Here is a 128,065-nt window from a genome sequence, read left to right as displayed (position 1 = left end):
GGTCACTTGGTGTTTAACCATTATTGTGAATGTTTTAGTCCACCTAGGTAGAAATATTGCCTATTGCCATTATTTTGTTTGAGTCATCATTCATTGTGTACAGCTTGCTAAGCCTTTAAAGCTATCACGTTGTTATTCTTTTTATGTTCAACCATTTTACATGATAAAGCCCATAGGATTAGTAAGAGGTAATTGTTTCACCTTAATTTGTGTTCAGTAATCATTTATTGCTTATACACACATATCATTTATTCTGAACTTGGTAATATTGGTATCACTTTCGTGATCCAGTTTTACTGTTTGGACATTTATTTTTTTTATTAAATCAAGTCTATTTTGTTCAATTTCAGTTATAATTACAAATGTAATAGATCCGGTTTTTCTGTTTTGCCATTTATTTTTTAATCAAATCAAGTCTATTTTGTTCAATTTGAGTTATAATTACAAATGTATATATATATTAGAAGATTAAGATCTGATGAGACCGAAATACTCGAGCACTTAGCTCATTCACTGCTTGTTTGCACTGCCAATATATTGTATTCCATTATGATGAACATATCACTTTATAATATCTTCACAATGTAAAAGTGTTGAGCATAAAGGTTTATGAAGATATCTTCGTTTATTGTATGGTTTATTATTATGTGTCAATATTGGTTAAATGTATCAAAGTCTCAATAAATATTATACATCTACATTTAATTATAACTGTAGTGTATACTTGAATTTGAATAAAGTTATTTGTGTCATTGTAACAATTTAAAATAAAAAAGATTAAGTAATATGCATCCATATCATATATAGAAATAAGAAGATGTGGTAAAGTGCATGATTTCCTATGAGATAACTCTCCAGAAAAGACCAAATGACACAGACATTAACAGCTCTAGGTCACCATACAAAAATCAAATAAATCAATAAATAAATAACATTTTTTTTTTATATCCTCATACCTAACCCCCACCCCCTCCACACACACACACAAGTCATTGGTATGTCTATTGAAATATAACGATGACTGATTAATAGTAGACCTATATATCTTTTGATCTAGTGAATTAACAAAATGTGTATATGAAATTTATGGTTCGTAATCTTGGAGCCATGATGGTTATATTCTTTGACTACTGTAATGTCTGGTCGGAGTTTGAGCTTCTTTAGGCGGCGAAGAATTAGTTTGTGACAAATCCAACGGAGTGCGTTTTGTAATGGACGTTTTCAGGCCTTCTGTTGCTGTTGGCAAGTATGGTAGTTGTAAATAATTCAACGCAATATATGTAGGGTGTGACTCATTTCGACGAGAGTCTCCATCCTCGTAGTTCTATTCATCTGGTGAAGAAAGCAAGCCTTCAGTGAGCACGTTCTTTTCTGCACAAGAAGCCATAGAGAGCTTTGTTTTGCCTTTAGGAGACGTATCATTTAACACTGGCTTTATTTGTTGTTGCAAGCAATTTCAAATCAGTGTAAATTGATAATCATTCTGGGTATTTTTTCACTGGTTCGTATTTCCGAAAAAATGGTCTGTTGCAAAAGGTAACTCTACCCGATCCATCAACCCGTGTTACATATTTGTCAAATTGTCTTACTTCAATAACTTGTTCTGTTTTGTCCCACTGCAGGGAATTCGCATCACACTGATTCTGGATTCGGACATGGTCACCTATAGTCAATGAAGGTAGTTGTTTGTGTGTTCAGAAAGTTTCCCGCTACTTTCAATTGTCTATGCCTCAAAGCCTCCTCGCGTTTTGATAAGTGTCACGGGTGAAACCATAGGCCATGCGGTATATACCAGGAAGAATTGGAATGAAATCAAATATGATGTCCAAAATACCATAGCTGGTGATAATCGTGTGTCTCTATCAGGTGTATTGCGATTTTGTAGGATTGCTCGTTGTAAAAAATCTGTTTAAAGTTCGCCGTTTGGTCAGGTGTTATCAGTGATTAAACGTTTGACAGTTTTACGCAAACTTCCGCTCTGCAATTGTTATGCGGAAAAGCAACCGATGAAAGGCGATGATGCACTCCCCATACTTTAAGGAATTGTCTTGTTGTAGAGGCAGTACATTCCGGTCCTCCGTCTGAAGATAACTCATCTGGTATCCCGTAAGTAAATGGTCTTCGTCGGCAGTCTATTAGACCTTGTGTACCATTGCGGGCCCTCTCAATAATTGGCCATTTATAATACTATTATCTGTCTACGATCACCAGGTAATTGACGCCTTAATTATGGATTAAAAAATCAGCGCGCAAACATTGAAAAGGATAATCTGGGAACACATGCAGGTGGTGTTGGGGGAGCACATGGTTGTGATGGTGCCATTCGATTACATTGATTACACTCATTTCGTAGAGAAGTGGGTCATTACAGGCCAAAAGACTGACGACTCTGCTCTTGACATCATTGATGTAAAACCTTGGTGTGCTAAGTGGAGTATTCCCATGACATTGTTGCATAGTGCAGGTGGAATAACGATGCGATCCTTATACATGACTACACCATATACTGTGTAGAGGTCTTCTCGAAATAGGAAGAATTCACGAAGTTCAGTAGGCATTTCATAACGGAATTCATGCATTCCATTTTCGATTATTTCTACTAGTTTAGCCATATCATCGTCATTGTTGGTAGCAACACGCACCGTATGCCATGTGATAAATTGTAAAGTGTTAATTGGCGAGGCGTCATCTGAGCATACATCACAACGGTCTTCTTTTCTGTTGGGTACACTATGGTAACCATTTCAAGCATCAAATCTTTTTCTTGAGGGGCTGATCTTGCCTGATGGAAAGGAGGTTGTGTATAATGTGAAAATCTACTGTGTGTCTCGATTTTCCATTCTTTTTGGAACATATAACCATACGAGGACACCATGTTACGGGTTCGCCGAGTGGAACGGGTTCTATAACATCTAGCCTGACGTCTTGATGTAATGAAGCTTTCACGTTGTCCTGTCAGTGCAAGGAAACTGGCGATGTTTTATGTCAATCATAAGTGGTTGACGTTCGCATGTATTAAAAATGCTATATTTGAAGTGTTCCAGTAGAAAGATTTGGAGTTTCGATACGTTATCCTCTGTTGATGGGGACGGAAGTGTCACTGGTATCGGAGGAGATGTTTGCATTTGTGGACAGTTGCAGTCAAATTGTTTAATGGGTTTGTTCTCATAGTGTGTCAGTGTTGATGTATCAGCGACGCTGCCGGTAATTTCGCCAATAGTAGGAAAGTTATCAGATACTATACCAAGTGCCATGCAAGCTTCTTTGCTGAGAACGACTTTGTCCGGGCTGTGTGTTCTGTAAACAATTTGTCTAGTTTCTAGTTCGTTGTTATCTTGATCACTTCCTGATAGTCTAAGAATGACGGCTCTAAGTATAACAATGCCTTTATTTTTAGCGGCGTGCATCTGCATATTTACCAGTATCAGGTCACGTTTTGTTAGTCCAATTTTGTGACGCACTTTTATGATGGGTTTTGAGTTAATGCAAATTTGATAAAAGTAATTATTCTGCAGTAGTCAATATACGCATGTGCAAACCAATTTTATTGGATTTAGAGCATGTGTTTGTTCACAAAGCGAAAGAAGCACGTCATGTTAAAGTCTGTCATTTGCAAGATTATTTTATTAGTTCTAGCTAGGCTAACCGATTATTTTCCAAAATCTTCATAATGAGCTTCCCCTCCTCTTAAAACTAAATCATGCTACCTAGTCGGCATGAACTTTTGTTTCTTCTTATGAAAAATATCAAAATTATGAAACCTATGACACAAATTACCTGTAGAGCAGGGTCGGATTCAGATACTCTTTTGACAGTGAAGGCAAAAGGGAGATATGAATTTCAAAAGTTATCCATCGCGAATACCCGAGTATAAAGTTAATTTCAGGGTAATTGTTTTTATTTATGGATATAACAGATATTGGAACACCAAGTAAATGCTAAATATTCACAGAATTTGTTCAGAAGAGACCTTCGTCTGCATTTTAGTTGTTATCCATTCGTTTGATGTGTTTGGACTTTTGATTTTGCCTTTTGATTTTTGATTTTCCTCGGAGTTTAGTATTTTTGTGTTTTTACTTTTATCGGAAAGTAACATTTGCTATTAGGAGGTTTTATCGATGACGTCATCTCGGTTCTATTTTTAAATCCGGGGAAGCCTGGCCGTCAAACGGCCAGTTCCGTTCGGCGCCATGTGACTGAAACGGAAGTCAGTTGTCGTCTGTTTACCAACACACCATGGGTAAAGTGTGCATAGTTTTAGGTTGCCGAAATCGTGATAGCCACAAAGAACCGGGAATCAAATTCCACCGGATTCCAAAAGATGAAGGAAGAAAGGAGCTTTGGATAAGAGCTATAAACCGGAGAGATCCTGTAACAGGGAAAGTCTGGATATCTGGTGACGAGGGAGCCAGAGTTTGCAGCGTACATTTCATTGATGGTAAAAATTAAAAGCAATGCTTTATTTAAACCCTTTAAAACCTTAAAAATTTCTCCCAGTGCTTGTTATATACCTTTTTACTTCTAAAATTCAATGCCAAATTAAAGAATCCTGTATTTTTCTGACGGGCACTTGCCACTTGTCTCAAATATTTGCAAATTTATGACTTAGCCAGTGCAAGCAAGTATGGGTAACTATTTATTGAAAAATTTTATCTGTGCATGGCCTTTTTTTTCACTCCATATAAATCTCATGGACCTGTATACTAGTGTAGACTGCACACGGACTGCCATAATTTGTACTCCGTCTCCAGTTGTGGATCATTGTATTTTGTTATTGGCATGAGGTCTTGACCGACTTGAGGACAAGGCTATGTATGGTTTGTATTTTAATATTTTCTATCATAGGCATGATATGGTGTATGGTTTCATGTTTTATAAATGAACCTGCCCCCACACTGATCATTTTCTTTCTTGATTCTTCCTTTTTGGCCTGGGGTCTATACATGGGAAGGGGGGGAATGTACATTTTCTAGGGGAAGTGCTGCCCAAATTTTTTTCATGTTTGGACTTAGATGTACATTTTCTAGGGGAAGTGCTGCCCCATTTTTTTTCATGTTTGGACTTAAAATTTGTTCACATGTCAATTAGTAGTTTAAAATATCTTCCTGTTAATAAGAAAATTGTAAAATGCCATTTTGCTTCTATAACTTTGGAACAGTCTCACTTCTGGGGTAGTTTCAGCGCCGTCACTTGATGATAAAGCTGAACCTATAAATTCATAGAATATGGGGGAGGGGGGTCTGTATGCACTCTGTACAATGACAAAATAGTAAGAATTCACAGATAAAGTACTATGGAAGTGCATAATATGTGTAACAATAATATTTGGTATGGTTTTAATTTTAATTGCAGATAGTATTTTTTTATGTCTGCTTTTTTGGGACGATAACTGTCATTAAAATTGATAAGCATAAGGTTCTAATAATGTATAATCCATCAAATTCAAGACTGTTATCTTCAAAATTGACATTTTTCCATGTTAATTACAAACTCTTTCTGTCTTTATAGACTGCAATAATTGTAAACAGGAATTAGGGGCCAAAAAGGGCCCAAATAAGCATTTTTCTTGGTTTTCATAAAATAACTTTAGTATAAGTTAATATATATGAAATTTTAACACAAGGTTTATGAACACAAAAGGAAAGTTGGGAATTTGATTTTTTTTGGTCATATATTGGTATAATTAAAAGGGAGAAGGTTTGGGCCCATTAAAACGTTTAATCCCGCTGCAAATGTTTGCACCTGTCCTAAGTCAGGAATCTGATGTACAGTAGTTGTCGTTTGTTTATGTAATATATACGTGTTTCTCGTTTCTCGTTTTGTTTATATAGATTAGACCGTTGGTTTTCCCGTTTGAATGGTTTTACACTAGTAATTTTGGGGCCCTTTATAGCTTGTTGTTCGGTGTGAGCCAAGCCTCCGTGTTGAAGGCCGTACTTTAACCTATAATGGTTTAATTTTTAAATTGTTATTTGGATGGAGAGTTGTCTCATTGGCACTCACACCACATCTTCCTATATCTAATGACGTTGCCTCCGAAGACTTTTGTTTTTCCCACTCTAACTTAAGTATAGGTATATAGAAATCTATACTTGCCCCAACTTTTCAGGGTTCGTCCTCTGTTGTGGTTTAAATCTGCGCCCTGTGGAGCATCTGGTTATTCTTGTGTTGTCTTTTTATTGTACAGACACAGTCCAGTACTTCATTCTCTTAATATCTGTTACAGCTAATTTCCTAATGCATGTAAAGCAAAACTTTGATTGCCTAGGCTTGCTTGCTTTGTTTGTATATTTTTTTTATACAAGCTTTGTAAACATGATTAAAATCTTTAAACATTGTATATAGGTATAGTTCAAACTGTATGTATAATATTTGATTTTAATTGGGTGTTATTCAATGATTGAACAATATAAAAACAAAGCAAGCAATCTAACTCAAGTATTGCTCTACACGCTTTAGGAATTTAGTAAATTCATGGGTTAATTTGAATTATACATCATGTATAACCAAAAGGTCAACTACAAATTTTTATGGTATGTTGGTTATTTGTTAATTTTAAACTTTTGTACTCTAGTCTTTGTCTCAAACACTACATATTTCAGCATTCTTTCAGCTATAATTATCTCTGTATCAGGAATCATAATAAATTATGAAGTTAACCCTTTATCTTGATGAATTATTGACACTAATTATGATTTATTTCCATTATATAATTTAAGGAAAATGTGATGATCCAAAAAGTCCTGATTATGTACCTTCTGTGAAAATGGGATATGGTAGTTATGGTGATAATGAAGTTTCAGCTTCTAAAAGTGTTGACAGGTATGATAAAAACAATTGACAAAGTTACACGGGTGTTCAATTGTCCGATTAAAAGAAATTATCGGGTCCATAAAATTCATATTATGTGACCAAATAATATCTGTATTAGGACAGTTGAACATTACATGTGATGATGTGTAACAAATTTATCCTGATTTTAATTGTTATATCACAAATTGTTATATTCAAATTCAATTGTTAGGACAATATCAACCAAATAAAATTAGATGTTTAATGAAAAAAATTGAAACTATGAGGATTATAAAGCAACTGACTATTAGCTCAATGTTTTTCTCCATTGTTGAAGCATATGATAAAAAGATCATAACATGTAATCTTTCATATTGCATGTATTATCCCCCTTGGTCAATATCAGATAGGCTGATATTAAACCTAGGGCTGATAATACATGCCATTTAAAAGATGCCATGTATTAATCTGTTATTCTATCTTCTTTATCTTTGTAATAATATATTCCAATTCACAGTTTTCATTTTACATACCATTATATATGTAGTTTATAGTTTTTTGTTATCATTTTATTTCAGATATAACAAATAGATTTGGGGAGATGTGGTGAGGGTGCCAATGAGACAACTCCCTATCAAAGTCACACTTTATAAAAGTAAACCATTATTCTGATAACAGATCATTGAATAATTTCATTGACATTTATTTGAAAATATTAATCAATAATTAAATATAAAATACATCTATGACATACTTATTGCAAATACTTGGAAAAATTAATTCATTCATGGAGAAGCAGTTCACTAAGTACTAAATTTTTTGTTGAAGTTACTTATTTGAAATTAGAAAGAAATACTTAAAATTTGTATCCAAAGTCATTCTCTTTTTAGTTAATTGAAACATTATACTATTCTGTAACAGGTATAAGAGAGCTGTAAAAAGGACTGCTGATCAAAAGGAGAGGGAATGCAGATTGCAATTGGACTTTTTGATGACACCTGATGGCAAAGAAAATGATCATCTGCCTTTACAAGACTTAGACTGCAATGTTGAGTTGGAAGACAAAAATGGTACTATTCTTATGTCTGTTCAAAGAGTTGATTATCAATTTAGACTTGTTGCCATCAGTTTTCTATTTATTAGCACTTAATTTAAATGATGCATACTAAGTGCATATTAAAAAAATTGTATATACATACCACGTTTCATTAAATTCATTTTTGAACAGTGCAGTAGTATATTTGATGAAAGGAATGATTGTAAGGTGTACATAAAATTAAGAATGGAAATGGGGAATGTGTCAAAGAGACAACAACCAGACCATAGAAAAAACAACACCAGAAGGTAACCAATAGGTCTTCAATGTAGCGAGAAATTTCCGCACCCAGAGGCGTCCCTCAGCTGGACACCTAACAAAAGGAAAAGATAACCTTAGCTGTATTTGGCACAACTTTTTGGAATTTTGGATCCTCAATGCTCTTCAACTTCGTACTTGTTTGACTTTATAAATATTTTGATATGAGCGTCACTGATGAGTCTTATGTAGACAAAACGCGCGTCTGGCGTACTAAATTATAATCCTGGTACCTTTGATAACTACTTGACCTCATTTTAATTGTTAAGTGGTTTAAGTTAATTTTTGAGTTTTGGTCAATTTATCTAATATTATGTACAATAGGTTAACTATGTAAAGCTTTATATTTATGACTATCAATCATTTCAATTTTGAGTAAAAGTCATTTGCCCTTATGTAATTTAAGACAAGTTTCAAATATTTATGTAAAAGAAAGATGTGTATTTTTGGTTCATTTATATTTCTTTTCATTTCAGGTACAGGAGAATTTGAAAATTACAGAACACTATTTGAAAATGCTATAAGCGAAAACAGAATACTTATAGATAGACTGCAACAGCTTCACTTTGAAAATAATGTTATGAAAAATAAACCCCCTTATATAAGGGCTACAAGTCTATCTTTGGAGAAGACTGAAGAGACAACAAAATTTTATACTGGATTGCCGTCTTATTCATGTTTTATGTGGTTGGTGAACTTTGTAACGTGTATTATACCTTCTTCTAATATTTTGAGCTCTGCAGATATACTTCTTTTGGTTTTAATGAAATTACGTTTAAATTCCCCCCATACTGATATTTCGTTTCGTTTTGGAGTTTCCCTTAGTTTGGTTACCAATTTAATTGACAGTGTCATCCCTCAATTAGCGCACAAATTAAAGTGGTTGATTCATTGGCCAAATAAAGATGACATTTTACGCTCTCGACCAGACTGCTTTAAGGAGGCCTTTCCAAGATGTGTTTCAGTTATAGATTGCACAGAAGTTTATATAGAGACTCCATCAAATTTTACTGCTAGATCATGTACTTACAGTAACTATAAGCACCACAATACAATTAAATTTTTAGTTAGTATTGTTCCGTGTGGTAGTATTTCTTTTGTTTCACGTGCATTTGGGGGGCGGACTTCAGATAAGATAATTTCACTTAAATCAGGATATCTTGACTTTATAAACCATGGAGATGTCGTACTAGCAGACCGTGGTTTTCTTATTAGAGATGAATTGGCATCAAGGGGGGCGGAATTAATCATACCATCGTTTGTTAAGGGGAAAGACCAGCTTAGTGCCTTTGAAGTGGAAAGAAGCCGAAATATAGCTCATGTACGAATTCATGTAGAAAGAGAAATGGAGCGACTGAAAAATTTCCGTATTTTGTCTGGAAAGATGTCAATGAATATGGTGCCACATTCTGACAGTATTATGACAATTTGCTCTGCTATTATAAATATGCACCCTAATATTGTTCAATAACTGATTACCATATTTTTATTTAAGGGTGTACTTAGGTGAAATTGAATAAATATAGATATTTAAAATTGTACTAAATGCTGGAAGAGTATTAGTAAAGGATCAAAATTAGCTAAAGATATTGTTAGGTCATGCAGCTCCTTTTCGAGATATTTGATTTATAAAATATAGCGGGAAAAGGCTAACTCAGACTTTAATTTTTATATTTTAACTTAATATATTTTCATTGGTATTATTTGGGTCTCGATTTAAAAGAAAGAAACTCAAAAATCTGCTTAAACTTTGGTAAATAGCCCTTAAGCTAATTGGTATAAATAAAGGATAAATTGGTGTTATTGGGTGAAATATTTCACCTTTTATCATATGGAAAAAGAATCCAAACATCTGACACAAATTCCAAAACTTCACCTAAGTACATCCTTATTTAAAGGTAAGGCCATTGAATATTAAATCTTTTTAAGTGACAGATGAAATTGGAAAATTTAAAATTCAGCTTTAAAAACAATATTTTGGAATCTTTCAGCTTTTGGTGAAACAAATTCATTATGGTTACAAAACATAATTTGCAGAACAGGATGCAACCCTCTGGCGCACTGTGAAAAGTCGTAAGGTTGTAAGTCACTGGCGTAGATGGAATAAGCTCGTAAACTTGACCTGCTGCAAATTAAATCTTGCTTGTCTAATGTGTATTGTTATAAATTATTATTCATCTGTCATTTGATAAGGTACATCATATATGTTTTATGTTTATTTCATGTTTAAAATAATATTTGCCCAAACCTCAAGTCATTCATGGTTTATTGACTTGGTTGGAATTTATATGGTATATTTGGGGTAGAAATTAATTGAGCTGAAGCAGTCATGTTCTGTCAGCAATTACTAGATAGCTTAATAATAATTAAAAGTATTTTTTAAATTCAAGAAATCTTTATTTTTATGTGAATTTTATGCAATTTTTAACCCAAAATATCTCAACAGAGAACAGAAATAAATATTGATTTATTTCCAAATGTATTATTTACATAGTCCATCATAAAATTCAATATCTTTTTGGCCTGAAATATCATCAATAATGAAATAAGAAAATATTTCCATAAATCTTTGAATTTTGTTAATATCTTTGTTTTTTTTTACATGTACCTTAAATATCAATCTTAAATGTATAAATCCCTAAATATGTGATTTTTGAGGATTTTTTGCCTTTTTAACAATAAAAATGCAGAATTAGTGATATATTGAATTTTGAAATTTGTTTTCAAATAGAAGACATGGAGATGGTAAATAAATCAATGATGAAAATATTTTTTTGGGACAGGTCCATCTTTGGTACTTAATGAACCTACAGTAGTCCATTCTTTTGAAAATAAAAGGTAAATTTTATTCATTTTTAATGGGTAAATGAAACAAAGAATCCTCAACTGAAATTGTTTTAAAAAAATGTATTCAGCTATTAAAGGCATACGATACAGTTTTGAACCTGTATTTAAAGATTGATGATATTTTGCTATATAGGCTATTTTGTACCTGATTAATATAAAATATGTAATAAAAAATATACCTTCATGTGCTACTTTCTGAGTAAAATGAGAGCAAAATTTTGTATATTTGCTCAAAATTCAGATTTGTGTCCGTATTTTATTTTTCAAATGAAAGACATAACTTTTTTGTTTTAAAAGACACAAATTATTTTGTTAAATGATCTGTAATTTTTAAGTATCAATAAAAATAAAAAAGCGCTATTTCCAGTTTTAAAATATTTTGGTCACATAATCTCCTTGCAAAATGAAAAAAATTGTCGTTTTAAAAAATTGGGATCCATGCACTCGTTTTCAAATTAAATCAGTTTGAATGATAAAAATCAGTTGAAAAATGCATTTTTTCCCAATATGTCATAGTTTGACATCACGAAAAATAACATGTTATGTTAGCAATGTCATTACCTCCCCTGTAACTGTATTGTATGCCCTTAAAGGGTACACCAAGAATTGTCCATGCTTTAAGAATAGGTTTTGTTATAAATATATTGTAAAAATGATTGCTGCTCACTACTTCTACAATTTATTTTTTACATTTTGGACAAAGCCACTTTCCCCTTGGTTTCCTTACAATATTAACACATTGATAATGGTACCATCCAATATCACACGAGTCTCCATCACAGAAAATCATCTTGCCATATTCTGGTTCTTCACACAAGCAATATTTCTCTTTTGTGACATCATTGACTGAAGTGTTTGCTACTTTATAATCATGTAGCAATTTCCTTGTAAGTATCTCTGGGATTAATAGCTCTTTAACAAAGTAAGTGCACTTACTTATTAAAGTATTACAAAACTCAGGATCCCTGCAAATTCTAACGATAGCAAGCAAAAGAACATCATTTGGACTTGTCATAACAACAAAATCACAATATTCAGTGTCATAGACAAACATTTGAAACTGAACCTGAGTGTAATATTTGTGACTATTTTTCAAGTGTAATTGTGTGTCCAAACAAAAGGTAGGGTCTTCTTTGGCCGCATCCATTGAAGATTTGTCTTTATGCTTGTGAGGACATTTTATCTCCAGGGTTCCTTGTCCACAACAACTACATGAAATAACACCATCAGCTGAAGCACCAAGAAAATAATTTTGTTCAGATATCTTCAATCCAGATAATTTACATTGAAAATTTGAATGGTTTTTCTCCATATATTGGATGTAGGTATCTCTGGTTATTGCTTCTTTTTCCAGTCCCCATTTGATGGCCTCTTTCTTACTTAGATCATATGAGTTGTATCCTGAAATTCTCATAATCAATTTATTTGGATTTGTAGTTGGTCTTAATGTTAAAACCTCATGAGCTTTTGAAGCTGTAATTCTACCTTTTCTATGTTCAAACCATAGGGGACTTATGTTTTGTGCTTCAGTAATTTTGAAAAGATTGGCAGATTGAGAAATTGAGCAATGATAGTTCCTAAAAAGTTGATCTGATTTGTCGATTAATTCCTGTAAAGTAAGTTCTTTGTTAGTGACATCATAAAAACTTGTAAGAGGTCTAGGTAATTTTTCTTCTTTTGTGTGTTTCACCTTGACTGATGTTTCTACTGTTACTTCTTCATTCATCGGGGGAATTAGAGAAAAGAATGCAGCATTAGGACACACCTTAGAAAGAGATTCTAACACAGCTTTGTCTGGTAATGGATCTTTGCTTGATGGTATAACACATTCCAATTTCTTTTTTCTGTTACTGTTCATAAGGTGCTGTATGTCCATAATTGAGCTGACATCAACCTAAAAAACACAAGGATTACATTTTTTTAGCTGACCAGGTCAAAGGCCAAGCAAATTTCAGATGGACTTTACCAAAATCTCTATAAATAATGAGCAAAATATAAACAAATTTTTGAGTTATCTTTCCCTTGTACAATATTTTGTAGACTGTTTATGCTCAATTGTATAGTAAAGACAGTAGTTATTACAGTAATCTGTTTTTGTATGCTTTATAGATTCTGTATACAAATAATTGAAGGAAACAAGTCTTTTATTTCAATTTAAATGGAGCTGCAAACTGTATTCAGAATTATCAGAGTTATCTCTCTTTGCATACTTATTTTGCACATGTATTATTGTCTTATTTATTTAGCATTTGAGTAATTTGCAAGTATTTGTGAATAATTTATGTTTTTTTATATATATTGTTTTTTGTTTGGAATGAGTCATTGGCTTAATAAGCTCATGATGAGGTTGACGTGACATGACTTATAAGGACAAATCAAGACTTTGTACAAGTATCAGCCATGTAACAGGATTGAAGCAATGTAATTGAAAATACAAAATACCATATAAAAGAAATTGTATCTGTTCTTAAAAATCAAGATTACACTAAATTTGATTATTTGAAACTTGATATAATGTTAAGTTATTACTAGACAAAAAATAGCATGTAATGTTTATACATTATTTAAATGAATCAAAGTCTGTACAAAGAAATGTATTATTGCCATGAGGAGATGATTGACTGTCAATTTATCTTTAGACATTACTACTTGAATAAATCTGATTAAGGAATGTATCTAAAATAAAGTCTATGTATGTTATTTTAAGTTGTTTGGGCGCTATTTCAATGGGTTATTATATTTTCAAATTCATTGAAAATGTTAATTGAGGAAAATATTATTTTTTCTTCCCTCAGATTTCAAAAATTAAAAATTAAAATTCTTCAAATATTATTTTTTTGCACAACAGCATAGAATATTACACAAAAGCAAAATTTGGAATATGAATTCTATTCCTATAAGTAATTCTTAGTTCTTTGGCTTCAGTTTTTTTTCAACTTATTACATGTATGTGTAAAATATTTAATTTCAATCCAAATTTAGACCTGTATCAAGTGCAAATATTTTGTCCATTTTTCCCCCAAATGTTACCCCTGTGGTTGTATCAAGCTGCACTCAGGGAAGCAATTTATTAATTATTAAGATTTTCATTGTTAAAAGAACAGGTTGAAGATTCATTGAAATCTTTGAGTGAGAAAAGTAAGTGGAAATATTGTTGGTACAAAGTAATGAACAGTGATGTTGAACATTACCAATTTAATAATATTTGGATATTGTGGACAATTTTTAATAATGACCATCAGAAAATAGTGTGTTCATGTTTATTTATTTACTGAAAACTGAAAAAAACAAGGTCCAACCTTAACCAATCAGTACATGTATCATCTATTATGTCATGCATGTACATTTATTGCCTTTCCACCACAGTATTGGTTCTTTAGTGTAAGCCATGGCCAATATTCCTAAAAGAAGAAGTCCAATCCTATATTATAAATTATACCTGTTTTCTAAAAACTTTGTTCCATTTACATTCCTCACTAGTAACTGATTTTTGTGTCACACCATATCTAACTCCTAACTCTATTTTAAATAGTACTGCAGCAATGTGACTGCACATTTCTCCCAATCTGAATTAAAGTAATAAAGCATTTCTAGTATTTGCCACAGTATAAAGTATACAGCAATCATCAGTCAATAGATATTGTACTACATGTATCAAATATATTTAGGAGATGTGGTATGATTGCCAATGTGAAAGCTATTAATCATAGTTCAAATACATGCATATTCAAGGTAAGGGAGAAGACTCGGGTACTTATTAAAATTTATAAACCTGCTGCATTTGTTTGCACAGGTACGGTTCTTAGTTTTTCTCTTTTGTTATATATATATCACACTGTTCTCTTTCCAGTTTAAATGATTTAACACTAGTAATGTTTTGGACCCTTATTTAGCATAATAGCTTGCTGTTCTGAGTTGGCCAAAGTTCCGTGTCTGTTGCAGTCCTTACTTTGACTTAATGGTTTTCTTTTTCAAAATTATGACTTTTTGATGGATGGTTGTCTCATTTGCACTCAATTATTTCATTATTCAGGATGATAATAAAATGAAATGTATACCCAAAATAACCATACCCTGCTAGACATGTACAATGTGCACAATATATGTCTGCTGTATCTTTAGCTAAGCAGACCCAAGGTTGGTGTGGTTTGTCCCGAATTTTCATCGACCCTATGACATCAGCTTTCAAAAAACAGAAAGGACTTCCATTCACATCGTAAATCTGTATCTGGTCTACATGACCACTTTCAACATACCTAATGAAGTACAATAAGAAAAAACATACTTCTGAGAAATAGTTTAAAAATATAATAAGATTACAGTAGAAAAGTGCCAGACAAAATATATAGTTTTGTAAGCTTAAACTGAACTGTTTTCTTTTCCAAAATGTACTTTGGATAGCTAGGCATGAATAACTTTCTTTATCATATATATATACATGTATTTAATTAAATGAAAATATTTTTTAATTCACTTTTCACAACTTTGGATGGATATTCCTGGTGGAGGCACAAGGCAGTTTCCTCCATTTGCACCAGCAGAAATGTTACGTGTACTCATATTTATGATCAATAAATTTGACTGAATAATGAATTAAGGAAAAAGTTCCTGTAAATTATGTCATCGTTCAGATATCATGTAAAATCTAACTTTTTTCTTCTAAAAAATAATGGACATTAAGTTTTTCAAAGATAACTAACATTATCAAACACTAAATTTGAAGAAATTTTCAATAAATTTAACATGTAAAAAACAGAACAATTTCATGCATTTGATTTTATATAGTATGGGTACAAGTAACATAGTGAATGTAAGCCTTGGGTGGGAATCGAACCCACGTACCAGGAACAACAATCCAAACTTTTTTAAATTAAAGACTGCATCTGATTAGCTCAACTTTTAAAAAAATGGCTTGTATTTATGCATGCCATGAGAAATGTCTAATTTTAGGTAATTAATTTAGTTTGTTGAAAAGATCCCAGTCATATTAATAATTGAAATAGGATAATAATATACATACCATGTTGTGAACAGGATCAAAATTTGGGTGGACAGAGTTCTGGTTATTCCTAAGGTCATAAACTCAACAACAAATGACAGAAATTTCTTTTCCAGTTCAGAACAATAGACATGTTATTTATTTTTCTGAATTATAAGACAAATTGATTAAAACCTTGATATTGTAACTCATCTTTTATTGAAGCAATCGGTCATCTTAAATCTACTGCATTTCAATTTTTATACTAAAAATTTGACCTAGGACTAAGTTTAGCTGGAAAAATAACGAAATTTGAAAAAAGTAGGCGAACAAATGTCAGTGTTCTAATCTGCTTAATAGGAGGGTGGCCCAACCTTCTGCCGCCAAAAGCATTGATATCCTCTTAAATCATGTTAATGGGACTATTACATTGATTGATTGATTGTTGGTTTATTAACATCCAGTGGCAAATGTTTCATGCATATTCAGGACGAGAACAAGTTCACAATAAATACAAAAGGTAGGTTGATACGATAGATGCCATCTGGGATGATGGTCAGGGAAATTTAGACTGCCACTTGAAAATGAGGGTATCTTTGATAGGGCCAGAAATTTTGCCTTGCAATAGGCCACCTACGGACCTCTCAAGAGTTGTTGCAAGGGTTTTAAACGTGCAAAGTGCATGGCACTCTCTGTACACGAGGCATCAGATTTAACATCCCTCTTCTAAGCAGACGCGACTGCGAATTTGATACATCCCACACAGCCAAACGGATGACCTACTTCGGCAAGCATTTTACTGCCGGTTCGGGAGAAGACCAAGTGACCATATTTCTATGCCCCTCTCACCCTTGGGGGTTGGGACCAGGGTTCTCGCTAAGGATTTCTGAAGGCGAGTCAAGGGACTCGTCTTTTTTTGGCCATGATGAGTACAACAGCAAAAAGAAAATGTTTAAATGCAATTTAATTTAACTGTACGAGCTACAATGTAGTACAACTTTCTACCATTTCACACCAGAATCATGTTTTAAAAGCTTAAATAGGCCTTACCAACAGTGAAAGGTTAAACAATGTCTGAATGTGTATTAAAATTCATACTGAAAATAAATAATTTAAATTTTTAAGAAATTAAACCAACATGAGAACAACTATCTAATGTGGAAGTGGACACTTTTATACAATGTATTTTATGCTCAAAAAATAGTTTTAGTGTACATATATAAACATTTTAAGTAGCTAGTTTTAAGCTATTAAAATATACACAGATGATGCCAGACTAACTACATTTAATTTGTTAGTCTGGAAAGTTGAATGTAATGAAAAGTTTTATATTTCCACCACTGATTATTTATTCTATTCAGGGATTAAATACCCATAAATGCGAGCAAGAATCTTTCCCAATTTGTTCAACTGGTGTCCTTTTCAAATTAAATGGTTGTTCTTTCATTCTATGTCGAAACGCGGAAAAAATGAGTGACCCTACCTATAAGCTTCTAAGCTTTTATAAGCTTTCATTGCACTTTTGTTAAACATTGATGGTGTTTCGATTAAGTAGAGGTAAACTTGACCGAAGTCAAGTTCAGGCCAAATACTGGGGTCGTTCACCCATTCAGATTTAGTGATAGCATAAGGATCAGGAAGCCTATCGAGTCCTTTATTGTATGCCAATTTCTCCTGGTATCGTGTCCTAGCCTCGGCCGGTAACCCATAGGCATACGGGGATAACTTTTCTTTCTTCTGCATTGTTTATGCGTTCCCGCCCATGACAACAACAATAACAAGTATGGCGGATTTTGACGGCCAGTCATTGCGCAAGCGCGAAAAAGGGAATTCCGTAAAATCTCCTCAGTTGGAAGGCAAACGCCTAAATCTGACAGATAAAGGTCAATTTGTCGACAAAAAAAGGACCCGTATGTAAAAGGTTTACGCCCACAAACAGCGCCACCTATAATTTTGTCTACGGCATCTTTGAGAACGATGTCCCGTTCTGTAGTAAATTAAAACATTAAATTAACTAAAACATATAAAAGTAAGTGTAAAAAACATATTGAAAGATATATTTGCAGATGACTGGTTATGCATGATACGCTGGCAATGTGCGCAATGTCCTTTAATCAAAGATTGAAAATTAGTTTGTTTCCTACGTCAAAATGGCGGATTTCAATGTTTACATTTTTTCCTCTATTTATAATCTGACACAATTTCATATCCAATCATTTATTAGCAATTTTATTATTGATCTTTGGAGATCATCCAATTAGATTTGCCGTTAGAAAGTGGCTATACGTTACCAGCCATCGTTACAAAGTAGCCATGTGTTTTGTGGGGATACCTTGGGAATGTTGTGTATTCAAAAGTTACGGTAAAAATCAATGTTTTCTTCATTATCTTTCCATGCATACACAAGTCATACCACCAAATCCATTCTTTACAGACCTCATAAGGTAAACAGACATATTTAGCTGTCTGCTTTAGCAAAAATTCGTGTAAATAAGGCCTGATGGGTCGTTTTGAATTCAAGTACAGCCGACAAACACGTGGTAGATTGTTTATGTTTGACAGTTTGCTTTACCTTAATTGCACGTCGATGTTACATATATACTTAGCAATAACCTTTATCGTGTTATACTTTCAAGAGTTATATAAAACATCTTGTCTAAGAAACTGGTCTAGCGAGGTGCAGGGACTTCCTTTACTAGGTCTTTAAATAGTGAGGGTGTAATATGTTACATTACAGCATTTTTTTTTGCATTTGATATATTTCATATACATGTAAATTTTATGTACACAAACAACAATAGAGTAAATAAACATGCATGGATTTAAGACATTTAATTCCCACCCTAGGTATAAAATTTTATACTCATTATACATTGGAACAAATAGAGCAGATTGCAATTGACATTATTATGTATTAAATGTCTAAAATCCTGATTGATGGGGCCAAATCCTCAACATATTTTTTTCTATAAAGTATACAGCAGCTCCTCCAAGGATTAGTAAGGGAATACTTTACATATAGTCCAATGGCTATAAGTCCTGTCTTTTTTGCCTCTGATTATTCCTTATTTATATTATCATTTCTATTATTCTCTTGTACATGTAGTAAGACAAAAGCTATTGGTACTCTTATTTTCCTCATTTGCCTGAAAACAATGGAATGTATTCATTGTTGATGTATGTAAAGTGACTTGTAATTTAACTGTCACTGCTAACAGGTACTTGGACTCTGGTGATAAGTTTCTAGACTGTTATCTTATTGGCAATTATACCATATTTAAATGTCAGTTTCCCCTTTATAACTTTTAAAGAAAAGAATTAAATGACAGTATAATAAGTTTTAAAAAATTGAAATGTTTAGCACAAGTGCAAAATTTAATTGGCATATTTAAGAAAATCTAGAGATATTGAAAAATGTTGCAAATTAAAATAAATGTTTTGCACTCAGAAAACAATAAATACAGTACAGATATTGTTTTAATTAAGACTTTGAGAATATTTGCCTGTTTAATAATCATGATAATAGAAGATATAATTGTTATAACCCTTTTTTTCTAATATATGTGTGGCCCTGGTCTGGCTGTGGTTTAAAATCTAAAAATGGAGTTGGTTATATTCATGTTTATCTGATTTATATCAACATTATTGTGTCAATTATATAAATCATTGTAACACATTACTTTGCTCTTCATGGCCTTTTTTAATTGGAATAAAATATCTTATCTTATCTTATACCACATCTCTTTTATTTTAGTACTAACAGGTTAATTTTAAAAGCATTTGAAGTAAGTGAGATGTTGACAAGCTTTTATATAGTCCATGATTGTAAATACAGATAATATCATGAGTTTTTTTTATAAAAGTAAATAATGTGATTAAATTGATTATCTCAATTAAAAGAACTGACATTCTTATTTGATACTATGAGATTATTTCTGATATCAGAATAATAAATATCTTATTGTTGTCCTTTTTACAAAAAAACATTAACATACTTAATTTAAGTCAGTTTTATTTTTGTCTATGACTACTATAACATGGGAAGTGGCCGTGCAATCTCTATGTTATACATTGTAGTGTTCTCAGGTTTTTGTTTTTCAATTGATTATGCATTTTAGAGCAGGTAAGTATGAATTTGGATTAAATTTGAAGTTGATTCAGTATATTTTATGATATAATACCACTATTGTATTTCAACAAAGCATTTTCAAACTTTACTTACTGGTCAGCTTTATAGCTTATTATTCAATCAATAATTTAATTGAATGCACTCAACAGTTGGTTGCAGGACTATTGAATTCAAATATAAGAAGAAGAAAAATAAAGCAAAATTTGAAATAATACATATAATAGGAATTATGATGAGAACTGCATGATATCAGGTTGCAATTCAGCTTTTGCTCAGTTATCTTTGTGTTGATTATTATGTTCTAAATCCCTTTCTGGTTCTTTGGGTTCAGATATTTTCTCTTGATTAAGGCAAGCAACATAACTTGTACATCTTATAAAGGTTCTTATCTCAGGGTGAATCCAGACAATTTTAAACATAAGTGGTGGTATTCTCAACCAAAGATAAAAAGGAGAGTTAACTATATGATCCCTGAATTCAAATGCATTAATCTTCCATAAAAGAGGAGGTCACCAGAACCCCTGGGATCCACCACTGTATCTTAAAGCAGGTACAATAAAACAAGCATTGTACATGTACTTCTGTCCACTGCAAATTCATATTATTTTCATTCAAAAGTATAAATGTTCACAATTTTAAAGACTATATTTCCTTTGTTTCCATATTCAGTTTGCTCTCATGCAATGAAAAGTTCAATTCTATTGTAACACAGGTTCTACTGACAACTGATAAACCCCTCTTGTATCCTTCTATCTACCAAAAGGGTGTTTGAGAAAATACAATAAGTCCAAGTTCAGAATTTTCTTCTTTGGAAGTGTTCAATAACCTGTAAGTACTTGAAAAAAAATGTCATATTCAACCTTCCCATGACTATTTTAATGTTACAACAGTAGAGGAACATGGAATATTGAAAATTTACTGAAGAAATTGTCGAAATATATCTGCAATCATTAATTTTACTCGAATTTACTGTTGTGAACTTGCAATATCCTACGATGCGCGTACCGAGTTATCTCCCTTTGATCTCCGCTTCGCAACGAATAATCTGACACAATTGCGTATCCGGGGTTTTTGTGATCTGATAAAGTATTATAAGAAGCAAAAAATGGTTTTACTTCATATTTTATACCCCTCAACACGTTACCAAACCTATTTGAGGAATTATAAAGGATTTTCCGTGGACCTACGCAAATTTTCAGAAAAAAAGTTTCACTTCACTCGTGAATTTATAACATTTTTACAACACTTTTTAATGATAATTATATAAAATAAGGAAGCTTATTCAATCTAGAATTGAACTCTTTGGTTTTTATCAATGTACGAGTACAAATAAGACAATACGAGTCCAAAAACCACGAGGCGTGCACGTTTACCAAAAATCGTAAACTCTGACCTTTTATCACGTGACCAATGTCTTGACCTTAGAAGCCATTAAATCGTTTGCCGTTCAACTGTCCTATACAATGGACATGCATCTGTTACTTAGTATGGATAGTAAAATATTGGGGTTTTTCTTTGAGTCGTGAAAGTCACTCGAAACTAGGTGAGATATGCACAGAAGTGTGTATTACAAATATGGAAAAATTAATCATGATTTTCATCAACAACAAAAAAATGTGAATTATATTCTCAAGCCGCGGCCTGTAGTATATGAGGGTCTCAATGAGGTTTACAGACTACAGAAAAAAACGGCCCTGAAATTAATTTTTACTTAAAAGAATAGAGTTTTAATAAAAAAAAATCAAAAAAAAAATCAAATTATGGACGAAATACTTAAAAATAATTATTCAAAAAACCATTTTGAGCATTCAAACCCCGATTCAAACCCTTATGGTGTTTACATTTGAATTCCCCATAACTGTAGAACAGATACATAGACTGTTTCGATGACTTTGGCTATCAAAATCTAGCATTCAGTCAATCTCGTTTTTATAATTTTTTAAAACTACCGCTTTCCAATACTATTGAAAGAAAGACAACTCTGGTCAAACTTAAAAAAATCTCAAAAATCAATACTTCATTACGTAATCTAGCGATCATTCACGATTGGTGAATTTACAAGACAGACTGAAAGGTGAAGCAGCCATTGTTGTCTTCACATGGAAAGGTTTGCACACGGAACGAAATTTACGGTAAGTTTACGACATGGGAAACCGAAATGGGAAGGTTTTAATCGAGTTCCAGTACACAAATTATTAAATGTAAGTAAACAATGGCAAAAACAAAACACTTCAACAAACAGACAAAGGACGGGTTTTCTTTGCATTTGGTTTTGCAGTTCAAATTTATATTCAATGCCAATGGCAAACAAGCCATGAAATTATTTGTACAACTTTTATCAGTTTAACTTATATCAAGATAAGTGATAACTGATATCACAGAGTTTGAAATGCTAGCAATAACGGGGTAATACTCCACTTCGAGAGAAGCTGTGCTGTGATACATGTAGTCGAGTTTGGTATATTTTTACCCCGTTATTGATAGGATTTCAAACTCCTGTGGTGATATCTCTTTTTTTGAAAGTGAGATGATTTTTTTTTCTGAAGCACAGGCACTAGTTTCTGTCAATAGGTGGTTAACTATACCAGTACAAAAACGTGTTTTTTTTTGTATGGGTATGGATAGTAAACCCCATATTGACAGAAACATGTGCCTGTGTTCCGAAGAGTAAATTATTTGGCACACATGTACCGCATGCATACACTTTATTTCAAATAAAATCATTGGTTTGGTGAAAAGAGATGTCGAAAAGAACACTCATTGCTACATTCACTGAAAGAAATGTGTTTGCTATACAACATGAAAATACAGATTTTATAGTTGGCATTATTGCATTAAGAGGGTGGTAAAGGGTTGTTTTGCCTGCAACATGTCATTTTTATTTCATGTGCAGTGGTACAACATATGTACAATGTACATTAGTCCAAATAATTATGAAAGGTAATAGGCGAACAGTCTCAGGGCGAACTGGCATTAGGGCGAACCTGAACTAGGGCTAACCAAAATCAGGTCTGATGGACCTTGATTTAAAAAAAAGGGGGGTAGCCCCGGAACTCTCCCCTGAATCCTCCACTGGTTATTCATCGTGTTTTTCGTGAAATTTTAAGATCTATATTTGGTCCAGTGTAAACGGGTAAGATCAATCTTCAATCAGACTAATTAAAAAGTCCACCTCTAGACATAATTTATGTACATGTATGTGCCTGTCCCAAGTCAGGAGCTTTTAATTCAGTGGTTGGGTTTGTTTATGTGTTACAAATTTGTTTTTCGTTCATTTTTTTTATATAAATATGGCCATTAGTTTTTTCGTTTGAATTGTTTTCATTGTCTTATCATGCCTTATATAGCTGACTATTACGGAAAAGGCTTTGCTCATTGTTGAAGGCTGTATGGTGACCTTTAGTTGTTAATGTCTGTGTCATTTTGGTCTCATGTGGACAGTTGTCTCATTGGCAATCATACCACATCTTTTTTATACCTTCTAGACATTCTAGAGGTGTTTTTAAAAAGATTGATCTTATTTGAATCAATCTTTTTTTTTTGGTGTAAACGTGATAGATCTTTTTACAGGTGTTTGTTATATTTAGATAGGAAAATAAAGGTCAGACTGGTTCTTTTTATGGTGTAGTGTTAACGCACTGGATTAAATAAGATCGATCTCCATCAATCTTGCTTCTACAATGTAAACGTGAACTGGTCTTTTTGAGATCTATTCAAATAAAGATTGATTCAATTTTGTTCCCAGAGTAAACGGGGTCTAACTGTACAATATAAAATGCATTAGGTATACATTGTATATGTTCCGGACCATATGAGTATTTGGACCATACGCGTATGGTCATGACCATATGCGTATACTCATATGGTCCGACCATACGCGTATGGTCCGACCGTACGCGTATGGTCGGACCATATGAGTATTATACTCATTTGCTTATTAACGGGCCGGACCATATGAGTATTTGGACCATATAGGTATTTTTTTCAAAAATACAATAAAAATAAAACAATAAACTTTATCTTTAAAACAAATGTGTTTACAAAAAAAAAAAGTATAAGTTTTACATTTCAAAAGCTACATAAACATTAAATATTGATGCCACAGTCAGTTGATCTTAGTTTTCATCGCTAATTGTATTCGTGTATACTTTAAATTTGTATATTTCGAATGACCTTCACACGGTTCCAAACATGTAGCTTTTCTGCGATTGCTTGTTTTAGATCGAAAATGTCCAACTCTAGATCTCCAATATCGTAAAATGAATATTAAAGATCAAAACAAATAAAGGCAGTGGCTATTTCATAGCTTTTAAATGCTATTTTACCGGTCTTATAATTAAGATTAGAATAAAAATATAGAAATAAAGAATAGAAAAAAATAAAGAAACATACACTTTTAATATTTTACTTATCAAAAATGTCTTAAAAAATATCATGATCTTTAAATAAATATCATGATCCTTGCCGGTGATGTAACCTACTTTAAACAATAAAATTCCTTTAACAATATGTTCATTTGATTTTGACATCTTCTTATAATTGTACTTACAAATAGTAAATATTATTAACTGTGTGAAACTGTTTTTTTTTTAATAACTGAGTTGTTTTAATATATATAATAAAATTACATTTTAGTGACGTAACAACCAGAAGGGTCACACCAAATGAAGAGTTTAAAAGTATACGTGTTGATTACCCCGACCATACGCGTACGGTCCGACCATACGCGTATGGTCGGACCATATGAGTATATATCCATATGGTCATGACCATACGCGTATGGTCTAGATACTCATATGGTCCGGAACATATACATCATGTACATAGCCAACAACAATGTGCACTGAGGTAATTATAATTGAGCAATGTGTATTTACATTAATATGATTATAAATTACATGTAGGTTGGGAAACCAGATGCAAGATGGTAAATAATAAAAAATAAAAAGTTCGGCCATTAAAAAAAAATTCAATACATGTAATTGTTTAGTGGTACATTCATGACATTTGAGGTGGTTATACATGTACATGGAATCTTTCTTTGTATACATTTTCATACAGTAATGCAATGTCAATAATGATGTAATATTTTATTTCAGATGTGTTCCTCAAAACTATGCTTTGCATGTGTAGCATTATTTATGCTGTCCTTATTACCTCAACAAAGTAATGGTAAAGAAACAGACCAAAGCAACTTGTATGATAAAGTCACCGCAAAACCTATCAACCCAAACGTGGAAACCCTGAAACAGATCATTCCTCAGAACAACAGTAATACAACACAAACTGAGAGACTTGTAAAGAGAGAATATTTTATTTCTAAGTTATTTGAAGATTTTGGTAATGAAAATGGTGTGTTGACTCATGATGGACTGGATAAAATGTTAACACAGTTAGGTTTTGAAGTTGGTCATGTTCACAGCATTAAAGACCATGATCACAATGGAGACTATGATCACAATGGAGACCATGATCACAGCATAGACCATGATCACAATCACCATGAAGTTGAGCACAAACAATCAGAAGAGGAAGATCATACTCCCAGGAATAAAGTAAAAAGAATGTTGAAAAGTACCGGTAGTACTAAAAATAACAGTTCTGTTAAAGTGAGTATTTACATTGAGTAAAACATAATCATCATGATCATTGTGATAATGTTCAAAATGTATTTATTAGATTTACAATTGTATACTGGACACTTTATATTATTTTAAAAGAGACATTTATTATATACATGTGATCATCATTCTCACTAACCATTGATAAGGGGAGTCAATGGGTCATTTTCAAAATTAGCGAGTCAAAATACATGTACATGTATGCATTAATTATTATTTTAAAGCAAGACTGAAGAGTATGGTACATGTACATACATTTGTATATTTATACAATCATGACAATGTATTATACATGTATACATGGTATATGTCATGTACAAAATGTATGTGGTAATGAAATAACCAGATACAATGTATTATATGAACATGATGAATGAATAATGAAATTCTTCTTTCATCAATTCTAATCTTTAAAGAAAATGATAAAAGAGTACATTTTGTAATTTATATGCAATATAAAATGATCATTGGGATAGAAAACTGTATAATAACTTGCTGGAAGGTAGTTGAATTCATATATTAATTATTTACATAAATTATAACTTATCTTATAGGCATGCATGCATTCTTCACATGCTTAACTTTCTCTGAAGGTACATTTAACATTTGATCAAATGGGCTCTGTTTACTTAAAAGGTGACCATGTACATTTTTACGTCATGTTTTTATATCCTCAGACTTAATATGTACATGTACACTTGGTTCAATTGTTTTTGCACATGTTACTTCTTTTCCTTTAATGATTTAATTTGTATAAAACTGGGGGTCACCACACTTCAGAATTACAGGGAGTGACTTCACCCTGAGGTCCAAACCTAATAAGGAGACATCAGGGAGAATTGAAGGATCTCATCAATACATTTACTTTAAGTATTAAATTTCCAAGCATCAAACATGCCAAAACCTTTTTGTTATTTTACACAGCCTTAAAGCTTTCACATGTTTCACATAACAACTGTACATGTTAAGGTGAATTTTTCCTGCCTTGCCATTGTTGTGGTCTGAATTACCTGCAGAACCAAATTTTCAAAACATATGTACATTTTTTACATTGGTCAAAGATTTTTCAAACAATAGTCTATTTTGAATTGCTCACAATTAATTGTGTTAAAATTCATTATATAAACCAAGAACCAACATGTACATGACCAAAAATGATGAACCCTTTTAAAAAAAATAACAAACAATTGATAAGTAATTTAAATATCTTGAATGCTGTTTGACTCTCTCTCATTGCCAAGATCATAACATATATAGAGAATATCATATGGCTTTTTCAATATCGAATCCGTATCAACCCGAGACACCAATATAATCCCAAGAGCTCTGCTTGAGGGATTATATTGGTTGAGGGTTGATATGGTGTGTGATATTGAAAAAGCCATATCATATACACTTTATTATATACATAAACCTCAAGTAGATGTTTTTTGTGTAACATGACGTCATACAGATAAGAAGGTTTAAAATGACGTCATACAGATTAGGGATTTGATAAAGCCTTTGCAACAGTGACAGCAATTGATGACGTGACGTCATCCAGAATAAAGGTGTGATAAAGCTTTTGCAACCGTGCTGATATCGATATCATCACGGGTGGCTGATACAGCAAGCTTGCCAATGACTGTATTACACATACCATTTATCTGTATTTACTACTAAGTATATAATAAACATATTTATATTAAAATAAATAAATATATTTCTTCTTTGAATTAATAAGTCAGTTGGTAGGGGACTTTAGGTTTGCACTCCCTCTGTCCATCCATCTTTCCTGCAAATCAGCTTCCTACAATTCATGCCTAAAGATATTGATTTGATATTTGGTATACATGTACATATTGTTCAACATAGTTACCACCTTGGCAAGTTATAGATAGAGTTAGAATTTTGTTCCAGTGCAATGAAAAATAAACCTTTTTTGTCACTTGGTGAAACTGGTGAAAACTTCTAGTAAACATGGAAAACTTAATGTCAATTTCAAATCAGAGTGTGGGAGGGGAAACAAACATTTTTTATTTTTATTTTGGCCTAATGTTTAACAAGTTTAAAGGACCTTAATCAAGCTATAGCAAAGCACATGCAACATTTGCTAACAACAAAGTGAGACATTATTGCTCACTTTGCCTGTATCGGTATATTAACTTTTGTTAAGGAAAAACATGTTTGCTTTCTTTTTTTAGGACAAATATAACAAATATAATGTTGACAGTTTGTTACATGAGTATGGATATACAGATGGTATAACAAGGAACCAGTTTATTAACTTTTGTCCTGGTTTATTGTTCCTGTTGATGGGTTTAGAGCATGCAGATCAACATTATCCTGATGGAATTCACCAACATCTGAATACATCAGCGAGTAGCTATCGTCTACCAGAAGGTATGTAGCTTTATATAGATAGTAGCAAAAGAAATATGTGTTAAAAGCCTTCCATCAGACCCCTGGAATTTCGAAAAAAAGGAGGAATTCTTGAATTTGAAGTTTTGTATAAATGGATGATATGCATTTGTATTATTCGGAACTTAAGTCCAGAAGTGTATATATAACGTTTTTTAGTAGATAATGAACTGTTTGTAAACCAATAGATATAAGATTGCCCAATGCAGTTAAATGAATTCACTACTGTGGATTCATTATTATTCGTTGGATACCAATTTTCGTGGATTTTGTGGGAACAGGTGAACCACGAAATTAAATGTTCAACGAACACCAAATTTTCTATAGGTTTATATGCAAATTTTGGCAAAACCACGAAATTAAATATCCACAAACATGTAAATTTTCTCAATCCACGAAAATTGGTACCCACGAAAATAAATGAATCCACAGTAAATGTTTTTCCTTTTTTCAGTATGGGGATTTAGCTGTCTCTCAGTGCTTGCCATCAGTTTAGTAGGACTACTTGGTGTAACTGTTATTCCCATCATGCAGAAAGTCTTCTATAATCACCTGTTACAGTTTTTGGTAGCGTTAGCTGTTGGAGCCCTCTCTGGAGATGCGATGTTACATCTCATTCCTCATGTAAGTTTAGTTATAAGTTATAATGTATGATATACCTCCAAACGCGGTAAGACATGTCAAACAAACAAATCTTAAAGGACAATAATGCATGCCCATTGAGTCCAATAGAAATCTTAGAAAGATCAATTGGCAAGTGTAAATTGGACTTGACAGGAAACAATATATTATATACCGTAATAATATTTTTGAATTCCACTTTCAAATGATCAAGTGATCTGCATACAACAATAGAAGGCTCTACCTCTTTACCACTTTAACTATTGGTACTCCGGATCCATGGCTGTTGAACTAAAGTGTACAAATTTTGGTATTTGTCATATCATATATTTGAAGTTGAACAATTCTTTTATAATGTTTATGCTGACATTTAACCTTTGTCTAACATTTTAATGTATATCTTTATGTTCTACATATATTTCAGGCATTCCAAGGTGGACATTCCTTGCATGGTGAACATGATTCACATGACAACTCACAGCATATGTCATCTGTATTGAAAGGACTGTGTGGACTTGGAGGAATATATTTCTTCTTTCTGATAGAAAGACTCTTGACAATACATACACAAGAAAAACGCAAAAGAAACAAGGTAGGTACCATACATGTATATACCAATTTAACTGAAAAAATTCTTTTGTCAAAATAGCTCCACTGGCCATGGTCAAAACTGAAAATGACATGATTTAAAACTTGACATGGCCATACTGTTGATGTAAAGCTTGTATACAAAAATATATTATTCAGTTAAAAACACTTTTCCATATTTATACCTTTTATACCTCTGTCTGTAAAAGTCTGTCCAACCATCTGTCAGTCTGTTCCAGTCCTTTCATCCCATGAATATTTTTGTCACATTTTTATCAGGAACTACAATACAAGGATTTCTGAAATTAGGTTGTCAGCTTTACTATGCAGTGTCTTCCCTAGAAAATTCTTGATGCATGGTGGGTCTCAGAAGAATTTTTAACGCGGAGCGCGGCGTTGTTTTGTAGAATTATTTTTATTACACTAGTGAAACTGAGACAACTATAACACATAGTAGTATCAGAGTGAAATGAGATGTGCATTAAAACTTCACATAGATCTGCAATACAGTCAGGAACAATACTTAATATTTTCTCTCAAGGCCAGCCTGGATCCAAAAGTTTTTTCAAGGGCCCTTTAGATCTTTTAGGCTCCACCAGGTTTGTTTTAACTACAGGTACATGCATATTAATAGTCTGGAATGTTCTTATATAAAAGCCAAAAATATATGTTTAAAATACCTTATATATGTATCTTGTTTCTGATTATGATGGAAGTAATAAAGTAATTAAATATACATGAGTTTTTCAGAATTAAAATCCATTTAACCATGCATTTTCAGACTGGTGAACTTTATATATTTGTAATATTATTGAAATAATAATAAAAAAAAAAAGAACAGCCCCCCTTTCCATACCCCAAGATGTAAATTATTTTAATAAAAAAGAGTATTATCAGTTTCACCCCAATAAGTTATTATTTGTTCATGAATAAATATTAGCAGTTAATCAAAACGATTTCCAAAATGAAATTCCTACTGTCTATAAATAACAATGAAATTTATACTGTTTCCTGTAAATAAGGGGGTTTCCCGAATTTTCCCGCCAAAAAGCACATGGCTTTTAACAAATGTAAACAAAGCATTGAATTTGTGATCATGGATTACAGCTTTAATTAATTTAATTTGGATATAGATATTCAACTTAAGGTACAGTCAAGCAATGTTTATACTTTCTTCTGGATTAAAACTAGTTTGAAAGATCAGTTTGAAAAATAAAATAATTTTTGACATCAAAACAAAAACGATCTTTATTCAGTGACCCATATTTTTTTGGAAAGATAAGAACTTGTTCTAAATCTTTACTTAGGCACCACCCTCCCTAACAGCAGGACAGGTTAGCTACTGTTACTAAATGTATTCACACTAAAATATAGTTCCCTATGGTTCTCATGAATGTGCACATAATACACAAATAAACTGAAAAAACTGGGTATATTATTGGAGCAGTTCATTCAATGTTATTAAGGTGTGTTGATGTGCAGGCTTTTTTATAAACATTTTGATTGAGGTAACTGGGTATTGATTCCACTAGTATGATTGACAACTGTCATTATCACTAAACAATCAGAGACAAGGTGGACCTTTAATTAGAATGCCCCACCTCCTTAACTGCCAATCAAATTGACCACATTACCTATCAACCTCAGTCTTACATAATTGTACAGACCATTCAACACACATCTAATTCTTAATACACAAGCATTTGACCTCATAATATAATACACAAATGTGTATATAAGATGTTTGATATTGATAAGGATGATAGATTTATTTATTGCCAATTACTTTTGATCTACATTACATAAAGTTATTCTGTAAATTATATCTGAAAGATAAATGACTAATGGATTAACAAGATCTTAAAAAAATGAAATATGAATATAAATATGAATATATAAAAGGTATTCAAGTATGGCCTATAACTTACTTGATAATTTTCCAATAATCATCTGTAATTAATCAACAATTTAGATTAGTTCACTTTTTTTTATCAGGAATTGGCTTGAAACAGTTTTAAAACTTATAATAATTATTACAAACCATTGTTTATTAGTTTATTTCCCATCAATCATTATGTCTATTTTAGTCATTTGAATTTTTATTAGAAGTAAATATATATTTTTGCAATCAAGAAAGAATCCACATTTCAATAATATAAGTTTTTTAATTGGTTTTTGTTGAAAAATAAAATTGAAAATGCCCTGTGTTGAAAAATAAAATTGAAAATGCCCTGTGTTGAAAAATACTTAAAAATTTGATCAAAAGGCACTCTAAAACTTTTAATTTTCAATGCCATATAACCTCTGTTTCAACTTACAAAATGCCCTAAAACAACATTTTTAGAATATATTTGTTGGCACTTTAAAGCTTTTAGCTGTATGGCTTACAAGGATAGTTGATAACAATTACTAGAAGAATTTTTGCATGTTTTTGTTTTTTTAAAACATGTTCTGAACTGGCAACATAATTTCGATTAGATATATATTAACTGCAGTTTAAATAAAATTGTGCAAATTTAGAGACTCATATTATTTAATTTGAGCTCATTTTATCCTCATACTGGAAAAGCAAATTTCCTTCTAAAGACCTGCTGTAAATGTAATTTTCAGCAACAGTGCTCTATAAATGTTCATTTTCTCCCACCATACCTTAATATGAAATAATTCAAACTACTGTTCTAATCTTTCCATGAGTGATATCCATCACTTTGATTGAACTCTGCTACGGAGGTCAAAGTTACATCGTGTTTCAACCCAATGATGTGTATTCTTTGTTCCAACTAATCAACTGTGTTTGATATAAATACATTTTGTAGTTCGATGTCAAACATATGATTTCAAAATGTAAAATTTATACTGCAAAAGGTTTACTTTTTATTTTTCACGGAAGGAATTTGGAAGCTGTATCAGGATATAATATTTATCATTAAAAGAATTTGAACTACCGATTTCTATTATGCAATCAAAGTATTGAATGTTGTTCTATCTAATCAATGTGGTTGTAAAATCAGAGCGTTGCATCTAATTATGATCAATTATCAGTCCAGTGAGTTTGAAACACCTGTAGATTCTTGCCAATTGACACTTCATATTATAAGATCATAAAAATTTCACACATAGCGGGATGCATAGCGGGTATGATGAATGCATGGCGGCCGAAATTTATGCATAGCGGTACCGCAATGCATGAATAGCCTAGGGAAAACACTGCTATGTGATGCGTTTTCAGATTTATCACTCTACAACTTCCTGTTTACCAACCACTTGCATGATTTAACACATGATAGCCAAGTTGAAAATTTTTCTAAGGAACTACAATACAAGCATTTCTGAAATTTGGTTTCATTGTTAATACAAGTCAGCTATATCGTGTGATGTGTTTTCAGATTCATCACTCAACAACTTCTTGTTTACCGAACACTTGCATATTTTTACACTATTAATATTATCCGCTTGAGGCAGGGGTATCATCAATGAGCAGTAGCTTGCAGTTTCACTTGTTTTATTTACTTACAGGGTAAATCTAAACACACCAATAACAAGACGGTATATAGTAAGGAACAGAACACCAGTTTTATTGGACATGCAAGAAAAACGACTGAACCTGATTGTGAAGATATGATTATGGGCATTCATCCTGGACACAAAGGTATGTTTGTTGATAATTCTAGAGAGGTTCACATGCCATTTATCCTGGACACAAAGGTATGTTTGGTGATAATTCTAGAGAGATTCATATGCCATTCATTGTGGACACAAAGGTGTGTTTGGTGATAATTCTAGAGAGGTTCACATGCTATTCAACCTGGACACAAAGGTATGTTGGTGTTAATACAAGAAAGGTTCACATGCTGCCACTCAAGGCCAAAAAGTTGTATCCTAGGAGTCTTGCATTATTTTTGTATAGAATGGGGCAGTTAAAAAATTTCAAATTGTGTCATTATGTATGCAAAATGAAATGAAATTGTAGGGGTGGCACCCATAAACTCCAACTTCCAACTCCCCCCATATTGTTTATCTGGAATAGTCCATGCTATAGTATGCAGTTTTATAAGCATTTGCACATCTATTTCCAAATATTTAGACTTTTTGTTGCCCCACCCCCTGCAATTGTAGTTTATTGAATATGATTTTTTTTCAAAGTTTTAATGTTCAAAATTATGAATATAAGCAATGTTTACACACAACCAAGACAGTGTGTCAACAGTTTAGGTCAGTTTTTAACGTATCAACTGGACAGTCATCAGGAGCCTGTTGTTCAGTAATTGTCAATTGTTGGTTTGGTTCAAAAGAGTTTCTCGATTCTATTTATTTTTTCTCGATTAGACTGTTGGTTTTCCTGTTTGAATTGTTTTACACTTGTCATTTTTGGGCCACCTCATAGCTTACTGTTCGGTGTGAGCCAAGGCTCCATGTTGAATGCTATACTTCGATCTATAATTGTAAACTTTTTATATATTGTGACTTGTAGATGAAGAATTTTGTTATTGGCACTTGTACCAAATCTTCTTATTTACATGTATGTATTTGTTTCAGCTTTGAAGAATTATGCTGAAGAATCACACAATACTGACTGTCACAAGCTGGATGATTTGAGTGACGAGGAAAATCATGTCAACTGTAAGAAGTCTACAGACGAGGAAGAGCCATCGCTAGTATTAAGTCATACTCATGGTGGTCATGGCCATAGCCACTGTCACAAAGTACCAAAGACAGTGGCAGCTATTGCTTGGATGGTCATCATTGGTGATGGAATCCATAACTTTTCTGATGGTTTAGCTATTGGTGCAGCTTTTGCAGAAAGTTTAACTGGAGGATTGAGTACATCAATTGCTGTATTCTGTCATGAACTACCTCATGAAATAGGTTAGATATTGATGTTTGGCTTTATAACTTTTTTGATATGAAGGTCATTGATGAGTCTTATGTAGATAAAATAAGCATCTGGTGTACTAAATTATAACCCTGGTACCTTTGATAACTATTTAGATATTGATCTGGTTGTTGTAAGACTATAAAAAGATATTATGTTGTTATAGCACTGCCAAAGCTAAGGAAAAAATATTACCTGAAGCTGCTGAAACAATTTTAGGGGAAAACAAGAGGAATGCTATCACAGGATATTTTTGGATGAATTTTCAAACTACTTATGAAATTCCAACTGAAAAATAATCCTTTGCTACATGCATAATACAAAAAAAATACATGTAATATGCGTTAAGTTTTAGAAATGTGAATTTTGATCAAACCAATAAATGTATAATTTCATGGAGAAGTATTACAATCATAACCAGTTTTAAAAACTTTTGATGAAAGTACAAATGTTATATGTTTCTTAATTTTTGATACCAGAAAGAATTTTGTGAATCACTGGTTTTGCTAAAAGTTAGAATTTGTAGGTTCAGCATTTTTGTTCAGAGGTATTTAAGTTGGGTTTTTTTTATAGAGTGAACAAGATGAAAATCTTAATAAAAAAACTCACTTTCCAATTTTATACTGGATTATTCTGTATTGTACAACATGTGCAGTAACCTGCATTTTTATTTTGCTGTAAAATCAAATGGTTGCCCCTCTGTTATAAAATCTGAAGATTGTTTTGTAATTTTCAGGTGATTTTGCTGTTTTATTAAGAGCAGGGATGACAGTTAAACAAGCCCTGGTATATAACTGTGTATCATCTGTTCTTGCCTTCATGGGTATGTGTATTGGTATTCTCATCGGTAATATAGAAGGTGCTAGTCTATGGATTTTTGTTGGAGTCGCTGGCATGTTCCTGTACATTGCTTTAGTTGATATGGTAAGATAATTAATGATGATACCGGGTAGATCAAAAGGACTGTTTAACAAATAAAGGCAAGAGTTTGGCCATATATTACATTTGTGTAGGTTATATATGGTACTTTATACTATATCAGCAAGCTCTTCAGTACCAAAACATTGTATGTTGTAAAAACAAAACAAAAAAGGAATATTTTTACTCAAAATTGAGGTAGATTCACTATGGTTTCTTTAAAAAAGAAGTTGAACATTCAGAATTGAATATTACTTTTGGTTTGGAATAGATGATTAAATCTGAAATTTAAATTGTGGTTCAGAAAATCTTAATTTACTGCATTGTTTGTATCACATATAATTAAGTATACACAGGGCAAACATGGAATTCCTTATGAGAAGGATTCACAGGCAATAAATCAAAAGACACCACAGAACCATAATATGATCTAGCTATATATGTTAGACTCAGATCAACGTCCGACCTCTTATCAACATCTGTTTCTCAAATCGATGTCTTAATCAACAGTCAGGGATATAACTCTATAGGGTTATTACAGGAAAATAACATACATTTGTTATTGTGGACTAAAAAATCAAAGAACTGTGATAACATACATATGTTACATGTTTCCAAGGGACAATATACATCATTAGTTTAGTTAAAATGCATACAAGTTCTATTGACATTACTTTTGTCTATATGTATATTTTACTAGTTAAAGATATAACAGTTCATTTTGTCAATTTTGCATAGAACACATAGATATGTTATTACAGAAAAATATGCCTGTAATAACTAAACGGTGTTATCACAGCTTTTCAATATCACTTCAAAGCATTTGCTCAGACATTCATCATGCTTAATTACAATGTATTTTAATTTATTGTAAGAAATAATGATCAGAGCATGTGATGAGGTTCTGCGCAAGTTTCTCAGTAATTCCCAAGTGCATTATATAATAAGTTACATTTCTTTAATAACTTAGCCTTGTTATCACAGCTAAGTTTATCCCTTAATAGCCTGGACTCATTGATTTACCATGGTCAATCAAAAATGTATTAATTTAATTAAACAATTATTTATCAAGGCTATGCAATTAGTTTCTGCACAAAGTCTCAAGAGTTCCCTAGAGCCCATTATAAATGAAATAATTTTACCAATAACAAGCATATGTTATTACAGATTTAGAAAATGTAGGAATAAAGAGTAGACAACTCATGAAAATATCTGTAATAACACACGCAAGTTATTTTCTGTAATAACCCTATAGAGTTATATCTCTGACTGATCAATGTTCAATATTTTAATCCTCTAAACAACAACCAATGTGACATACTGAACCACAAAAACAATGTCCGCCTTGTATTGTTTTGTCTTTTTGTGAAGTATTGTTTTCTTATATTTCTTATTATAATATAAAGACAAACACCAGAAAATGACAATAAGAATCACCAACATCATATTCCTGTTACATGTAAATGCATATTATAAGTCATATATGGTATGCAACTGAATATGTTAAATTATGTCTGACAGTATATTAGTATTTCAATCCCGTTATAACTGCAATGACTGTGTAAATTATTTGTTTTCAGCTTCCACAGGTGTCTGATGTAGATACAAAGAAGGGAGAGCATCCACTTTGTCATCTATTGTTACAGATTTCAGGAATGATGTTAGGCGGAGGAATAATGTTTCTCATTGCTTTATTTGAACATGACCTGAAGAACATCTTCTGATGTGAATCAGCTGATCAAACAAACAAATAGTTGCTTCCAGAAGTGCTTAACGAATAAATGATGATGTTATATGTGTATAGGTGTTGTAGCAGTGCTTAACGAATGAATGATGATGTAGTATATATGTGTATAAGTATGAGGGTAACAATTACAGTAAAAAGTTATAATAATTATAGATGTCCATTATACAAATTTACAATGATTTAAGAAATCCTTTGTGGACAAATGAAATCTCAAGAACCTTTTTTCTTTTATTTGGTGTCTCTTTTTCTATACAGTACACTTATCATGGAATTATATTAAATCAAATTGAACAATGTTCTTTGTTAAACAGAAGTGGTTCATGAAATAGCTTTCATCTGTTTATTTATTTATATTTTCTTTTCTGTTCATCTTAACAAAATGGCAGAAGTGAAAATTTCAGCCTGCTGTTTCCGCAGGCTGCATCACAAATATGTTAAAGTTTATGATAAGGTCAGTTTATAGGGAACAAGATGTGGTCAATCAATGATATTTGGTATTCAGTTGTATATGTATCCCATTTCTATGGAGATTATTTATGCCCCTTGCTCAGTCATGTTTGCTACTTTTGCATATTTTCACATTACAGTTTGTGGTTAGGGATATTTTAAGGGGAATTTTAATGGTCAGTGAATGATATTTAATATGCAGCTCAATTAGCATTTACATTTCTCATTTTCACAGAATTTTTGGGTGAGCATATTCAGACAAGATTCATTGAATTTGAAAGGTTTTGATACTTTTAAACTTTTGTCGTTCTTCTTTTAAAAAAAAAAATGCATTTAACTATCAACACTACATACAGTTGAGACATTTCCCTGTGTGAACAGATATGTTTAATATACCTTTAAAGTTTCCAGTTAAGGGGTTTAAAAAAAAATAGAGAGAGATATACTTATATCTTGGTGTTTTGATGGCTCTATCTCTTTTGGAAACAGATGATAAGTGACAATTCTAAAACAGTTATGTTAACTTATTTAATTATTTTGAAAGTATCGGTTATTTTTCGCTGTAAGATGGGTTGGGTTGGGGTTTTTTTTGGGGGGGGGGGGGGGGGGAACCTGCAAAAGGAAGCTGCATTTGATTTGCAGGAAGTCTCCCTGAGGAGCAAAAATTATAATGCAATTATTTTTAACATTGTTTAAGATGAAATGTAATATTTGAATTGTGTGAAACAAGTTGTCCATGTATTCCAATATATGTTTTGGATTTAAAAGATGTATAATAATGAGATTTAATATTTTGTAGACTTGGTCATGTTCAATTTTATGTATTCTAATTTCAAGAATTTAATAATAAAAAAAAAATGTTTTTTTTTAAATCCTTGATGTTTAAAACATCATATGTCTTGTGGACTTTTTTTTTGTATATAAGTTAAAGATATTCATTTAGGTGGTTGTATAATTTCATTAGATGTCTTTTACAATATATGTTTTGTAGATACACATTTAATGACAGTGATTACAGACTATAGTATCCTTTCCCATCTCATACATTTACTACCAATTCTTATTAGTATGATGTGGCCTTGTGATAAAGTTGACCTCTTATGAGGTTTTAATTACAACAACAAAAACTGCCTTTATAAACAAATCATAATGATGTGCCCCCTTGATTTTGATCATGTTTGGGGAGAACAACATTTACGGTAACTGTTTTTTTTTTATAAGAATTGTAATTATACCGCTTGCTACAAAGTAAAGAATGGGTATATAGCTTTCGTCCTGTCCATGCATCAGTCAGTAGGTAGTTTTCATAATGGAAGACTTTATCGAATTGCAACCATTCTCATATTTATGCTCATATATAATGAGAATAGGATCCCATTGATATTGAGGTATAAATAATGGAAAAAGTGGTTTTTAATGCTTACTGAAATACTTTGAGATTGTTACCATACATGAATTTTATGCTCACTTATAATGAGAGATGTGAATTCTAGAGTAGAGGGTTAACAAGATAAGGTTATTAATTCACTGACATGGATAGGTTCACATAATTTTGTGTTTCTCTTAAAACAAGTGATCATGACCAATATATGTAAATAGGTAATTTAAAATACAGTAATACAACTTTGATGTTTGAATCGTAGTGCATAATAAGTCATTTTATATATAATTATTTCACCTATTCCAGGGGCCTAGTTCAACCGATATAAATATTAGGGACACTTCAGTGTTTAACCATTATCATGAATGTTTTGGCCCACTTAGGCCGAAATATGTGTTAGGCTGTTGCTATTATTTTGTGTGATATCATTCATTGTTTACAGCTTGCCAACCCCTCAAGGCTAATCACATTGTTATTTTTTTTAATGTTCAACCATTATACATCATTAAAAAAAATCATTTCATTAGTAGAAGGTATTGTTTTCACTTTAATTTGTGTTCAGCATTAATTTATTGCTTATTTTTCTGTTTGGTCATTTATCTTTTTTATCAAATCAAGTTATTGATATGATTAAAGTTTTTGATTTATTTGAGTTTTAATTACAATCTTTTTTATATCTTAATGTGTACAGTTTTACACGTTACAGGTCAAAGACCAGTTAATGTTAGAATTGGCATTTTATGCACATATTTTCATCCATATAAAGTCTCTTTCCATTGATCCATATAGAACAGGAAAAGTTTTCTATTTGTTAAAGTCTAGCAGTGAGACACACATGAAGCAGCATGACATCTGAGAACTTATTGCCTTTTGAAAGCAATTATCTAAGCTTGATTTTGAATTTTAAAAAATGATTCAAAGGAATTTAAAAAAAAATCTATTTCAAAATAAGACCACTTTCTCTGTCAAATAATGTGTATTTTGTATTTAAATGTTATTGGAGAAGAAATGAGAAATTTTTAATTTATGGCTGGAAAAACAATATGTTTGGTTCATTTGATATTCCTTATTCTCTTCTAGTTATATATTATTAGTTACATGGTGTGTTAGTGACCTAATACAATATGTATGGGGTCAGTAAATTCCATATGGGGTGAGAGCGAAGCTTGAATCTACTAACCCCATATATATCGTATTAGGTCACTAGCACCGTGTAACAAATTTATCTTGCCGACTATCTTCACATGTGGTATTTTGACTAGCGGCCTATCAAAGTGATCAAGTCTTCAATACTTAATAGTTATACTTCCATTTGTCTATACAGAAAACGAATGCCAACATCAACAACTTTTTAGCTTTAAATTGGTTTTATGAATTTATTCCAATCGTTCATTACATGTATCAACTTCTTCTTCTGTTAAATTCTTTCACATTTCTTTTTTTGTTTTGAAAAGGAAGTAACTTCCTAATGCCAACAATAACAACTTGGTAGCTTTAATTATGTTTTAGGTACTTATTTCAACCTCTCATCATCAATTTCGTTGTCTGTTGATTCAGATTTTTCATCAACACCGTGTTGTTTTTATGTTATAGAGGGTTGTGGCATCTTTATTGTTTTGAAAGGGAAGTAACTCCTTACTAACCCCATATGGTTGCTTACCCTTTAAGGTAACTAACCATGTATTTTTTAGAGCACCCTATACCAAATATACATAGTCACTTCATGTAGTCCTTTAACCAATAATATCTCTATAAATCTATAGGAGGTAAGATAAATACATATATATGTAAATTTAAATTTTTTCATCTACTTGTATTTCGATTAAACCTAAATTATTATCAATTAATGGCTTGACTCATTTCATGTAGGGATAGTATATGGTTATTTCTCCATAGAATATCACACAAAGACCACAATGCTCACAACACACTTGTGTTTGCTGGTAAAGAGTCGGTCTCAATTTTTTGTGCTATTCAAACCTACCTTTTAGAATTTTTAATTTGCAACAACAATATTTCTATTCAGTACTGTTAAATAATTCAAGAAATGCTGTGAATTTCTAACTCCTACTGGAACTTGACCTGCAATTACAAACTGTACTTAAATACAAATGTATATATATGTAACACTCCCAAACGTGTCCTTCCCCCCAAACGTGTCCGATTCTCCCAAACGTGTCTTCTCTCCCTAAACGTGTCCGAAATGTACAATATTCCCCAAACGTGTCCGAATTCATAACGCCCAAACGTGTCCGATAATTGTTATTCGCCAAAACGTGTCCAATATTTAACGCCCGAACGTCGCATGTCTTTTAGCGTTAATACATTTATCCCCTAAATAAAATCGCTGATAATGTTTACGGCAATTTTATGATAAGGACACAGGTGACAAAGTTTTCATTTAATAGCTTTAGTTGATTAAATGTAGGTTTTTAATGAATATCATAATTCAAAATTTAATCTGTAATTGTTAATTAATTTTTGACTGAAATTGCTTATTGTTCAGTTGCCGTATTTCAAACTCATTTAGAGCGATCCTGCACCTAATTATAGAGTTGAATTAATTGGTGACTTTGTAAATTATTTTGTACTTATAAACTCCGATGATGCTTTTTATATGTATCCGAATATTGACTGGCGGGCGATAAGCAGCATTTTTTAAAACTTGTTGTTAATAGTTCTCCATCTGAATTTGTGTTTATTTCAAAAATTCATCAAATCATAAACTGGTTATCCGTTTTTTTTAATATATATAAATTTTAGGTTTCCAGCATAAATAAAGACACACGATCAAGAGCCATAACGTCCAGTGCAAAATATTTCATTCATTGGTTTTATAGATTCTTTTTATTTATATAAATGTTATGTGATCAACGCCGGTTATTAGTGGCTACCGTAATTGCAAATTTAATTTGTACTGTATAAATTCCCTTTTTAGACTGGTGATAGCGTATTGTCAAGTTGCAAGTACTCTATGCATATTTAGAGCGAAATCGTTTAACATTTGCTGTATAAATTAACTTAAGACTGTTGATAACGTATTTCCAGTTGCAAGTATTTCATGCATATTTAGAGAACATACATGTTTTAATGATTTTACTGTTCTATACTGTTTAAATTGTCTTTTAACTGATGATTGCGTATTCATGGTATTGTCCAGTTTTAATATTTTTACATTTGTACTGTATAAATTTACTTTAGACTGTTGATCGTCCAGTTGCCGGTGTTTCACAATATTTAGAGAGAACATACAAATTTTAATGTGCAGAGAAAGGGACACATTCATCCTTTAACTGTACAATTTAACTGAACATGTTTGCTTACAATTTACATACGACATAGCCGAAATGACGCCCCCACTTTTACCCAGTTTTTTCGGCTGGTTTAAAAAAGTACCTTATCTATATTTTGAATGAAATAGTAAAAATAGTATACATTAATGGAATAGCAATAACCAAATAACGCTTGATATGGACACATTTTTGGGATTGGACACGTTTGGGGGTTTGTTGAGAAATGGACACATTTGGGCGTTTATACAAATCACACGCTTTGGCGATGTTTTTAACTAGACATGTTTTGCAGTTCAGTGACGTCAATGTGGACACGTTTGGGGGAATCGGACACGTTTGGGGGGAAGGACACGTTTCTGAGTGTTACATATATATTAGAAGATCTAGATCTGAAGAGACATAAATACTCAAACACCTAGCTCATTCACTGCTTGTTTGCACTGCCAATTTATTGTATTCCATTATGATGAACATATCACATTATATTATCTTCACAATGTAAGAGGGTTGAGGATAAAGGTTTATGAAGATATTTTGGTTTATTGTATGGATTATTATTATGTGTCAATATTGATCATATGTATCAAAGTCTCAATAAATCTTATACATCTACATTTAATTATAACTGTAGTGTATATTTGAATTTGAATAAAGTTATTAGTTTCATTGTAAGAATGTTAAATAAATATAGAAATATGCATCAATCTCATATATACAAATAAGAAGATGAGGTATGATTGACAATGAGACAACTCTAGATCTAGAGAAGAGACCAAATGACACAGAAATTATCAACTTTAGGTCACCATACATACTTCACCAATGAGCAAAGCCCATACCACATAGTCAACTATAAAAGGCTGTTATACTAATGTAAAACAATTCAAACAAGAAAACTAATGGCCTAATTTATTTACAAAAGAATGAATAAAAAACAAAGATGTTTCACAGCAAAAAACAACCAACACTGAATTTCTGACTCAAAACTTAGGATAGGCACATACAAAATATGGTGGGATTTAACTAGTATGGAGGCCCCAACCCTCCCATAACCTGTAACAGTGGTGTAACAGTTCAAAATAAGAACAAACTATGAATATTGGTTGAAAAAGGCTTAACTCATCAGTTGGGCAAATCACATATAGAAATATACTGGTAAAACAAAATGCAGAGTTGACATGGCAGAATACTTGTACTTAAGTACAGATCTGAGAGTACAGGAAGTTACTGACTGCTAGTTCAAAGTCAATAACAACTAATTTAAAAACAAATTGTTCATCTAAGACTGAATTATTAATTAGTATACATCAACATCCTTAGATTTAAAGTAAAGACGTCATAAACAGTCAGAGAAAAACATGACCTTCTTATTCAATACCAAAATACAGGTATCAACCGATTGTAAAGCCATGAATATGTATATGTATAATAATACTATTTAGTTTGCTCTTAATTTATGTATACCTGTGATGATATGGCTTGATTAATAATATAAGGCTTTGAAGTTTTAAATATAAGTCTAATAGAATATCTTGAATTAATAAGTTATATGAAGATGTGGTATGAGATAACTCTCCATCGAATTCATGATTTGTAAAGTATAAAATTGAGAATGGTGATGGGGAATGTATCAAAGAGACAACAACCCGACCAAAGAAAAAACACAACAGCAGAAGGTCACCAACAGGTCTTCAATGTAACGAGAAATTCCCGCACCCGGAGGCGTCCTTCAGCTGAACCCTAAACAAATCTATACTAGTTCAGTGATAATGAACACCATACTAATTATAGGTCAAAATGCAATCTTCAACACAAAGCCTTGACTCACACCGAACAGCAATCTATAAAGAACTACATGTCCCCATTCAAATGCATTGATCATCCAAAAGGGGGGTTCTAACCCCCGGAAATTCCCCACCCCCTGGATTTCGCATCCTTCAGTGGCGGATCGAGAACTTTTTGTAAGGGGGCCAACTGACAGACCTAAGATGGCAGCGCTCCAGTTATGCTTTAGTGATTGATTCCCGATATAATCAACCAACTTTTCCCCACAAAAGCCATCAGATACGCCTATGCCCTTAAACTGATTTTTTTTATGGTTTCTTAGAATATTATGATAAGGGCAGGCTAATTTCTTAGTTAATGTAAATGAAAGGTAACCTCAACAGCTTCTGTTATTGTTTTGACCTTTAGATAAGAATCAGACAGTGAAAGGTCTGCTGATCAGATATTTGAAAGCCAAGGATTTATAAGTATCAGGGACTTTCTATACTAGTTAAGTCTCCCAAACAACTTCAACTTCTTTTTCTTGGTGGTCACCCCAACCCCTCATGTTGAAAACTTGTAAACGGTCCAGATCCCCACCACTAAACCATATACATTCTTGTATGGGACAATACAACAAATACACGAAATATAGGTGAAGTCCTTGTGGGTCACTCACACCTCCTCCTGTTTGAATACTTGTAAACGAACGAGATCCCCACCCCTAAACCATATATATGCTTGTATGGGACGATAAAACAAATCAAACGAAATATAGGGGGAGTCCATGGGGGTCACCCCATTCCCTCGTGTTTAAAAACTTGTAAACGGTCCAGATCCCCACCACTAAACCATATATATTTTTGTATGGGACAACAAAAAATATCAAATGAAATATAGGTGAAGCCTAGGGGGTCACCCTACACCCTTCTGTTTGAAAACTTGCACCAGTAGATATCCCATCACCTTAACCATATATATTCTTGTAGGGGATAATAAAACAAATCAAATGAAATATCCCCTCCTAAGTGGATCGTAACCTTTGGAATGTTGGGATGAGCCTACCCGTGCATTGAAGCATTGTTACGAGATTTTATGTTTTTATAATTCTAAAATCAGAGCTGACTAGGATATTTACAGAAGTCACAGAAGTGATGTCCTTCAGAAATGAAAATAGAAAATAACACATGACTTGTGCAATGCCAAAAATAAATGTATTGACAGGCAGTAGGATAGAAGAAATTAACGTGGAATGAGGAATGCAAATTTAGTTACATGTATGACTAAATTTGCTGATGACAAAATCGATATTTTTACCAATGTTAACTATATTCAAAGATCTAATTACAACATTGATAATATAACAGCTATACTAATAAGTTTGTTTGAAGGTTCAATGAGAATACATGGATCCCATTGTGATTTCCGCTCCAAGTTGTAGTACAATATTAGGGAAGTTTAATAAGGTACATTTAAACAAACTATACATACCCGGCAGCAGTCGAAAATGTCTACTACCCATTTTAATATAACATTCAATGAAATTCAATACCTATAGTTATATAAAAATTTAAGAAAGAATGACCTATACTTATATACAATATTTAAAATATGACCCATGCTTATATAAGCACTTACTCATCAGCACTCATAATTCATAAATATACCAGCTACCCTTAAATTTTATATATGAATTGACATCGTTTGGTGCACATATATTTTATAATGTAAGATTCTCAATTTAGCATATTTATACAGATCATACCACAGGTGCTTGAGGACAGGATCCTGTATGAAAACGCGGGAAAATCGCTCTATAGTCGAGATTCACGTTGATAGTAAACATGCATATTTAGAGTATAAATATGGTATATTAGTATATATATGGTACAAATAAGTGATATATATCGAAAAATCTGAGATTTATGAATATAAAAAAAAGGGGGGGGGGGAGGGACTTTATGGGGCTCATACAAGATCCTGTCCTCAAGCACCTGTGGTACAGTTGGAAGGTAGGGGGAAGGCTTAGAAAAAAGTCCCGTCACCAAGTAAATGTTATTGAACAAATGTTTTCCACTACCATAAGCAGAAGAAAATGTCTACTCCCACAAAAGATTAATAGTCGCTGCTTTATTGATCTCCGGTTGTCTTTTTGGTAAAATTGTTCGGTTCTTGCCTCTTTTTTGTACCTTGTATTTTTGTCATATTTTTAGGATTATAGACAAACCGGAAATTGCCTATTGTAGGAGTTGTCTCCCTTTGCATAAACCCATGTAAAGTAAAGCAGACGAAAACAAACATACTTTAGACCTACACATTTTATTTGTAAACGATCGCTTGTTAATGGAAAAGTTTATTTTGGGTCATAAGGATAAGAAGAATGCTGCATAGTCTTGGTAGGTATTTATGTTCACCAACACTGCAACAGCGATCTGATCGAATTTCACTTCCAATTTTACTCTGTAAACAAATCCTAGTAAGTAAGTACTAAGTACTTATTAGTAAGTTAATAATACCCCCGCTTTAAAAAAAAAGGGGGGGGGGTATACTGTTTTACCTCTGTCTGTCAGTCCGTCCGTCCGTCCGTCAGTCAGTCCGTCCCATGAAACTTTCGTCACATTTTTCTCAGGAACTACAATAAAAGGATTTCTGAAATTTGGTTTCAGGGTTTATCTAAGTCAGCTATACCGTGTGATGCGTTTTCAGATTGATCACTTGACAACTTCCTGTTTACCGAACACTTGTATGATTTTACACATGATAGCCAAGTTGAAAATGTTCGTCACATTTTTCTCAGGAACTACATTACAAGGATTTCTGAAATTTGGTTTCAGGGTTTATCTAAGTCAGCTATACCGTGTGATGCGTTTTCATATTGATCACTTGCCAACTTCCTGTTTACCGAACACTTGCATATTTTTACACTATTAATATTATCCACTTGCGGCGGGGGTATCATCAGTGAGCAGTAGCTCGCAGTTTCACTTGTTTTATTTCAAGTCGGCATATATATATATATATATATATATATAACAAGTCAAAAAGGGTACAACATCACCATAAAATAACTATAAAATCTACAAATATTAAATATTTCGGATAACAGATATCCTTCTTCAATAATAGCACGATGTCAAATGAATCGTGTCAATTCAAATTGAGACTATCAAACCTTTTTGACTTGTTATATATTATATTTTGTAGTGTACAGAATCATATTACATGATCCATCGCCCTGTAAGATTGATCGTTGACTATTTATTCAGTCATTTTATATATATATATATATATATATACAACTCGTCTAAACATCAACCCAACAATGTTAGATCTGAAAATTTGCTTTCGCAAATTTTTGGTTCTTCCCTCGTATATATAATAATAGACAGAGTATGAGCTCTGGTGCGCACACTAACCTATTATCACATAAAAAAACACCACAAAAAACATACAGATTAATGCAAATAGTGAAATACTAATAAATGAACATAAAGATTGCACACGTCGACAACGTTTTTTCATACTTTCCTTAAATATGAAGTGGACCAATCTGTATAAATTTAACTTAAAAAAACCTCTAAAAGGTAGGTGTTAATAATTATAATAAAGTTTTATCATATTTTCTAGTCCAAATATTTATGACGTGTCTTGCAAGGCTATTTTTTTTTTCTGTGACGCCTTCAATGCCTTGCAAGAGTTAGACGTCATAATCAAAAAATGTGTACTAGTACTAAATAAAACAAACTCAACCAAGAAAACTAAACATTGACCAATGAACCATGAAAATGACATCAAAGTCAGATGAACCATGTCAGGCAGACGTTTACATCATAAAATATTGCCATACACCAAATGTAGTTGACCTATTGCATATAGTATAAGAAAAAAGACCAAAAACTCAAAAACTTAACTTTGACCACTGAACCATGAAAATGAGGTTAAGGTCAATGACACGTCCCAGTTAGACATGTACACCTACAAATCATTACGAACACCAAATAAAGTAGACCTATTGCATACAGTATAAAAACAGACCAAAACTTTAAACTATAACCAATGAATCAAGAAAATTAGGTCACGTATTACAAGAAATCAAAACTTTTCAAGTAGTCACTGAACCATGAAAATAAGGTAAAGGACAATGGATATTTGACAGACGAAAACTTCGTTTCATAAGTCATCTATATATATATATACAAAGTATGAAGCAATCAGGTCTTTCATCTTCTAAAATATAAAGCTTTTAAGAAGTAAGTTAACGCCGACGCATCCAACAGTCACATGCTCGACAAAAAGCATGCAAATATTATGAAAGCAGATTTCTTTTGATTTCTGAGCATCCAGAGTCAATTATATCATGCGGCAAACACCTCTATGTGCATTGAAATCGGGAACCAGTAGCAGATCACTGTTATTTAAAGCAACTTCTTGTCATAAAATACAAACAAACATTAAAGCAGAAAATCAATAATTTATAAAAATTAAGCACTGGCATTTAATAGCAGGTATATATAATAATGCATTAGTACTGTTTCTGACAATGTAATGACGATGAGGGTGTTTATTTATTAAAAATAAACATTACAAAGCACTACAATTTATTTATTATGTAATAGAAAAGTTTAGATTACAATAAGTATACACCCGGGACCATCTATATATCAGTCCGCGCCTGTTCTTGTACCCTGCAATTTCAGATATTATTGGAGGGAAATTTCCCATTTTTTTTAATTACAAAAATTGTTCAACGGTTGACTGAAATTTCTCTTCCTCTGTGCGCTTTACAAGAAGTTGCTTATAGCTAACCGCGAATTTTAATGTTAGTAGTCGCTTGAACTTGCAGTATAATCTCAACGAAGTCGATGGGTAGAAGAATAAAACAAAACTGTTCATTGTTATGGCTACGAAAAGATCCTTTTTGGAACATTTTGTTTCTTCGCTAGGCACAGTTTTCCTCATTGATGATGGAAATTTCTTATTCTACTCACTGGTAACATTAGACCGAATAATCTCTCTCTAAGTGTTTATTTTTTTACATTTCATATTTCCTATATATCATTTGGATTTTTCATTTTTTCTTCTTTTTTTGTCCTAAAAATAAAATAAAAAAATATCGAAGGTCAAAATGAGGGAAATAAAAAATGGGAAGGGTGAAATATGGACACAGGATACAGAAAAGTTCGGTCTATAGTGACGTAAATTCTCACACACAAAGAAGTCCGCAAATTTGTTGCAGTTTTCGGTTACTGGAGTATATGGCCACTAATAAAAACTTCATCAGTCGAATCACATAAAAATGTTGTATTTATAAAAAAGTAATGAAGTTGTTTTGTATAAAAAAAAATCTCACTAATCCGATCAAACTTAGTAACTTTTCAATAGGTACATTACGCGCAAGCGTTATGCGTTTAATCATGCAAACGCAATATGTTTAGTCGCACAAACGTAATGCTTTTAGTCGCGCAAACGTAATTGGTTTAGTCGCACAAACGTAATTGGTTTAGTCGCACAAAGGTAGACCGAATTCGCACAAATTACCATGAAAACTAAAAAAAACGAATAAAAAGACAGATGATATATAACGTGCTTATGCTTTATTTCCAGGACTGACTTTTTCTGTTATAAACCTGTTAGCATGGAACCACATAACAGCAAACACAAACACTCAGAAGAGATATAAACGAGCAACTGTAAGTATGGACTGTTCAAATTAAATAAACTTTTAAAATTACAGTAACCAGTAACCCGCGTCCATTCAATGTAGTTCTCTGTATAATCTATAAACAACTGTTCAAAGTGTTTTTCATAACTGCAATGCATAGCCTATTTTCTAGAATTTGAAAAAAAGATTGAAGTGGATAAAAACGTTGATAGCTTTAAATGTTCTTTTTTTTCCAAATGTTTTAATATTTATAAAGTTGTTGCACAGCAGAATCATTAAAACATATACTAGAACTAGGAAATCACTGGAAGGAAATGTTTTTTTTTCAAATCAAAATAAGTCAATATAATATGAAAGTTCATTGCGTTTGCATTAAATTGATATTTTCTTTATATTTGCAGATCAAAGATTATTTTAGTAATGTCGAATCTTTATCAAAAGAACACAAAACTCCACCTTCAAAAGGTATTGAAATGTAGCTAAATACTTGCAAAATTGGACGAGTGTTTCAAATGCAAAACGTTTTACAAAAGGGATTCACAATGTCACTCTTTAAATTCAGGTAGATTTTTTTTAAAGTATTAGATACCTCATCAATATAAGAAATGGAGATGTAATCAAATTTCAATTAAAATGAGACAACTACCTATCAGAAAACAGACTACGCACTGTACGACCTACAACAATGAGCGAAACTTATATCGTATCGTATAATTAGCTCGAGAAAGTGTAAATAACTTCATCAAAAATACCAGGACTAAAAGATCAAACGAGAAAACCACGGCATATTTTTCAGAAAACTATAAAGGAAAATATGATAGGGAGAAACCAACGACAACCACAGAATCATTGGCCCTTGATTTGAAACAGGCATACACTATGTTGTTTGCAGGCACCCAATCAAGTCTTTCAACTGGGACAGTAGTGTAACAACACAATATATAACTAATTCTAAAACAATCTATTAAAACAGGATATGATTGATTCATAGCACATATAAAGCGACCAACAAAAATACTTAAGACACACAATACTGGGTAACTGTTGTATTGTTCCCTCTTCATCAGTCCATTTACTGTTATCGATTGTGATACGATAAGATGGAATATGATTATTAAGGACACCAAAAGCATATGAACCACATGAAAAATATTTACTGCGATGAGAAATAGTTAAAAGAAGAAAGAGCATATTGCTGTTTTCATATTATTTTTGCAATTTTGACATCATTGTCTGACACTTGCATTTTAACTTCTAAATTTCTTCATTTAACAATTTATATGTTGTTATTTTGTAGCTCCATCATTAATGAAATTCCTATTAATTAACACGAAACGCCAAGGAAAAGACGTGTTTCAATTAACATGTTCAGACACAAAAGAACTTAGTAAGATGTCTTTGCGATATGCTGGTATTCTTCTAGAGTATAGGCCAAAGAAAAAGCCATTTTCGGCACTCGTTGGTCTTGATGAAGACAAGGATATCCTGTGGAATAAAGATTTGAAGTGGGATGAAATATATGGCAACAAATTATTTGCTTCTGGAAAGACTACAAATTCTGAAAGTATTACATATTTTATTTGTGAAGTTAAAATGAGAAAATTCAATGCGAGGTGGTGTCAACATGTTTGCTAATTTTTTTTTAGAGTTCATGAAATTCCCTTAATTTTTTGTTTCTATCAAAAAAAGATTGATGTGTTTTGATCATTGTATCACTAGTGACTCATTATCTCATATGGAGTTTCCTTCTAGCATGATAATTTACTCGAATGGAAATCTAAATAACGTTTTCTTACGTCAAAGCAATGATGTATGAAACGCTTACATTTATTTATTTATAATATAATGCTGTTGCGTCTGAATCGCTTTTCTGTAAGTACATCCTAAGTAATTTTCTAAGCTCAATCATTGTTTGAATATTTTCAAAGTAAACACTTAATTAAGGTTTTGATCCAGATGTCGAGGTTCACTGAACATGCAGATGTGATTGGTTTAGCAGGGTGTGTTCTGTTCTGTTCAGGTAGTTCCTCTGTTATATATCGGAGCACTCCCACTTGGGCATATATGGTTTTAAAATATTTACAGATATTTACAGTGAATATGATCACCGTTCTGTGGAGACATATATTATTGTCTGTTTCTTTTTTATTTAATTTCGGGAATATAAACACTAGTATTTACCCGTTACAGTGAAAAATGCCAAACTCTGATTCTATTTTATTACCAATATCAGTTTGTTATGCAATATTATTTATTTAAGCCTATTAAAAGACAGTGATGTCGTGTAATGAAAGAATTGATAACCTTTTTTTAAAGATTTGTCATTATATGTGGTTACTCTCATTTATTCATTCAAGACATAAACTTACTAAGAGCAAGTGCCTATTTTGTAGGAGGTGTTGGAAAATTGACTCTAGTCATTCCAAACGACAAATGTTATAATCAGTATGGAACTATCAGATGTAAAATATATACTTATGCAGAGGCAAAGAACAATGAAAAGGTGTACCGACAAGTTCAGCAAGATATGCCTTTCCCCTCAAATGTAGATTGTAAGTAGCCTTAATCTAACCATCTGATATGGTGCACCAATCAAAAATTGTTGTGTGAGTAGAAGATTTGACAAAAGGACATTATAAAATGGGACCATGCATAATATACCACATCTCCTTGTCTTTATATTAACGGCTCATTTGATAACAACACAACAGAACAAATCAGCCTTTTCGCAATTTCGTTGTAGCTCTTTTCATATATGCTCGCAAGACAAAGGTTATTTTGTATCAATGTTTGGTGAGCAGGCATTGTAAATAAGATTGACATTAGCAAACAACATAAGTAGGCGGATTTAAACTTGTATACATAATAGTTAAATTTGATTGGACATTATCAAACAATCAAATTTACCTATAGACTATACACTAGGTTTAATGCCGTAGGACTTGTGGTTAAGCGTGAATACTGTTTAGAGTGATATGAACAATTATCGATAAATTCTAAGGGCGCACGTGGCCGTTGTCAATGACATTAACAGCGTCCTCGTAGGAAAACATAGCGATAAATCTTGGTCATCTTAACTCAATTGCTTTTCGAGGTTTCGACTTAACGGCTCTAGCGAGAAAATCCATCTCGTTGAGGTGACCAACGATAATCTTTATTTTTTACCATTTTTTGCGTGTTTGCATGCTTTTTGTTAAGCAAAAAGATCAACAAAACAAAAGAAAATCGAATTTTTGCTGAAACCCCCGTTATAAGACTCTTCAAGGGAGTGATTTCCTTTAGATGACGAAAGGAATCAGTACCGGGCCATGCTATGTCAATCTTTTAAGACCCAAATGTTGCAAAACACTTGTCCTACCTTCATGACAAATATGTTGTTGTCCACACAGATAAAGCCCCGAACCACATCGTTTTTGTGTGAATCTAATTGCATAAGCTGCTTGATAAAAGAATCAGGTATTGACAATTAACTTGGAAATTCGAAATATACCATCATGACACTTACTAAAGAGGAATTCCTGGATAATCATAGGTCTGTTATTTGTTTCCTTTGGAATTTCAACCAAAGATGAAGAACTTGATCTTCTATCACTGTATTAGACACATAACCGACATTGGTGTCCTTACAAACAACGGTTTATTGCTGTGACTTCCAAGTGTTCCACAAAATATCTTTCTAAATCATTTACATCAATTTTATCGGCAATCTGAACATGGCTTCACAGTTATTGTGAAACTGTCTTATCTAGAGGCAGCTTGAATCAGATGTGAATACTAAAAAAAAAATTCCAAAGAGTCCATACAATCTAAGACTTTTTCATCTTGCAATAATATTAAAACATTTGATATTTCTACATTTTACAAAAGTATTCCCCATTCCAAACTAAAAGACAAATTGAAGGAGTCGGTACTGCTTTGTTTCAGAAAATAGAATCGTAAACGTACATACAAGTATCTTGTCTTATTGAGGAATGAATCTTACTTTGTGAAGAATCACTCTGATTCAAACAAAAAACTCTCCGAAACTGACATTGTCAAGATGCTTGAGTTCTTGATTGACAACATATTTGTTACGTTTAGAAAACGTGTTTCTGAAAAAAATATCGGCGCCCTTCTTCTTGCCGACCTTTTTCTTTATTCTTATGAGGCTGAATTCATGTAGGAACTTCGTAGGAAGAAACAAAAGAAGAAAGCACTATCATTTAACTTTATTATCTGCTATATAGAATAAGATGATGTTGTCTCACTAAATAATTCAAATTTGGTGACTATGGACTAAATTATAATCCTGGTACCTTTGATAACCCATCAATGCCATCGAACTACAGAAATGGATACAACAGGTACAATTAAGTCTGACTTTTATCTTAACTTACATCTAGAAATTGACAAACAAAGCTTGAAAACAAAACTTAACGACAATAGAGATGCTTTCAGCTTCCCGGTTGTGAACTTTCCATTTTTATGTAGCAACATTCCAGCAGCGCCTGCAAACAGAGGATATATAACTCTCAATTGATACGATATTCCCGGTATTGCATTTTCTATCATGATTCCCTTGATATGAGGGTTTCTCCTCTCTGGGGAATCTTTTAAACAAAGAGTTCCAAATGGTGAAGTTGAAATCCCTTCGTAAATTTTACGGACGCCATCACGAGTTAGTTGAACGTTATGGAATCTCTGTTTCACAGATGATATCGGATACGTTCCTTATGTCGTTACTACAATCCCGTTCCCTTTTCATTAATGTGAAACGATGTGTGCCACATATGGACCAGGATCTGCTTACCCTTCAGGAGCAAATGATATCACCCCGTTTATTGGTTGGGTTCATGATGTTTAGTCTTTAGTTTTTTTATGTTGTGTCGTGTGTACTATTATTTTTACGTTGTCTTTTCTTTTTTAATAATGGCGTAGTAAATTTGTTTTTGATCTATAAGTTTGAATTTTCCTCTGGTATCTTTTGCCCCACTTTGTTAGAATGCTTCCTAATGATAAGCTTGTTAGCTTGCCTTTTGAGGCAGATCTCTATAGCAACTTGTTGGAATGGTGATTGCACTTACCAGTTTATATTTTCTTTTTCCCAATTCTGCTTGAAAGCATCAATGCCGCTTGTTCCCTGACACCAAAAGTTGAAATTAAACATCTTAAATTTTTTGTTATATGAAGCAATCCATTGTATATGGATGCCAAACTCTATCAAACATATGAAACATCCATGTTCGTACACACTACTCATCACAATCATTCAACAAACTTAATTGTCTGCATTTAATTTATTGTTATTTTTTTCGTAATCTTTTTTTGCAAAAAACGGAACATTATTTTGTTCACATTTATACGTTTGAATGTTCATGTTAATATCTTGCAAGGTAGTCTTTTTACTACATACCCTCAAAATAGTGTCAACATTTTTTTATCTATATACTAGTCTATTTTTACACTATACCCATTCTATTTGGACAAAATATTTTTCAAAACCCTAGGAAAAGCCCCAAGTTCCCCCAAGATAGAACTCATACTTGTTTCATGTGCGTCCAAAGCACCAAACATTTCTACAATTTTATTGTTCCCTACCTCAATAGCTATAAATCATCCATAACCTTTACCTCAGGCATCAGAAAACATATTAACATCACTTGATTTGTTTGTCAGCTAACTAACTTCTGATGCTTCATCTGTATTAAACGTCCTTTATTTGATAACCTAATCTTAAGTTCTAAGTTCTACCTCCGTTTCTTGAGTAACCAAGACCGTTGCCTCCCATGATGATCTATCCTGAACACATTCATAGGCAACATAACACGCATTTTAAAAGACTGTTGGTTGACCGTTATGGAATAACCCTTTCACAAATGATATCGGATATGTTCCCAACGTCGTAACTACAATCCCCTTCCCTTTCATGAATTTGACCTACCGAATTAGACTATTTACCGGATTTGTAATCACATAAGCAACACGACGGGTGCCGCATGTGGAGCAGGATCTGCTTACCCTTCCGGAGCAACTGAGATCACCCCTAGTTTTTGGTGGGGTTCGTGTTGTTTATTCTTTAGTTTTCTATGTTGTGTCATGTGGACTATTGTTTTTCTGTTTGTCTTTTTCATTTTTAGCCATGGCGTTGTCAGTTTGTTTTAGATTTACGAGTTTGACTGTCCCTTTGGTATCTTTCGTCCCTCTTTTATAAATTGAACGCACATTAATAAAGAAACTAAAAAGAGGATTCCGAATATCTTGCAAAAATTCTATAACAAGAGTAGGGAACATCCTTAACCTTACAGTTGTAAACAACACATTCTGTGTAGATATCAACTGATCAATATATGAAGCTAATAATTGTACTGATATCACCCGTTTGTTATGTAACATGGTACATCTGCAGGATATGTATTTTATATTCCTGTCAATTCTCTTTTTATTTAGTTTGATTATACCTTTGGATGTATTCCATATCATTTCCAGAAAAAAAGTAATCGCTTTGCTTTGGTTGGTTGGATTCGTCTAGCCTTCTTCATCTTTTTAGCTTTCGTCTTATTTTTTTCCTGCTCTGTTTGTATCCTTATGTAATTTCCTTTCATTCTCCGAATCCTTTGCAACTGTGTTTATTTCGTATTCATGCCCGACTCGCAAGCCAAAGTGGAGTGAATCAGCTATCCGTATGTACTTTTGTTTAAAGTTCATTAACGCTTTCACTTCTTTTCCTTAGCTTTGCATACGGTGTCTGGTGTTGGAATGTTGCCAGCCCGTCTAAAAGACTGTCTTATTAAATTTTTTCAGCACCCTCATACTGCTCTTCGTGCCCACGTTTTTTTTTCAAATTTGTCCCATCCGTCAAGGTAGCTTCTATCTTCGAAATCTGTGTTTCTGCCATATGTTGATGTTGCACATGCATATTTCCTGTTTGGTTAAAAAAACATTCTCCTCATTCGGTTAGTCATATCCTTTTGATTTATCGTAAACATATTTGATCTCAGACGTCTTTTTGTATGTGTATGATTCAAAGGACTGTTAGAAAATGAGATTTATTTACATGTATACATGTTACATGTAATCAATTTACAATTACAAAAAAGTCCTGATTGGACAATTTCTTCTGTACAAACCGGTCATACTGACGCTTCTTCATTGGTTTAAATGCCGTCTCAAATAGTAGTTCTTTAGATTTTGCTCGCTTGGTTACGCCAACCGTTTTGTTAGATTGTATCATTCTGTTTCTGACTAAAATATAATGCTGACGATAAGCATCATTTGGAAGACGTTGTTTTTGGATAGAAAGTCTTGTCTCGCAGTTTCATTAAAAACAGCAAAAGCACTGTCACGAAAGTAAGGTCTAACCCCTATATATAAACATAAACAAATCTGCAAATTTGCGGAAATAAATTTTTGTTCTTCCCTTGCCTCGATTTGAATTCTTGCTATTGGGATATCGAGACAACACCGCCTTCACTGTGTCTAGTGCTCGACCGCTCGGCTACTAAGACAGACCTTAACATTTAAGTTTTTGCTGGCCTAATGAGAGACATTATTGGTTAAACAAGGCGATAAGATCAGACAAATTAATTCCATCTTCAAGCCTAATATATCATGTTCTGTGTTACAACTCTAGATTCTACTTAATAAAATTAAAGCAAATTTGACTAACATTTACCTTGTTTAACCAATAATGAGATGGGCATCAGAGGGATGAAATTGATCTGGGTTTTCGAATTTCATCGGTTTTTTTTTTTACAAAAGTTATGTATAACGTATGGTAAATTTTTACTTCAGCTTCCGATGTATTTTAAAATATAAGTTTGCTCGACATTGATTCATTTCGACGTTAAAATACCTTATTTCCGCTAGCCGTTTTCCTCCTTTGTATCGGACAAACATGATCGAAACTAATGGCCAAAATGTAAGAATTCATAACTGTTAATCTCAGTAATTTTGAAATGTTGTTGACTTCTGTTCATTCTATCTGTTTCATATGGGAAAAAAATAATCTTGAAATATGCCCATGCGTTCAGAACCCTTCTTCTAACCTGTGACAGTGTTGTGACAGTACAACATAAGAACGAACTATAAAAATCAGTAAAAAAAGGCTTCATCAGATGGATAAAACTACAAATACTACAAATAAGTGGACGTGATAGGGTACTTGTACATCACAACAACAAAAAGACACCAAGTGCAGATCTGAAAGTACTCGCAGTTTGTTGTTACTGACAGCTAGTTAAAAGCCAATAACAACTAATAAAAAAATTATGTATATAAGACTAACTTATAAATCAGTACACATCCCACATCTAATACAAAATCAATATTTATACCATAAACACAATATTCAGTGATCTAACCACAGTGTTGAATTGGTTAAAGGATCGATAAGTTTACCAGGATCATTTCTGAATTTCCACGCACGGTAAACAACATTTCCGTAAAAATGAAGATGTGCCATCCCGTTTGAAATAAGTATTCTACAGGTACAACCAAACTTTAAAACCGAATATTTATATCTACGAAAGAATTTAGTAAAGGTTTTTTAAAAGTAATTTGTGGTAACGTAATGCCTGGCTTAATAATTTACCAGTAATACATGATGATAGCTTACGTGTTTTGATTTTAATTTCACAACTGACACGGGCATGGCGAACTAGTTGTGAAATATACACATCGTAAGATGGGGCCAAAGAAACATCACCGTCCAAAAAGGAAAAATTAACAATAGGGAACGAAAAATCGTCCCTTTTGTCGTAAATTTTAGGGGAGATCACTCTTTTAGTACAAAATTTATACTTGGTTTATAGGGAACATTTTTTTTTTTACTTGTGGCAAGAAAGCAAGTTCGGTGACACCATGTTTTCTTTTTATTTTCTTAAAACATATCATGAAACCTATCTTCTCACAATTTATTTCAAAATTCTATCTCATAGAAAAAATTTTATGCACACTAATGTATTTTTTTCATGAACAAACTAATCAAATTTTGGCAATTTTCAACGGCTCATAGCTTGAAAAATAGCACGAGGACCCATACTTTTTATTAAATTTTTGAAAGGAGCATAGTAAAATCTTCATTCTGTCAAATTATAAGAAAATTCTGTCTCAAAAAATATATACTTATGATCTACCTTAAAGTAAGTTCCTTCGGGTAAACTTCCGCAGTATATTGAGAAAATTCTTAATTATTTAACAAAAACACATCATCAAGGTAACGGTAAGTGTTGTTGAATTTATCAATTAAATGCAATTTAGACTGGTCTTTACTTAGTTGGTCATACACTGTGATTCATAACAGTACAAAAACAAGTCTGTTATTAAAGGAGTGTAATTAGTGCCCATAGATATACCTACAACCTATCAATAAACTTTGTCGCCGAAACGGTCATAACTATTATCAAGGAGACAGTAAGTATATCTAGCATATTTACCTTTCTCATTAGAGAATTCAAGAGGGCTTTAAATGAGTTGCAGCACATATATTTGCATTCAGATTTACCATACGACCATTTAATTAAATAGGAAAACTTTTGTTTGATTATATTGTGTGGCAGTGTAGCATAAAGAGTGGAAAATTCAAAACTGTCAACAGAATCAAAAGGACCATCGAATGCACGAAATTTATCTAACACATTCCAAAAACAAAATACACTCCAAAAATAGTTTACTCCACTATTTTTATATATGTTATTTATACAATAGTTTAGGACAAGCTCTAGAAGTAAAGTAACTTGTAAAACACAATGAATGATTAGTTGTAGAACACTTACCTGCTTACTAGAGGTCTAGATGCAACGATATTTTTCTGGTTTTTCTGTGATGTTTTGGATAACCAATTCATAGAAGGGACCTTCAAATGTTCAGAAGAAGCCTTAAGCTGTGATGTGGTTATGATATGTTTATTTACTATATGACTCTCTGTGGAGCGCATTGACTTGAATGAAGATGAATTTAAAACTTCATCCTTAAGAACGTCTGTGTAGTATTTACGGCATTCCACTATCACGTTGTTGGCTGCTTTGTTGGCCGGTACAAACACAAACCACTTTGAAAGTTCTTGAAGTTTATTTCTTATGTCTACGTTTTCATGTATACATATAACTGCCGCTGTGTACATTTGTAGGTACTCGATCAGAACCGCTCTGTGAATTCGATGAATTATTCTCACCTGTGTTAATATTAGAATATTTATTCACCTTTTGAGGTTTTTTTTAGGGTATTTTACTTTCAGAGTCACAGAATAAATTTACATTTTTCATTTTAGAACTGAGACTTTGCATAATATATTACATAAATATAAAAAAGACTAAACTATTCTTTTCTGTTGTTAAAAGACACTGACTAGCAATTTTGTCACTTGTCAAATAGTTTAAAGTAAGTCCAATCATTTTTTTTTAGGTGATGAGAATTCACCACCCATTAAACCTCAGAACAACACAGAGCACAAAACAAAAAGAAAACCTAAAGACGGCGCACAAATTGACACACCGCCTTCGCCGAAGCACGAAGAGTCTGATGACGCCGTTGTTTTCATTTTCCTATCTATTATACTGTTAGCTCTAGTTGCAGGATGTGTTCTCGTCTGGTAAGTATGTCATACTCACAATCTGCTGACAGGCTTTTACATGTTGTAACATCTTGTCAATCATCTTGATTTCTGAAATTTTTTGTCAATTAAATTATATGTAAAATTCAGCTATTCAATGATTATAACATTTTGATGGTAGAAAGACAATGATTTTCAGTTTCAGAGATTTTACATAAAAACTTTTTTATTTTACCTTCAAAGTCTTGCAATTTTGTTTTCGCAGTGCACCGTAACTTGACTGTATTTCTGACAAGTACTTTTTGATTCACTGCAAAATACATGCATTCCTGTACTTGTTGTTGATAGTATTTGTTTTTAGTCTAGATGGTAGATCCAGATTTAAGTAGTTATGTTTTTGCATGGTCTGTACATAAGTAGATGTCACTCCCAGTGGATGACTTTATCTTTACAATCTGATGATAAAATAAAAAATAGGGTTACAGATAAGATAAGATAAGATAAGATAAGATAAATTTTATTTTCCAAATTAGGTCCCCAGGGGGGCATATACACATAACATATATAATTGCTACATCATACAGTATTTTACATAACATTGTAAAATAAACTTGAAAGAGTCATACAGGTATTATTTGTTAAATAAAAAAAGTATTTCAGAGTTGATAATCCAGAAATGTGGCAAACTTTATTTATATATTTACTTATTTTTTCTCTTTTTCTGACTTGATTTTATAATATTTTGGTGAAAATGTATAAATATAAAATAAATGAGTGTTTAGTTGCAACAGATACCAAGGGACGATGCTCTAGGGTTGTGATCTTAAAAGCTCAAACAATCCTCCTCGTATTTGATGCAGAAAAACAAACACAAATGGAAAAAGTTCATGTATATTCACAGCAAATAACATATACTGCAGTAAACAGGTATTAAGAATAGTGTAGGTTTCCTTACTGCAACAGTCACCAAGGGGCGGCACTCAAGGAGCTGTGGTATTTACACAGTCCTCCTCGTGTCTGAAGCAGACAAGAAAGCCACATAATTAACAATTTTTCGAAATAAATTTACATGCAGAAGTGAGAATAGACTTTTAATACAAATAAATATGCAATACTTAGAATGATAAAAAAAACTGTAATCGTCAAACTGTATACATGGTCAAATTAATAACATCTTTTTTTGTACTCAAAACCTATGTGATGAAAGTTTATCCGTCACAGTTGCCCTAATTACCCGCATGACAGACTGGTGCATCGTTACTGATGAAAGTAAATCCGGGAAAAAAAATGGCATTTGCTCTGAAATTGGTAGCATGCCAGGTTAATAGTTCTCAAAGATAACAGGCTGATAATTTAATACACCCGACGCGCATTTTGTCTAATAAAGACTTATCAGTGACTCTCAGATCAAAATAGTTTAAAAGCCAAACAAGTAAAAAGATGAAGAGCATTGAGGACCTAAAAATCCAAATAGTTGTACCAAATACGGCTAAGGTAATCTTGGGATAAGAAAATCCTGCAACGTAACAAACTACTGTAGAATTGTTATAATTATACTATGAGTTCATGAACAGTTATAGAGAAACATCAATCTATGTAACTCAAGATAAAAAGAAAACACACCAGTTTAATGAATGTGAAGGAGTGTTGTCTCATTACGTTATACCTATATTATAGTATAATCAATCTTACTTGCAAAGTCCCATAACTAAGGAATGACAAATGATAAAATTAAACCTTTATCTTAGGAATGACGGCACCAATTTTTTTGTCTAAAATCAAAAGGAAGCTTCCTTGTATCAATCCTAATATTCTATTAAAACTTATGGTAATTGTAAAAAGTAAAGGAGTAGGTCCGGTAGGAGCCGATTTTGGCCTCAATTTTTAAGTTCATATAACGAAAGATTGAAGACACTTTTTTAACACGTAAGTGTCTATTTCAATTGATTCGATTCGGGAAAGATTTTAACTGGTTTAATCATTAAAATTTTCCGATTCAAGCTTAAATATGAAAAATCTGTCAAATATGCCAAAAAAACGTCACTTCTTAAATGTTTTTTGTCAAAAATCCTCAACCTTTATATATATTATGTATTATCATCAAATACAACTTATATTTCAATATTATGAATGAACACTAATGCGGCCACTTTCATTTCAGACGGAAACCATCTTAAATTTAACTAAAATGCTAAAATTGTGAAGATTTCAGTAATTAAGCATGACTTAATGATGCTAGTAACCGATACATGTGCCTTGTATTGTCGAAAACAGCCCATATTTATGTAGCAGAAGCATTTTACTTTCCAAAAAATAGCTTATAGATTACATTTTCACAATTCTGTAAAACTGCTATATTTTGGGGCCAAAACGGGGTCTTACTGAACCTACTCTTTTGAATTTGTGTAGGAAGCTTTCATGGCACAGTAAATCATAATACGTTCGAAATAAGACTGTCGTATCAAACAATACTTATGAGTGTATGCACACAAGAAATTAATAACATCTGATGATAGCACATATGTTCCAAATGTCATACCTAAAATCCAATCCTCTTTTCCCCGAAAGTGACCTACCGAACTAGACTTATTACAGACCTAAACATGATCATGATGCTCAACCTTTTGTCTTCTTTGTTGTACTAAAATAGTTGCGACTATTGTTTGTATGTTGCGAGTTTTCATTTTTAGCCAGTGTATTTTCAACTTTGAATACCCCTTTGGTATCGTTCACCTCTCTTTAAACAACCACACAAATCACATTTAACTTAAAAGTATGGTGCATTGAAACGACTCAGGGCTTTTTAAGAAACATATAACTTGTAGAAAGTTGGTTTAACTTAAATGTATTTCTTTGTGTTGAAGGCATAGGAAAAAGACAAAGCAGAAGGAAATTGAGGCAAAAAAGAAAGCGGAAGCTGAATTAGAAACTGCTAAGAAAAGACAGAGTTCAAAGAAAAAAGCAAAGAAGCTTAGATCCAATAAAAAGACTTCATCACTCCAAACTGATTACAATAAGAGTCAAGGTTTGTCTTTCATATGATATTTTGAATAGAAACTTTCTCCTCATTTAAAGTCATTTCAACTGTTTCCTACATGAAAAGCGTAAGTTTTAGAACTTTTGGCTTTTGCCAATTTTTTATGAATCATCTACAAATCAAAAACACATAATATATGTTGTATATTAATTTTTAGACCTGTTAATTATGAATTAGTCTTAATGGCGAATACATTGGGGTTACTAGTTCATGAATACACTTTCAATAAACTACTAAATCTGGAAAAAAATGCATTGATAAAAATTTAGTCTTCCACAGTGAAAAATTGACCCAAAAGTTCAACAATCGCTGAATTCCTGTACAAATTTAATGAACTCTACAGATAAAAACCTATTCTAAAATAGCAAAACAATAACATACGACACTGAAGAACTTATTGGCACAATGGTAAATTGTTTTAGAACGACAAATTACAAACTAAAACATCTCTGTGAGCCATTTCTGGCATTTTGGTTATTCTTGTCGTTAATGACAATAATTAGGGGTATTGCAACAAGATTATGCATTTAAGATATATATTGTAAGAAAGTTTTAGACCCTGCACTTTATTGAGGCAAATATCATAGAAAGAATAAAGCCTACTCTGTTTCATGAAAAAAAATATACATAAATTCAAAATTAATGTTTATGTTATAGAAGGGACACATACTACTATGTAAAACCACTTTCATTCAAACAAATCTTCTTGAAACGCCGTCTTTATCAAAATGGCGTAATTGTTTTAAACAACTTGTTTGATACTTTCGTAGGACGTGTTTGTAACAGTCCGTATTTCTTATGGAATCACAGTGTCCGTTTTCTCTTTGATTCTTTCTTTTCTCCATTTAGGCAACTATATATTATACACAAAACTTCATATAAATCAGAGACTGTATATCATGTGCTGACTCTTCAACTAAATACAGGTTAAAATGAATACAATGTTGTTTTATGAAATAGGATGGTAAACGTGCATACAAAATTATACATTGCTTTAAGTAGGTACATATAATTCTATCACATAGATAAGAGACCGAATATCATGTGCTGACTCTTCATTTAAAGAAAGCTTTAATGACTAAATCCTTCTCAGTTTCATAAAATAAAAATTGTCAACTTGTTAACAAAATTATATGTGGCTTTAGAAAGGGACATATAAAACTACTAATATGTAGAAACCACTTTGGTTCAAATAAGTATATGAGCCACATGCGCGTTTTATCCACAAAAGACTCGCCAGTGACGCTCGAATAAAAAAAGGAAAAGAAAAAAAAGCCAATTAATGTACGAAGTTGGCGAGCATTGTGGACCAAAAATTCTGTAAAAGTTTTGCCACATACAACTAAGGTAATCTATTCATGAGGTAGAAAGGACTTAGTATTTCATAAAATCTATCTTTTGTAAACAGATAATGAAAATGATGAACATATCAATGATAATTCACTTCAACACAGATTTTCTGACTTCTGGGCTGTTGATACCTATGGGGAATAAAAACTACATCAGCAGTGGCATCGATCCAGTGGTTGTAGAAAAAATACTTTTCATAGAAACCAGGATTGAAATTTTGTATTTGCATCAGACGCGCGTTTTGTCTTGTTTCCTAAATTGTTGTAGACAACATCTTGATATTTTTGTTTTTACGGTTATTTCAAAAGTCTGCATCCTTAGGGGAACCAAACTTGTTAATCTTTTCTTGTCCCTTTTATCCATGTAAGGCTTTCATCACACAAACTGCAATGAAAAGATCATGTATCATTTAACGTTACGTTCAATCATAAAGGCGATGGTTTCTGACTGATGATTAAGTTGCATCTGTTTAAATGACAATTACCTGATATAAATATATCAACTTCATATTTTTACTAACAAGGAGAAATCGGAAGAGCTAATCAGTTGAGAATTAGAAACACGACAAAAGACAGATGATTTCATTGTTATGTTGTGAACCTTCCAGTTTTATTTAGCAACTTTTCAGTATCATCAGCGCATATCATACCATAGCGTATGCTATAGTAAATTCTTAATAAAGAGTGGCTGCTTTTAAGAAAAAATTTAAATAATTTTTTGTTTACATTTTTCGTAAAACAAATGATTTTCTTATCGCAAATATAGATGATCTTAGCCGAATTTGGAACAACTTTTTGGAATTTTGTGTACACAATGCTCTTCAACTTTTTATATGTTTGGCTCTATAACTATTTTGATCTGAGGGCCACTGATGAGTCTTTTGTAGACAAAACGCGCGTCTGTCGTATCAAATTATAATCCTGGTACCTTTGATAACTGTTTGTAATACTGTATGCGGTAGCGATTGCAGATTATCACCGGATTTTTACTTGCCGGTCTAACACTCTGTCACCTGTTTTCGACCCTTTGTTTTTGTATGGCAGAACCTTAAGCTTTATTTGGATTGCTTTGTGGACCGTTGCTCTTTTTTTTTAGTCAAAGTATGTCTTTCTTCGAATTGGTTGGTTGTTGTACAACCTTAATTTTCTTTTTTTTTATCTGCCTAATTGTAATCAAAATAAGTTTGCACGCGTGTTTCTTCTCTAAAGGTAAATCATATGTAGCTGCACATTACGTGATACTTAGTACATATTAGTAAAACTGATAACCCTTATTTACCTGTCAATAATCAACTAACAATAGTATTTACTGTATTTGAAATAACTTTAAGGGGTTTAAAATATTACATGACTCCCTTATGTGTTTGTTTTCTTGTTGGTTTGTTTTTGTTGAAAAGAGGAAAAATAAATTGAAATAAACTTTATCTCGTTATTGTCCCAGCATCTAAGAATAAGAATAAGAATAAGAATTTTATTAGTTTTAAATCCAAACAATAGGATTGTTACTAAAATACACAACAAAAACAAACAAACAGACAGGCATATGAAAATTACAGAACGATAGTTATTAAACACTACAAACATGTAGCATTGAAAGAAAAACAAAAACATAGATTATTAGATTAATAGTATTAGTATTAATTTTCTTAGCCTCTAAGAAAACCTTATCTCACTTCAATTTCATGAACAGAAAACTTGACACTATGGAATACGAGTAGCATTAAAACCAAAGATGAATATTTTTTACTTCATGGGTTAACATTTCCTAATACACTAGCCGCACCTGTGGTGTTGGCCATGGCTAGTAAATATTCCGAAATGTTACACTATAGCAAGGCAATATAAATCCATGGTAAGCGGGGAAAGAAATGTTAAACGTTAAATTAAGCATTTTTGATCCATGAATTACTAACTTCATTGAAAGCAGTAACCGTTAATGGGAAACTCTTGACACAGGCACAAGAATAATGTATCAGCTGAAAAGTATATTAACCAACATACAATCGAAGCTGGAATGTTGCTCAATAGAACTGGAGAGCTGACGATTAGAAATCGGGGAAAATTAAGTTCACATCCGAATTTTATCGTTTATTTCTATATATGTGTTTAAAAATATATGAAGTAGACTAGCAATATCATTGATATCCTTTATTGCAAGTTCAATGGGGAAATATGCACAATTACTTTTTAAATAAGAGGACATTATCTAAAAGTGGAGCGAAAAGAATCTTCTTTTCGTTCATCTTGGAAAAATTTCTGTATGAAGTGTGGATATTCTTCAACAAAGGTAAAAGTCAAGAAGAAGTTAAAAACGACTGGTTCTAATGATAGTGCGGATTGTCTGTTCATAAATAGATCAAATGTATCAAATCTTCAAAATATGTTGATTTTAAAGTTTTAAAATGAGGAAATCATCTGTAAACGGAAGTGAAGTGAAATCACTAAAATGTTATCATTCTATTACATGATGAACGGGACTTATGCTGTATGTTTTATAACAGATATTTTCATTTTTAGTATCCACATTGGATTCACATCAGTCCCGAGCAAGTCGATGCACAGTAAATCAGAATCCCAGTGATCAGTGTAAGTAGAATAAATGTTTAGATTAAGAAAAATTGTCAATGAGTGCAATATTGCGTTTATTGACTTATATATATATATATAAATCTAATGAGTAATGTGGTTATTGAGTAGCGTTATGCCGTTAAGTTTTGTAACTGTACACAGCCATATAACGTGAAATGCGATGAAGGCTCAAAATGTTGCGATTTGTATCCATGCTATGAATGGTTGCATTTTACAGAATTTTGTTAAATGCCAAAAAGTAAATTAGAAAACTACAAAACTTGTACATGTGTAATGTCGTTTTCATAATAAGATACAGAAATAAGTTGGTGTGCTTGAGAGAGAAAGCAGAAACTAGAAAGCAATCAAGACCCATAAACAGTGGATAAGTAATTGCAAAAATGACAGAAAGCAAACAAAAATAAACAAAACCCTAATCAGAAAACCTTATTAAATCTCGAAGGTTAATCATTTGCTCTATATGAGTAAATAGTTTATGATATCAGTCACAGTTGGAATATTGCTACAAAGAATTGGAAAGTTAACGATTGGAAAAATGTGTGTTAGCAAAGATATATAGCAGACTTAGCTAAGTTTTTTTGTATCCTTGTTTGCAAGGTCAATGGGATAAATAATCATATTTACCAATATTGTTCGAGTTTAAGAAGACAAAACCAAATTAGAGGAAAGTGAAGAAATAAGGATAATGTGAACCCTCGTATCATTAATTTTGGAAAATTTCATGTATGAACTGTGAAAAATCATTCACAAAGATAAAGTCAATTAGAAGTGGAACACGGCTAGTTTTAAATATGTTGATTTGATTCTATGTTTAAGTTTAAAATGAGGTAGTTTATGTGAACGGTAGTGACATGAAATGTTATCATACTATCATCTGGGGAGTTGGCCTTAGATTGTATGTTCTATTTTAACGGTTTATTTCTTCCTCCGTGATATTTTATCCTGAGGATAATTTGTCCCGGTAATTTTTTTCCAGGCATAGTATTTCACAGGTAGAATTTTTCCAGAGGAGTGAAAATCTATCTGTGTTATGCGGATAGTATGTACCGGTATATATTTGCCGTATCATATTACACAGAACCTTGTGAAATGTAGTCCCATTAACTAGTATGTAAGTTACTCTCAATCAATATATACCTGACTTTAATTATAAAATGTTTTACAAAGGTAGAACAAATTTGCATAATTTATCCAAGGGAGGTAATTATGAGCAATTTATATTTAAAAGATATTAATATAATATATTCCTGAATCTATTTCATAGTGAAATGTTTCCTTGATTCTTATTTTTTATATATTCATTTATATTAAAAGATGACTTACAACATGAATTTTTAATAAGACAGATAACATTTCACAGGTAAATACTATCCAGCTGTTAAAATTGTTTTTGTTCCAATATATTGTTATGCTATAATTTATCTGATTTTCATATAATCAACAACAACATCTTTGTCCACAGACTATTTATATAGTTAAAAATATTATCATAATCAAATTCTTCCATTACTGTTAACAGTAGTATTTTTTGCAACTATATTTCTACCTTTACGTTTTAATGTATAATTGTAATGAGATTTGAAGACAACTCACTTTTACATGTATTTCACTTACCTTTTTAAATCATGATATTATTTCACAATTACGATCTTTGAAATTATTTCTGGGTTTCTTTCTTTTGTTTATTGATACTTTTCTTTTTAAAAGAATGATAATTATTAGAATTTTTTTTAGGATTTTTTTTCAATAATAATTTGTGCAATAATTCCCATTATAATACCTTTTTTTTTTTTACAAAAAAAGGTTTAATTCAATTATACTATTATTATTTCATAGTATTTGTAAGGATAAGTTTTTTCTAATAACTATTCAATAAGTTAACTACCCAGATATAATTTCACCGCAAAGGAAAAAATATCCCAGGGAAATATTTTCCTCCAGATAAAAAAATAACAACAACTACTGTGACATTTTTTCCTCCGGATCAAATTTCACCCGGATTATAATTTTGCTTTACACTATAACATATCTTTTCAATTTTTAGTATACCCTTTGGATTCACAACAGTCCAGAGCAAGCCGTAACACAGTGACTCAGAATTCAAGAAATCATTGTGAGTAGAATAAATATTAATATTTAGAAAAATTTCTAAGAGTCCAATATTGCGTTTATTTACTTCTAATGTAATGTGGTTATTGAGTATAGTTCATCTTGAAACTTTACACATGTAGACAAATTTATTTTCTTTATCCGAGTTATCCGCTTTTTATCTTAAAATTAAACAAAAGTACAAAAACAACTGTAGTGAATATTACCACAGAAAAAGTAAATGCATATTTTTTATATGGGCTTGGCATTATGAGTGTCAATAAAGCGGAATTTTAATCGGACAAATTCTTTCATTACTCAAGATTTTAAGTCTAAAATGAAACTGTTTCTAAAATATCGTGTTAAAAGGACAGAAGATATTAAAGGAATAATCACTCTGAAAATGGTTGCCTACGATATTATAAATGCTAAATGATGTAGAAATAAATTTTTATGTTACAGACATAATCACAACATCAAAGGGTAACCACTTAAGTTTAAATAACTACAAAGCCCACAATAATATATTTGAAGCCTGTCTGCGTAGAAGACACGTTGGTGCCCTAGTAACGGCCTAGTCTATTTTTGCTCTTTGGTCTGGTAGTTTGTTTTTTTTTAAACATTCCCCGTTTCCTTTCCATTTGATCTTTATGGTTCAATATATTTTATTGAACAAAAGAATGAAATATAACATGGAATACTCACGTAAACCGTTACAGGAAACATATCAAAGTAATTTAAAACGAAATGCAATTCTACATCTGGCCCCCTTATATTTTACAGTGAATTTTTATAATCTGGATTATGTGGAATCACTGATTTTTCAAGTATTTTGTACAATAACTCAAATCTATATTGTTTGCCAAAAACAGGGTCAGGTGCATATTTATGAACTGAATGTACATCCATGGTGCATGAAATATTCTGTAATGGCGATATAGAATATTGATAATAATTTTAGGTTGTCTATGTTCCAATTAACAATTAAGGACTTCAAACTTAGCAGACAAATGCAACTAAACGTACAGAAAAAAACAGACGCATGTATCAAACACAAATTTAGAGAAGGTCAACATTAACTATTATGTTTTAATACACATTCAGTCTGTTGATTTCGGGGAGCGAGACCAAAAAAATGTTATGATAATTATTTATGAATGACTGATAAGGGTATTGTATGGCTAAGAAAAATGAATGAGTGAATGCATATAATCTTTCACCGTTCTGTTAAGTACTCATTCCAGTTCTATTGTTTGTTTCTATGTGTTCTAAAAGATATATAGCAGACTTAGCTATGGGTGCGGAAATCCAGTATTGCAAGCCAAGTCCAATTGGATGAATCAAATATTCACTGATAATTTGGTTTTTCAAATAAGAAGACATTAACTAAATAGCGGGACGTGAAGAAAGGGATAATGTAAGCTTCTTTTCGTCCAACTTGGAAAAATTCCTATAAGAAAATTCTTTCACAAAGATAGAGGTCAATTAAACGTGTAAAATCTTGTGTATGGGGAGTGGGACTTAGATTGTATATTCTATAACAGATGTTTTCAATTTTTAGTATTTCCCTTGGATTCATACCAGTCCACAGCAAGTCGTAACACAGTAAATCAGAGGCCTGGCGATTATTGGGAGTAGAATAAATGATGAAATAAAGAAACATTTTAAATGGAAGCAATATTGCCTACACTTATGTTAAGTGGTTATTGAGTAGCGTTAGGCTTGAAACTTTCATTTCTATATGTATTTTTGCTAAATATAAACAGTGTATGTAAAAAGTACCGTATTGAATATTAACAAAAGAAAAGAGTGTACGAATATTTTTGATATGACATTACGAGTGTTAATAAAACGGACATTCGTGAAAACTCTTATTACTGAAATCCTTATTTCCTAAAATACAGTCATGAAATGCTTATGGTTGGATTCATAAATTCAAATCGTGGTGAGGTTGCGGTATAAGCGGCATGAGATGTAAATTTTCGAAGTTTTGGCTAGTCTGATTAAGACCCGTGAATCGTTGATTGAAATTTAAACTTTATTCAAAATTTATAACACAATTATTTAAACACGACAACAATCAGATATTGTTCAGGAGGCGTTGATATTCAAACGTTGCCAAGCGAATTTGTCAAAATAATTTCGTTCTTAGTCCGATTCTAACCATATTTGTATCTTTCGCATGGTGAAATACCACCGAATCTGTCCCAACAGGATCCCGATTCTACTGAATGTAATCCGATAGAACGCAGACTTTGAGCAGACAGGGAACCGACCTTGACGGAAGGTATCCGTTAGAAAACTGTCGGCATATTCGGATGATCAGGTTCTGTTATAACGTAATCCTATCGCACCCCACTGTTCCGTATTACAGACGGCTTTGTCTGGACTCATTTGTACTGTGTTCTGTAACTGTCGGGACTTAAACATGGGTATCATTGCGGAATTTCGTAAAAATAACGGAACTCTTCCGCGACGGTTTCAGCAAAGACGGTTCGTATTTGGCAAGATCTTGTTACATTCAGGACTCAATCGGCAGGAAAAACAGATATGATATAAAAAAAAAAAAAAAGGAAAACAACACGTTATAGATTTCATTAGTCCAAGGTTGATTTACATTCATGTGGAACGCACAAAGCCAAATATTTGTAAGCCAAGGATGTATAAAAACCGAAACAGTTGAAGAGCTATAAGACAAAGAAGGCATAGAAAATAGCCAAAACCATCTAAGGTCAACTTTTCCGGAGAGAATTGAAACGAATACTTTTAAAAAGATTGTTAGAAATCATGTCAGTTTCTAAGTACTGACTACACAGCTGCTAACACCCTCGGGGACGGATAATCCACCAGAAGAGGCATCGACCTAGTGCTATAAAATGAAAACAACACGCTATAAATTGTATGATTTTCAATAATTACCAAATTCCTTGGTCAAGCAGTTTGTGTCAGTGATTGACACATAGTTGTCATGACGGTAAGACAAGCAACATTTTGGTCTTTAAAGATCGACGTAGCATGTGTTTTCATAGACCCATTTACTATTGTAATTCTAATTGGTATTACTGGTCTTGCATTTAACTTGCAATTGGTTTAGTACAAATATAAGATTGATAACGCCAGTGACTTTTATTTGAAGTAGGAAGTCATTTTTGTGTGAAATGATTTATATATAATAAAGGATTTTGCCCAAGTTGGTGGCATCAAGATCTTTGGTGGCAAAAAAAAGTTATTCAAGGATCTTTTATACTTCAGGCATAGATAACCTACGCTGGATTTGGCAAAACTTTTAGGAATTTTGTTCCTCAATGCTCTTCAACTTCGTACTTTATTTGGCATTCTTAACTTTTTTGGATTCGAGCGTCACTGATGAGTCTTTTGTAGACGAAACGCGCGTCTGGCGTATATACAAAATTTAGTCCTGGTATCTATGATGAGTTTAATTACAACCACTGGGTCGATGCCACTGCTGGTGGAGATTCATTTCCCCGAGGGTATCACTAGCCCAGTAGTCAGCACCTTTTTGTGATGAAATGAATTATCATTGATATGGTTAAACTTACAAATTAACTGTTTACAAAATTTAGATTTTTTTAAATACTAAGGCTTTTCTACCTCAGGCATAGATTACCTTAGCTGGATTTGGCAAAACATTAGGACTTTTGGTCCTCAATGCTATTCAACTTCGTACTTTATTTGGCCTTCTTAACTTTTCTGGATTCGAGCGTCACTGATGGGTCTTTTGTAGACGAAAGGCGCGTCTGGTGTATATACAAAATTTAGTTCTGGTATCTATGATGAGTTTATTTTCATCTTTTCCAATGAGAACTGCTCTAAAAATATCTGTGAAGGGCAATATTCGAGACAATAGCTGTATGTTGTACTTGTTTTTATGGGGTTCAAAAGGGTGGTTTCTTAACATGGGAGAATGAAGTTCCAAAACAGTAGTGAATACAGCTTCGTGCGAATGAGATGAAACCCCAATGGTATTTGTTTAAAAGGAATGACATTTATAGAGACATCACGAAGAGCAGGTGATAAATATTACTATGACCATGACTGTGTCTACGTCGTGCGGCAGAGCTGAAATTATTTCTCACATTCTCTGAACTACATTTCCCATTTCTCGAATCCAACCGTATTCCTTTTGTCGACGGAGAGGTGTCGCATGATGAGGATTGTTAGTACTCTGGTATATTTTCTATAAGAGGCGAACTTGCATAAAAGGATTGAATGTTCAGACAGCAAACAAATCTGGTAAAGAATGTCATTTGCATTTTGGTGTTAATTGTCTGAATTCTAGCCGAACATACGTTTATCAAGCCAAACAGTCTATAAAACATAACATAGAAAAAGTTGAAGATTAGAATCGTCCAGAACAATTAGCAAAACAACACCATGAACCTTAAATGCATCGCTACACCAAATAATGACATGGTCAAACATTATTTATTTTATTGAAAATCCAGCAGAATTAAAAATCGTTGTGAAATATGAAAACTAAGTGTAGTTTTGGCGCCTATTCCAAATTGGAAATCTCAAGAATTAACCTGTTGTTAGTCTTTTTTGTTGATTTTTTTTTTTTAATTTTGATTCTTTGTATTTTTTCGGAATTAAGTTTGAGGTTTATTTTGCTTTGTTGTTAAAGGGCTAGCTGGAACTCACATACGGGTATCGGATTTTCCTACTGCATTTGGATACCTATCAGTGGCCTTAGACTTTTTATGCTCTTTGGTCGGGTTCTTTCAATTTTCTTTTCTATATTGTCTATATAAAAACAATTTTCATACTTTGGATTAATTAATCCGTATTCACAAGAGTCAGACCTCTTTTTGACTCTAAAATATAGGATTTTTACAATTTTGTTGAAATGTATACTTTTAGTTATTTACTGGAAAGAAAACTTTAGGTTAATGAATATGGGCTGTTTTATGGCAATACATTATGCACATGCACCAGCTATTAGCATCATAAATCCATGCACAACTGCTGAAATCTTCACAATTTTAGCATTTTTACTCATTTAAGGACGATTTTTGTCTAAAATGGAAGTGGCCGCTTTTGTCTTCAGTCATATTATTTAACTGCATGTTGTATTTAAAGATAACACATAACATATATAAAGGATGGCTTGGACGGAGAGTTGTCTCATTGGCCATATACCATATCTTTTTATACTTAGTTGAATCGATTTGGCGATGTACGGCAGCTGCCAAACAGTGTCTGTTCACTTACATAAGATTTTTTCAAATTTAGATATGTCGTTTCCTGTGACTTAATCAAATTCAAGTTCAGCTTTCACGATTTAAGCTTTTCTCCTTGTTGAGTTATCACCAATTTTAATATTTAATATGACCTACCAAATTAGACTATTTTCTAGGTTAAAAAATAACATGAGCAACCGTATGGGTGACACATGTGGAGCAAGACCTGATTACCCTTCCAGAGCACTTGAGGTTACCCCCAGTTTTTGGTGGGGTTGGTGTTGCTTAGTCTACAGTTTTCTATGTTGTGTCTTGTGTATTATTATTTGTCTGTTTTTCTTTTTCTTTTTTGGTCATGGGTCTGTTTATTTTATTTTTAGGAGTTTGCATGTCCCTCTGGTATCTTTCACCTCTCTCTTTCACAAAGTGTTTGCTTTATTTTTTTCTTTTTCATTATCAATCTTTATCAGTACCCATGTTATCTTCCATATGATTTTGTTTGATACTGTGTACTGCAGTTGATACAATCTGGTATATAAAGATCTATCTAATGACCTTTGGTATTCAAAGTCAAAGTTGAAATGTAATGAATTTTTCTACAAATCTTTATAATTTACTTTTATTTTATTTTATTTACATTTTGAGGGAATTTGCAAATCATATTCCATCAATTGAGTATAAAAACAGAAAAGTATATTTGGGAACCCACATTAGTGGGACCCAATACCAATAACTTGCATTTAAACAAAATGAAAGTGATACATCAAGGGTTGTTGTCTAAAGAATGTTTCTTTTCTTTTAATCATAAAATATAGCTAAGTCCATGTTATTTAATGAGAAACATAAAAAACACTTAAAAGAAAAGTCATGAAGCAGGTAAACAACTTCATGTCCTTCACAAATATATTTGCTAATTTGGGTCTAGTCTTTTATATATCAACATGATAAAAGTGTTCTGTGTGCATAGATACACCTGAACACTGCCACATGAAACAAATTATAACAATTAAAACTACAAAGCATGTGCAGGATTAAAATGAATAACACAATTAAAATGGGCTAGTTCATCAATAAAAGCCTTTCTATATTTTCCATTAAAATTCTATCACATCAACAATGACAATTAGGTACCAGTTACTGTCACTTTACACTATCTTTAACAACATTTGCAATGCAAAAACTGCTTCTAATATCAGACAAATATTCTTATTTGCATAAATCCTATTTTACTTGATTTTATCAGGACATTGAAATGCATTGTTTTTTTCTTTTATATCTCGTTACAGAACGATTCACAAATATTTGGTCTAACATCCAGTTGGTACTTATATAGTGGAATTTTAGTGATAATTTTTATTCTCGTATTGTTAATAATAAAGTCTTTACACTAAATCTTTTGGATGTGTACAGACTGATATTTTAGTTTTGAGAAAACATGGTTTGTTTTCTATTTGAAATAGTTTTGAGCTATCCTTCATTTACTGTGAGTACTATAAGATCAGTAATTTGTAGATTTTTGTTTTTTTTGTTTTGTTTATTCAAGGCAATCTGATGAGGAAAAAAGTAAAAAAAAACAAAAATACTGAACTACAAGGAAATTCCTTAATCAAATGGTAAATTACATCATGCTTGATTTATTTGACATTTTTTTTTTCATATGTACACCTGAGAAAGAGAAGATATCAAATTTGAATTTATTGAAAAATTTCAATTATTTAGCAGATGTATTCATGAGTAATTGATATACATAAAATTACAAGCTAAGAGACCATTTTTCATTGATAAAATGAGAATTATATCATTGGTGCAATACTTTTCAGACACACTTTCTTTTAAACTATTTTTCAAGAAAAAAAACCTGAAGATTCCTAACAGTAACTGGTACTTGACTAGTTGTGCACCTTTTGACATTTGACAGACCATTTAAAACGTATATTTGAGCAAATATGTAGTTTTTCTAGACAGAGTTAAACTGTGGACTTACAGGTGTCCACACCCATTATTCAACATCAATAAATTCATAAATAAATAGTTGTATCTTCATGTTCACATCTAATGAATTGCAATACAGAACTTGCATCCATTCATATACAGATAACAGCACATTATTCCAAGTCAATAATCTAAAAAATACATCATCATGTCCCTTGATCATTCTCTTTAAATTGTTTCAGTGCTTGTAAAAACACTGTTTTTGTCTCCTCCATCATTTGTGAATACATTCTCAAGTCTTCTTCCTTGGCTTTTAAAGTATTTTTCAATGTTCCTTTTAAAGAGTCTATTTCGTCTTTCTGAATTTCAAGCCTAAAAGTACAAAAATAATCACAAGTTTCAAAAATATTTTTCATTTATAATAGATGTCTGTGTTTTATAACACCTCTTGCGCAAATTTTTCAAAGACACAAATTTGTATCTAGTAAATATGACATTTAAAGTTCTACTTTTTTCATCTGAGATATTAGGGTTGTAAAAATACAAACAATTTGGGGCAATAAAATCAACAATTTTTTTCAGCAAGTATTGAAATTATTATGTCAAAATAGCAGTTAAGTATCTGAAAGAAAGGCAGAAAGAGAGTAGAAAAATATCAATGTAGAGAAACCCTCTATATTTATATATATAAGTTTTAAGTTAGTTGAACTTGAACAAATTTGAATGAATGGAAGTCAACAGTAATATCAAAGATTTTTTTTAAAGAAAGTTCATGTTCACTTGTTCTATAGTAAAACGGTCCTATATACTATAAAAGTAAAAAGCCAATCAAGTATACAAAACATATTCAACTATTTTTTAAATTCAAACAATGACTGATGATTTATCAATTAAAGTTAAAGGTGGTATAAACCTATGACTTACGTAGTAACTAACTCATCTAGATTCATATTTTGTGGGAGATCATCTTCATCCATTTCACCAAACACTGCAGAATCTCTTATACTGGAGGCTACATTCACACTACTAGCTCTTCCAGACTGCTTCTTACTTCGGGAGGGTAAACCATCTGAAAAACAAACAATGTATGTTAACTGTCTGAAATATCAACTTTGCTCATTTCTTGTTAATTTCAAACATACAGAAACATAAATTTTGAGTAAATGTCTAAAATTTCAAACCCATTTATCTTTAAATATAGCACTTAAAGGTATATCTTTATTACATATTTGAATTCACTAGGCGAATAATAGCTTGCATGCAAATTTTTGTAAAAAAATCGGCTGCAGGATTAAAAACTGTAATGTAAGGCTATATGGGGGCTCAATTCAGAAAACATCAAACAAAAACACAAACTGGATGTGCCAGGTCATCTTTGTTTCATTCTCACTTACCACCTTTACTTTTACTGGATTGTTCTATTTTAGACTTCCCAATCTGTTTCTCTAACAAGGCGTTCTTTTTTCTTTGATTTATCAATTCATTTTGCACATCAGCTACTTTCTGTGTACTTTCATCAGATCTAAAAATAGAAACACAGAACTTAGTATTTTTTCATCTTTTGTAAATTTTCATTTCAAAACATTTTTCTTAAATTCAAATTAATTTCTTTTCAAATAATAAACATTATATTTTTCAGGAACGGAATATGAAAAAAAAATCTTAATGGATAGTATTCAGACATAATAAATAAAATAAAGTGATATGCTTAAACGGGGGTGGTAAAGGGTTATTTTCGTGCAACGTTTTCGGCCTTTTGCTTTCACGTGTTTTCGTGTTTTGAAGTTTTATTTCTCGTTTTCTTCCTGTTTGGTTCGACTTGCGTGCCTCGTGTTCTCCTTTATTTATTTTCCGTGTTTCGTGTCGGAACTGTTAATTTCTCGTGCTTGTCGCACATTTAAAAAAAAAGTAAACCGGAACTAATTCAAAGTCAGTCCGGAGATTGTTTTAAGTTATGAGTTCCCAGAATATTAAATTGATATCAAATTATATTTATGAATAATATTTTTCTTTCAAATCAGTTGCAAGTAGCGAACGCTAAAAGGTGACTGTAGGGTAATCATGTCCATTTTATAATGACAAGATGGTATCAAAGAACGGCTGCATCATTTCTAAATTATTTTTACTTTTTCCGTTAATATGTACGATTTTATTTCTCATGCTTCGTTTTTTCTGATTTTTATTTTCCGTGCAACATTTTTCCGATTTTTATTTCACGTGTTTCCGTGTTCAGGGCCCCCCTTTACCACCCTCTTAAACCATCAATAAAATGCAAAACAAAACTTTTTTTTTAATTATAAATTAAAACAGAAATAAATCTACTTTAAATAAACTATTAACACAGAGATATGCCTCTCCTTTTTGTACTTTTGATAATGCAAATGTTGAAATTAAAATAGCAATACTTAAACATGCAAGTTATGCAACTATTCAAAGTCAATGAACCATGATTGAGGTACATGGCAAAAGAATCTTCATGGAAATGAGATGAGCCAGTGCTAATACAACTGTGACACTTCTGATGCCAAAATATAGGGTGTGGTCACGTTTATCCAACATTTTATATTTTTATATACAGGTAAGGAATTTCTTGTTGGAGAAACGTGATTTTTTTACGTTAAGGATTAACTAATTGTACATGTAATTAGAGTTACAGTAAATCCCGCTAAAATGAACTTTTTAATGATATATTAGTAACATAATATATATTAAAGAAAAAAGTCAAAATTATAAATATATATAACTTTATTGTATCAAAGAGCATTAATATAACATATATTTTACAAACAACAGAATCATGTTTTTTTATAACCAATATAAGCACTAATAGACAAATACTTTAGAAAATCTTGAAATTCTGTATTTTAACCAAATGAACTATTTAATAAAATAATAGTAATACCAAATGAAGGTCAAAATTAAAATAGATATATTTATTGTATAGAAGAGCACTAATATCATAAGAACAGAATCATTTATAAACAATGTATATAAGCACTACTAGACAAATATTCAACCAGTTATGTACAATAAAATATATCAGACACAATCGCTATATTTTTAAGTACAACAAGTCATGTAATTAAATCATCAATTTGCACAGGAAAATGCATTAAATTAGAGTTACATCAAATTTTTGAAATTGAACACAGCAAACAATTAATAAACGACATGATTGCTAATAGGAATGTACTTTACAAAAATATTGAGTCTATTTACAAATTGCCAATACTACATGTATACACTTCACACTACTGGCATACTACTGTCGAATTTCCATGTGGAGGAGGAAGGTTGCTTGGTCAGCGTAGTCCTGGACGGTAAGTTCACCTTGGAGGAAGCGTTCTTTCAGTGTTGCTAGTCTATTGTTGATATTTCTGTATTTTAAAGATGTTGGTCGCTGAGTCCCGCCTGCTGCTACTTGGATCTGGTTGGCTTCTGCGTTGGCTTGTGTCTTCTTAAGGATTTCAATCAGGATGTAAATGTTTGGGTGTGCATGGTTGACGTGCTTCTTTAGTTTACTGTGCCACCCCTCTAAATGGTTGTTGGTGCGTGGTCCTTCGTTGCTGAAATGGTTCCAGTGTTGGCGGTTGTATCCTTCTACCCAGTACTCTGTCACATAGTCGGCGAATGCGGTTGTGTCGATGGCGATCTCTTCGGCGTCTTCTATTGCTGTAAACCAAACATCTTCAATTAACTACCTGTGGTGGGACAAGTGGTAATACTGCTGCACGTCTTACTAGTAGTCGTAGGTCTTCGTTGCTTTTGTAAGCGGTGGCGAGTCCAAGATTCTGTGTCTTCCTCCATATGCATTGAGTAAAGTGGAAGAAACAGCCTCTAAGTGTGATGTTGGCAAATGCTCGTTGGGCGGAATTCCGTATAGCTATCTCAAAGTCAGTGAAGAATACCTGTGGTGCTAGTTGGAAGTGATGTTGTTGACATGCAGTCTTCAGCAAGTTGAATAATCGGTCGTACGTCTGTTCACTTTTATTCGGTAGTAAACTGAAGACGAGTGGGTACATGACTTCGTCGACCTTTGCGTGCAGTGTGTACAGTTGAAAAAACTGGGTTGGAGATGTGTAGAAGGTGCCATCTCCATAAATGACGTCTGCTGCTACAAGGTTGGTGAGATTCTGAGTGGTGGTAAAGATCAGGATTTTTTCTGCGTTGCCATCGTCTGCGAATAGGAACTGTTCCCCCGCCGAAGTTCGTGTCCATTTTCCTTCAAGGTTAACATCTATACGGGTGATTGGTAACAATGGTGTATCAGCGATGACATCATCATGATCTGGATTTACTTCCATATACTCTATGCTGCGTAACTTGGCCCTTTCCTCCTCGTAAATTGTTGGTATTGGTGTAGTTTCTTTCATACAGCGTTCTCTCATGATATTCAGCACTGCCTCAGCTTTTACCCTGATAGTACTTGCTGGGTGAGAATGGTGGTTTGCATTCTTGGTGACGGTGTCGTAGTGCGTGTTAATTGTAACTGGACATAACGGCACGATGCATTTCCAATAACGCATGTCACCTCTTGTAGTCTTTACCATGTACTGGTAACCATTCTGCTCTAGTTGAACTCTACCAAACTTGTTGGGTACAAAATTAACGGCAAGCATAGCGTTGGCCATACTGTAGTATTGTGTAAGTAAACGTGTTGTCGATATGAAAAACTATAAATGAATGATAGCTTATTGCAAACTTTATAGCACATATAAAGCCTAAATGAATTTTGTTCACATTGTTTGGTATAGCTTTGAACAAGTACTCTCACTTTCTGGAGAAGTGGTCAGTTTGTTTGGCTTGGCTTTGCCACAATAATGGTACAAAATTGAAATAATTAACGTTTTATATAGTATTAATTAAGTGTTGTGTTTAATTATTATATAAAAAACATTATTCATCAATATTTTTATGATCATAATTGACTTATTTCTACAACAAATGGATAAACAAAGTATCATCTTTTAGTTTTTAAGATATAAATGCTTTTCAAATGGATAAATATTTTAATAAAAGATAAAAACGGTGACCATAAAAATCGGCAAATAAATAAGGTTTTTTTAAAAATTAATTCCATTAATATTTTTATTTGGCTGAATTTGCTTATTATTTGACATTTTTTATAAAAAAAAAATATAAATTTAATTTATATATTATAAATAATCAGCTGGTTTCACTTTAACTACCTCAAAACAACAATTTTAATTGTTATATAAACACCAAGCCCATCTATTGTTTGATACTTGTTGGATAAACGTGAGTTGGATTTTTCAAATGTTGGAGAATCGTGACTAAACCAACCAGTATACCTTTGTCTCATTTTTTAACTCTGTTCAGACTAGACAAAAATAAACACTCAAATTTGTATTTGTTCATAATGAGTCACCTTTTTTGTAAGATCTGTACTAACTCTGAAAGTTTTTCTCTTTCTACATCAGCTACCTGCATAAGAGTTTTATACTCCTGGCACTGATAAGTTAGCTCATTCACAGCACGTTTGTCTAAATTATTGCTGAAATTGTATCAAAATATTAGGTAAATATAATGTATTTTTTAAATAAATGCAACAAAAAGTGCAAGAAGTATTCCAATTTCACCTTTACATGCATACATTTAATCTGTTAAGGGACAAAAACTCCAAAATTTGATTTTCTTTAAACATTTATTTTATAAACATTGATTAATGTCAAACAAGAAACACAGTAATGAAATCGCAAACAAATTAATTTTCATTTGATTTCTAGATCTATGAACACTGATTTTTGAACTTTTGAAACCATTGACAGAAATTTCATAAAAATCTGACAAGAATTTTAGGACTAAAAGCTCTTACAAAGAATTTCCTTTTCCAAAATATATATCTCCTGTGAAAAAAATCAAACTTGTACCAGACATTGCTATTAAAAAAAGAAAGCTTGAGACAGCTAAAAATACAATTTCATGTCATAAATCCTTACTAGATGGTGTATTGGCATTGATTTTTTTCTTTCTCCTAGGCCATATTTGACCATTATTGAGTATGCTATGGTGTATTTCCCCAAGTGTTTTAATGGTGTCTGATGAAGACTAAGCAGTATGCCATTTTATATGTTTGCCTCTTGCTAGTTTGAAATATAGATTTATTTTTATTTTTTTCTGTATTCTATTATGTAACTGTACTTACACAGTAAAGGAAGGTTCCCTAACCAGTGATTTTCTAGAATGAGACCTGGCTGAATCTAAAATACTATTCACAGTTGGTGGTCTATCACTCATTCTACAAGAGAATTAAAACATGATTTCCAACTTGTAATATTGTTTTGAATTGTTGATTTCAATTTCAACAACAAAATGAACAGATGTTTTTCACTTTACATTTTTCATATTGGCAGGAGCGCTCAACTTCAATATGAATTGATTAGGAATGTCAGTTTTCCTACCGAAGGGTGACACTCTAAACTTACTTTCTCCACCATAAAAATTCACCTCCATGAATAGTGCTGAGAGGGACATTAAGCACCACTCAATCAATCAATCAACCAATACTGGTTAAAAATAGAAAATAAAATTTTGACTATTTAAAAAGACAATCATCCACCCAATACATTTATGAATCACATAAAACATAAAATAGGTTGACATTTTAATGAATACCCTTTGATTGTACAACAATTTAAAGCATCTTTACATCATTGTTATCTTGCTATACAATATCCCTTATAAGAAATGGAAGATTTATTCAGGGACTTAATTCGTGGGTACTGGACTGGTATCATGTAACTGGGTATTCCATGTTAATGTTTAGCTCCTTCTTTTGAACCTATATGATTCAATTTAGAACATAAAAAAATACTGTTCAAGAGAAATTTATTATAAACATGTTAGTAAATCATTTTTATTGAAGAAATGTATCATTTACATAGATATAATAAGAAAAGAAGATGAGGTATGGTTGCCAATGAGACAACTTTCCATCCAAGTCACAATTTGTAAAAGTAAACCATTGAATGGTTTTGATTCCTTGGCTTCTTTTGTAGTATACACATGACTAACAAATTTTACCTTGAATCTGTAGGTGTTACAGATGACAGTCTGAATTCTAGTTCTACATTCTCATTAGAAGACTGAGGTCTGTTAGAGGGCTGGAACAACATGTTAGCATTTTCCATCTGTGCTTTCTGTAAATGCTGATAAGAGAAATCAAGACCATACATTTTATGGTTTTATATGTGTGAAGTTAGATTTGTACTATATATGATAAAACATTGTATACTAAAGCAACATTTAACGTGATCACATATCTAAATTTTGTGAAAACTTTTAAATATCTATCTTTTCTTATCTGTCTACTTTCATAGTCACAATGTTGGAGAAATACTGTAAATTCAGAAAATATTGCATGCATTCATTATAAAGATTTTTGAAGTAAGAATAAAAATGCAAATTAGTTATTGCAAATTAGCAATCTGCAGATATATGCATTGGATATTATTTTGCATAAATAAAAATAATTTCTAACTTTTAAACATATAGAGCTGTAAGAGCAAAACTAACATTCAATTTTAACTGTTTAATTTCATCTTCTAAAGAATGAACTTTTGTCTCTTTTTCAGCTACAATGATTTTAAGCTGCTGTACAATATTATTATCATGCTGTTTTTTCATTTCCATTTGTTTTACTTTCTCCCGTGAATCAACTTCTGTCAGTGTCTTTGTTTCACTAGTCTGTTCTAACATTTTTTGCAGCTGTGCTTGTTGTAACTATAATGAAAAATAAAACCATCTTTTATGTTTGTCAATAAAAATAAAGTTCTTAGATAGAACTTAAAAGAAAATGGAACATAGATAAGATGGCACTATAAACGTTTTACTCCATAAAAATAGTTTGATATGGCCCTTTTTTTAGTCAAATTTTTAGAAAGCACTGCAACCCATACAATGAGAACTGAAGTGAGCAATTCATCTTTGCCTCTTCAGCAAAATCCAGAAACTCAAACGGTTACAATGCACACAGTCTTCAAATTTAAGCAAGCAAAACAGGTTATGGTTAAATTCAGTATTCAAAACATCAGAAAATTAATACAAGTAACACAGTTCTAAGTTTCAATTAAGCGATCTAGAAATTCAATATTATCAAAGCTTTTATTACTCTTAATTTACAATGAAGATATAATGCAAGAATAGCATGATAAATATGTTAAGATAATATTTTTTTTTATTATGTATTTGCTTGATTAAAAATAACAAGCTGGCCAACATGTACTAGAACGGATTACAGAATGACATATTGACATAAATTCTAATTATCAACAATTGACAAATACTACCATTAGAGCTTCAATGAGTTCATCATCATGTTGACCCTTCTGTACCATGGTCTGCATTTGCTGTTTGGATGACTTTATTTCTTTTGACAAAACAGAATTTCTGTAAAATAGAAATAGAAAAACAGGATACACAGGTTTATAAATAATAAACTGACTTCTAGCTATAAATGTTTCATAAAACAAAGATATAAGAAGATGTGGTATGTGTGCCACTGACATGCATAACTCAGTTAAAAGAAATCCAAAGTTCTTGGTTAGATTTGCACAAAGTCAGTCTGTTTGTAATAATTCTAACCTGGTAAATTATCAGAACCAGTTTAAGTTTTCTTGTTAAAACTGAAAAATGAGTCTCTTTGATATCAATTTCTTAAATAAATAAAATTCTGATTCCATTTACCAATGCATGAATTTTGATTTAGTCTCTTCAATCATGTCAATATCATTCCATCAACACAGTGTATCCCAAACTCAGTCTGACCATCAGTATGTCAGACAAAAAGTCATTTGGTCAGATAGAAATAGTTGAAAATAACGTCAAATTTCATTTTTTGGTCAGACAAACCCTAAAACAGTTAGGCATACCTTGACTTGGCAGCATCTAATTTCTTCTTTAAATTTTCATGATCAGATTCTAAGGCTTTGAATTCATTTGCTGCTCTCTATAATGTAAAATCATTATATCTATGATAAATATATATATCAAATGGATAAAAATCATCGTTTTCTGAAACTCACAAAAGGGAAATTCCATAAACAGTCAACTCTATGCCAGAAAAAAAACAGACGCTCCACAGGGCACAGCTTTATACGACCACAGAGTTAGAACCCCGAACAGTTGGGGCAAGTATGGACACAACATTTAAGCTTGATACAGCTCTGAATTTGGATCGTGATTAAATAGTTGACACAACATAGGTTTCTGACACAGAATGAATGTGGTCTAAGAACTTACACTTAAAAACTTAAAAATTTTAAATTGGACATTTACCTATTATGGTCCAATATCCAAAATCTAAATACATGGTTAGATTCAGCATATCTATAGAACCCCAAGAATTCAATTTTTGATGAAATCAAATAATGTTCAATTTTAGACCCTTTAGACCTCAATGTGGACCAATTTGATAACCTGCCCCAATTATTAAAAATCTAAATACATGGTAAGATTCAGCAAATTGAAGAACCCCAAACATTCATTTTCTGTTGAAATCAAAAAAGTTTAATTTTTTACCCTTTGGACCTTAATGTAGACTAGTTTGAAAACGAGACAATACTGTGCAATTGAATATTTCTTGCTATTTGCGCAAAATTGTGAAATTGAAATTTTTTTGTTATTGCGCAATATTGTGCAATTAGATATTTCTTGATATTGTGCACTACTGTGCATTTGAAAATACTTGTTATTGCACAATACTGTGTACTTGAAAATTTCTTGCTATTGGGCAATACTATGCAATTGAAAATCTCTTGCTATTGCACAATACTGTGCAATTGAAGATTTATTGCTATTACGCAATACTGTGCAATTGAAAATTTCTTGCTATTGCACAATATTTAATATAATAATTTGGGACCCCGATTTGGACCAACTTGAAAACTGGGCCCATAATAAAAAATCTAAGTACATGTTTAGATTCAGCATATCAAAAAAACGCAAGAATTCAATTTTTGTTACAATCAAGCTTTTAAAAAAAAAAAGTTTTATTTTGGACCCTTTGGACCAATTTGAAATAGTACCAAAAATTCAGAATCTGAATACACAGTTAGATTTGGCATATCAAAGAACCCCAATAATTCAGTGTTTGATGAAATCAATTAAACTTTAATTTTGGATCCTTTTGGCCCCTAATTCGTAGGGACCAAAACTCTCAAAATCAATCCAAACCTTCCCTTTGTGGTCATAAACCTTGTGCTAAAATTTCATAGATTTCTATTAACTTATACTTAAGTTATTGTGCAAAAAACAAGAAAAATGCTTATTTGGGACCTGTTTTGGACCCCTAATTCCTAAACTGTTGGGACTAAAACTCCCAAAATCAATCCCAACCTTCCTTTTGTGGTCATAGACCTTGTTAAAATTTCATAGATTTCTGTTTACTTATACTAAAGGTATTGGGCAAAAACAAAGAAAAATGCTTATTTGGGCCCTTTTTGGCCCCTAATTCCTAAACAGTTGGGACCAAAACACCCAAAATCAATCCCAACCTTTTATGGTCATAAACCTTGTGTTTAAATTTTAAAGATTTCTATTTACTTTTACTTAAGTAAGAGTGCGGCAACCAATAGTCATCGGACGACGACAATGCCAACGTGATACCAATATACGACCAAAAAATTTCCAATTTTTGCGGTTGTATAAAAATGTAACCAAATATTACTTTCACTGAAAGAATTATAATATATACTATTTCAATTAATTTGTAATATTTAAACTAACATTTATATATAAACGGAATATCTTTAATAAACTTTCAAAAATCTAAACACTAATCTTGTCCTATTAAACTAAACCTTCAAAACTGAGGAATTCAGTTTAGACAGTTTTAATGCATAAGATTTAGTTGACGCACCTCTTGAGCTTCCTTTTTTTCTTTGTCAATCTTCCTGAGCTGCTCTCTATGTCTGTCATCACCAGTTCTCTTCCTAGCTGAAGAATTCCCTAACATTTCTCTCTCTAAATCATATTCTTTGGGTTTGGAGTTTTCTAACTTCCCTTTTAATTCTTCTACCTGTGAAAATTGCAACATTACAATATAGAAAAAATAACTGAATAAAATTAATATCAGTTCTAGAAAGGTTAAATGCAATTTGACAAGAATATATGTTCAAAATTGCAAATTTCGAAGTTTGGTGAACTACAAAATCTGGGTCAAATTCCTAATTTAAAAAAGTCAAATTATAAGGAATATGAGTACTAATTTTCAAGTTGATGTAACCGCAACTTAATTGTAGACCACCTGAAACTGTAAACTGAAACAGGACAAACAGACAAGGGAACTAAGGTTTGGACAAAAATATTCAGTATACTATCCACTATCATAAGTCAGATGTAAAATAGATACATACTTGTACATCTGTTTCTTATAGATATCAAAAAGTCGTCCTGAACATGCATGATTTTTTTACATTTGGACATTAAGCAACCAACAATCAATCAATATATCAAAAAGCTTTAAAGTTAACTGTCTTATACTTATCAAAATTATGGCAGTTATATGGCACTCTATTTTAATTGTTGAGAAATCCTTTCTATCACAGAAACTTTTAAGTGACTTACTGTATTTAAAATATAATTACCTGGTAAAGTTTATCACATACACAAGATTGTTCAACTAACAGTATAATTCCAATTTTATACACTCTTTAATACAATCATTACTGGATTAAATATAAATGAACCAAAAGTATTGGCAAACAGAAAGAAGATGTCTTACAATGAAGTTGGTAACTAACAGATGTTAACAGTTCTCAGCATTACAAATCATCACTGTCAGGCTGATGACCTCATATGACATATAACAAAAATAGATAACAGCATCAAATGATTAACTTTTCAAGTGGTATAATACATTTGATTCATACAACATCTACTGTAGCTTTTAAGATAATAAATGAACGCTGACTACCTTTTGTTGTAGACTAATGATTTGTTGTGCTCTCCCCCTAAATCCCCCTAATCAACAATGACTACCTTTTGTTGTAGACTATTGATTTGCGGTGCTCTCCCCCTAAATCCCCATAATGAACGCTGACTACCTTTTGTTGTAGACTAATGATTTGTTGTGCTCTCCCCCTAAATCCCCCTAATCAACAATTACTACCTTTTGTTGTAGACTAATGATTTGTTGTGCTCTCCCCCTAAATCCCCCTAATCAACAATGACTACCTTTTGTTGTAGACTAATGATTTGCGTTGTTCTCCCCCTAATGAACACTGACTACCTTTTGTTGTAGACTAATGATTTGTTGTGCTCTCCCCCTAAATCCCCCTAATCAACAATGACTACCTTTTGTTGTAGACTAATGATTTGCGGTGCTCTCCCCCTAAATCCCCCTAATCAACAATGACTACCTTTTGTTGTAGACTAATGATTTGTTGTGCTCTCCCCCTAAATCCCCCTAATCAACAATGACTACCTTTTAATGATTTGTTGTGCTCTCCCCCTAAATCCCCCTAATCAACAATGACTACCTTTTGTTGTAGACTAATGATTTGCGGTGCTCTCCCCCTAAATCCCCCTAATCAACAATGACTACCTTTTGTTGTAGACTAATGATTTGTTGTGCTCTTCCCCTCCAGCTACTCTGCTGATTCATTAAGGATTGTATGCTGATATTTTCTGTTCCAATTTCTTGTTGTAAAACCTACAATTCAACAAGAAACTTTCAATAAGGTTATAGCTTCTGTAATCATAAGCCAAACATGTCTCAAATATAACAATATCCTTTTTCAGATTTTTTTTTATTCTAGTCAATTAAGATTGGAGTCAAGTGCACCTGCACGAGCTCAATACAAACTCACAACCTCAGTGTTGACTGGCTAGTGATTACAGTAGATATACTTAGACCACATGGCAACTGATATAATGACATTCAGACACAAAATATAAGTGATAATTACACACTTTAACATTGAACTCTCATTTTAATATAAGAAACAAACATGAAAAATCATACCATGTGATATAATATAACATATATTACTAGACATAAATAAAACACCAAATAAGTACAATTGACTTGTAATAATATATAAAACCTTTTGAGCCATCTTGATTTCATTTTTGAGTGTAGAACACTGTATCCTGTACTCTGACATCTTATTCTCTGTGTGTCTTAACTTGTCCTGTAAACCTTTCACATCAACCTCATTCTCCTTCTAAAAAATAAACCAGTACAGGGTTTCCGCTGGCGGTCGCCATTTTCGCAATTTGCGAAAAAATAACAATTGTGGCGATTAAAATTCGTCATTGGCGAAAGAATTTGGCGAAAGAAATATATAACGATTTATTTTCAGCCATCTTGTTTATTTACTTTTTTTGGGTTTCTCTGACTTTACCGATCAGACAATACTCGGAATTCACCTTGAACTCGTTAAGATTTTGACAGAAAATCAATAATCCGCTGATTGCATTCATAGATATCGACATCAAAGGACTAATTAATAAAGGTGTTGATTGTATGATATGACAAAATGATATAGTTAAATGGCTTCTGTCATATGTCACAAAAAGATTTCTTAACCACTTTGCGACACACGTGTTTGTAGCAAAATCTTTACGCTTCCTCTCCTTCTTTTGTATGATAGTCCAGAAATGAAAATTGTTGTTATGACGAAAAATGTTCAAAGCAAGAAAGGTCTCTGATTTAAAACTTTATCATTTAACTTTCATATAGATTATTGATTTGAGTGGGTACTCCAATGTCGTTTCAGTGATCCACGTGTTTCAAGCATATACTTTTACTTATTTCCGATAGTCTAGAAAAGAAAACTGTCGTTATGAAGAAATCTATTCAAAAGGTTGTCACGAGAGTAACCCTTCAATGTAATGACTACACCTTACACGAGGTATCAATTCCAAGTGATAAGATGCTTCGTTTTGTTGTAAAAACCGCTTCTTACCTAGTGTGTGTGTGTGTGGGGGGGGGGGGGGGGGGGGATGGGGGGCTTAAAAAAGGAAAATAAAAAAATATATATATTTGTATTACTTGGCGAAAAAAATAATAAAGTGGCGAAAAATATATTGGTTTGACGAAAGAAGTGGCGAAAAAAATAATTGACCCAGGGGAAACCCTGAACCAGTAAAATACAGATGATAGGGAACAGTCATAGCAATTCATAATTTAGCTAGGTATATTTATAGAAATTGTTAGCTACCAACAACTAAAATATAATGGATTCTTATACTGATAGTTAACTTTAACAGGCATATACCAGGCATAAAAAATCAATTGTCTCAAAACTTGAACAAACCTTATTAAAGATTTATAATGTTATATGTCTTATGAATTTACTAACTTTAACCTCCTTTATTGGGTGATTGAAAAAAAGGAAAATTTATACACAAAACTCCTTACACTATATATCTATGTTATGTGTAAGATAACCTCCACTTTATACATACAAATTAAACTTGAAATTTCACAGAAAGTTTGACATAAATTGTCGATCTGGAATTCATTAATAATGTAACTAGGTTCAATATTTACATCACATTTGCTTGTTTTGTACACTCCTCATTCAGTTATGCCTAAAGGACTATCAAAATTTTATAGAATGATAACATATGTGAAATAATTCTAAGACTTTCAATTTAGTTTTGTGTCCAAATATTTAATTAAATTTGTTATTTCAGGGTGTAGTTTAAGTACAGTTTTGACATATACTATTTTTTTTTTACTTTTTCGTCCAACTGTGAATTTAAACTAATAGCTGATCCCAGCATCGACCTTGTTTCTTCTGGGATGTTAGAAATCTGAAAAAATAAGAATAATAATACACAGGTTCCAACAATACAAAACATTCATAATATCTATTGACAACCAAATAAAACTTTTCCACAGAGTCATCTACTCTTGGTTGAGGTATTTAAACAATTGTCTGTTCTATTATCCCATTGAATAAATGCACTTGATCTCATTGTCATCTGTGTAGCACATTCACTGGGACCTTTAAATTTCTTTTGCAATTCTTCTTCAAACAAACAAATAATCATACCAAAAATTGCTGATTAGTCATGCAGAGTCTTTGAAAGACACACACCTTATGTTGAGAATGTATTTTGAAAAATAAAGAGTGAAATTGAGATGTACTCCAAATGGCAAATGTCACTCTGACATATAAATGTCCCAACAAATAAAATAAATATCAACTATTGATTCTTTTACCCAAGCACGTCGTGCCTTAATGACAAATTCAATTAAAGAATCTAAATCCATGGATCTATATATGCATAATGAAATACCATGGGAACATAAAGGTCATTAAGGGTCTTGAGTTCATAAATCCATTCTAAGAATTGCATTTTTTTTATTGACAGTATTCTATGAATGAATGAATGATTATTTTAATATCGAAGTGCAACCTGAATTATAAATATAGATTCTTACATTGATACCAGTGGATTATCGGATTTATCCAATCGAGATAGTTAAATTATCAATTATAAAGTCCGAGCCGCCTCTGCGAGGACTTTAAAATTTATAATTTAACTATCGAGATTGGATAAATCCGAAAATTCACGAGTTACTATGTAAGAACCTGTTTCTCTAATGATTAAAAAGACATTTTCTTTTTTTGTTAACTGAAAATCACCTTCGAGTGCCTTTCACATTGCACGAAGTTGTCAATTTCATTAACACCTGTTATCAAATTTTGATTCATCCAGTTAGCTAAAAAGGTCATGACCCTCAAAATCATCCAATGATGTTTTGAGATCACCAGCAACCACACGTTGATTAAATTTTTTTATACAATGGGTTCGGAAAGGGATAAATTTCCATAGAATTAGAGAATACCAATTACATTCATATATATATATAAGTATTTTTCAGTCAGCCAAATAGGCTAAGGAATAACTCAATGTACATTGTGTATCACAATTGAAAATAAAAATGAATAAATAAATAAATATAGTTAAAAATTACACACAAAATATAGTAAGGCATGATAACAATTGATCACAGACTGTAAAAGCTTTTAACTGGACACCTGTCTAACCTGATTTTGTAATTCCATACATTTTTTGCCATATTGTTTAACTTTAGTTTTCTCTGACTGAAGTTCAGCTGTAAGTTCTCTGACTTTTTTTGACAATTCTACAATCTTAGTTGCTGCAGCTTCATTAGTTACTTTACCACCAGCTAAAATGTACAAAGAATACACTTTTATATATATAAACTAAACATGCTGTAAATACAATGTACCTGCTCTAGAGCTATCACTCTTAATTTGTATGCCCTATTTATTATGTCCCATTTATGGGCATTATGTTTTCTGGTCCATGTGTCCGTTTGTTCCTTCATCCTCTCATCTGTCTGTCCTGCTTCGTGTTTAAGTTTTTGACAAAGTTGAAGTCCAATCAATTTGAAACACATGTTCCCTATGACATGATCTTTCTTGTTGTAATGCCAAATAAGAGATTTTACCCCATTTTCACTGTCCACTGAACATAGAAAATTATAGTGCACCTTCTTGTTATTCTATATTTTTTGTGTCTTCATTTTTCAAAGTTTGTTTTGACATCATATAACATTCAATTCAACTAAAACATAAGCTTATATATACTGCTAATGTAGAATAGAATAGGTTAAGAATTTTTATCACATTTACTTAATTTTCATGCAGGCCTCATCTCTTTTAAAGTTAAGTTCTCAATTCATTCTCATTATTAATTTCAAGATGTAAGTTAAGATACAAGGTAGACTTAGCTGTACATCTTGTATCTGTATCTAAAGTACCATGGACTAGATGTGTTCAAAACTGTCACCCAAACTTTGAATTATTGAGACTAAGAATAAGTAAATTTAAAAGCCATATTGAAATTTTTCAAAGAAATTTATATATATCTCACACCTCAAACAATCTAGTAACTCAATATGATGTAATTTGGATTTTAGGGTAATGCTTATACATGTATGTCACATTATATTGATTTTCTGAGTTTTTCAAATATCTAAATTGTCAATTTTCCAAATCATTAATGAGCAAACTCTAAAACATCATGGAAAATGAAGAAAAAGATACCTTTATTAAGAGGTTTCTACCGGTGTGTTTTTTTCCCGAATGATTTCATTTTGTATTTCAAATTAGCTTAAAATCCTCAAGTTTGCTTTCAGCAATATAAATAAGCATAAATTTTGGACTAATGTGAAAAATCTGGTGATTTGTTTTGCAAGAAATGAGAAGAAGGTATGAGTTTGGATTGAAAAAGAGTGCCAAACCATTTGAGATTAAAAAACAAAAATGTCTAAAAATTATAAAAAATATATTTAAGAAAAACCACTCATTTTGATACAAAAATATATTTAAGAAAAACCACTCATTTTGATACCAGTAATTTTAGTACATTATGTTTTAAAAAAAATCCTCAAGAAGCAAAATAACTTCTTAGAAAATTAGATATTCAGTGGAATTTATGACAATTAAAAATTTTATATGATTGGTTACTTTGCTATATTTGTCACATGAACTGGCACTGGTTTTATAGTTTACAGATTCACAAGAGTTAAACTTAATGCCCCTACAAAGGAGAAGGTCCACAAAGGGTTGAAATTGGCCCTTACTTTTTTATGTTTTTTAAATTGGGCAAATAAAAATACAAATTTCACATAGAAATACTTGTGATTATACTATATAGACTAATTTTTTTTTCCTTTCACTTAGATACGAAGGAAAAGGTGAATTATTTGATTATGTCAGGAAAATAAAATACAATTAATATACACAAACATTGTGGTGCATTGTGGAGTATCATGTATTTGATAAATATCCCTCCAACTCTTTTACTGTTCTATATCAGTGGTGAAGGGTAAGTCAACTGATTATTGAAGAATATTCAATGAATATACATTTATCAGGTAATGGTATATGCTGACATTTAAGGTATCTGATTTGCTGAAGCTTACTGTACCTGCTTCATCTTCCTCTCTTTTCTTCTTCAAATTTCTTATTTCAAAATCTTTCTCACTCAGTAGTCTGTACAATCTTCCATTTTCATCTTTTACTTCCTGAAATAATTCATGTATAAAACTATTCCTCAGAAATAATAAAATATATACATGATATTAATGTACATTTAACATTTTATTTCAGATATTTTCAGTGTCCATAAAAACTTTACTTAATAAATTAACAATGTCTAGATACTAAAACCTATCTGACTGTAATAACAATTATCAACTAGAGAAGAAGCCAAGTATTATTACACCTAATCTAAGCGATATGATGTAGTCTTATAAAGTTAATGTTGACTTTGTAGGAAGGACATTAGTTTTCAAATAATTAGTGCCAGTTAATTCTGAATGAAAAATTCTTTCTCAGCTAATGACATCCACCTATGTTACAGTTATATAAAATGATTACATATAAATGAAATGAATCATGAAATGTAGGTGATCTTGATCATATAATGATAGCTATATATAGGGAGCTGTCTGCATCTGATGAAAGTACTCTTATAAGATGTTACATTGTTATTCTGGTTCAAAGTTCATGGCTAGTGACTGTAGATTTTAACAGAGCAACATGAACTAACTAGGAATTGTTTAGATTTCTAAAAAAAACAGTTTTGTACAGCCAATTATATCTGTGATAGTATACATGTATAGCAATAAGATCATAAAATTATGTTTGTTCTGTAAAGTTTTTATTTTTTTAAATATTTCTTTAGTATCTATTCTATCAAATAAAAGAATTTCTTTACCCTGATTTGATTATTTAAATGTTGTACTAGTTCCTCTGATACATAACCACTGCCTTTTGGTACAGGATCTGCTAACTGAAAAATACAATCTAAAATTTTAAAAAAAATGTAAAGTTTTGATAATATTAAAATTTTTAAAAAATGTAAAGTATTGATAATATTAAAATTTAAACACATGTGAATAAAATTCTCCAAAAATACTTACTGAAAATTCTAAAAGAAAATAGTATATAAAACAAATTATTTTATTACAATGTAGATGATGCTTCATTAATACACAGATGTCTCTACAAAAACAATTTGGGCTTATACCATAATAGACTACATGACTACTGAAGAAAAACTGCCAAGACTATGATTGGTATGAATTACAGACAAGTAATTAATATTTGAAACAGAGCCACTGTTGTATTATCTGCAAACTGGATGCACCCAAGGACAACAATTTATGGGAGAAGCAAATCCTACCTCTGTAAGTTTATGCAATATTTCTTCCTTCTGAATGATTATTATTTTATTAAATTATGCTCACTTCCAAGTGTAAATGCATTGAAATGAAAAGCTATATCTATAGCTGACATCAAAATGATGTCATTTGTCTTTATATTATAACAAATACAGTAACAACTCTTTCTGTCAAAACTTTTACTTACCTTCAGGTTTAAATCATCATCAACTCCAAAGGCATTAGATGTATTAACTATTGATTTTTCTTTACTTTTTTCTTCTTTCTTCTGCTTCCTCCTTTGTAATTTCTTCTGTTGTTGTTCTTGAAGTAACTGGAATTGTTTCTTTAGTGTTTCACTTGTTTCTGATTCCATTTTGTAATTACTTTTATCCTAAAGCTGAAAACAAATTTCAGATATATGTATATGCTGGCACAAAATAAATCACTTTTTTTTTTTAACTTGCAACAAATTTAATGAATACATGTATTTACAAAATATCAAAGACCAAGTCATTTGTCTCTAAGACTTTTAAAAGAAAGGAAAAAGATTCCAAACTACTATCAAACTCCTCACAAGCTGTTAAACATTATCATCTTTTGTTTCTTCATTAAAAATCTTCAATGTTGTTTTACTTTACATTTACCAAGCTAGTTTGACTGATTTTAAAACTACTTGTTTTTTCAATTAAAACCAAACACATTTATTTGACCTACAATAATGGCAATGTTACAATAATACACAACAAGCTTTGTAAATACCAATTAACAGTAATCTAAAATAAATCACAATTAATTATTAATCATCTGATCATAAAACAAAATAATTCATTGTAAAAATTCAAGAATTTTATTCATGAAAGTATGAATATTCAGATGTACAATGTATAAACCTCTACAAAACATATTCTAATTCAACAGGTATTTGAATTAACATCGGTTGGGAATGAATCCAAGGTGCATACAGATCTTATACCTATAGAGCTGTTAAAAGGTCTTTCAGAAATGCTGAATTGTCCTTGATGCCAAAAGTGACTACAATATACATGAGTGCATTGTAGATCCCTCAATTCTGATTGAGCACTAGGCAGCAGACTAGGGCGTAAATATTATTGAGAATGGAAATGGGGAATGTGTCAAAGAGACAACCCAACTAAAGAAAAGAGCAGAAAACAGCCCTGGGCCACCAATGAGTCTAAAGACACTACAAGAAATCTCATACCTGAAGGGGGCTTCAGTTGGCCCCTGAAAAAAAAATGTGTACTTGTTTGTCACACTATACTCTTAAACATTTAAATGATCTAAGAGTAAATTAAAAAAAATGTGTAAGGGTTCCGCGGAACCCAGTGTCTCGCCTACTTTTGCTGTAAATCGCAGGCTCAACAAAAATGAGGAAAAAAATCAATAAAAATATTCCTCATGATACCATCTTTTTATTGTAAGAAGCCTCTGTCCAAGTTTGGTAAAAATCTAGGATAGTTAATGAATCTAATAAATGTTTTGAAAACTTTAACTGCAGACTGTATGTAATGTTAATTTAAAGTCCATTCAACAGTAAAATACAGAAAAAATGGAGTTATCTTTTTACAAAATTTACTTCTGGATACTATCTTATGATCATAAATAAGCTTCTGTTTAAGTTTGGTACAAACCCAGGATAATTTTTCATTGTACTAATGAACTCAAAATCATTCAATTTATTTTATGTCATGTTTTGAAATCCTGGACCTGCGCAGAAATCTACAATGTACTTCCTTTTTCCGGTTTGGTGGTATGACTCTTTAAAAGTAAAATATATATTTACCAGTCTATTATAAATAGGAAGGAACGCAATACCACTTTCATTTTTAATAATTCCTTGATATGAAAAAACGTTACCTGATTATAGCGTTTCTTTGTTTACATTGCATATGACGTCATAACTTAAATAACGTCACAACTAAAATCCCTCAGAACAGTATTTCCGTTTCTTTTTTTAACAAATATTTTTAAAAGTTAAATTAAATAATTCATACAGACTTCGTCCCCATTTACAGGTAATACCTGCCTTATATTATGTCAAAATGCACTGTTTTTATGTTATTTATATGTTTTTATATTCAAACCAAAGCTCCTAGGAGCTTGTGTTGCTTATTTGTACTTATGCCGAATCAAAATAAAGTTTTCTTATCTTATCTTATTCAAGTAAAGACCAACTTATTATTTTATATTTATTTACACCAGAAAAGTAAAAAATACAGAATATTTGTAATGAGGACATTGGTGAAAACGTGTTCTATAGACAGTTGCAGAAAAGTAATGGGAATTTGTGTTTTGTTTACTCCGAAATTTTCTTATATGAAGATAAACAAAATATACTTTTTCTTTGAAGCATCATTAGCAACAAAAATTTCATTCCAATCATAATCATTAAATAAGAACAGATTTCATTGGACAGGTGCTTCCTGCATTGTTAAATTCTTTTTGATTGGTTTAAGTAAAATCTAATATAACAAATGTATGACGGAGATGTTAAATTTCCGAGACAAATGTGTGAATTTTCTTCTGGTTACCGTACGGGCATTCTTGAATTAGGAGCACCACCATCAGTTATTGTGTAAACAGGAGGACATTTGGAGTTTTTATCCGTTTAGATTTAATCACCAATGAACAACACCAGTCTTTTATCTGTTCCTGCTAATAATGTATGCATGGCTTCACTAGAAAAGGCATCAATTCTTTGGCTTTCCTGGTTGAATGATTTGTTTTTACAACTCCAGTGTATACACAATTGTTACCATAGTATATAGTTCAACTTGGTTGACCGTTATGGAATAACCGTTTCACAGATGATTGCTGATATGTTTCTCACGTCATAACTACAATCCCCTTCCCTTTTCATGGATTTGACTTACTGTATAAAGCTAGTTATCGGGTTTGTAAAAACATGAGCAACCCGACGGTGCCACTGTTGGACATGTAGAGCAGTATCTGCTTACCCTTCTGGAGCACCTGAGATCATCCACAGTTTTTGGTTAGTGTTCGTGTTGCTCAGACTTTGATCGTTTTCTATGCTGTTTCTTGTGTACTTTAATTTGTATATGCATACATTTAAGACTGGGGGCAAACCATACACTTACTGAACACCAGTTTGGTTTGACAATACTAGTACTAGAATGTATGTAAAACTACAATTCAACAAAACATAGATTGGTATACAAGCAATCAAAGCTTGTATGTATCCATGCAAGAAAAATAAGTTTTCACCGTACACCAGTGTTGTATGCAAGAATACTGTGAACTGAAAATGGCAAACAAATATGCAAACTTTTATGTTCCAATGGGTATAGGATTATAATTATGTTGGTATGCCGATAATCAACAAGGGTTTATTGAAAAGCGGGTTGGTATACGGGAATAAACCCCTGAGTGTTGCAGTTAAGAATTTTAAAAAGAGCTTTCTTTCAAATTTAAATGAAGTTGAAGGCTATTCATAAGTAATTCCTTACATCCATGTACTTCGACATTTTCATTTCACAATCATAAAAATAAAATTGAGAATGGAAATGGGGACTGTGTCAAAGAGACAACAACCCGACCAAATAAAAAAACAACAACAGCGGAAGGTCACCAACAGGTGTAGCGAGAAATTCCCGCACCCGGAGGCGTCCCGTAAGTTCAGCCGGCCCCTAAACAAATATATACTAGTTCAGTGAAAATGAACGCCATACTAATTTTCAAATTTTACACAAGAAACTAAAATCAAAATAATACAAGACTAACAAAGGCCAGAGGCTCCTGACTTGGGACAGGCGCAAAAATGCGGTGGGGTTAAACATGTGTGTGAAATCTCAATCCTCCCCCTATACCTCTAACCAATGTAAAAAAAGTAAACGCATAACAATACGCACATTAAAATTCAGTTCAAGAGAAGTCCGATTCTGATGTCAGAAGATGAAACATAGATAACAACAGACTACTAGCAGTTAACTGACATGCCAGCTCCAGACTTCAATTAAACTGACTGAAAGATTACACATCTCCTTATTTTCTAAGGGAGGTATGCAAACATAATTTAACTTTATACTTAGCATTCAGGCATACAGACTTGCCAATACAAACATGAATCCAGAATAAAATTTTAGAATCCATGCAGGCATACAAGTACCTAGCAGAAAAAAACATAAATAAATTTAAAAAATCGGTTTACATATCCCAGGTTCGTATACAGGCATACAGACCTTAACTATGCCAAAATAAATATATTAAGGTTCTAAATACACCAGATTTGTATGCAGTAATACAGACCTGACAAATACTTAGTTATATACGCAGAAAGTGAGAGTTTAACATACACCAGGTCGGAATGCTAGCATACAGACCTGACAGATACTAGTATATATGCATAGAGTGAGAGTTTAACATACACCAGGTCGGTATGCTAGCATACAGACCTGAAAAATGCTGGTATATGCAAAGAGTGAGAGTTTAGCATTAACCAGGTCGGTATGCTAGCATACAGACCTGAAATATAAGTATATATGCATAGAGTGAGAGTTTAACATCAACCAGGTCGGTATGCTGGCATACATACCTGGCAAATTCTAGTATACACATACAGTGAGGTTTTAGCATACACCAGGGTGGTATGCAGGCATACAGACCTGACAAATACAAGTAAGAGAAAAAAGACTTAATTTAGCATTCTGTTCATTGAAACATCTGAAATAAAGATGGGTAAATGCTATGTTATGTATATATTTCAAAAATGACATAAAAGTATAACAAAAATGCAGAATGAGTATCTTTTTAATGTTTATTTACTTGAACTATTTCCTTGGTGTTAAAATAGTTCATTCTAGCATCATATGAAAAAGGTTTATGACAAAATAATGAAATTTTGGTTCTCATTTACAAAGAAAGATCACAGATCATCACAAATCTTGCCAAAAGATGACAAACAAATATTGTTAATGCTGTACATACAGTGAGTTTTTTACGCGAAATGTATCAATAATCCCAAATTTTATGGCCTTTTCACACAAAAATAAGTTAAGTGGCATATGAGAATTTCTAATTTTAGATGAGAACGTGTTATTAATGTGAATATTTGCCGATCCTGTTTTACTCGACGTTAATCTCCAATATAAATTTCTTATGAATATATCCCGAGATATGTATTTCCCAGATTAAATGTTTATTGTTTTTTTGTTCAATTTGGATATCCGAGCACGAATCTAATAGGGTCGAAGTACATACCAATACACGTTCTACATGTTCTAGAAATTGTAAAAACTTGCCCATCCTGATGCAGCCAAGTGGTCTTGCACCTGGTAGAAATACTAATCAGCATAGCAGATATCCAATGAATCGAATGAAGAATGAAAGTAAATAAAATCGACGTAAAACTAGTTGCACGTACAATTCTTTATAATTTGTCACCTTGATTATACTTTCAATCTTGTAATAAAACAATTCTCATTCCATGAGTTTATATTGACCAGTTACATTGGCCATGCAATAATGCTTCTTTTTTTTTTTAAGAAAAATAAATATTGTCTGGTAAGATTGTCGGAAAATTTCACTGAATGGGCTAGTACGTCGCTTAGTTTTGCTACCATATTGTAAATGGAATTATATGCGATTGTCATACAAGTGTGAGGTTAAATAGGTATCCTAGATAGGTATACCACCAGGAGTTCGGTATTTTTGTTACTTTACTTTGTATGACTAGGCATAATTTTTACTACATATCTCTCTTTACATTGATAAGAATAAGAACCACTTTTTTTTTTTACCTAAGTATTACTTCTATCATAGCTGAATGCAGTAAAAAAAAAACTATCCAGTAGGCACAACATGAACTATATACTAGGTACAACATGAACTATATACTTACTAAGTAAAGTAAAGTAAAACAAGAATGTGTCCTCAGTACACGAATGCCCCACTCGCACTATCATTTTCTTTGTTCATTGGACCGTGAAATTGGAGTAAAATCTCTAATTTGGCATTAAAATTAGAAAGATCATATCATAGAGAACATGTGTACCAAGTTTGAAGTCGATTGGACTTCAACTTCATCAAAAACTACCTTGACCAAAAACTTTAACCTGAAGCGGGACAGACGGACGAACGGACGGACGGACGGACGGACAGACGCATAGACCAGAAAACATAATGCCCCTCTACTATCGTAGGTGGGGCATAAAAAACTACTAAGGTTATAATCCCTCATGCAGAGCTAAAAAAAATGGCTATCACTTTTAGTTGATAGTTTGCTTGTTAATAGCTCATCACCTGCCCAGGTCTTATATAGCATTGTCTATCTAATTTTTTTAAATTTTTTTTTAGCGCTTTTGATGAAAATATACCAGAAAGACGTCGCGGACTTACATAATTATATAAACACAAGTCATTATTTGATCCGACGACTTCAAACAAACGCCAGGTAATGAAAGACACAGAATAAAACAAATTATTAACCATTTGAAAACCTATATATCCCGTACAGTGCTTAAAGGTTTCTGTAGTCGTAGTTTATTTAATAATACATATAGATTCTTACACTGCAACAAGTGTATTACGATATTTCTCCACTCGAGACAGTTAAATTTTATTATTTAAAGCGAGAGGCTTGCCGAGCCCTTTAAATAATAAAATTTAACTGTCGAGAGTGGAGAAATATCGTAATACACGAGTTATAGTGTTGGAATCTGTTTCTCTAATGCTTTTTATCGTTCTTTTTCAAAAAAATCAGAAAATTGTGCTCTTTTTATGCGACGTCATCAGCCAAGGTCTCCTTTTTTGATGACGTCACAATAGGAAAATTGAGAAGAAAACAAAACATTTTGACGTCATAATCAAATTTCGACTAATCATTTGCCGAGAACAGATTTTTCACTAGTGAGGAGAAATATTTTTCTCACACCGGTCAGGAAATGTGAAAATAGCACAAAAATTAGAGAAATATAGATTCACAGGAACCATCTCTTATGGTGCACAAAACTATCTGTTCTTAAAACAGCAATCCAACTTTGAAAAATAGGTATGTTTTTGACAAGTATTGTAATGCACTGAATTTCATTTTGTATTTTCAATATCTAAGTATATTTTTCACGATAACCTGTTTGACAAGTACAGCGATTAGATGTTGGTAATCTCCAATTCATAGCATTGTTTGTTTTTGTTTTGCTCTAAAAAGTAATGATCATGTCTGGAAATATAACATACAAGCGTGTCCCATTAAGGTTTTGAAGTCATGAATGCAATCTTTACTCAAACTAGACTACGGTGATGCGCCCGCTGGCTGTAGAAAAGATGACGTTGAATTGCAACTTAAATGCTGTGTCTTTGTAGACATATTTGTTGCGTCGCAATAATCCTGATTCCAATGGCATTTATATTAAATTAAACAGTCATCCTGAAAAATATCTAAATCTTTAAAATATATGCACCTATAGTTTAAGTTCAAACACCCTCTAGTACAAACGTTTTGATTTAAAATTATGGATGGATTTAACTGGACAAACCGTATACCCTATTTGTGATACCCACGTACTGAAGACCGGACAGGTATAAAACAATGTATACCCCGATATTTTGTCCCAGGGGGGTACAAATATCATGCATGACAGAAAAGAAAAGATATGAAACACATGATACAAGAAAGGATATTAAACACATGGTACAAGAAACGCACAGCAAAACACATAAGGCAAAGGAACACTCCATATATATTTTGTTTTTCTCCTCTCGGAGCCACCTCACGGCAGGAGTAAGAAAACACATAGCACCGGTTTCATCGGATTTCTTTGCAAATTATTAATCTGCACACAACACTGCTGTTAATTTAAGAAAAAATTATTTATTCCAAATATCAAACAAAAAAAAAGAAACACCAATCTCATACATAGATTGGTTAAAATACAAATGTATAATGCAAGACCACTCTAATAGAGTCGATTTGAAACTAATCAGGGACTGTATTAGTCGGATGTTCGCGGTAAGGGACTACCTTTTTTCAACAAATTTTGCACCCAAATTATTTTTTCAGTGTGATGCATTACTGAAAATCAATATATGAATGTAAACGAGCTGTAGGACTCCGTGTTCTGAAATGGGTTCAAAACAGCTACATACATATTTTTAAAGAGGCAAGATATTCCGCATAGTCATCTTCGACCCATGAACTTTAAATAAACAATAAACTATCACTAAATATACTTCTAAAACCTATGAAACATAATCACCGATTCTCGCATGTTGGACCCATATTGAAATGCGTGTGACTTGAAATAAGGTCATACGGCTTGTTGGAAAATTTAATTTCTAGTATGAAAGTCAACGAGTTCTTAATGGAGTACAACACAATGGCAAGAAAACGAAGATCGACCAATTAACTAAGCAACAGCCTACATTACACTACATCGAAAAGTCGATTTCAAATGTTTTACGGTCAATTGCTTGTTGTCTATGTCATTTTGGCTGATGTTTTCGACTGTTTTACTAGATGATTCCTCTTTTGAATAAGACACAACTTTAACACATTTAAGTAATCTGTTTTTCGACTGACCGGGAGGCAAGGGCACATCAAATATTATTGGTGGATTACACAGTTTATATCCTTTGGTACAAGAGGATGCGTTGATAAATAATGTTTCTCCATCTGTTGTTAGCCCATAACCTTAAAAGTAGAAACATATCAATTACGTTATTCGTTTTGTGTTTGTGTTGACAAAACAAAGATAAGTGATTTCGTAGATTTATTTTAGAGATAAAATACCGATTCACTGCACATTACCCTTGGACTTTTTTTCTTTTGAAAATAATAATTCGAACATTTATATTCAGTTTATCAGTCAGTTAAGACTTATGAAATGATCCAACTCTATCCAAAACAAATATCAATCTAAACATCAATAACCAATTATAATTGTTGTGGTTATAGCAACAAGACCGAACAAAACATGGGCGTTACATTGTGTTATTTTGAAAATAACATCTTGCTCATCGTGCTTTCAGCTTATGATTTATTAGAAGGTTTAAACAAAGTGATGCTATATTTTTACACAATTATGTTGCCATGCTAAAGTATTATACTTTATTCAGAATATTCTGAGGTTTCTATCATGTGTTTAACAACTTTTTTAATTTACGGAATGACTAACCTTCATGTACGTGACCAAATAAATGATACTTTGGTTTGACACGTTTCTGTACTGTGTTCAAAAGTTCAACACAACCAACATTTATCCCATCCTTGGTTAAATCACCGTGACCTAAGAAATTAAGATTTACATTTGTATGAGTATAGACCTGTACCATCTTTAGCATCTAATTAAACTTTATCAAGTTGAATTTATTCTAGATATCCTTTCTATCAATTTTTTGAAACATGTTGTTTGATTAGGCACCAAACTTCCATTTAAAGTTTTCAGAAGGTATAAAGTGAAACAAGTGGGATACCTGGTTTTACTAATTAGGACTTTAAATGCACATGCTATAACTACTTCTTCTTTTGCTGATCGGAGCGTCTCACCAAATACCTTGTTTTAGTGGGGTTAGAAATTTATAGTCTGATTGTCGTTTATTCTTTTATTTTGGTCATGTCATGGACTGTTCCTTTTTTACTTATGCTTTTGATGACATTTTAAGCTGCTCCTCTCCCTTGCAATATATATAGGGGCATTTGAGTCAGTGCCGAACTGATAAAGGAGAAGGGATCAGTCGAGATGGCCTTTGTATTACTGCCTTGGTTTTTTTTATGCCGACGATGTGAAAAAGGTGTCAAAAGTGAAAGACGAATTGATAAGTTATTATTATGATTAAGAAGAAACACTCTCAACATCGTAGTCTAATCTTAATAAATACTATCAAGGCATTGAAGAAGATCAAAGAAGGGGCGATGTTAATATCAGATTGAAGAAAGTTATCAACCATAATCCGAATGGTGGCAACGAAAAACATTTAAACATATGAAAAGAACAATGCTTATACGCTTTTCAATCGAAATTGTCAATATCGTCAACAATGTGTGACCAATGTATAGTACTGGTCGTTATACAGTGTGTACGGTATGTCAAAGAAGGACCGAAATAATCAGCAAAAGAAACAATAAAAATATATGCTACAAAAACTGTCAACAAAGCACTACATAAATACAACGGAGCAACTGTCTGGAACCCAACCAGAACCCGAGGGTGATATAAGGTGATAAGAAAACGACAGCATATCAAGTCCTAATTCCTAAGATAAATAATTGATATTATTATCTTATCATATCCAATAATTTGTATTCAGTTACAAGTTGTTTACTTATTATTTCACTCCCGGTTTTTAGTGGAGTTCGTGTTGTTTCTTATTTATTATTTATAACGTTGATGTAAATGTCGTTTGGTTTTGTGAGTCTTTGTTTTCTCCTTGATTTTGATTGTTATTGTCTTATTGATTGTTAAAACAATATAAAACTTCAAAGTACGAAACAGTACCACGAAGAAAAAGGTTAGTGTTGTGTCGTTGTTCTCCTCTTATATTTAATGCGTTTCCCTCGGATTTTTGTTTTTGGTCCATGGATTTATGAGTTTTGAACAGCGGTATACTACTGTTGTCTTTATTTGTGTTCCTGATATAAAACTCACCAACAGGTGGTCCATGTGTAATGAGAATATCAACATTTTCCGGTATACAGTTCCACTTCTGCAATATTTCTTCACCACGATTAACATTGAACGCCCATTTACGATACATAGGTTGCCTAAAATATTTACGAAAAGCATATATGATAGCAACTAAAAAAAGTACACAAAGTGACTAAAAAGAGCAAATTCGATTGGGAAATTTCAATACACGATCTCGAAACAAAAGATATAACAAGAGTCCGAACAAACTTGTCGAAATCTATTACATTGCTGAAATACAGGTTGAAAATAAAGTGCAGAAACCTTAAGTCGATCGACGTTACACTAAGTTTAGAAATGTTAATTAAAATCAATTTCCAAATCTTCTTTGTTACTTATTTTTTCTTCGGTAAAGCGAGTATCTTATAGTTTTGCTTAAATAAAAAATATTAGCATGGGAACATTTATTAATTAATAGGACAGCTTCCTTCCTTTTTTTTTATAAATTTTCTGTTTACAAAACTTTGAATTTTACGAAATACTAAGGATTTTCTTACCCCAGGAGTAGATTACCTTAAACGTATTTGGCACAACTTTTTGGAATTTTGGGTCCTCAATGCTCTTCAACTTTGTATTTGTTTGACTTTTGAACTTTTTTGATCTGAGCGTCACTGATGAGTCTTATGTAGACGAAACGCGCGTCTGGCGTATACAAAAATTATAATCCTGGTACTTTTGATAACTATTTACTTCCTACAACATGGATCTTATATAAATAAGTCATTATACAAACCGCAGTAAACATGGTTTTCGCAGGATTTATAACATACACAATTTTAATATTCGAATAAGATATCATGAGAAAGTAGTCTTAAAATTTAACGGGTTTCTGTTACAAAAGAAGAAGAGATGAAACCGAAATAATTTTATATAGATACCTCATGCACATGTAGTAAGATATGTAAGTATCAAATGATTTTTAAAGAGCTGGTTACAACAAATAAAGTTTCTTTAGATCAAATGACTTTATATGAAACTTAGACCAATGGATTTCTTTTTCTTGACTTTTGAACAGTTTTTTATTAGTGTTGTCAACGGTTAATCGGTTAACCGGTTAACCGGTCGAACGACCGAATACCGAATACCAAAAACGCTAACCGGTTAACCGGACTTTTTTTCAATTTTAATAAATTTTATATAAATTTGTATTGAAATCATTAAACATTTAGTTTTTATTTTAAAAAATGTCGTCGTGGTTAATAATTTGACAGATCAGTTGTCCAGTAAATTGATTGCTATTCTTAATCCTATAAACATAAAAGTTAATTAGAACTTGTCTCTCAGCTCGGGGCAAGATCTTAAAGAAACATAATTGGTATACTTGTTTTTTTTTAGCAATTACTCTAAATTTTACGATTTACTTCATTAATTTGTTTCTGATCTTATATTGTATAAACCTACATCTAAATGTGCAACCTCCGTCGTGCAAGGCTTAGTCTTATTTTAAACGAAATGCTAACTAAAAAATTGTGAAATGCAAACCAATGTGAACGTACTTAATGTATACGTGATAGTACGAACAACATACAAACAAAGTAAAGAAACAGGCCGTACAGTGACCTGTAGTTGTTAATTTCTGTGTCATTTTAATCTCTTGTGGAGAATTCTCAATGGCAATCATGCCACCTCTTCTTTTTTATAATTAATCACTCAAAATGAAACACTCCGCATCATTTTTGAAGACAACAAGTGAAAAGGAAAGAATATACAGTTTCAGACATAATAAATTCTACGAGATAAAGAAGTTTTTTTATTTCATTTTTCAATCTGAAGTTGGTACAAACGCTATAGTTGATAGTTGATTATTAATAGTCCAACTTCGCCAGGAATCCTAACAGACAAGCCTGATAATGCTTGAGGACAAACTTCAATTCTAAAAGCGTAAATTTATGACTTGGATAAAAGGTTGTCAAATTGACACTCATACCACATCTTTTATCTATGTGTAGGATACTATTGATAAGGCTTGCAAGCATCAACTCAAACTACCGGTTAACCGGTTAATCGGTCGAACGATTATCCGAGTAACCGGTTAGCCAAAAGTGTACGATTTGACAACACTATTTTTTATAGATAATTTTCATGGCTGTCTGAAATAAGATTAGGTGCAAGCACACAGTCTGCAATAATGTATAGACTACGGTACATTTTATATGTAATCTAAAACTTCCGATTAATCATCTGAACTACCGGTATATAATACACTTTTTTTTTTCGTATTGAAGATATTTTCGGAGAGTTTTCTGATATGGCTGCTACCACAGTAAAACGCAAGATTTCGCCATTTGACGACGAAAGACACAAATGACGCCACACAGTTACCTTTAGTCATAAACTGTTTAAAAGAAACAAATGATGTCACTCAGCTACCTTTATTTATCAACTGCACGAATCACAGAACCAATGCTACACAGTACATATCCATCAACTACAGAAACAACATATTTTATGACGTACATAAAGTAAGTGCACGAAGACACATTCTATGCCAAACAGTTACATCTTACATCAAACAAACAAACAACTTCAATAAAGACACATATAATATCACACAGTTAAGTCGTCTAGTTGAATTTAACAATGTAATCTTAATTTAGAGTTTCATAAAAAATATTTACCAAGGAGATCCATAAATATTTATTCCACAAACAGAAACCATTGAATCTTGTAAGTAAATAGCGTTAGTCACTAGTTCTCTAACAGATTTCAGTCCTTTGGATCTGAGATAATGATTTACTTCATCATTTCTCTCTTCAAAACAGTGTTCTTCCGCAAAAAGAGTTCTGTCAAAAGACAACTCATGATTCCCTGCGATTACAATCTTCTTTTTATGAGATAGATTACCTGGAATAAAACAAATCAGTTTCACTCATATCAATGGATCCATGATATATTTCTATGAGTATAACAATCACTCATTTACATTATTTTTATAAAATTGAGAATGGAAATGGGGAATGTGTCAAAGAGACAACAACCCAACCAAATAAAAAAACAACAGCAGAAGGTCACCAACAGGTCTTCAATGTAGCGAGAAATTCCCGCACCCGGAGGCGTCCTTCAGCTGGCCCCTAAACAAATATATACTAGTTCAGTGATAATGAACGTCATACTAATTTTCAAATTGTACACAAGAAACTAAAATTAAAATAATACAGGACTAACAAAGGTCAGAGGCTCCTGACTTGGGACAGGCGCAAAAATGCGGCGGGGTTAAACATGTTTGTGAGATCTCAACCCTCCCCCTATACCTCTAACCAATGTAGAAAAGTAAACGCATAACAATACGCACATTAAAATTCAGTTCAAGAGAAGTCCGAGTCTGATGTCAGAAGATGTAACCAAAGAAAATAAACAAAATGACAATAATACATAAATAACAACAGACTACTAACAGTTAACTGACATGCCAGCTCCAGACTTCAATTAAACTGACTGAAAGATTATGATTTCATCATATGAACATCAGACACAATCCTTCCCGTTAGGGGTTTAGTATCATACCATCATAACATATATGAGAAGAACATAACCCGTGTCATGCCAACAACTGTTTTTAGAATAAATGTGTTTAGTTCCGACGCAAAGACCTTATCAGTGACTCAATATTAACGCCAAAATATGCAATCTTTAATGACTTGACAACAGTATCGTAATTATATCCCTTCTTAATAAGTCTATTCAAAGGTTTAGTAAGTTTCTGAGGTGAATACTGACACCCCTGTGCTTTATAAAGAATATTTCCATAAAAAATTGGATGTGAAATACCTGAACGTATAAGAAGTCTGCATGTTGAGGTATATTTACGAATAATGTCTTTATACCGATGATAAAATTTAGTAAATGTTTTGACTAGTTTGTGATATCAAAAACCCTGGTGTAATAATTTTTCAGTAATATATAAATTTCTCTCGTTAAAATCTAAAACATTGTTACATACACGAGCGAATCGTACAAGTTGAGATATATAAACACCGTAAGATGGTGACAAGGGAACGTCACCATCTAAAAACGGATAATTAATGATAGGGAATGAAAAATCATCCCTTTTATCATAAATTTTAGTATTCAGCTTTCCGTTAGTGATATAGATATCAAGACCGAGGAAAGGGCAGTGGTCATTGTTAGTATTAGCTTTATTCAAAGTAAGTTCAGCAGGATAAATTTCATTAATATACATACTGAAATCGTCATTATTGAGAGCCAAAATATCATCCAAATATCTAAAAGTATTATTAAATTTGTTTATCAGATGTTGTTTTGATGGGTCTTTGCTTATTTTTGTCATAAATTGTAACTCATAACAATACAAAAAGAGGTCCGCAATAAGTGGTGCACAGTTAGTCCCCATTGGAATTCCGATAATCTGACGATATACGGAATCACCAAAGCGAACAAAAATGTTATCTAGTAAAAATTCAAGGGCATATTATATGTTATTCAGGTCTCAGACAGGGTATATACTGTGACATTCCCGGCTTAGAGTTTATATCCCCTGAGCCGAAGGCGAAGGGGATATAAGCACTAAGCCGGGAATGTCACAGTATATACCCTTTATGAGACCTGAATTACACATATATTACGGATTACCCCTGACTCAATGTTATTTTCCAGTGCAGGTTTTTGTTCACAACACATATATAAGTGGAAAACCCTAATATGTTTGGCATATGTGAAAGATTTTCTAATTTGCTGTGATCATAATTTTATCGTGTATGTAATAATTTATAATAACACTTTTAATATTGAATATAAATATTAAAAGTGTAAATTACTCGTTTTTGTATCAAAAATGTATTATTGACTGAAGCACGCCATTATTTTCCCTCTGTGAGCCTCTGAGAATCTGATAGCTTTTGACTACGTCACATAGTAACCGGTGTTATGATGACGTTTTTGAGGTTCCAATTGGGTATAAACACGTCGTATATACCCCGGCAGTTTCCTGAATATACACTGACATCTCTGTGTTGTTATCCAATCACAAACCTCGACACATTTGTGATCCGTAATATATAGTATTATACATGCATTGAATAAATATTTTCAAATGCGTTTACTTTGATACTTTGAAGTTACCGTAGTCGTCAATTCTGCATACTAGTATACCGAACTTATCCCTCAATAGAAAAACTAAGTTATCTTGACTTTTTATGATACTCTAGTGTATTATGCAAAGTTAATGCATTGCTCTAATTCTTACTTGATTTATACTTTTCCTGAACTGTTGATTATTTTTATTAAATGAAAATTCGATTATGACGTCTAATTTACTTGCTTTCCTCTGAAATTTTCATTACGCGTCATGCAAAAACGCGAACAAGCCACATATGAAATCATTTTGAAGATCATTCGAAAAGAAGGATTATAATTATCTGCATACCGTCTAAAAATCAGTAAAGGAACAGATACCACCACAAAATTTCGTGCAATACTATATTTATCCACTCTTTGCAATTACATTTTGATTATTAAATTTAATATTTCGCGTTTGAGATTTGAAAATTTAAGTGTCTCGAATTGATAAATATCGTATCACACTCGATGCAGTGGTATAATATATATTTATCAAACTAAAATCTGCCATTAATTTAGAACAGCGAAAGAATCGTGAAATGTTGTCTTTTAGATATCCATTGTGACACATTAATTTCAAGGTTCCTGATCGAAGGTAAATTAATGACTTCATTATACTTGATTGAAAATCTGAAAGCGAGTACTTGTTATTTTTTATTTTTTTTTATTCATAATTTAACATCTAAAGAATACATATAGACAGTTAAAGTTTTATCAAATATATTTTCAAATATATAAACAGTACTTCATATTGTGTAAATTTTGAAATAATGAAAGAATTCTCAACTATCTATCACACATATTGTGTCATAGATATACATTTGACAAATCATGATCAAAAATGTTGTCCCTTGTCAAAAGGATTAAATACTTACACTTGTATGACAATCTGACATAATATACTAAGTCAATATAATTTTGTAAACAGTTTTTGCCAATATTTTAACATACATAGAATACCATGGACAGTCCCCGGTTTCATGAAGTTGATTTTGAGATATAAAAAAAACAGTCATATTGGACTTTTAAAATTGTTATCTTTTTAAGCTTTATAAAAGGGTAATCTTCTTGTAAAAATTTAAAAGAACGTGTACTTATTACATATGACACTCTTTTGAGATTTAATGCGGTCACAGAGATCTTTTAAAGGATCGTTTATCCCGATCCATGTTCACGTGTCTATCAAAAGCCAGAAACTTCTTCAGTAGTTGTCTTTAGTTTAAGCCTACTAATTTTAATAAAAGTGGTTCGACAATTAGGCAATAAATTTGATGGACTATGATAAACTTGTCTAAATTTTGACGATCACATGTTCGCATCTAGTAGTCTTTTAGTTTTGTGCCCTTGAGTTGCTGTAAATTGACTGTGCATTGGTTTCCTTATATCCAGCTACAAATAATGCATACATTTAAGAGCAACCTTTTGCATGCTTGTAACAAAAACATTCTAAACATTCATTAATAATGAATATCTAGAAAGTGATTTCATATGAACAATGCATCAGACGTCATACCAAACATATTTTTTGTATTTCAAGTGTCAGTTTAGATTTCCCGGCTTTCTTCCCAGTCAACATACCCTATACGGAATGCTTATTTATTTTGTGTGTTCTGAATACGATGAAATGTTTCTTGAAAGACAAGCAAGCAGTAAATAACTCAATCATAGACAATTGTAACATAACAGAGTGATCGGCACAGTTCAGCATACGTTTGTAAACTACATCTCAATAAAAGTATATCTACTTTTTTAAAAGAATACTATTGCATCCAAATTGTGCATTCTTACCCAGAAATGTATTGAACTTTTCGATTTCAAATAGTCTCCCTTCGTTTGTGAAATCTCCTGCGTGTAGTAAGATATCTCCAGGAGGAACATAAAAATTCGACATATCGTCTGCATGGAGCTTAGTGTGTGTATCAGACAAACAAACAAATCGTAAACAATCAGGTTTTACTGGGGAATGAATATTCAGTGGGGCTACTGTTTTAAAAGTTTGTGTTTCACTCATCCTTCTCCATGCTCTACTTGGCATATCAGTTTCCAAATCCGGAAGAATTTTGTCATGTCTAAAATTTTCAGTTTGTGCGTCCTTATCTTTATATATTTCCAATTCTTCATCCGATAAATCTTTAATATCCCTTTCATTTTTCTTTGATTTTGCTGCCCTTAAACCTAGCTTCCTCATTTCCTTTGACTTTTAAATTTTCCTGCAAATATAAGATACATTGAGATTTGTCATTGTCAGTACATTTTGTAACTCTTAAAATGGATGTTATCTATGAATAATCATTTCTGAAATTAAGCATCATTATAATAAACACAAAGGATGACAGAAAAACTAAAAACACGGTATTGCAAGGTAATTGTATACACGATTTGTTAAAGATAACCTTAATGATAGTTAAACACTCATATAAGATTTACATTATTGCCTAATATTTAAAAAAAATGAAACAAAAATAAGGGAAATTTACTTCCGTTAACCCTAAAGTAGTTTATTCTATTAGTCATTTAGTGGAGGGGTTAACACTAAAACAAATATCAGAAAACCCTAAAGTATGAGATACATAACACTTAGATATATTTTATATTTGAACCTCTACAAAAAGAATAATTTACAAAAAAATGATACAAAGTGACAGTTTTACTTTAATGGTCTTACTTTATGTTCCTGGTCCTAACTAAGAAAACTTGGTGACGCATGACATGTGAGCTTTGTTTGTAAACACACAGGTGGTAAACTTTAAATCGAGACCGGAAGAGAGAAAATACGGATGACGGATATCGAGGATCATCGAGGAGCGTTTAGTACAGTGACTTGTACATGTTGTATTAAAAATTGCATGGTTTTATATTGGCAATGTCTTGGAAGAATTCAAAAATTAGTGCCGATCAATTAATTTTTAAAGCGTTGTGCCCCTTAGAAATATAATTATATGGATAACTGCCTTTTAACAGGTTTAAGCGCTCTCATATCTGAATTTTATGAAAGTTCAATCATAGATTAATATCAGCAATGTTTTGGACTGATTTGAAAATTAGTATCGAAATACCATTTTTTTAATTTACTATCTAACTGTTACGTTTTGCAATAATTTGCAACTCTAAGAAGGCGTCATTAATGATTTTCATGATAATTGTCTCCGGCAGAGTCTACCTACTTAATAATTGTACCGTCCATTATACAATAACTCAACTATAAAATCAAACAAATGATATCGATCAGGTTTAAACATTCACGGAAGAAAATGTTAACCTGGACAACAGTTTAAACTTATTTATTTAATTGACTGTAAGTTTCAACGTATGGAATTTAAATCTTTGAAAGATCACAAGTTTGAATTAGAAATAGGTCCATAATGTCTATATTTACGAACGAATAAACATGATTATGTTTTTTTCGTAATTTTTAAGAATATTATGCAGCACCACTTAACTCGTTGAACCTTTCTTGTATGACATAAAGTTCCGATAATATCAAAAAAAGCTCTGTCGATTTAGTATTTAGTATGAAAAAATGTGCATTATCAAATGAGGGTCTCAAATCTGAATGAAAAATTTAAGTGAAAAATTCAATGATGTACATACAGTTGTGCTTAGTACAGGTACATTTAAACTGTCTACAGCCTCATTTCTGACCCGACAAGGCGAGAAATCACAGACAATAACATGAATATTGATAAATGTTTTCCATTCTGAATAAATAAAAGAATCTTTTTGTCTTTTTTTTTGCTTTTTTTTCTCTCGCCTTGACGGAGTCAATAAGCGAGACATATATATGCTGTTTCAACAATATTTTAGTTTGTGATTATCTCTGGTTTATGATGAACCATAAGGGGTAGGTCAATCATATTTTGTATGCAGTTGTATAAGCATTTGCACATCTTATTTCCATGGAGATTATTTGGACCTGTCCCCTAAGTCATGGTCTATTGACTTCGAAACTTTTGCTTATTTTACATGTCTTAGTTTGTGATTAGGACAGTTAATAGGGAACCACAAGTGGTAGGTCAATGATATTTGGTATGCAGTTTAAGCATTGGTGCATCTCATTTCCATTGAGATTATTTGGCCCTGTCCCCCAGTCATGGTCTATTGACTTCGAAACTTTTCTTATTTTACATGATTTAGTTTGTGATTAAGTCAGTTTATAGGGAACCACAAGTGGCAGGTCAATGAAATTGGTATGCAGTTGTATAAGCATTTGCATATCTCATTTCCATGGAGATAATTTGACTCCGCCCCCTTAGTCATGATCTACTGACTTTGAAATGTTTTATCAAGTTATCATGTATTAGTTTGTGATTAGGTCAGTTCAAGGGTATCTATTAGTGGTAGGCCAATGTTAATTGGTATTCAGTTGTATAAGCATTGACACATCTCATTTCCATGGAGAATATTTGGCCTCGCCCCTAGGTCAACAGTCTAATGACGTTGAAACTTATCTTAGTTTACATGTATAAATTTGTTATTATATCAGTTAAATATGAACTGCTAATGTTAAGTCAATGATATTTGATATACAAATTTATTGGCATTTGAAAGTATTGTTCCCATGTAGATTATATAGCCCCAACACCTGTTCATGGTTCATTGACTTTGAAACTTTTACATAGTTTACAAATTAATGTTTGTATTTAGGTTTGGGAACGACTTATAATAAGTCAAAGGTATTTGGTATGCAGTTTTATTAGCATTGGCACATCTCATTTACATGGATATTGTTTAGCCATGTAACTCAGTTATGGTTCATTAAATTTGATTATTTGCATAACTTGTGTAAGATGTTAAAGTATTTTGATTTCAACATTTGCATAATCAAAATTACAAAAAGGCGAGACATATCTCTTTGATATAAGTTGTTATTGGCTTGGAAGATCCTCATAGATCAGTTCTTTCTTTGGTGTTTTGTTATTTGATTACTTTGTTCTGTATCGATCTAATCAGTCAAGGCCTTTTCGACTATTTTTTATAGTTTGTTGTACTGTAACCTGTATTCCAAGATTAAGTCAAGGGGCTGGTTGGGGCCCGCAAACATTTAAGCCACGTTATATTCCGTATGCCATTGTATAAAGTCTACAGTCTGTGGTGTACTAATCATTTAGTATATCATATTTATTTTGTGCTTATTGTTTTGAACATAAGTCAGGCTGTTAGTTTTCTTATTTAGATTGCTTTATCTTTAATTTTGTCGAAGCCTTTTATTACTTGCTAAGAGATATGAGCTTTGTTAATTGTTGAAGGACGTGCGGTGACCTAGTATTGACGTCATTTGGTCTGGGATGGATACATTTGTAGTTGTCTCATTGGAAATCAGAATATATTTACTAATGGTATATTACTTTGTGCTTTCTTATGTCATATTCGAATTCCAAATAATCCAACTTTTATAGAAATTTGCTATGATTGAAATTCATTAATATATATGGCTCTAGTGATCTCTTTATACGTGCTTGTTTTATAATTTTGATAATTTTTTTTGATAATATCTTAGCTTTACTGTTGACGAGTTGTTTTCAATAGCAGTGTATTTTTTCGAGTAGAAGATCATCGTTAATATGTAAAACTCAGATCTACTCGTCTGGGAACAAATAACAACATCAGAAAATAGCGACACTATATTGACTCAAAATAGGATATTTTAATAGTTGTACAAGTATAATGTCTGTTTATTTCTATCGTAACACTTCCTTCATTCACGACCGGAATCTCATAACTGAACCACGTCGAACCTGAACTTAACTATGACACTAATGAACCAAACCATGACATCGAACTTTCTGTCATCTTAAATGGTGTACAAATGTAGTTTTTTTTCGGAATAATTGACGGCAGATTTATACCATAACGAAGTATGAGATGTAACAGACAGTAAAGTAATAACTGTACTGAACCCCGAGTAGGGTAATAGCGATAAGGTGTATATTATATAACAGTTGTTTTCCAGTGTTTCATTGGTTGAGTCGAGTGTTTCATATGTCAGGTTTTATGGACTTCCCAACTTTATAGTTTACATTAAAGCTCAGTGTTTTTGTTGATACGTTTTTGTATCTTTTATTTTGTTCTACTCTGTGGAACTGAATTAGATATGAGGGCCAAAATCTATCAACAATTGTAATTATAGCAAAAGCTATTTACATGAATAAATCTATCAAATATTATTTATCTTGTATTTAATGATCCATTACAAGTGATTTACAACTTCTTTAATTTATTGACCCCTGATTTTTAAGGATACTAATTCGTATGCTAGCGGACCATGAATTAATGTATTTTACCTCCTCAAACAACAAATGTCAATCTCTAAAAAAAAACCACAAAATTATAGAGCCTGTGTCGCGATCCTTAATCTATCTTCAACGATGGCAACTCTAAAACATTACAGAAAAGAATAAGTTGCATTACTTTTCTGCTGATTGTACCTTATGGATCATTATTACTGTTTACAGTTTCTCTTTTCTGTGTAATTTTTGCCAAAAATGAAAACTACCGGAGTATTCAAACTTCATTTAACTTCGTATATTTTATGAACATTCATTAATTGAATACTAATATCCATTCATTACCATCTTTGTACATACGTATTTTAGCGTGATAAGTGTTTTTCTTTAAACATTTTGGGAGTTGCCACCTATAGTAGGAAGTACGAATACTCTCCTAGATGTTCGAGCAAAACATTGCTTACCTTGTCATCCTTCTAATAGACTCAAAATGCAGTCTGCAATAAGCAACATATCTCAGGAAGCGTTAAATTAATTATGAGCACCTACATTGACATTTTCTGTGTATGATCGGATAACTTCAGAAACTCAAAGCGAACTATCACTTTTAATTACAGTTACTTTTTAAACTAAACTTTGCAATAGCAATTCGTTTTTTATTTATTTGACTATGTTTTCTTAGGGTTTTTTAAGTTGATTGTTTCGCATTTTAAATGAAAGGTTGAGTTCTATATAATGCATGTCTCTGTTCAGCTAAACTCTGATATAAGGTATCCATTGATGGAAGAAGAGCGATGAATTACCCACTCCAAATCCTCTTAAGTGTCAATATTGAGCCTTTCTTTTTGCAGTATCTTTAATTTCACTTTAATATCACTTTTTTTCATGTCTAGATCTTACAACGAATATTAGTTGAACTAATTATAATTGCACTTTCAAAAGGCGACAGTGTTGTCTTCAACTAGAGATTTTAAAAATTATTTGTAGTCAAATCACCTGGCGGACGACACCGAAAGTCTTCTTGAGTGCCCACTATGCCATAAAAACTCACTCAAAAACAAATCAATTTTTTTTAATAAAGTTCTAATATGCCAAATCTGAGGAATTTGCACACAGTTTTTAGATTGCGTGAAAATGAGCATTACTTCAACATGGGACAAAAGGTACCATACATTTAACGGTCTTATTAAGAAAGATTAAATGTGATTGCACTTTATCAGAGATATATCTCTGATGGATGTTGTTTATCTAGAAATTTCGCGAAACATTCTCAGCACTGAATAAAGTACACAATGGAACAAACATTCCAACCCAACCACAAGAGTAGAGACCATTACTGGTAGATTGTTACTCCCTGTGGGTAATACCAACCGATAAGTGGTGAATTTTGGCAGTGCCAATACTCTATGTACGCCCATATTGTATCTGAAGTTTCAGGGATTTTGTGATTTCATCATATTAGTCGTTGATGTCATTATTAGATTTCTGAATATACAAGTTCCTCCATTTAAACAAAACAATGGCCCTAAAAATGATGTAAAACTTCAATTTTCCCTTATATTTCTTCCCACTTTTTAAATCTTTTCTATCTTGTGGCAAAACTGTATTTATTCCACAAACTTACATGAATCGATTGTATTCTTTATGTAATAATGGTTTGGCACATTATCATACTATAAATTTATGCCATTATCCAAGTAATGTTTTAGAAGCATATCGTTAGTAATAAAATGAAAAACAAACACCTTCTAACATGTCTAATGTTGTACTTAATATATAAATAAAAAGACAAAATACATAATACAATTAAATGGACAATGGTATCCATACCGTTGATTGTTCGGCATGCATTTAAATCAAAATATCACCATATTTAAATATGAATTCCAAATGGTGAAGTTGAAATCATACCTTCGTAAATTTTACGGACGCCATCACGAGTTGGTTGACCGTTATGGAATAACCGTTTAACAAATGATATCGGATATGTTCCTTACGTCGTAACTACTATCCCCTTCCTTTTTATGAATGTGACCTACCGAATAAGACTATTTTCCGGAATTGTTATCACATAAGCAACACGACGGGTGTCACATGTGGAGCAGGATCTGCTTACCCTTCCGGAGCACCTGAGATCACACCTATTTTTTGGTGGGGTACGTGTTGTTTATTCTTTAGTTTTCTATGTTGTGTCATGTGTACTATTGTTTGTCTGTTTGTCATTTTCATGTTTAGCCATGGCGTTGTCAGTTTATTTTAGAGTTATGAGTTTGACTGTCCCTTTGGTATCTTTCGTCTCTCTCTGAATGTTTGTTTACAGACAAGTAAGCGGTATTAATGTTTAAAAAATAATGTATTATAAACTGTTTGTGTCAATCAATTTAAGTTTTAGTCAATTTCAATTGGGTTAAGGTCAATAGTTTGTTATTTTTGTCTTTTGACTGATGCCTATTACTGGTTTACTAGAAGATTCCTTCTTTGAATAAGACACAACTTCCACACTTTCAAGTGAACTGTATTTTGACAGGCCATGCGGTAAAGGCACATCAAATATTATTGGTGGATTACACAGTTTATATCCTTTGGTACAAGAGGATGCGTTGATAAACAATGTTTCTCCATCTGTTGTTAGTCCATAACCTAAAAGTAGAAACATATCAATGAAGTTGTTTGTTTATGTTTGTGTTGACAAAACGCAAAATAAGTGATTCCTGGATTTATATTTACAGATAAAATATATATTCACTGCATATTACTAATTCTGATAAATTTAATAATCTGGAATGTCAATTTCTCTTTACCAATCTATCAACACTTACAAACTGGTCCAATTTCACCAAAATAAAATTATCCATCCAAACATCAAGAACATTTGTTGTGTTTACTGAAATTATACTGAAAACAGGCGTTGCATTATTTAATTTTAAAAACAATTGTCTTGCTAAATGTGCAGTTTATGATTATTATATGAAGGTTTAAACTAAGTGATGCTGTTTTTTACACATGTTTGTTGCTATGTCAAAGCAATTAACCCTGTAATATGCATGTTCTGGTGTTTCGGACGTGAGTTTTGGGAACGACTTACCCTCATTTATGTGACCAAATATATGATACTTTGGTTTGACACGTTTCTGTACTGTGTTTAAAAGTTCAACACAACCAACATTTATTGCAACCTTGATTACATCACCGTGACCAGGCTTCACGGTCATAAAACTTTCGAGCATGATTTTTGTACTCAGACTCGAAAATCAACCAATCAAATTGCTGGATTTCATGTTTCGAGCATGATTTTTGTGCTCCGAGCACTGAGCAAAGTTTTATGCCTTCAAGGCCTGGGGAGTAAAGGTTTATATTTGTTAGTAGTATGAACCATCTTGAGTAGCTAATCACTTATTATAATCGAGTGCAATATGATACTAGATATCCCTATGGTATATTTTTAGTTACGTGTGGTTGCCACTTGGAAGGGCACCAACAGTTCATTTTTGGTAAGAATGTGTTTTTACATAATTAATTTGATTCTAAATTTCTTTTAGAAAATGTTTTAAATGGTAAGAAAAAACAAGACATGAATTTGCCTGAAAACCTAGACTTTGATATGCATAAGACATTTTAAAACACAAAAAATAGAAACAAACCCCACCTGTCGAAGAGAGACCGACATATTCTTGAGAAAAAAAACACCCGGTAAACAACGATATGCTACATCAGTCTTCAAGGCACTGCATAAATACACTAGAACCCGATGGTTATATACATTATTCCAAAAAGGGAAAGCAGATTGAGTCCCAGATCTGGTATTCGTCGTGTTGCGAATGGTCAGTATCCACGGTAACAGAAGAAACAACATCGTAAATATTACTTCATCTCCACGTTGCTTTGTCGACTATTGAAACGATTTCAGGATAAATAATTTAAATGGAGGTATAAGAAATAGACACAAAAAATTGTCAAAGTCGTTATTACATATAGAGTAATTGTAGTAAGTAGAACTTAAATAAAACCTTATAAATGTACGCCATATATCGTGGTATGATTGCCAATGAGACAACTATCCACAAAAGACCAAAATGACACAAACATTAACAATTATAGGTCACCGTACGGCCTTCAACAATGAGCACAGCCCATACCGCATATAGTCAGCTATAAAAGGCCTCGATAAGACAATGTAAAACAATTCAAGCGAGAAAACTAACGGCCTTATTTATGTAAAAAAATTAACGAAAAACAAATATGTAACAAATAAACAAACGACAACCACTGAATTACAGGCTCCTGACTTGTTAATAATTGTTAATATAATATAATACCGTGAAGAAAGTGCGTGATACTTATTTAAAACTCACCAACTGGTGGTCCATGTGTTATGAGAATATCAACATTGTCCGGTATATAGTTCCAATTTTGCAATATTTCTTTACCCCGTATAACATTGAACGCCCAACAACCAAATCGGGGTTGCCTAAAACATTTGATATCAATGCATGTAAGAATAAGGTACACAGTCACGGGAGTCTGATTCGAACAAGCTATCCGATATCTATTTTCATTTACATTGTTGAAATATAGGTTGAAATATAAAACGTTAAAGTGCATAAAAGACAAATTTATGGCTTCACAGTTATCTTTATTCATCAACTTTATCAATGATACAATTGATACCTCAAAGTAACCTATACATATCAACTCATCGAAAGAAACATATGATGCCACATAGTTATTGTTAACGTAAGACATCAACTGTAAGATGGCAAAATGATGTTACACAGTAATCATAAGCCAGCAACTGGATAAAAGATACATACAATGCCACAGTGTTACCTGTATCAATCAACTGCATAATAGACACTTATGATGCCACATTGTTAGCCATCAACTACATAAAAAAAACACATATAAGGCCACACTGTTACCTTAAATTTATATATCAACTGCATAAAAAGACACACGTCATGCCACATTGTAACCTTTACCCATACACTTCTTGAAAGAAACACAGAGTTACTCTTAGCTATTTACTTTATGAAAGACAGAATCGATGCCACACATTAACCCAGCTATCAATTGCATGACAGATACATTTTATGCCAGTTACCGTTAGCTATCATCTGCAAAAAAGACATATTTTCTGTCATAAAGTTATATTAAGGAAGCAAGGAAGTCCAACGCATGAAAGCTATACGTAACATATCATGTCACACAGTCAGTTATGTCGTGTAGTTGAAGTTAAACATGTTAAACAATCCAATAATTCAGTTTCATCAAAAATATTTACCATGGAGATCCATATATATTTATTCCACAAACAGTAACCATTGCATCTTGTAAATAAATAGCATTAGTCAATATTTCTCTAACAGATTTAAATCCTTTGGTTTTGAGATAATGTTTTACTGTTCCAATACTCTCGCCGAAACAGTTAGCTTCGGTAAAAAGACTTTCGTCAAAAGACAACTCATGATTTCCTGCGATTACAATCTTCTTTTTATGAGGTAGTTTACCTGAAATAAAACAATTCATTTTAACACACAGCCATGGATAATACAGAAATCCACTTCTTTGAGTATATAAAATTTATCATCTACATTTGCTTGAATATCATTCAGACTCTTGTGTTTATTCCTTAATCTGTTGTCGTATTATATATAACTTCTTCAATAATTCAAGCTTACCACGCTCATTAATTATTCTTATTATCACCATGAAAAAAAGCAACAGTATGTACTGTTTCATATGTATGTAAACGCTTGCTTTTTGTATTTTTATGTCTGGTAAAGGTTTAAAAAATTATTTATTATATCAATGAGACATTCGAGCACTACCACATTACAACAATCCAAGACACACAAAACTGACAGACATCCAAATGTCAGAATGCAGTCTTCATATTCAGTGTAGAGATTCAGTCAGAGCTTTCTACAATATCGTTTACCATTTGTGGTTATGATGGATAAAAATATATTCTGCACTATTCATAGTGGCCAATATTAAATCACAGGGCGACATGCTTTCATACCATCATTGTAAATTTCAGTCAAGGAGACGATTATGTGATGTAATATTCATCGTGATTGTGCTTGTGTGGCCGCTATAGAGTGGTGATTGTCAATACCCGTGTATAATTTAGTTTCAAGAAAATATGTTTACTAATAATCTAACATCTATAAAATACCATGGATATACCTTGATTTAGCAAGAAGGTTTTTAAAAATAAATACAAAGGCAATCAGTATAAATAATTCATAAGTTTTCAGGATGACTCTGCAAATGAATGGAATGTTTGCCACTGGACGCTTCAGAAATCATAAATCAATCATCAGCAATTTGCAACTTTTTCGTCTTGTGATCGGTTCAGTCCAACATAAAGTGCTCAAAAATGTCATTGTATATCAATTATTTTCGAAGAATACTACTGAATCCGCATAGGTTATGGACTCTTACCTAGTACTTCATTGAATCGTTCGATTTCCAGTGGTCTCCCTTCATTTGTGAAATCTCCTGCGTGTAGTAAGATATCTCCAGGAGGAACATAAAAATTCGACATGTTGTCTGCATGGAGCATAGAGTGTGTATCAGACAAACAAACAAATCGTAAACAATCAGGTTGTACTGGGGAATGAATATTCAGTGGGGCTACTGTTTTAAAAGTTTGTGTTTCACTCATCCTTCTCCATGCTCTACTTGGCATATCAGTTTCTAAATCCGGAAGAATGTTGACTTGTCTATACTTTTCACTTTTTTCGTCATCCAAGAAATCTTTAATTTCCCTTTCATTTTTCTTTGATGTTGTTGACCTTAAACCAAGCTTCCTCATTTTCTTTGACTTAAATTTTTCGACAAATATAAAGAAATATTGAGAGTTGTCATTGTCAGTACATTTTGTAATCATAATGTGGACCTTTATTTCTATTGTAAAAATATCTATTAAAAAGATCTTACTGTAATGCAAAAATCAATAATATGTAGATGGAGCTCGGTTATCTATGAATAATCATTTCTGTAACTAATTATCATTATAATTAACACTAAATATGGAAACTATATACATGAACTCGCAATGTACTTGTATACAAGATCTGATAAAGATAGCCTTAATAATAAATAAACACTAAACCTCTTCATATAAGATATATGTTATTGCGATATTTGTAAAAAAAAACAAAAAAAACACAAAAGATGGGAAATATCCTTCCGTTAACCTGAGGTAGTTTATTCTACTGGTAGATGAGTTTATACTAAAACAAATATCAGAAAAACCTAAAGTATGAGATACATTCCACTTAGATATATTTTATATTTGAATCTCTACAAAAAGAATAGTTTACAAAAAATGATGCAAAGTGACAGTTTTACTTTAATGGTCTTACTTTATGTTCCTGGTCCTAACTATGAAAACTTTGTGACGCGTGACATATGAGCTTTGGTTGGAAACACACGGGTGGTAAACTTTAAATCTATATCGGAAGATACAAAATACGGATGACGCTAACTACCAAAGTTTGTAAATTTCAATCAAGGACTTTAAATTGGAAAAATAAAAACCTCTTTCTATTATTTTGATTGTAAAAGTAGTTCTTCTGATCAACCACATCCGCTTGGTGTATACACTCTACTTTGTCTTTTACTTTTTTTATGTTATTTTTTTTTTCAAAACATGTTGTTCAATTCTAAAACGTATTTCCACGTATTCAATATTATATATAACAGTTGTTTTGTAGTGTTTCATTGGTTGAGTCGAGCGATTTATTTGTCAGGTTTTATGGACTTCCCAATGTTATAGTTTACCTTAAAGCTCAGTGTTTGTTTATATTTTTTTGTATCTTTCATTTTGTCCATCTACTCTATGGAACAGAATAAGATTAGAGGGCCAAAATCTATCAACAACTGTAATTATAATATCAAAAGCTATATATACATGAATACATCTATCAAAATCTTATTTGAACCGTATTTAATGATCCCTTACAAGTGATTTACAACTTCTTTAATGTATCGACCCCTGATTTTTTTCAGAATGCTAATTCGTATTCCAGCGGACCATGGATTAATAATAAATGTAGTTTATCTCCTCTAACAACACATTTCAATCTCTAAAAAGACACGCAATTATAGAGCCTATAAACTGTTTTGAAGTTGCCACCTCCAAGATGTTCGAGTCAGCATTGCTCACCCTGTCACTCCTTCTAATATCCTCAAAATGCAGTCTGAAATAAGCAATCAATTATGTGCACCTACATTGACATTTCTGTGTACGATTAAAAAATTCAGAAACTTAACGCGAACTAGCACTGTTAATAACAGTTACTTTTTGAACTAAACTAGAATAGCAATTCATTTTTTTCTTCTTCATTTGACTGCTTTTGTTGATGGTTGTGCATTTTTTTTTTAAATGTTGAGTTTTATTTGATTCATGTCTCTGTTTAGATAAACTCTCATATCAGGTATCCATTGATAGAATAAGAGCGATGAACAAGTCACTCAAAATTCTCGAAGATGTCGACATTAAACCAATATTTTTTCGGTATCTATTTTTTCACTTGAATGTCACTTTTATTCATGTCAAGATCTGAAATCGGATGATATTTGAACAAATTATTATTGCACCTTCAAAAAGGCAAAAGTGTTGTCTTCAACTAGAGCTTTAACTATGTGTAGTCAAATTCCCTGGCGAACGACACCGAAAGTCGGTGTAAATTCGGTATAACTTTGTTTCATTTAAAATAAAGACGAACATTGATACAAGTATCTTGAATTGGGAAGGGTAAGCAGATCCTGCTCCACTTAATAATTTAAAATTTGGTGACTTTGTTGAACTAGTATATCCCATCGAACTAGAGATAAAGGATACTACAGACACAGTTAAGTCTGCCTCATATCTTGACCTATATCTAGAAATTGGCAATGACGGCCGGTAGAACAAAACTTTACGAAAAAGAGATGACTGTCCCTCTGATATCTTTCGCCCCTCTTCTATACAAACTCACTCAACAATAAATGAAACTTCTGTTTTAAAAAAAGTTCACATATGACCATTCTGAGGAATTTGCACAAAAGTCTCAAAGTACGTAACGATGAGCATTACTTCAACATGGAACAACACGTGCCATCCATTTAATGGTCTTGTTAAGAAAGATCAAATGTGGTTGAAAATTCTAAGAGATATACCTCTAATGTTCTTCATCTAGAAATTTCAACGGTACATTTTCAGCCCTGAATAAATTACACTATGGAACAAACACTCCAAGCCAAACCCAAGAGTAGAGACTACTTCTGGTAGACTGTTACTCCCTGTGGGTAATATCAACCGATTAGTTGTGACTTTTGGCAATGCCAATACTTTATGTACGCCCAGATTGTATCTTAAGTTTCAAGGATTTTGTAATTTTATCATATTTAGTCGATGATGTCATTATTAGATTTCTGAATATACAAGTTCATTCATTGAAACAAAGCAATGGCCCGAATTTTTTTTTAGATGGACAAAATAAGTTCAATTATGAAAGCAACTTAAATTACGAAAACTTCCAAATTGCCCTTTGATTTTATTTCACTTTTTAAATCTTTTCTATTTTGTCGCAAAACTGTGCTTATTCCACAAATTTATATTGGCCAACTATATTCTACATGTAATAATGTGTTGGCAAATTTCTCACACATACACATTACCATACTATGACAAAATACAATCTAATTGACAATGGTATACATACGGTTGATTTTTCGGCACATAGATTAAAAAGTGCCAATGAGACAACTCTCCATCCAAATAACAATTTAAAAAAGTAAAACATTATAGGTCAATGTACGGCCTTCAACACAGAGCCTAGGCTCACACCGAACAACAAGCTATAAAGAGCCCCAAAATAACTAGTGTAAAACCATTCAACCGGGAAAACCAACGGTCTAATCTATATAAAACCAGATGCTCCGCAGGGCGCAGCTATTTACGATCGCAGATGTCAAACCCGTAACAGTTGGGGCAAGTATGGACACAACATTTAAGCTTGATACAGCTCTGAATTTGGATTGTGATTAAATAGTTGACACAACATAGGTTTCTGACACAGAATGAATGTGGTCTAAGAACTTACACTTAAAAACTTAAAATTTTTAAATTGGACATTTACCTATTATGGTCTAATATCCAAAATCTAAATACATGGTTAGATTCAGCATATTGAAGAATCCCCTATATTACATTTTTGTTGAAATCAAACAAATTTTAATTTTTTAACCCTTTGGACCTTAATGTAGACTAATTTGAAAACGGGACAATACTGCGCAATTGTATATTTCTTGCAATTGCGCAAAACTGTGCAATTGAAAATTTCTTGCTATTGCGCAATATTGTGCAATTGGAATTTTCTTGCTATTGCGCAATACTGTGCAATTGAAGATATCTTGCTATTGCACAATACTGTGCAATTGAAAAATTTCTTGCTATTGCACAATACTTAATATAATAATTTTGGACCCGGATTTGAACCAACTTGAAAACTGGGCCCATAATCAAAAATCTAAGTACATGTTTAGATTCAGCATATCAAAGAACCCCAAGAATTCATTTTGTGTTAAAATCAAGCTAAGTTTAATGTTGGACCTTTATGTAGACCAATTTAAAAACAGGACCAACCAGATGCTCCGCAGGGCGTAGCTTTATACGACCGCAGAGGTTGAACCCTGAACGGTTGGGGCAAGTATGGACACAACATTCAAGCTGGATTCAGCTCTAAATTTGGATTGTGATTAAATAGTTGACACAGCATAGGTTTCTGACAGAGAATG

At 32.1% G+C, this 128,065-nt stretch overlaps 7 protein-coding genes across 13 annotated transcripts; 3 read left to right on the top strand and 4 right to left on the bottom strand.

Moving 5' to 3' along the window:
- Positions 1 to 4,222: 4,222 nt before the first annotated feature.
- Positions 4,223 to 13,693, top strand: LOC134707203 (uncharacterized). Of its 2 annotated transcripts, none has more exons than XM_063566784.1 (4): positions 4,223 to 4,438; positions 6,720 to 6,822; positions 7,714 to 7,862; positions 8,623 to 13,693. In XM_063566784.1, exons 1-4 carry the CDS (start codon positions 4,237 to 4,239, stop codon positions 9,615 to 9,617), a joined length of 1,449 nt encoding a protein of 482 aa, XP_063422854.1. In that variant the 5' UTR covers positions 4,223 to 4,236; the 3' UTR covers positions 9,618 to 13,693. The 2 variants fall into 2 exon arrangements, with proteins under 2 accessions (XP_063422854.1, XP_063422855.1); XM_063566785.1 differs by lacking the exon at positions 4,223 to 4,438 and adding an exon at positions 4,472 to 4,817.
- On the bottom strand, positions 11,673 to 17,810 carry LOC134707202 (uncharacterized). Of its 3 annotated transcripts, none has more exons than XM_063566781.1 (4): positions 17,455 to 17,810; positions 15,067 to 15,249; positions 14,433 to 14,559; positions 11,673 to 12,887 (listed from the first exon to the last, which is right to left on the bottom strand). In XM_063566781.1, the coding sequence occupies exons 1-4, from the start codon at positions 17,712 to 17,714 to the stop codon at positions 11,673 to 11,675; spliced, it is 1,785 nt and encodes a 594-aa protein (XP_063422851.1). In that variant the 5' UTR covers positions 17,715 to 17,810. The 3 variants fall into 3 exon arrangements, with proteins under 3 accessions (XP_063422851.1, XP_063422853.1, XP_063422852.1); XM_063566783.1 differs by lacking the exon at positions 17,455 to 17,810 and adding an exon at positions 16,014 to 16,135; XM_063566782.1 differs by lacking the exon at positions 15,067 to 15,249.
- A 4,312-nt stretch (positions 17,811 to 22,122) lies between these two features.
- Positions 22,123 to 37,900, top strand: LOC134707201 (zinc transporter ZIP6-like). Of its 2 annotated transcripts, none has more exons than XM_063566778.1 (9): positions 22,123 to 22,232; positions 25,200 to 25,709; positions 27,905 to 28,103; positions 28,576 to 28,745; positions 29,167 to 29,334; positions 32,847 to 32,979; positions 33,867 to 34,196; positions 34,940 to 35,127; positions 36,702 to 37,900. In XM_063566778.1, exons 1-9 carry the CDS (start codon positions 22,200 to 22,202, stop codon positions 36,843 to 36,845), a joined length of 1,875 nt encoding a protein of 624 aa, XP_063422848.1. In that variant the 5' UTR covers positions 22,123 to 22,199; the 3' UTR covers positions 36,846 to 37,900. The 2 variants fall into 2 exon arrangements, with proteins under 2 accessions (XP_063422848.1, XP_063422849.1); XM_063566779.1 differs by having other exon boundaries at positions 22,230 to 22,301.
- Positions 37,901 to 45,994: 8,094 nt separating this feature from the next.
- On the top strand, positions 45,995 to 70,849 carry LOC134705121 (uncharacterized). The gene is made up of 10 exons (XM_063563879.1): positions 45,995 to 46,149; positions 49,358 to 49,443; positions 49,817 to 49,880; positions 50,713 to 50,979; positions 51,809 to 51,967; positions 59,796 to 59,982; positions 62,808 to 62,968; positions 66,847 to 66,915; positions 68,963 to 69,031; positions 70,568 to 70,849. The coding sequence occupies exons 1-10, from the start codon at positions 46,134 to 46,136 to the stop codon at positions 70,642 to 70,644; spliced, it is 1,155 nt and encodes a 384-aa protein (XP_063419949.1). The 5' UTR covers positions 45,995 to 46,133; the 3' UTR covers positions 70,645 to 70,849.
- Positions 70,850 to 74,976: 4,127 nt separating this feature from the next.
- LOC134707200 (coiled-coil domain-containing protein 13-like) lies at positions 74,977 to 97,782 on the bottom strand. 2 transcript variants are annotated; one of them, XM_063566776.1, is made up of 18 exons: positions 97,675 to 97,782; positions 95,525 to 95,716; positions 94,872 to 94,946; positions 94,080 to 94,176; positions 92,168 to 92,310; positions 90,849 to 90,923; positions 89,207 to 89,326; positions 88,705 to 88,812; positions 87,019 to 87,177; positions 85,031 to 85,107; positions 84,449 to 84,548; positions 83,676 to 83,882; positions 83,184 to 83,308; positions 82,306 to 82,398; positions 81,529 to 81,654; positions 77,534 to 77,661; positions 77,064 to 77,208; positions 74,977 to 76,511 (listed from the first exon to the last, which is right to left on the bottom strand). In XM_063566776.1, exons 2-18 carry the CDS (start codon positions 95,690 to 95,692, stop codon positions 76,346 to 76,348), a joined length of 2,112 nt encoding a protein of 703 aa, XP_063422846.1. In that variant the 5' UTR covers positions 95,693 to 95,716; positions 97,675 to 97,782; the 3' UTR covers positions 74,977 to 76,345. The 2 variants fall into 2 exon arrangements, with proteins under 2 accessions (XP_063422846.1, XP_063422847.1); XM_063566777.1 differs by lacking the exon at positions 97,675 to 97,782 and adding an exon at positions 96,539 to 96,582.
- A 5,368-nt stretch (positions 97,783 to 103,150) lies between these two features.
- Positions 103,151 to 125,431, bottom strand: LOC134707198 (metallophosphoesterase MPPED2-like). Of its 2 annotated transcripts, none has more exons than XM_063566773.1 (6): positions 124,648 to 125,431; positions 112,839 to 113,260; positions 108,593 to 108,818; positions 105,936 to 106,051; positions 104,466 to 104,576; positions 103,151 to 103,981 (listed from the first exon to the last, which is right to left on the bottom strand). In XM_063566773.1, exons 2-6 carry the CDS (start codon positions 113,236 to 113,238, stop codon positions 103,710 to 103,712), a joined length of 1,125 nt encoding a protein of 374 aa, XP_063422843.1. In that variant the 5' UTR covers positions 113,239 to 113,260; positions 124,648 to 125,431; the 3' UTR covers positions 103,151 to 103,709. The 2 variants fall into 2 exon arrangements, with proteins under 2 accessions (XP_063422843.1, XP_063422844.1); XM_063566774.1 differs by lacking the exon at positions 124,648 to 125,431 and adding an exon at positions 113,716 to 113,806.
- Positions 119,192 to 124,607, bottom strand: LOC134707199 (metallophosphoesterase MPPED2-like). Its single transcript, XM_063566775.1, has 4 exons — positions 123,722 to 124,607; positions 122,556 to 122,781; positions 121,627 to 121,742; positions 119,192 to 119,914 (listed from the first exon to the last, which is right to left on the bottom strand). Exons 1-4 carry the CDS (start codon positions 124,167 to 124,169, stop codon positions 119,688 to 119,690), a joined length of 1,017 nt encoding a protein of 338 aa, XP_063422845.1. The 5' UTR covers positions 124,170 to 124,607; the 3' UTR covers positions 119,192 to 119,687.
- Positions 125,432 to 128,065: the final 2,634 nt, after the last annotated feature.

This window comes from Mytilus trossulus, chromosome 2, assembly GCF_036588685.1.
Source record: "Mytilus trossulus isolate FHL-02 chromosome 2, PNRI_Mtr1.1.1.hap1, whole genome shotgun sequence".
NCBI lineage: Eukaryota > Metazoa > Mollusca > Bivalvia > Mytilida > Mytilidae > Mytilus > Mytilus trossulus.
The sequence above is the reverse complement of the archived record's forward strand: the minus strand, read 5'-3'. Positions and strand labels throughout refer to the sequence as shown.

Bases quoted from the DNA above. Each gene is read 5' to 3' on its own strand.
- LOC134707202 (XM_063566781.1), bottom strand. From the start codon at position 17,714: ATGCAGAAGAAAGAAAAGTTATCCCCGTATGCCTATGGGTTACCGGCC. The intron at 14,560-15,066 runs GTATGGTTATTT...ACTTTAATTCAG, and splicing joins CATTGTACATGTCTAGCAGG to ATTGGGAGAAATGTGCAGTC. The intron at 12,888-14,432 runs GTATAATTTATA...TGTGTTTTTTAG, and splicing joins ACAAAGTTTTTAGAAAACAG to GTTGATGTCAGCTCAATTAT.
- LOC134707200 (XM_063566776.1), bottom strand. From the start codon at position 95,692: ATGGAATCAGAAACAAGTGAAACACTAAAGAAACAATTCCAGTTACTT. The intron at 90,924-92,167 runs GTTAGACAGGTG...TTATTTTTTCAG, and splicing joins GTATGGAATTACAAAATCAG to ATTTCTAACATCCCAGAAGA. The intron at 77,209-77,533 runs GTAAGTGAGAAT...TTTGTTTTTCAG, and splicing joins ATCCAGTAAAAGTAAAGGTG to ATGGTTTACCCTCCCGAAGT.
- LOC134707199 (XM_063566775.1), bottom strand. From the start codon at position 124,169: ATGATTACAAAATGTACTGACAATGACAACTCTCAATATTTCTTTATA. The intron at 121,743-122,555 runs GTAAATATTTTT...CAAATGTTTTAG, and splicing joins AATATATATGGATCTCCATG to GCAACCCCGATTTGGTTGTT. The intron at 119,915-121,626 runs GTGAGTTTTAAA...TTCTACTTTTAG, and splicing joins AACACATGGACCACCAGTTG to GTTATGGACTAACAACAGAT.
- LOC134705121 (XM_063563879.1), top strand. The intron at 50,980-51,808 runs GTATTACATATT...CCTATTTTGTAG, and splicing joins AAAGACTACAAATTCTGAAA to GAGGTGTTGGAAAATTGACT. The intron at 59,983-62,807 runs GTAAGTATGTCA...TTTGTGTTGAAG, and splicing joins GCAGGATGTGTTCTCGTCTG to GCATAGGAAAAAGACAAAGC.
- LOC134707201 (XM_063566778.1), top strand. From the start codon at position 22,200: ATGGAAAGGTTTGCACACGGAACGAAATTTACG. The intron at 28,746-29,166 runs GTAAGTTTAGTT...CATATATTTCAG, and splicing joins TGTTACATCTCATTCCTCAT to GCATTCCAAGGTGGACATTC. The intron at 32,980-33,866 runs GTATGTTTGTTG...TATTTGTTTCAG, and splicing joins CATTCATCCTGGACACAAAG to CTTTGAAGAATTATGCTGAA.
- LOC134707198 (XM_063566773.1), bottom strand. From the start codon at position 113,238: ATGAGGAAGCTAGGTTTAAGGGCAGCAAAATCAAAGAAAAATGAAAGG. The intron at 108,819-112,838 runs GTAAGAATGCAC...GTTTTATTCCAG, and splicing joins AAAGTTCAATACATTTCTGG to GTAATCTATCTCATAAAAAG. The intron at 104,577-105,935 runs GTGAGTTTTATA...TTAATTTCTTAG, and splicing joins TACACATGGACCACCTGTTG to GTCACGGTGATTTAACCAAG.
- LOC134707203 (XM_063566784.1), top strand. From the start codon at position 4,237: ATGGGTAAAGTGTGCATAGTTTTAGGTTGCCGAAATCGTGATAGCCAC. The intron at 4,439-6,719 runs GTAAAAATTAAA...ATATAATTTAAG, and splicing joins CAGCGTACATTTCATTGATG to GAAAATGTGATGATCCAAAA. The intron at 6,823-7,713 runs GTATGATAAAAA...ATTCTGTAACAG, and splicing joins GCTTCTAAAAGTGTTGACAG to GTATAAGAGAGCTGTAAAAA.